The following is a 144,179-nucleotide window of genomic DNA, read 5'->3' on the forward strand; positions in this document are numbered from 1 at the left end:
AGTGCTGTAACTATCAGCTTTTTAAGACTGGAAGGATGGAGGTGTGGCAGTGGCAGCAGGCCATAACCAAAGAGTGGGCACATTAAATACTGACTAATGAATAATTTGTACTTAAAAGCACTTAAATTAATGAAGAGGTGCACATTGATGTGCTTAGAGATGATATTTGTAGTCAAAATAGTTTTCTGAATAATAGTTTCATTTTTCTTCCTCAGCCTTAAAATAGAGTCTTGGACTGTGTGACTAAGGCAAAGGTGGAAAGGTCTGGAGGTGGCCAGCTTATTTCCTGCTGCTTGGATTCTTTTAATCCTATGAGAGAAGGAGATGAGCTGAAAAAAGAAGAGAAAGAGTGAAATGCTGGTGGAGTGAGACATTATGTAACACACATGAGGAGATACGGGGCGTCTGCATGTCTCAGTCAGAGTGGGTAAGAGAAGGCGTGTATTCTCATGCTTGTTCAAACATGAAGGTCTTGAGGGCCAGATGGAACTCTTCTGAGTTTATCAGTGTTGGTGTTCCTTGAGTTACGTCTGTTTGTGGATGCAAACAGTTCTTCTACTGCTTCCATTCTACTATAAATTAGCCTAGGCCAGGGCTATTGACCATAGTCTACAATTGCAATGTCATAAAATAAAGCAATAAGCCACAAGAGGCCTTGCATTACAGTGATTGTACTACAATCTGGCTTATTGCTTTATAAAACAATAAAACAGTGGCAAAATGTGATAAATATGATAAGATACATCAGTGTTCAACACATAATTGACATGGCTCAGCCAATCAGATTTTTTTATACATTATTCAGCTGTTTTATATGTTTATTTTATGTTATGGTGCCACATACATGTGGCTTGCTCTTTGAGGATAGCATGAGAGAATACACAGATGAGCCAAAACATTATGACCACTCAAAGATAGTATTCGATAAACATTGGCACATGTCAAGGTCTGGGAAATATTAGATGGTCATTGTCGGTTTCTTGGATACAGAGGAATGGGCAGGCCTCATAGATGAGCGAGGGCAACGAAGTCTATCCCATCTGTTTCAAACCAACAGAAGCACTACTGTGGCACAAGTCACCAAAATATTAAATGATGGTTATGGGAGGAATGCGTCACAACACACAATGCACCCAGCAGGGTATGGAGATGCATAGCCACAGACAGGTTAGACCACCCATGGTAACCCCCATCCACTACCTATAAGCAATGGAAGAAGATCACATGGTCTGAAGAGTCCTGTTTTCTTTTACATCACATGGACGACCATATTTCTGAGGAAGTGATGGGAGTGAGGGAGTCTAATGCTCTAGGAAATGTTCTGCTGGGAAACCCTAGGTCCAGACATTCATGTGGACATGTTCCCTACCCAAACATTGTTGCAGACCCAGGTACACGCCACTTTCAGCAAGATTATGTGCTGTGCCACGCTGCATACATTGTTCAGGAATGGTCTGAGAAACATGAAGAGTTCAAGGTGTTGCCCAGGCCTCCAAATTCATCAGATCTCAATCAGATAGAGCATCTGTGGGATGTACTGGAACAACAAGTCCAATCCTCTATGGCTCCATTGCACAATGTACATGAACTGCTGCCAACGATTTGGTGCTAGATACCACTAGGCACCTTCAGAGATCTTGTAGAGACCATGCCTCGGTGGGTCGGAGCTATTTTGGCAGCATGTTGAGGACAGCATAAGGCCAGTTGGTCATAGTGGTTCATTTTGGCTCATTGGTGTACATATAGCAATGAAGACAGGCCCGTAGCCAGGGGGGATCGAAGGGTTCGTAGGTGGCGGTAATTCCCCCATTTCTGTTGTTAGCTAGTGGAAAGAATAAGAATCAGGGGAGTAAGTTACTTGAGAAAATGGGTAAAAAAGAAGACAAGCAGCGAAAACGGAAGAAATTGGCGGCAACATTGTCCCAAAACATTGGTGACTTGTTCAATAAAAGGCCCAAAATCGGTAAAAGCTGCTGAGTGCAGGGCTTCTATTTCTTTACAACTCCCCTGCGTTAACAGTGCCGGACAGACCATGGTGGGTCATTTCATGTGAAATCAGACACTTTGGGGCCCGACCAACACGGATTTTCATCAAACTTTGTGTGCCTTTTTAGTGGCAAGGTAGAACCCCAGAACTGCATTTGCATGAATCTGCCACTAATATAAAGGGAGAAATGGACTAGGAATTTTTTAAGTAAGAGGGTAGGGCACTACACATTCAACCTTGATTATGTCAATTTAAATCACAAACAGATGGTTTTGATGCTGTTTGAAAGCTCTTTTCTGGCTCTACAGAGTACACAAACAACATTGAACTCAACAGTTAGCCGAGTATAAATTATGAGATATTAAAATACTAAAATCTGAATATAAAAAAAACTATTTTAAAATGGTCAGTATCTTTTCCACACATAGCCTGCAATGTCATGAACAACCTCTGAAATATTAGTGCCAGATTCATGCAAATGCAGTTTTGGAGTTCTACCTTGCCACTAAAAAGGGCCTAACTGTTGAGTTCAATGTTGTTTGTGTACTCTGTAGAGCCAGAAAAGAGCTTTCAAACAGCATCAAAACCATCTGTTTGTAATTTAAATTGACATAATCAAGGTTGAATGTGTAGTGCCCTACCCTCTTACTTAAAACATTCATTCATACATCCATTTTCTAAGCCGCTTCTCCGTCAGGGTCGCGGGGGGATGCTGGAGCCTATCCCAGCAGTCTTCGGGCGGAAGGCAGGATACACCCTGAACAGGTCGCCAGTCCATCGCAGGGCAGACAGACAGACACAGACAGTCACTCACACACTCACACCTAGGGGCAATTTAGCATGTCCAATTGGCCTGACTGCATGTCTTTGGACTGTGGGAGGAAACCGGAGTCCGAATCCAGGCCCTCCTTGCTACCCACTACGCCACCGTGCCGACCTACTTAAAACATTCTTAGTCCATTTCTCCCTTTATATTAGTGGCAGATTCATGCAAATGCAGTTCTGGGGTTCTACATTGCCACTAAAAAGGCACACAAAGTTTGATGAAAATCTGTGTCGGTTGAGTTCCAAAGTGTCCGATTTCCCGTAAAATGACCCTAAAGGAGAGGAAAAACAGACAGACAGTGAAGGCAAGACTCAATTAAAAAATAAAGAAAAAGAAGGCGAGATACAAAAGATGGAGAGGAAAAATAGACAGACAATGAAGAAAAGCAACAGAGACAGACATCAACAGAGATACAGAGGAGGGAGAGCAACAACAGACCTAGGTGAGCAACAGAGAGAGACAATGAAGTCCCACCACAGTTGTAGGAAGATTTGAATAAGATGGAACACTTCAATTTATATCATTATTAATTCATGTTTAAGTTTTAATGACCATACCGATAGTGTACCTCATGAAGTAATTCTTATCTATTTATGTCAACAGTAGAGAGATAGGCAATAAAGGACAGCAACATCAGAGACAGACAATGGAGGGCAGCAACAGAGACAGTGGAACAAAGCAAACGGACAACTGAGGTGAGCAACAGAGACAGACAATGAAGTCACATCACAGATGTAGGAAGTTTGAGTAACACTTACATTAATATCAAATTTATGTTAACAGTGGGGAGCAACAGACGAACAAATAAGGACAGCAACAACAGACTCACAACAAACTTATAATGAATAAAATATGTCTAAATTAAAAGGTTTGAAGTGTGCTCGTGTATTTAGGGGGCATTGGAGTAGAGAGCCAAATGAAGTCCACTTTTGGGGGAAAAAGATCCCCCCCATCACAATGCTGGCTACGGGCCTGGAAGACCACATCAGTCTCACTTTACTCAAGAGTCACAGTGCTAAAATAAACCAGATGTTTGTATTTCAGGAGCCACACATGCACATACACATACACTATGACCCTGGACCGTTACGACTATGACCCTGGATTTGCCCACAATAAAAGTCACTTACCTCCGCGTATGCGTCCGCCTCCTCGCTCCACGTTACAGATAATCATTTATTTTCACCTGCATGTGCACCACCAACATGTGACCAATGCATTAGGCCTAATCTGGATCTGAGAAACTGGCTCTATATCACTTTACGTTTAGGACTGATTAAAGTTGCAAACAGACACATACCCCCATAGCTTAACACGCCATAGATATCAAATGTTCTGCACTTCTGTGAGCACAGCATCTGAGGCAGAACCAAATATTGGTGGTTATTGGCACAAAGAAAAGAAACTTTGTTGGAAGTTTAAAGCCTTAAAAATGAATCTAATGCCAATCCTGTTTCACATATGCCACATATAACAGGTAAAAAAGAACCTTACCAAAGATTGTGTAGCCATAAGCTCAGGAAAGCATTACAGCATTTAAGATGGTCTAATGCAAATGCAGAAACATGGGTTAACTGTGTGAAACCTTGCATGCTTGAGCTTGTATAAATCTGCAATACATCAGGGAAGCAAATAAATCATATGCTGCTGTGCCTGTGGTATGTATAACTCATAAACAGGGCACTGAAATTGTGCTTACAGAAGTGTGAACGAGTGTGTGTGAGAGATCGATGCAGGGACATGATAACACGCACACACACATTAGAGGCTGCTACGTGCTCTATTTCATGTTCAGACAATGAGGACGTATGTTTTGTCTGTCGTTCTCACACACACTCACCCCTGTGGTTTTTGCCAACTTCAGCTAATGCCATATGTCTGATACACAGTTTCTCCCCTAACAGCATGACTCACATGTGCTCTTCTGACTCACTCTAATGATTGGCCCAGTGGTAATCTAGGTATGGATTACAGGGGGTCAGGAGGTTTGAGCTACCTAATGAGGACTTAACCTGCCCCCTTCGCCCATGACACATACTAAATAAGGCCAATTGTACCTATATGTAATAATAATATATTCCATATGTATCGTGTATTTAAATGTTAAAACAATATTACATATAACAATTATTATTATAACAATACATTTTTCAGTTTTTTGCATCATTTGAAAATGTCTTTTGCCCTTTATATTGTATGTAAATCCCATGAAGAATGGACCAAAAGAAATGATCCAAAACGACTTGGAAAAAAGTCTGGTTCCATTGACTTACACTAAAAGTAAGTAGGTATTTACCTTCTCCTGTAAAGTTACCATTTTGGAGATGCAAGGTTTTGTTCCGACAGCAGTGATATATTTTTGTCCAAAGCTTTCTTTTGAAGTCCTCTTCCATGCGGTCTTCCCACAGCACAACCTGTTTGGTCGATTCTGACAGCAGGACTATATCCAGTCAAAAGGTGGTAGGTGCTGGGGAAATTCACTGACCATTCAAGATCGATTACAAGCTGCCAGTGACTCTCTGACGTTAAACTGTTTTTGCTAAAGTTGAGTTGAAGTGAATGCAAAACAGCTCTTATAGAGGTCATGACACTTCCGGTGGGGTGGGATCGCTTGGCCACCTATGCTGATGAACCTATTAGAACCTTCATAGTAATAATAACAGTTCACACTGCACACATAACTCAGCTAGGTTAGCCTCACTGAGCAAATTGGCTAGCCTTGCAAATCTTGTAATGCAAAACATTTTTTGAAGTCTCTGCATACATTTTGGGAATAAACACCTTATGTGGCTATAAATTTTGGTGTATTTCTTTTTGTTGTTGCTAGTTATGAATATGTTAGCTTGCTAACTAGCAAGATAGCGGACCAAATAAAGTTGTGTCAGCAGTCGTGTAAAAAAGATTACTTTGCTGCCTTAAACCCAGATTGACCACAGCAAATTGAATGTTATAGTTTTGAAAGTTTTAAATTATAGTTTTAATATTTTAAGTTATAGTTTTAAGTATTTTTTTAAAAAGTGTATTATTGCTATGACTCATAAACAGCTTTGTCCACCATTTTTGGGCTTTTGAAAAGGTAACTGTGGCATGCACCCACCCCCGGGCCCTGATGATGATGGCTGCGAGAGCCGGCAGAATGGTGGGGCCCGAATACCCAGCAGTTACGAACTTCTGCGAGGACTCCGGGGAGACAGCCGCGAGTGTGGAGGGGGCAGAGCGCAAAGTCCGAGGCAGGAGGAGGAGGACGATGATGGTGCCGGCAAGGAGCGAGTCGAGTCCCGAGTCCTCACTACACCTCACGTTTGACCCAGGCGGCCAGGCTGCCAGTTGGGAGCGATAACGAGGAGGCGGAGCAGCGAGCTCTCGTTCCCTCTTGGCTCTAGTGCTTTTAAAAAGAACTGAGAGGGAACAGAGCAAGAGAGAGGGACAAGCAGCAGCAAAAGACCGAAAGAGCTGAAAAGCTCGGTGAAGAGACTGAAAAGGCTAGTTAGCGTCAGCCACTGAAAAGTGGCCGTCTTAACATAGCGTTGGTTTTGTTTGTTTTGTTTATTTATTTGAGAGAATAAAGATATGGCTGCTGCAAACCTGAATCCTGCCTCCAGTATTCTCCTTGAGACCGGTTAACTGTGTCACAATTTCTGGGCAACTTCTGGTGCTGAAGTCGACTCTTCAGACATTCCGTTCATTGAAAGGGACAGTTTGAAAGAATCAGCTTGGAATATCGGAACTGAAATTCCTCATCTATTAAGTACAGAATTTAGCTTTGATGTGAAATTATGATGAAAAACTAAGATATTCTAAATGCTCAGCCTACTTAACAAGTTAGGCCAAAAACAAGGCAGAAATTAGTTGTCATTAGCTCCAGCTTGACATCTGGATCCTGTGTATTAAAAAAATAGCAGATCGCTTGCGCAACGAAAGAAAACTTGCCTCACAGCAGTCCGTCTGTTCTTATCACATTTCTTTGTTTATTTGATCTGCTGTTCTTGCTGCGCGCCTTCTTTGCTAAATGGGTCGCTTTAGTTTGGTACATGTCCAGGCAAAGCTGCTGAAGCAAAGGTGTCTCGTTGAAAATGCTGGTAGACATATACGTACAGGCCAGTATCTTCATAACCAAAACACCAGGTGTCAGTAGTCAGGGAGTGTCGGAAGCTTGTATCTGAGTAACATGCCCAAAACTTCAGGGCAGGTACTGACGTCTCATCTCCATGCAAATCTGTACTGATTTCTCTGCATGGACCATGTATGGACATGACCATGGTTTCCGACAGCCTCCTCTAGGCCCTGTCTACAGGAATGCCACAATGGGAGTTTATAGAAATAAACATATACTACATTCTCTCTCTCTCTCTCTCTCTCTCTCTCTCTCTCTGCCCTGCTGAGCATAAATAACTAAGGCTAGTACCGGAATGAGTAATTACGTGGTTCATGATCAGAGGCTGGCTTTCTGAGAATTCCTTATTACACCCTCACACACAAAGGGTCAAACATATACATGCAATATCATCATATACATGCAATTATAAGGTCCCATGTATGTATTATATACCTCCTCTGTGCTGGTCTAGTCTAGTAGTGGTCTAGTAGTCTAGTAGTCTGTAACTGTAGAGCTACAAAGTGGTAAGTGGAGCTAATAGATATAAGGATGTGTACTGCTGTGTAGTGCTTGATGAGAGTGTGTGTGTGTGTGTGTGTGTGTGTGTGTGTATATATATATATATATATATATATATGTATATATATATATACACACATATATATACATACATACATACATATATATATATATATATATATATATATATATATATATATATATATATATATATATATATATATATATATATATGCATACACACACACACACACATATATATATATTTATATATGTCAAAAGAACTCGCCCAGTCGTCTGGTTCCATTGACGCACATTACAAGTGAAGTATGTTTTTTCCTTCTTCTGTAAAGTGTATCTCCAAAATAGTAACATTTAATGTAAGTAAGTGTAAAGCTTTATTCTAAGTGATTCTGAAGTACGTCTGTTGGTTCATTAATCATAAAATTCTCTCACAGTCTAAAGAACAGTTACTGTGTTCAAATGAAATACAAACCTAACCTTAACTTTGACGTCAGTGTAGAAAAGGAAATGTTTTTGCAGGTTCAGTTTCTAAAAAAGAAGCGCAGAGCTTTCGTAAAAAGTTTTACAAAGTCAGGGCCAGTCTGGTCCTGTAGCTCGGCCCTGCTTATCTCTGTTTGTCCTACAAATGTATGAAAACGAACGTGCACATTCACAGTGCTGGGACATGTCTTCGCGACTAAAAGACATCAACATGCGGGAACAAAAGACCCCAAACTGCTTGCCCCCAGCTGCCAGTAAAAGAAAGCGAAGGAGAAAGAAAGAAAAAAGTGAGCTAGATGAAGGGAGATGAAAAGAGAGAGAGAGAGAGAGAGAGAGAGCAAGCAGTAGCAGGGAGTCAGGCGTGCATGGAGGAGGATGGGGCTGTACAGAGGGAGGGGACACTCTTTTCAGCGAGAAGAAAAGAGGAAGGTGGAAGACGAGTGCGCCTCAGAAACAGAAGACAGAACTGAAGTACGAGACGCTTGAAAGGACGGGCTGCGCTAGAGAGGACCACACATTTTATACAGGTACGCATATGGCTTTCTCGCTCCTGTCCTACTGGTACAGTGACAGGTTGCCATGACAACGATGGTAACAGAGATCAAGGGCATTTAAAAAGTGTAAATTTTATTCTGTGAGTGAGGCTTAACGTTTCTTATCTGTTAGCCAACATACACAGCAGCACCATTGCCACTACATTCATGGCCTTCTTGTAAACGTTTGGTCAAATTAATGAATGGCTTTAAACTTTTTCAACACAAATTGGTAGATCTTTCCCCCCATGTGGACCTGGTGTTTAGCCAGGTTCCCACAGAAACAGTCTGGCTCGGAGCCAGAAGGGGTTCCAGGAAGAAGTATGTCTTGAGAAGCTGGCCGGAGTGCTGCAGGGAGTAAGAATAGACTCCAGTGTTTACTGTGTGTGTCTTTCCATCTATGGGAACAGAAAGTTCCATGTCTGTGGTCAATACTCAAGGACATATTACCACCCAGAGGGCTGCTTTCAGTGAGTGTAGGTGGGAGAAACATGAATAGAGCTTGACTTGGCTTGAGTTGGGTGTGTTGCGATAGATTGTAATATGTTGTAAAATCATCCAAGGGACTCTGAATATTAAGATAATCAATAAATAATTTATTGGTATTTACAGTAGGATCAACTGATTAAAACTAATTCCGGTACTACTACCAAATAATAATACCCTTATAAAGTGTTTATGAATGGTTTCAAATGAGTTAATGGTTATTAGCTTGGTCATAAACACTTTAAAAATCATAAATAAGCAGTTATAACACATTAATGAAAAGTGAGTTGTAATAGCTAACGGGGAAGAATTTGTGATGAGGCTGACAGGTTCAGTGCTGACTGATGGAGAAGAGAAAATAAGATCAGTAAACATCAAAATTTAAGGTTTATATGTCTAAATGAATGAGGTTCACTATTAGGCAAACAACAGGTTACCATTGTCCTCGTTATTCATGAGTTATAACTGCTTATTAATGATTTTAAGGTCTTTATTTTAATCTAATTAATAACCATTAATACACTCATTTTAAACAAGTTATCAACCCTTTGTAAGGATAGTCTTATTTTAAAGTGGTATCCTAATGTCAATGCCTTTTTCCTTTTAACAACACCCAATAAGCGTTTGGGAACTGAGGACACTAATTGTTGAAGCTTTGTGGGTGGAATTCTGTCCCATTCTTGTTTGATGTACAACTTCAATTGTTCAACAGTCCGGGGTCTCCGTTGTCATATTTTCCGCTTCATAATGCGCCACACATTTTCAATGGGAGACAGGTCTGGACTGCAGGCAGGCCAGTCTAGTACCCGTACTCTTTTACTATGAAGCCACGCTGTTGTAACACATGCAGAATGTGGCTTGGCATTGTCTTGCTGAAATAAGCAGGACGTCCCTGAAAAAGTCGTTGCTTGGATGGCAGCATATGTTGCTCCAAAACCTTTCAGCATTAATGGTGCCTTTACAGATGTGCAAGTTACCCATGTCATGGTCACTAAGACCATCAGAGATGCTGGCTTTTGAATTTTGCGCTGATAACAATCCGGACAGTGGCCGGATTGGACTGGCCCGGAGGTCACGACGTCCACGATTTCCAAAAACAAATTGAGACCGACAATGTTAGACCACAGGACACTTTTCCACTTTGCGTCAGTCCATCTCAGATGAGCTCGGGCCCAGAGAAGCCGGCGGCGTTTCTGTGTGTTGTTGATATGTGGCTTTTGCTTTGCTTGGCAGAGTTTTAACTTGCACTTGTAGATGGAGCGATGAACTGTGTTCACTGACAGTGGTTTTCTGAAGTGTTCCTGAGCCCATGTGGTAATATCCGTTACAGAATGATGTGGGTTTTTAATGCAGTGCATTCCTCAACTTTCCCAGTATTTTGTTGCCCCTGTCCCAACTTCTTTGGAACATGTTGCAGGCATCAAATTCAAAATGAGTGATTTGCAAAAAAACAATAAAATGTATCTGTTTGAACATTAAATATCTTGTCTTTGTAGTGTATTCAATTGAATATAGGTTGAAAAGGGTTTGCAAATCATCCTATTCTGTTTTTATTTATGTTTTACACAACGTCCCAACTTCATTGGAATTGGGGTTGTAATATCAATTTCATTCTTATAAGTATAGGTTCCTAAAACATTCTTGGTTTGGAAGTACAGTTCTTGGAAAAAACAATTGGAACAGAGCTTCTACATTATATAAATATATAATATAAAGGTTTTTTACCAGTATTTTTCCCTAGAACTGTACATCCAAGCCAAGAACCATTTAGGAACCCTTAACTGGGAAAAGATGTAAATTTGTGAAGATCTGAATTTCTAAAATTTCTAAAAGTTCTTCCCACTTGCACATTCACAAAAATAGTTCTTTGAAGAACTGAAATCTTTCAGGAAACCCTACACTCTTAAAAAAGATGGTTCTTTAGGGGTTCTTTAGTAAACAAAATGGTTCTATATAGAACCATGAACTCTTAAAGAACCACTTTGCATAATTAATGGGTTATTTGCACCTTGAAATTGTTCTTCAGATTGATGGAAAATGTGCTGAAGATGGTTCTTCTTTTTGCTACAAAGTCAAGCTTAAACCTTTTCAAAAAGGTTCTATAAAGCACCACTTATGCACACTTAAAATTACAGTTCTTCAGTGGATTATTTAGTAAAGAAAACGGTACAATATATAAACATGAACACTCAAAGAACCCTTTGCATGCATAAAGTGCTCTTTACATCGTGAAAGCAATCTTCAGATTGATGGAGAATGCACTGTAGATGGTTCTATATAGAATTTTTTGCAAAGGGTTCTATAGGGGTTCTTCTTTTTTAACAAGCCTTACATTATGACAATAGAAGAACCCTTTTTGGTGCTTTATAGAATCCTTTTAAAAAAAATCTATATAGAACCTACATGCATCTAGATATCTACAGCACATTCTCCAACAGTCTGAAAAACACTTTCATGATGTGAGGAACTTTTTAATCATGCAAAGGGTTCTTTGAATGTTTATTGTTCTATATAGAACTATTTTATTTACTAAAAAACCCTTAAGGAACCATCATGTTAAGTGTGTAGCACATTTTCCATTAATCAAAAGAACCATCACATGAAGCAAAGAACCATTTAATCATGCAAATGTTTTTTTTGAGTGTTCTTGGTTCATATAGAACAATTTTCTTTACCAAAGAACCTTATTTTTATGAAGAACCATATATTTTAAGTATCTAGACAAATCACAAAGCTGTGTTATGGGATCTATTTAAAAAAAATATTTCATCAAAATACCCACATAAAGCTTATTCTGGGTTTGGTTTACATCAAGTGGGAAGGGAAAAATAACATCATGGCTGTAATTCAGATGCTGGCACGAGCTGAAGGCGAGTACAGTAGATCATCACAGCTATGATGTGACCCGCAATAAAACACAGCCTTCTGCATTTCATTGCTTTAATGGAACAAAATGTAGAAAAGAGAAAAGCAAATGTGCTTTAATAATGTAATATTCTGGCAAAAGTTTAATATTCCTGCAATTCTGTCCACCACAAAAAGTGGTACATAGAGCCAAAAAGCTGTCACAATATCAGGTTCAGCTCAGCTTTTTCAATATTTGCCAGACTATCTTGAACGTCATTTTGTTACAGCATTTCACAGCCCGTCTTGTTGGCTGAATTGGATTCTTTTCATTAAGCATCGGTAGAATGCCTCTCAACCAATTTGATTGTATTGTCGAAACTGCTGTATAACTGTAAGTACGGTATGGAAGGAAAATACGTCATTTTCCATTTACACTGACTTCAACGTACTCAGCCTGGGATAAGAGGAAGGTTGGTTTCTCTGGCTAATGTGGGTTTTGATTCATATGAAAAAAATTTTAAATCCTTCCTTTTCTTCTTCATGGCAAAACTGCTGTTCAGAAGAGCAACCAAGAGGACTGTTAAAATATCACAGACAACATTTGGTGTTGTGCAGTGTAAATGCAAGCTCTATGTTATAGAAACAATACGAGTGTTATATAACTGTTATTTTGACGGCCTCCATGTCACCAAGTCCACCAAGTCCAGCAGTTACATTCTGGAGCTTCAGGCGTCAGTACTACTAGACTATTTCAGGTGGAACGGGAAAATTAGCTAGCTAGCTACCGAGACATTAGCATACTTATAACAATTTTTTTTTTGCTATAATACATTATACATTGAAACGACATCCGTTTGGAGTGTGCCTCTGAAAAACCTCTAATTGGAGGGCCATGTAGCCCTAACACTTTCCCCTACCCTTCTATCTCGACAAAAATTGGGACACCCTAACCCTAGACGTTAAACAGAGGGCTAAGGGCTAAGTGGTAGTGGCAAGGGGTGAAATGAGATTGGGCCCAAGAGACGAACACATCTGAAAGTAGTGGATAAAGTAGATTTTTTCCAGCATTCCCGAAGATTTGAATGGAATGTGATGTGCGTTATTTGTCTTAAACAGAGGTCATTTACATAACTAGTCCTAAAGGTACAATAATACAAACAGCCAGTTTAATTTGACAGGATAAATAGTCATGTAAAAGGTATTATGACTATTCTTGGTACATAAGCCATATAAATGGAACATGTTAAAATATCCCTCAACCAACGTTTCATGTCTTTTACAGATTCACAATGATTTTGGCATCAAACTTCACCCTCTTCCTGATGACCTTCATGGTGGACATCCTGTGGGCCGCCACTGTGAGTCCCTTAGCGTCTCAACCTTCATTAACAAAAACTCACATCATCTACATTGGAGGTGATTATGATGACTACAATGAAGAAACCCCTCAGCCCAAGCCTAACTCTAGTCTTCCTCGGTTAACCACTGCCCGATTCACCCCACAGCAGTGTGAGTATGACCTCTGTGTGGTGCAGGATGTTCCCTGCTTTGAACTCTCTGCCCAGACCAAGTGCTACTGTCCTGGGCTTACAGGCCTGGATCAGGTCCCTGAATCCCCGCAGCTGCGGGAGTTGAAGCAGAGGGCATCTGGGGAAGTGGAGGTCTACTGGTGCGCCCCGCTCTCTGCCATAACGCACTACAAGGTGGTGATGGACGACGAAGATGGGCCAGTTTTTTCAGAGTCTTCCCGGAATGCAACGATCCAGGGACTGAAGTTTGGGTCCCGGGTGTGTGTTGTGGCCATCAACAATGCTGGGTTCAGTGTCAAGAACGACAGGTCATGCGCTCGCTTTGAGCCACAACAGACCAGCCAGGCTGCCCTCATGTCAGGAGTAATCATGGGGTGCGTTGGCTTCCTTGTACTGCTCTCATTGGCTGCGCTGTTACTGTGGAGACGGAAATCTTGCAAGAAAGCAGGGACTTTGGATGGGGAGGGGCTCAGGAATCCCTCATACAGTGCTAGCGAGACAATCTGATTGGACAGGAGAGGGTCAGTAAAGATGCAGTGATGGACTGAATGAATGATGGAGCACTGTGATTGGCCAGTGAAAGGGGCGAGACAGTTAGGGAATGTTTCAGGACATTAAAGACAAGCTAACATGGAATAATAAAGAGTAGACCAGAGCACTACTAAGAAGTTAAATAATGTGTTGCACCATTGTGTGAATGACTGAGCACATGCAAAACAGGCCAAAAGTATGGAGGCACTGGTTGCACTCTTATGGTGTTATTGTTTACTAGAGTTAATTATACCAATTACTTCACATTATAATGATTAGTCAGCATTAGAACCACTCCTTTAGAACTTACACCAACTTATGCACATATGCAAGTCTTTATATAGCCTACAGGGATAAAAGAGTGGCCTAGGTAAGAGTGGCCTAGGTAACGGAAACACAAAACACCATCATAACAAAACATGTTAAATGCATTTAAATGTAATCTTTATGCTGAGAATATTTACTATCACAAAAATGACCTGAAAACGAAACGAACTGTAGGTGAAAAAATAAGTTTATTAAAGGAAACGAACAAAATCGCAAGGAAAACAGGAAAGCTCTGCCTACAGCGACTGCCATAAATGATGACTGGAAGTGTAGCTTCTTTCTGCAGGCCCCCTAGTGGCCATTTCTCATTCAGATATTTTTTAATTAATGCAATGAAATAAATATTGTTATCAGTTTACCTAGGACACTGTATCACTGTGTTTGAAGCGTTGAGCTGCGAGGGAGCAATGGGGTGCGAAAGAGGAGGAGTTAGAACTACCAGTCCACTGCTGCAAAACAGGTAGCATTTAATGGCTACTGTGTAAAAGGGTTGGCCAGCTCTTCAGAAGAGTGCACACCCCTAAAACACTGTATTTGTGTTTCCAAAGTTCAGGCACTCAATACAAAACATGCTTATTGACATCCAGTTCTTCTGAAACATTTCACTGGTTTACTGGGCTGTACTCTTACTCTACTCTATTATATGGCAAAAACCTAAGCCTAAGCCTAGACTAAAGGTGATTCATCACAACCACAATTTAAACTAAGACTAGGCCTAATCCAAGTCTAGGAAACCAGACATGGCTGTATGAGTTAACCAAGGCTTCAGGAGCATTGTGAATGGTGGATTTAGGTGGATCTGATTAGAACTGAAATAAAACCCTGCCGGGCAATCAGCCGAAGCAGAACAAAATGAGAAGAAGAAGACTTTAAAGCCAGTTTTCACAGTTGAAGTAATTTTATACAGTCAGTGTTGCTTCCAAACTTTTGCCCTGTATTGAAAAACTGCTTTAGGCCCATCACACACCTACAGGAAGTTACTCTACATGCTCCACATGTTTCAAAACAGTTTTAATAATAAATGTGTACCGTTTTTTTTTTTTAATGTTTAATTCAACTAATGGTGCTGGAGCACCAGGGAAGCCTGGCGCTTCTTTAGGGTTTTATAGAGTATTAGTTGTACAGTTTGAAAGTTGTGTAGATGCACAGAACTGTCAATTATGTTTTGACACAACTAACATTTTAAGATAAAATTGTATTTAACTGTGTTTGTCAGACTGAAATGATTTCTATTGTGAGTTTAAAATTTCAATTGTGTTTTAATTTTTTAAACTTCTTGATTTTTTTTTTTTTAATAAAGGAGTTAAACACTGTTAAAGTTAAAAATATACTGTTCAATTCCCAGTCCATACCGTCCACATATACAAACAAAGCTGCAAAAACAGCCTGTTTTAAATTCAATATTTTTTTCTGGGGTCACAGACTCATTTACATATATCTGCAGTTTAGCCATGCACATTCACTCAGAAGTTATAAAGAGTGTTTCACCCCAATACACGGCAGCCAATCACAACAGATGTCATTTACATATTGATCATCAGTCTTAAAGGCTGTTTATTTTAGGGAATAAACAGAAGATGTAATAATGATTTACGACTCATGGGCGCTTAAAAGAGTGAGATTTAGGTATAGAAATTAATCATGAAGTACTTCAATATTCAGTAGTACTGAAGTACTTTTGGTATAAAAGTTCATTTTGATACCCAGCTGTAATCTTTATCTGAGCTTTTTTGGTGATTGATCTGAAATTCTCAAGAGAAATTAATAGTTTTTTTTTTTCTACCTTCATCATTTAGGCATCAACATTTGCCCATTAGTACTTATTTCAGTACTTCAGTACCTGCTTTGCTAATACTTCCTTTCCAATTTCATTAAAAATCATGTTACTCTATCTTTTGATTTGTCTTTGTTTTTTCTCTTACTCTCTATTCTGTGTATCTTTTTCGTGTATGAAGATGATGTATTTTCTCTGTGATTGTAAATCACCATATCTGACTCTGGATATTTCCATATGCCTGAAGCTGTTGGTGTGGGGGTGTAAATTAACTGCACCTACGCTGTGTGTCAGTCATTCAGTAGGTGTGTGAGTTTGAACAGTAGGCATTATCCAAAGCTTGCATCACTTCCTCTTTTTATGAGGTCAGTGAAGAGCGTGAGCATGAATGCGGAGAAGAATGTGTCTGACAGTATGAATGGAAGCACATGAGAATTAGTTCAGTCAATTACGCTAACACCGCACAGTCCCTCCCTGTGAGTAACTGGTTACAGAAATTTCTTATATCTTTCCTTATATAGATGATGGTGCAGGCGTTGGAGTGAGTGGAAACAGTTCCAGTGCAGGTCATAGTCTCAGCAGAACTCAGTTCAGTTCAGGTGATGAAGTTAGCAGAATCAGATCCAGTGCAAGTCATAATCTCAGCTGTTAGCAGAAACAGATCCAGTGTAGGTGATGAAGCAGAAACAGATCCAGTGCAGGTGATGAAGCAGAAACAGATCCAGTGTAGGTGATGAAGCAGAAACAGATCCAGTGTAGGTGATGAAGCAGAAACAGATCCAGTGCAGGTGATGAAGCAGAAACAGTTCCAGTGCAGGTGATGAAGTTAGCAGAAACAGATCCAGTGCAGGTGATGAAGTTAGCAGAAACAGATCCAGTGTAGATGATGAAGTTAGCAGAAACAGATCCAGTGTAGATGATGAAGTTAGCAGAAACAGATCCAGTGTAGGTGATGAAGTTAGCAGAAACAGATCCAGTGTAGATGATGAAGTTAGCAGAAACAGATCCAGTGTAGATGATGAAGTTAGCAGAAACAGATCCAGTGTAGATGATGAAGTTAGCAGAAACAGATCCAGTGTAGATGATGAAGTTAGCAGAAACAGTTCCAGTGTAGGTGATGAAGTTAGCAGAAACAGATCCAGTGAAGCGATAGAGAGCAGAAACAGATCCAGTGTAGGGGTGTAGGTGATGAAGCAGAAACAGATCCAGTGCAGGTGATGAAGCAGAAACAGATCCAGTGCAGGTGATGAAGTTAGCAGAAACAGATCCAGTGTAGATGATGAAGTTAGCAGAAACAGATCCAGTGTAGGTGATGAAGTTAGCAGAAACAGATCCAGTGCAGGAGATGAAGTTAGCAGTTCGCTCATCTGCCTTCACACACATATGAAATTGAGTGAGATTCCACTCTTAATCCATAGGGTTTAGTGTGATGCTGGCCCCCCTTTGCAGCTATAACAGCTTCAACTCTTCTGGGAAGACTTTCCACAAGGGTTAGGAGTGTGTTTATGGGAATTTTTGACCGTTCTTCCAGAAGTGCATTTGTGAGGTCAGACATGAATGCGGAGAAGAATGTGTCTGACAGTACGAATGGAAAACAAGCACATGAGAATTAGTTCAGTCAATTACGCTAACACCGCACAGTCCCTCCCTGTGAGTAACTGGTTACAGAAATTTCTTATATCTTTCCTTATATAGATGATGGTGCAGGCGTTGGAGTGAGTGGAAACAGTTCCAGTGCAGGTCATAGTCTCAGCAGAACTCAGTTCAGTTCAGGGGATGAAGTTAGCAGAATCAGATCCAGTGAAGCAACAGAGTTAACAGAAGCAGCTCTAGTGCAGGTGATGAAGTTAGCAGAAACAGATCCAGTGTAGGTGATGAAGTTAGCAGAAACAGATCCAGTGCAGGAGATGAAGTTAACAGTTCGCTCATCTGCCTTCACACACATATGAAATTGAGTGAGATCCCACTCTTAATCCATAGGGTTTAGTGTGATGTTGGCCCCCCCTTTGCAGCTATAACAGCTTCAACTCTTCTGGGAAGACTTTCCACAAGGGTTAGGAGTGTGTTTATGGGAATATTTGACCGTTCTTCGAGAAGTGCATTTGTGAGGTCAGACACTGATGTTGGACGAGACGGCCTGGCTCGCAGTCTCCGCTCTAACTCAGTTCAGTTCAGGTGATGACATTAGCAGAAACAAATCCAGTGAAGTGATAAAGTTAGCAGAAGCAGCTCTAGCGCAGGTGATGAAGTGCTGTTCTTTCACGTTTCTTTTACGCTACCAATTCATTGTATCTATTCTTCTTCTTTTCCTTCTTCTTCTTCTTCTTCTTCTTCTTATTATTATTATTATTATTAAATGAATTTGAGAGTTATTATTCCTTATTACATTGATGACAATACGTATTTATAAATATGGTCATTTAAATTTCCACTAAAGCTTACTGAATTTCACTGAAATGAACTAAGCTAAGAGAGAGAGAGAGAGAGAGAGAGAGAGAGAGAGAGAGAGAGAGAGAGAGAGAGAGAGAGAGAGCGATTATGTCAAATGTCAAAGACAAAGAAGGTTAAAGAATAGAGCGAATTATTTCAGGTATAGATTGAAGCATTTCCCGGAAAATTGAGAGCGAAATACGGAATAAAATGTACAAATTGTGGAACTAGCGGCCTCTGCTGGTTTGTCAGACACACTGCGCAGTGCTTCCACCTCAGTCTCGGGGGATGAGAGTAATCTCGTATCATCAGCAAACGGGAACATGATATGTCATATATAGCATACAATATCACAAACGACAGGCTGTTCAAATGAAAATTTTAAGCGTAACCTCATGAATTTTTGTACACTGGATTTAATCCCCACATTTAAACGACAGAGAGAGAGCGAGGCGGGGATGGGGAAGTGAGAGAGAGAGAGAGAGAGAGAGAGAGAGAGAGAGAGAGAGAGAGAGAGAGAGAGAGAGAGAGAGAGAAATAGAGAGGGCGGGAGAAAGAGACAGTGAGAGAGAGAGAAAGAGAGAGAGAGGGGAGAGAAAGAGACAGAGAGTGAGAGGGGGGGAGAGAGAGAGAGGGGAGAGAGAGGGGGAGAGAAAGAGACAGAGAGAGAGAGGGGGAGGGGGGGAGAGACAGAGAGAGAGGGAGAGAGAGAGAGAGAGAGAGAGAGAGAGAGGCTCAGTCTAAATATTATGCCAATGGTCAAAGAGAAAGATGGTTAGAGAACGAATTATTTCAGGTAAAAACTGAAGCATTTCCCGAAAAATGAACTGTTTTGGAGACCCTAAACGCAGAAGACTAGTTCAATCAGAACAGTGGAAGAAGACGAGATATTACATGGTCAAGCTCATATTTCATAATAAAAGTTTCTATACGCGCGCGCGCACACACACACACACACACACACACACACACACACACACACACACACACACACACATACATATATATATATATGTGTGTGTGTGTGTGTGTGTGTGTGTGTGTGTGTGTGTGTGTGTGTGTTTCCGTTACATTAACTCCACTCACCATACAGATGCACTTTGCAGCGTGTGTTGCGCTGGTACGAGTGTATCAGACACAGGTTTTTAAACACCTTAGTGTCACTGCTGGACTGAGAATAGTCCACCAACCAAAAATATCCCACCAACAGCGTCCTGATGAAGGACTAGAGGATGACCAATACAAACTGCGTAGCTACAGAGGTGGGGTCATGACCATTCAAGATAAGATAAGATAAAATAAGATAATCCTTTATTAGTCCCACAGCGGGGAAATTCACAGTATTACAGCAGCAGAGTAATAGAAGTAAGGCACTCAGTACAAACATTATAAACATTATAAATAATAAAAATTAAAGTTAAATCTCTAGACTATTTACAACAAAATAATAATAATAATAATAATAATAAAAATAAGAGTCGCATAAGATCTGTATTGCACAGATGTTAGAACAGTGTAAAAAGGGCTAACAACATACACAGAGAAACGGATGGATTACAGTCTGTAATTGTGCACTTACACGCTGCACCTATACATGTATTGCACTTTATCATTAGTTTTAGAAGATTTGTACTTTAGGAAAGAATGATTGAAATGTAACACTTGTACTATTGTCTTTACGTTCCCAATAAAAAAGCATACTTCTTTACTCCTTATAATTTTATTTAGACCTTCCAGGCACTTATTACAAATCTAAAAGTCCAGCAGATTTGTCTTTTGCTTATTGAGCTGTTGTGTATATGATTGTATTTTTTATTCAAATATTCAGCCACATGAAAATGAATAAAACTGTCCACATCCGTGGAAACGGAGAACCGAAACTGCCGATAAGTCATCACATGCCAAAAAAATAGTTAAATTCAAGTAAAAAGTAAGTAGGTAAAAGTTAAGAAATAATCTAATTTTTACTCCAAACTTTTTTAATTGAGTAATTAATTTGTCACAGTACCCACAGTGCTTTCACTCAAGCACAGTTTCTCTGTACGTTTTCCAGTCCTGAATTTTTAATTAGCATTTCAACCGCGATAAGGAACTTCATGTCGTTCTGCTTATCTCCAGCGTTCATTTCAGTACTTTTACTTTGAAAAAAACCGAGCGAGGCCTCAGTTCGCTGCCGCTCGGTCTGCGCAGATGAGCGCTGTGACGGTAAATGACTGTCAGATCCTCCTCCAGCTGAAGAGCTAAAGCGGCTTTAATGGAAACTCCGACCCACTGAAACCGCGTTTTATGTGTGTTTATTCCCCCCCAGATATATGTAGCTAAATCCGGCACTCATACAGCCAGCTGACTGAGGATGTCAACGCCGGGTTATACAAACAATCTTAACTCGTCTGTCCATAATTACGGCATGAACCCAACGCAGAACGGAGCTGCGGCGCTTCATCAACATCATCCTCCTCCTCCTCACCGAAACGGTACGGGATTAGCGGAGTGTAGCTAAGCTATGCTAAGATAACGGGTTCGGCTTCCTATCCGCCAGCTTCTTATTTGAGTTTTTCCGTTCCACCTTAAATGGCGCGACAGTTACGTTTGGTCCCTCCGTCCGCAGGAATGGAACAGCTGCACCATTTAAGGTAGAACGGGACAGATCGAACAAGCAGCTGGCGAATAGGAAGCCAGCTTAAGTTCCGTTGGGAGAGCTGACATTTTTCGTTGTTAGGTTGGGGATGTTATAGGTCGATGGTTTTTAAAGAACATAGCTGCGTGACTTTGTATTTGTTCTTTTAACGTTAGTCGTTATGAAAATTAGTGACTGTGGTGTCAGCTAAGCTAGCTAACGTTAGAGAACTGATTTCGGGGTGTTGCTGCTTACGCTTTTCTAGCTGGCGCTGAAACTCTGGATTTTAAACATCCAACGGTGGACAAGTCTTAAATATAACGCCAGAACAGATATTACTGACGTGTTATGTTGGATAGACGACACGTTAAAGTAACGTTAGTTCTCAGTTTACTGAGCTTTACTGGCATGAATGCTTTACATACAGTTACGAGGGGCATAACTTAACTAGCCACATGAGTAACGTTATTAGTAATGAAGATAGTCGCTAAAGACGCACAACACTAAGCCGACACATTTGTAAATACATTTATATGATGGTTTAATCGGGTACTACGATCTGTAATTTAGCTAGCTGGCTTAGCTCGCTGTGTTAGCCAACCTAAGCTAAGCTCTTTAGGTTAGCTTAGCTAGCTGGCTAGTTTAGCAGCGGTAGCTCACTGCAATGTTCTTGTTAAATATTTTATGTGATGTCTCCTGTCTAAACGGGCACATTTTGGCTATAATTTTTATCATTGACATTTTCGAAAGTGTATATAATTCCTACATGTATAAAATTAGTCATTTTTTGGTGTAGGGGAAGTTAACCTAGCTAGTTAATCTCTATGGTCAGGTAACGTTCCACGTTTAGCTGCTGTTCCCTTTAACGCCGGAGATAAACCGCTTCAGTGTGCTCTGATCCTAGATCGGGAAAAATGAAGTTTTGGTCACTTTCGAAGAACGCATGTCAAAATGCCTTGATTAGTGTCCAAGGTTCCTAACCAAAGACCTTTCCTGTCTGAGGAGGCTGGGCTGGGATTAGCTGTATTCTCTTAAATGTCCCCATTCTTATCACTGTTCAAAGGTCTTCCACGTTACATGTGAAGCTGCTTTCTTCTAGTGACGGGCGATATGGTCAACACATGATATCACGATAGTTCACTACGTTTTCATGGTATACATCACAGTGTAGAGGTGGCAAAATGTAGTAACACGATATGTCAGAAAGAATTTGAGACTTTTATTTTCTGCTATGTTAAAGTTAGAGCAGACTAAACTGAGTCCAGTTATTTGTATTCAGCGTTTTGTTAGAGCTGGGTGATCTGGCGTAATGTAATATAATGATACATCTGCAAGTTTATGACATATGATGTCACTATATTTGTTTTGTCACAGGTTATAAGAGACAAAGCAGTGCAACAACTTCAAATTACTGTTAAACGCTATAAATCAATTTATTTGTGGTCTACATTTACACATACTGTGCTGTATTAAATCCATGTGCACCGTACATATGGTCTCTTTTTAATAAAAAATGCACCTAGTAAGTGTTTTCTAAGTAAACGACAAGAAAAACAAGTTGTCACTTATTAAGAAAGCAATAAATAGTCATATGGCCCAGATCTGATTCCTTCATAGTCAGTATTTTAAGTACACCTACCTTGTACACTCAGTGACTATTTATCAGGCATCTCTTTGTAGTAATTACAGACTATAGTCCATCTGTTTCACTGTATAATTTACCTTTCTTTACTCCCTTGATCAATGGTCAGGACCCCACTGGACCACCACTGAACAAGTATTGTTTGGGTGGTGGATCATTTTCTGTGCAGTGACCGTGATGTGGTGTTAACCCTTCTGTGTCTGATGCACTCTAACATACTGCTTACATGTCAGTGTCAGTTCAGTGCTGAGAGTGATCCACCACCAAAATAATACCTGCTCAGTGGTGGTCCTGTGGGGGTCTTGACCATTGATGAACTAAATAAATAGAGGCTAACATTATACAGGCACACAGATAGACTACAATCTGTAACTGTAGAAATGCAAAATGCACCTATGTGGTGTGTAGGTCTGGTAAAATGGGCAATGAGTGTAGTACCTAATAAATTGTCTAGTGATTTTATATGTAATTCCTCATCCTAATACCCATAGAGGTGAGATTTGGTGCAGTCTGCCCTGCAGATTGAGCAGCAGGTGCTCGTCACTGGCAAATGGCCCAAACATTTCTGGTACAAACGCATGATTTGCCCTGCCAATCATTCAACAGATGAAAACGCTCTTGGCATCTCGTCTGGTTTTGAATGGTACTCATCTTTTTCATCATGAAATCTATAAGGAGTCTGTCAACATGACTGCCAGCGAAAGTCAAATCTGAATATATTTCAGCTGGTTGTGATGAATAAAATGGTTCAGCGTAGAGTGCGCTACTGAAGGGAGCTCAAAAACAGGGTCACTCTTCAAATAATTAGAAAGCCCTTATTACATCACGGCTATGGACAGGAGGTTAAAAAGCTGTCTTGATAAGCTTCAGCATAGGTCTTTTTAAGAGAATATTAGTAATAAGGCTTTTTCATTTTTGTTATGGAAGTTGTTTTTTTGTTACTTCTTTGTGATGAATGTTTTCTTTCCATTTAATAGGTCCAGACCAGTCACACCCAGCCATGTATCCAACTTCAAACTACTATGCTGGACCCCCTCCGCAGGGTTACCCCTCTGTGCCGACCCAAACTCCCCCAGTGCCAGGCAAGGCCCCCCTGATGAACACTGATTACAGTGCTAACTACTACCACAACAGCCACCCGCAGCCTGGAGCAGGACCGGGCTCAGGACCCTCTCTTTACCCACTTCCCCCAGTCTCGCAAACCCCAGTTCATCCACCCTCCACTGTTAACCCCCCTGTCTCTGGAGCTCAGCAGTACCCACTGCCGTCTTTCCAGCAACCTGCCCCTTACTCTGTGCCTGCTAACTACTATGGACACTATAGCACCATTTCACAGGGGCAACAGCAGCAACCGAACTTGGTTACCGCATCCAGTGGCACTAATGTTGCCACCCAGCTGTACCCTATTGTGTCCTACCCATCCGCCCCTGGCAGCAGCCAGTATGGGACGCTGCGATCATCTCAGACTGCGGCAGGGCAGCCACCCATCCCCACCATGATGCCATCGCCTACCCAGAGTGCTTTGCTGCAGCAGCAGCATACTCAGGGCAATGGGGCCACACCCACACCAGCTCAGCAGGGGTACGGAGCCCCGCCCCTCAACCAAACAGCCACAGTTAATGGCCAATTAAACGCAGGTATGTGAGCTGTAGCATTCAACCAGAATCAGAATGTTTTCTGTTTACAACAAATTGTTAGAGGACCTTAATATCACAGTGTATTCACTATAATATGGTTATTTTACATAAGGTTTCCACATGTGTAAAAGCTGTCTGTTCAGAGTGTGCATTAATATGCACATATAAAAAAAATTGTCATTTTACTGCAGCATTTTAAAGTAAGTGGCAACTAAAACATTGTGGAGGTCAGCCAGACTAGTCCTAGGTCAATGTCAAGCATATTATAAACTTGTAATTGTAATAAAATTAGACAAAAAAAATCAAAGCATATCAGTGGAGAATGTCATATTGTACACATAATAAAAACAGTGGTTTTACTGTAGTATTAAATAAAGAATGCTTAAATTGTGTGGCTGTGTTTTTATGAAAATCAGTATCAGACAAATGTAGAAGAAGCTATACAAGATGATTTATTGTTGATTTGTAGATGGAGATATCTTTAGTCATCCGCACTGATTTACCTATAATGGGTTACCTATAATGGAATAACGGATAAATAAATATCAAAGCACGGGTAAAAGAAGGAAAAGATATAACCTTAATTTAAAAATTGAAGGCGCTGTATCATGGAAAACAGTTTCTCTTGCATTTTTTTTAAATAGATGACTTTTTGTACTTTGTAAATGTTGTTGAAGTTCTTAAACTTTACTTTTTGAATGATGTGCAATACAGCCAGTCAGAACAGAGATCATTCATGTAGATCAGTCTTAAAACCTCGATAGCCTGTTCAATTCTAAGGAATAAAGAGAGGAAATGTTATGTAAAAAAAAATTAATTACATCTGTTCCTGATATGTAAACTCATACATAAGTGCACCTCAAGGGGAAAAAACATTATAAATGCAAGAAGAATGTAAGATATGGGCTCTTTAATTGTAGTACTGACCCAGATCTAGTGACTTTATTTTTCTCCGGTTTCTCCTCAGTTCAACAGCACTATGACCAAAAGCCCCAGGCTCCTGTTGGCTCACATTACAACAGAGCTCTGCCTGTCTCGGAGGGTCCTGACGGAGATCATCCGCCCTCTGGCGCCCCCTCCACACATTCTTCACCAGCTCGTCAGCAAGGTGAGTTTGGCCGAGCCTCAGCCCAGAAAGACCTTCGGCTTGCCCACTCTTCTTCAGGCTTCCACACTAGAAGCCTGCAGCACTGCACAGTCCAGTGCTTCTTGTTCTGTCACACCTCATTCTATTTAGTGTAGATAATTGCTTACTTATGAGTGCAGCTGTGCAGTGCGGGGGCTCGGCGTTTCAGAAGCCTGCTGTTACAGATGCTTTTGCCATCCATGTCCCACTTCTCATCTAGTGTTCTTTTGTCTACTTTGTTTTGCCATTGCTCAGTATGACTGTATGTCTGTGCGTGTATGTGTGTGTTTGTGCCATCATTAAGACGGTTGATGTCCTCAGGGTGGTATTCTTTGATGGCTAAGAAAAAAAAAAAGTGTCTAGCGGTTTTCTGCAGACCGTATAGTCGTGCTTCACATGCCTTTTCATCTTTGTGTCCATTCCGCATCTTTTTGAACCCGTTCTTCCAGAGCTGCTGTAGACTAGCAGACCCATCCACATTCCTCCCTTCCTCAAGAGCTTTGTAGTTTTTCTATCCAGGCTAATCTGGTATCTTGGCTTATCTAGAACAGGGAATCTAAATGCTACTCCTGGATATCTTTGCATTTTAATTAGATTTTTCCATGGTTACATATGACACGGTGTGCCTCATTAAACCTTTAAGCAGTAGTGTGGTGAGGAGTTTTGCCCTTGTCAGAAATGTCATCTCATATATACTATTTTAATTATCTTGAATTTTGAAAAATGTGTGGAATTGTTTTTTTTTGAGCTGAGCAGTGCAGTGCATTCCAGGATTGGCATTGAGAACCAGCAGTCTGGAGAGGGTGTTTGCATTTCTTCATTTTGACCTTGTCTCATGCATACTTCCTGCATCCTTAGCTGCCCAGGCTTGTTGCTCTCCCCCTTCACTTTCTGATTGTCCAGAACACTACTATCCTGACACAGTGCTACTTATAAAACAGCTGATTGTAGCTTTATCATCCGTTTTGTTTCTTTATCACTTTTTCCATCATTTACAAAGTCACTGTCTCACTCTTTCTCGTTGCTTTCTCACACACGCTGACTTTCTTTTTCATGAAATCTCTCTCTCTCTCTCTCTCTCTCTCTCTCTCTCTCTCTCTCTCTCTCTCTCTCTCTCTCTCTCTCTCTCTCTCTTTTAAAGGTGGGCAATATTGGAGAAATATAATGTCTGTATGCTTCTACTTTTCATAAGACACAGTGTATCCCTATATGTAGTTCCCTATAAGAAGTTAAAATTAAACACCTCAGTGTCACTGCTGGACTGAGAATAGTCCACCAACCCAAAATATCCAGCCAACAGTGTCCTGTGGGCAGTGTCCTGTGACCACTGATGAAGGACTAGAGGAGGACAGGGTAAAAGGGGGCTAACGAAGTATGCAGAGAAACAGATGGACTGCAGTCTGTAGAACTATAAAGTGCACCTATATAGTAAGTGGAACTGATAAAATGGATGATCTTAATGGTCATAATGTTATGCCTGATCTGTGTGTGTAGTCAATAGTATATAAAACCAAGTACCTAGGCATGCAGACTACGAACATTAGTGAAAGAATGGGTCGCTCTCAGGAGGTCAGTGAATTCCAGTGTGGTGCCATGATAGGATGCCACCTGTGCAACAAGTCCAGTCATTAAATTTCCTCACTACTATTCTACAGTCAGCTGTCAGTGGTATTGTAACAAAGTGGAAGTGATTAGGAACAACAGCAGTTCGAAGTGGTAGGCCACGTAAAATGACAGAGGTCACCAACTTTCTGCAGAGTCAATCGCTACAGACCTCCAAACTTCACGTGGCCTCAGATTAGCTCAAGAACAGCATAGAGAGCTTCATGAAATGGGTTTCCATGGCCGAGCAGCTGCATCCAAGCCTTACATCACCAGGCACAATGCAAAGCGTTGAATGCAGTGGTGTAAAGCGCTGCCACTGGACTCTAGAGCAGTGGAGACGTGTTCTCTGGAGTGACGAATCACGCTTCTCCGTCTGGCAATCTGATGAATGACTCTGGGTTTGGCAGTTGCCAGGAGAACGGTACTTGTCTGACTTCATAGTGCCCAGTGTAAAGTTTGGTAGAGGGGGGATTATAGTGTGGGGTTGTTTTTCAGGAGTTGGGCTCGGCCCCTTAGTTATATATATATATATATATATATATATATATATATATATATATATATATATATATATATATATATATATATATATATATATATATATATAAATAAATAAAATATATATATATATATATATATATATCATCTCAAATAAGTAGTGCAGCTTTTAAAAACTAAAAGTTAAATAGTGATTTTTGATTTGATTATGTTGTTGAAAGAAGGCTCTCTGCAAATAGTCTACATTTGTTTTTTTTGTTTGTTTTTTTTGCCACATGCAGTCATATAGTGATGCTGAAGTACTGATACCCCTGACATACTTAAAAAAAGCATAATGTATAAAAATAATATTTTTAATAAGGTGTTTGCCCACCTCTCTCTCTCTCTCTCTCTCTCTCTCTCTCTCTCTCTCTCTCTCTCTTTTTCTTTCTCTCTCTCTCTCTCTCTTTATCTCTCTCTATCTCTCTCTCTCTATTTCTCTATCTCTCTCTCTCTCTCTCTTTTTCTTTCTCTCTCTCTCTCTCTCTCTTTTTCTTTCTCTCTCTCTCTCTCTCTCTTTTTCTTTCTCTCTCTCTCTTTTTCTTTCTCTCTCTCTCTCTTTTTTTTTCTTTCTCTCTCTCTCTCTTTTTTTTTTCTTTCTCTCTCTCTCTCTCTCTCTCTCTCTCTCTCTCTCTCTCTCTCTCTCTCTCTCTCTCTCTCTCTCTCTCTCTCTCTCTCTCTCTCACTCTCACTGATGGTTGGCTGTGCTGTATTTCAGGGCTGCTGTATGGTGGATATGGGGGCAATAGAGCTGCTAGTTCCTCCACAGGGTTGCCAGGCGACCACTCCTCATCCAGCTCTGACCACGAAGACGAGGATGAGGAGGATGAGGAAGCAGGTCGGCTTTCGCTTTTATTCCTTCGCCCGCATCCCTCCATCCGTTGTTTCTCATCCCTCCATCCCCACATGTACCCAATCCCTCAAACTCACTCCCTTTTACTGCGTCCTCCTTCCTTAGAATAAGGTGTAGTTTTGCCTTCTATTCTACAGTCCACATTCCTCTCATCCATTGTGCGTCCTCTTCTTTGAAGCCACAGAGTGAGCTAACAAGCACATGCACATGTTTACATACACCTTACTTTATGATCTAACAAGTCCCCCAGTTGGGTTCTTGACTTTTCCCCCAGTCAGTTTGTCCTGTCTTAATGCTGGCCACCCCCTAAATATCTGCCACATATTCTCATAGTCATTGCCCTAAAGTTCACACATGTGGATCTGCACATTCATCTGCATGTTTCAGTAAGTGTGTTCAGTTTCTCAAACATGCAGAAGCACAGTGTGACCCCACTAAACAAACACTAAACAGCATTACCCTAAATAGTGCATTGAAGCTGTATTGGCAAATGGGTGATACATTCTGGTTTTTCTTTTAACTTGAGTGAAGTATGGAAAGTACAGATGTTTCCAGACAGGTGTAAAATGCTACGCAGGCCCAGTTGACCTCAATTTGGGATGAACATGGCAAGAGAAAAAGACCCAGAAACTGGGTTTGTTATCTGGCCGTGGACAGCAGGAGCTTCGGTCATAAAGACCGCTGGTGTTTAAAGTGCAGTTTGGTTAATGTTTATAGTTCACAGTAAAGGCCTTTACAGACAGAAGAGGATTTGTGTGATGTGTTCTGGATCACTGATGATGCTGTGCACACCAAACATGATATTTCTAATGGTAAAAATGCAACATCTTATTCATATTCTGTATGATTTTTGAGAACTTTCTTAGGCATTGACCAGTCACTGACGTGGTGACGACTAAGCTGGCACTTTAGCTTTTTCCCTGCAATTAGAATTTTTTTTATCACCATTAAAAGGATTTGTTGGCCTTCTGCTTCCTCAAGGTTGCTGTTTGCAAAACAAGCAAAAATCTGAGTTACAGAGCTCCAAGCGATTATATAAAAGCTCCATTTACGGTCTAGCTAGCGAAACAGGTGCTGAAATCGTCTGTGCTCTTTTCACGTTTCCAAAATGGAAAGTAGCCCACCCATTGCCCATTTTGTGAGAAGCGAAGGATAGATTTGTCGCTTCTTCATTTTTTGTTCATTTTGTTGCTTTTGTTCATTTTTTTTTGTTACAGCACAAACATCCTGGCAAAATTATATGGGTAGTTTTGATGTAGAGGGCTGCACTCCCACGGATTCCTGTCAGACTTATTTTCAGTGGAAGAGGGCGGGAGCAGGTAGAAGCATGCATGAGGAGAAATCCCGCAAATGAATGAATAGCCTAAATAAAGTAGAATGATCAGTAGATCATATATACAAACAATATAACAGAATACCAGTAAAACAAATAAAATGAATTAAATCCTTCTAAAGAGTTGCGAAGTGAACCACGCTGAACCCAGCAAAACATCAGAATGAACCATTCTTTGGTTTTATTCTTGCTTTATGTTTACTGAGAATAAATGCCGTTTGGTAAACTTACTTCAGTCTTATTTCAGCCGAGAATAATGTATTTGTGTATAGATTACGTTGGATATTGGATTCGCCTTGATGGAACTGCATGGGCATGAGCAGGACAGATCTTTCCCATTTTGTGCGGGAGTGGGATGAAATCTTGTGGGTGCGGACGGGAGCGGGGCTGAAAAACCTGGCCTGGCCATAAACCTCATGCCTTTATGTGTCCCTTGTGTTAGTCTTAATTGTAACTTGAGTGTCTAAACCTGAGATAACAAAGTTGTTAACTGCCTTCATAGTTTCATTTTTCGGGTTTTGTGAAGTTGAAACTAAGTCAGAAACCTGGCATGACCCCAGATGTGGTTTGAGAGAAGTTTTGCGGATGCATTTACAGAAGACTGACCCCGGGGCCTGTCTCACAAAACAGGGTTTCCTGCTTTGCCAGCTAAGTTTAAGGTTAGTTCAGTCTAACTCGGGATTTTCAGTCTTTCAACGGCGGATACCTGGCTGCATTAGCATGGCGGCCCAGCAAATGTTCTCCAGGGCGAGTCAAGTTCTTGATTTCTGATGGTAACTAGGACCTTCTGACCAATCAGTGACTGACAGAGGTGTAATCCTTCGGTCACTTTTTTTTTCTTCTTTCTTTGTGATGCTTGAGACTTCAGTCATGTGGAAAAACATCATATTTCTGTAGTGAAGGTCACAATCATACTACATAAACGTTAAGAACAAAGATTACTCCAGTAAGCGCTAACAGTGGCATTTAAGACAGTGTTGTGTTTTATAAGTGCTTTACTTTCCACATATCTATGCAGATTCCTATGTCTGTCAACTCCTCATGTTGTCAGCTGTTGGTCATAAACCTCATTCCTTTATGTGTCCATATGTTAATATTAATCGTAACTTGAAGGTGTAAACCTGAGATAACAAAGTTATTAACTGCAAAGCAGAAACCAAGTCAGAAACATGTCATGAGACAAGATGTGGTTTGAGAGAAGTGTTGGGGATGCATTTAGAGAGGAGACGCTGACGACTATTGATGTCTAGTATTTGTCAGCAACGTTAGCCTTGTTAATCCATTGCTAACCTAAAAAAGCTAAATTTGGATGCCAAACATGTCCTGGGTGATGGACATCTGGGGTAAGAGGAAGGTTGTGCAACTTCTTCTGTTTGTTTTTGCCAGGCCACTCTTTTACTCACTGTTTTTGCTAAATGTGTGATGTAAGCCTGCGCTTAAGTAGCACCACTTTGGAACAGGTCAATACATTTACAAAGGGACTTTTTCAGAAAATTCTGCCCCTTTTAGCCATGGAATAAGGCGGTCACACTCATATACACTCTATACACACTCAGGATTAGGCCTAATTCCTCTGTGAAGAACTTTCTGTGCTCTTTTAAAACGTGCACATAAACACTCTTTCTAGGCTCTCCTCTCTTGTGTTCAGGACTGATGGGGGAATTTGTGTGGGGTGTGTACATGTGAGTGTTGCTCAATTCCAGTGTGACATGTTTTGCTTTAATTCTCACTGAGCCAGTTTTTGAAATGGTTTGGCTTGTTGCATGAAAATTTGTCTTTATTCCTGCAGGCTTCATTGTTCCCTTTTACCCTGTCACACACACCCTGTTTAGTCAGGTTATACTCAGCGAACACGACCTTTGGATTCAAATGGCAGACACCACCAAATATTTATCAATAATTTACTCTCTGAGAAATAACCGGTGTTTTGGTTTTCAGTATTTTGTGATTCTACAGTGCTGTTTAAAGAGCATTTGTAGAATCACAAAATATTGAAAAGACCACCCTTCATTCATTTCATTTTCAGTCTAAATGGCTCTTAAGTACAAGTTGTTTATTTTTCAGTTTCAGAAAATTACATAGAAGCCTCAATAGCTAAATATATCACTTTTCAGTATTTCATGTGTCCACCAGTTACCTTTTACTACAGCTTGCATTTTTTTCAGGACACTTGTTTTCAGCTTTTCATATAAATCTTCGAGTGTTTTCCTGCAACTCTAAAGCTCGGTCTAAGAAGTTCATTGCGTTTTCTGCTTCTCATGATCTTAATGGGGCAGTCGTGGGCTGGAGGTTAGGGAGCTGGCCCTGTGACCGGAAGGTTGCTGGTTCGATCCCCAGGCCCGATAGTCCATGACTGAGGTGTCCTTGAGCAAGACACCTAACCCCCAACTGCCATGGATAGGGCTGCCCACTGCTCCGGGCAAGTGTGCTCACTGCCCCCTAGTGTGTGTGTGTGTGTTCACTAGTGTGTATGTGGTGTTTCACTTCTCAGATGGGTTAAATGCGGAGGTGGAATTTCCCTGGTTGTGGGATCAAAAAAGTATCACTTAACACATTCTGGGATGTTGAGGTCTGGAGTTTGGAGTGGTCATCCTTTTTTCTGAGCTCTTCAACTGCAGCTATGGCCTTTTTTCTGTTACAGCTACTTAACTGCGCATCCTTTCATATCCATAATGTTTTCTTACAGCATCTCAGGATCGTGAAATTTTACTTGATGTTTAATTGCCGTGTAAGTAATTGCAATTATCAGTTTAGTATGTTCTTTCTTGTCTTCATTGTATGCAACAAATTCCTAAAGCGGCCACATTGGCTCATTTGCTATCTTGCTTTATTGCTGTCAACCCTTATTTGGATCTGAACATGGCTCAAGCTCAAATAAACAAACATTGCTCACAATCTGGAGGGGAAATAGCCTGAGTCAGAAGTTACAGCTTTTCTTGTTTTTGTAAGTTAAATGATGCATCTCTGTAAAAGTATCTGATAGGGGTGGGAATCTCTTGGCACCTCACGATTCAATTCGATTACAATTCGGATTGTGATGAGATTATGAAATGATGACTTGGTACTTTTTAAAGCAAAGTATTTATTAGTAACAGTCCAAGATGAATTTACTTCCAATACATTTTATTAATAAAACAAATGTAAGTGAACTGGAAGGCTCTCATTCTTGGAGCATGTTTGGAGCACATTAGATGTTGCTGCTGCTCATCTGCGATCAAATGTGCCGTTATGGTCAAATAAGATCCAGCGGTAGTGGATGTCCACGCAGCACGTTACAGCCGTCCTGCCCCTTTTCTTTAGTGATTTTATAGCTTCGGGTTTGGTCTTGTAGAGAGTCAGGGGTCACTGTCAGTTAAAAATCTTTTGAGACGGGTCGAGCGAACACTTGAAGACGAACGGATTACTCGCATTTATAAGCAGCGCAGTTGGTTTCCTGGAACATTAGATCTGCAACGAGAGACCGTCAAACACTAAAGTTGTGAAGACGAAGTCGCTACGCTTTCAAATTTTCCCATTCCATCTTAAATGGTGTCGCATTTACATTCGGTCAGCATTTAAGGTGGAACAGAAACATTCGAACAAGAAGCTGGAGAATGAGAAGCACCTTCAGCTTCGTAAAACAGCCAGATGTTGAGAGACATTTTAAATAAGCTACTCTATTCCTGAGGAAAGGGGAGGAAAGCAGCTGTAGCTGAGCTAAAGCTTAAAGCAGAGCAAAGTGAGTCCATGTTTTCATTCATATTTTTAGCCTATACTAGGACTTCAGCACACACTGAGACATACTGGATATAAATATTATGGCTCCCCAGGGTGGTTTGATTTTTGTTGAAAGGACAAAATGGCTCTTCTGAATATTTGGGTTGTGACACGTCGTTCTCATCCAGTGGTAAACAGTCATGACGGCTAGAATCACAGAAGTGATTATAAAGTTCCAGTGGTTGACAGCTGGGCTCATCACTCAGTGTTTGGGTCTGCCGTAAAATGGGACGCGTTATTCGGCCACGGACACTTCTTTGGTTCGTGTCCTCGGATTCTTTAAACTGTTCTCTGACACAGCAGCGTCAGTCTCCTCCAGCCACGTTTGGCTGTTTTGAAACCTCTTTGAACACAGAGTCTCCGAGTCTCTTGTAATTTTTTTGGTACAGAAACCTCTGCCTAAACGTTTGAGCCTGAGCAGCGCGAAATAGACAAACGTCGAGTGTGACTGACGTAAAAAGTCGTGAATCCTAGCTGGAGTCACGTTGCTGCAGATATGAAAGTGTCTTAAATCGGAATTGAAAATGTCAGTCACTGCTTTTAATTTTTAATTTTTATTTTTTTTTGCTGTTCACACAGACACACAGACACCTCTGTGTCACGTACAGAGGAAGAAAATTGGATTTGGACCACTTTTACCTGCTGTGTAAACATAGCCTAATTGTATGCTTGTAAAAGCCAACAGACATGGAAAATGATTGCAATCAGCTCAAATAATTGCAGTCTTGTGATTTCTGTGATATTTGGAACTGGCCTGCACTTTTCAAGGCAGGACAGAAACACAGATCCAAAGTAAGAGTGGAGCTTGATTTTTCTCCTTTCTTTCAAAGATGAACTACTGTTTATCTGATGGGTCAGGTTTGGTGGTCTGTCAGGTCTTAAGTCCCATTTTCTCTTTATAGTTTTTCTACAGGGTGTATTTTATTTTTTTTCCATCTGTATTTACATGGACAAATCATAAGGCAGATTGTTCGGTAACTACATGGAATGAATGTAATTTTAAATTTTATTTCTTTTATTTATTTATTTTTGTAAAGGCTCCCCTCAAATGAACATAACGTGTTTTATGATCACACACATTGCTATATGCTTACAGTTTGCTGCTGAAAGGCAGAAATCTTAGACGCTCTTTTTATTTGATAAAAATCATTTTTAGAGCAGATCACTGAAGAGACGTCATCTGTTTATAGTTTATAGCCCAGGTTTGTGGAAAAATGGCTCGACTTTCAATAGACAAAAAAATTGTGAGTTCAGCTTCTATTATAAGGGTTTAAAATTACATCATCCATCTATTTGAGTGGAAAGAAGACAGTTACAGCCTCATATGACACCTACCTTTAGAATGTAGCTTATGAAATATGAAGAATATCATGGGTTTTTTTATCTTTTAATCACTGGTGGTCCCATGGAGTCATGGTTGTTTTAGAAGCTCCTGTTTTTTCACTCAGTTTGCCTTTTCTCATTGGTGTGCCAAGTGGATTATCTAATCTCATCAGAAATCTCTTCTGAAAAACGAATAACTTGCACTTAATTGTGCCGTATTTGACTGGATTAAGTACATGAGGGGTGGTCTCTGACTTTTGCACGGTACTGAATGTGAGTATCTGTGCTCAAAGTGAGTCTGCTAATGATTGCACTGGGTGTTTGTTAGTAAGAGAATCTGTACGTGTGTGTTTGTAAATCGGTGTCTGGAGGTTAGTTTGGTTTTATATTTAGCTTTGTGTTAATGAGTGTGCAGTTGTGCTGTATTGAGTGTTCCTCTGGGGAGGAGAGGGGAGATGTGTCCAAACTGGTGTTTTGCACTCCACAGACCTTGCTGTTGATGAATGTTTGATTGCCTCTTTTTCAGTGGAACTAAGACATATGGGTATGACGATTAGGGATGTTCGTTGTGTCTAATTTCAAGTATCCGAACGGATATTCAGTTGACTCTGGGAATGGGAAAGAAATCACTTGTCAAATGCATAATTAGCTGTTTTATGTACAATAACTACTTATGGAATGTACATTTCTTCTAAATTATAAACTAGATCACAAAATGTATGTATGTATGTATGTATTTATTTATTTATTTATTAAAGACACCGACCCTTTTTTATATTTCAAGCTTTTTGGAAATAAGAAGTTAAATATTCTTTCCTTTTTTTTTTTATTTGTACATAATTCCATTATAATGATCCATTATCATTAACAATGGCAGCTTGCTCAGTCATCCATTGTTTTGTGTCAAATGTTTTACAGCTTGCTACTAATTATTTGAAAGCTTTGAATTTGCACACAATTAGGTTATTTTAATAATTTCGTTAGTGCTGTAGATGTCAACACATGCAAATTATTACTAATTGTTTTTTAAACCAGTGTTAACACATTTTCTGTTTGAACCCTTGGACCATCCACAGTAGTCCAGGCTACTGCAGTAGACTGCAGTCCTTTCATTCAAATACATCTTTTAGACGGCAGGTTCCACTGATGTACGTCTTGACAAATCAAAGTTATTTACAGCTGTTGTCACCAGAATGAATCCAATTTTAATTTTCAAGCAAAACATAACACTAGTGCTGCAATATTAGTAGTAATGCAGACTACACAGAACAGTGCTTTACAGGAAAACTGAGCAATTTCATCTTTTGATTCAAGTGTTCTTTCTCAGATGTTGATGGGTGCAGCGAGAGAGAGAGACAGACAGACAGAGGGCTTTCAGGTTACTAGCAGATTTAGATAAGGATTGCAGTGGGTTCAGTTCAGGAAGTGTTAGGTCTTGAGGCAGCTGTAGATGTCATCATGGTCTTCTCGCCGTCTTTCTATTTGTTAAGTAAAGGCACTAATCCACTGAGGACACAGGTTTAGCTTGGGCTAACTGGAGCTTAGCTGGTTGTATCCCCCTCTCCATCTCTTTCTTTCTCTCTCACTGTGTTTCTGTGTCAGTAATAAAGGAAGGAATAAAGCTGAAGATAAAAACCGGCCTTGTTGTATTATGTTGCCTTAACATGGTCAATTTCATGTGGTCAGTTTTCGCATTGAGTAGTGCAGAATTTTTTTTTCATTCGAATTCTCATAACCTTTTGTTTTACATTTTTTCCAGGTTCTATAGTTTTCTGTTTATTTCCAGATTTAAACACCAGGTTTTCAGTGTGGTCTTAGACCTTTGGACTCAACTGTGTGGGTGTGAGTGTGTGTTGTTGTATATACAGAATTAACTTGCCCTGACGTGATTGCAGCACTGACCATTCTTGCGTTCCCTTATTAATGGTTGGATGTTTAAATTGACGTCACGTTTGACCATTATTTTTTCCTGCCTCCCATTCACCCACTTAGTCATGAAGAGCTTGTCAATGAGATGATTAGCTGGATCAGGTCTGTTGGGGGCTGGGGAAACTCAAGGGCTCAGGGAGTACTCCAGGATCAGGGTTGGGACCCACTCGTCTAGGGCAAATCTTTGTGTGTCTGGAAATCCAAGCCAGATTGTAAAATTAAAGCAGGAGGGTTGAGGTTATATTTATGTTGTGATGGCTTTATGTGAACATAGAATGCCAAGTTTAACCTGTAAACCTAATTTCCCTGCGAGAGAGAAGTAAGTTAATACACCATTACTGCGTTTAGGACTTCAGTAGCAAACATACGTAAAAGTACAGTTAACTATTAAACATAAATTATTGTTTGAAGTATATTCCCAGCTTTAGACTTCAGGTTACATGATAACAAAATGGTCCTCAATCTAAGTCTGTGTGACTTGGGGCATGTTAATCATGCATTAAGCTCATCCTGCTGTTTTGGTCACTGGACATTAAAGCTGTGGCTGAATGGTAAACCCCTTGGAGGTGTGGTATTTTTTAAATTTATTTTTCTGGAATCTCATCTCTCCTGATATAGCGTGTATTATGTGGTCTTGTGTGTCTGAGAGAGAAGGAGGAGGAGAAAAATGAGACGTAATGTGTGAATAAGGGTCATTTAAGTGTTTGACAGTGCAGGTTTTTCACTTTATTCATTGTTCTCGTTCTCTCTCACTCTCTCACAGGTGGAGACAGTTCCTCCACCACTACAGGAAGTGCATCTCCTGTTCCAAATAGCTACGAGTCCCTGGAGGGAGGCAGCTATACAGGTACATATTCGGTCTCAATGTTTTATAGGAGATGAGGGCTGTCTCTGTCAGCTATTGACAATTTAACAATCTACTGCTTGTCCTTTTTCCCAACCTGGTTTTCTCAGGCCATCTCAGACGTTCTGTTTTTGCTCCAGCCTAACTAACAACAGACAATTGATGAAGGAAAAATTTGAACCATCTAGAGGGGCCCTGAGGATTGGGTTGGGAAACACTATTATAGCATTTTTCTTTTACAATGCTGCTTTTCCCAAAGCAGCTTTACAGAATTCCAGGTCTAAGCCTCTAGGGAGCAAGCCAAGTGCAACAGTAGCTAAGGGTAAAGTCCCTAAGAGAGGAACCAGGGCTCAAAGGGGGAAGCCATCCTCTGCAGGTTGACACCAGTCAACAAAATCATTGAGTTATGAGGATGATCAATAAGGATATGATTATTTAAATACATTAATGAATAATGAATGTAGAGATGAAGCCAACCTAATCAGGCAGATGCATGCAGGTTAAGTACGTAAATGCAAATACTCCTTTTAGAAGGTTTATAAAGATGTATCAATTAATCGTTACATGTAAATAAACTAATTCAGATTGGTTTCATGTGGAATCAGTAATTGCAGAGAAGCTTACCAGCTCATTTCTTTCCAGTGATGGTGACAGAAATCAGGGGTCATGATGCATACACAGAGAGCCATTTTATTTACTGCGTGACCAGTGAACCTATACATGTTATGAATTTGTGTGTGTTGATCATGGTAAAATAGTGCTAAATGTTTTCTTTGGGGACTATTTTGCCCCACAGCAATCTACATGTACATCTCTGCCATGAATGGGCTTGAATTTCATTTTAGGCCAAAGGTTGATGCGTCAAATGACAAATATGGTTGTTGACGACGCCGACATGTCAGTCAAGCGAATCGAAACTAAATACCGGACGTTTGTGATATTCCGCCCGAACAAGTCTCAAAAATAATATACATTAATTAAATTAATTATCTTCAAAAGCTGAGCCGCATCAGAGGGATCAAAGAGCCGCATGCGGGTTGCCGAGCCCTGGCCTAGTGATCTGACCATAGGATCTGACACTTCTCTTGATCTGACATGTGCATGTTTCACTGTAACCAACACCAAGGCCGAGCCTACTAGCCGTTAAGCCAGTCAGAAACAGGGCGGGTGGGACTTGCTTTGACCAAACAAATTGATAGATTCAGTAGGAAATCCCGGGAAATACACGTGCAAATTTTTATCCACTGTCAACGCGAAACGTATAAACTCAGCCATGGAACACAACTATATTAAGCCTGGGGAAAATGGAACTGAATAGTAATTTTAGGGCTGTAGTATTATTTATGAGTTTGTTGCACTGTAACTGTTTCAAAATATTTAAAATAAATGGTGCATAGTTTGCTATTATATTTTTAAAAGAAATGAATGTGTCCTTGTTCATGTCATTTAGTCAATGGTTAGGCTACTAATCAATTCCTAGTTTACTTTGGAGTATTGTTATTGCCACCTGCTGACCGTTCTTGGTATGGCTGTAGTATCTGCAGTCTCCTATGCTATAGAAGCAATAAGGTATGTGACTAGTTAAAAACAGGTATGGATTCCTGAGCAGGCCTGCTAGTCCCAAGAGTTCTGGTAATCTGCACAAGCTTCTGAAATATAGGCTTATATTGGGTTTGTTTATCTCATGTCTGAATGTTGAATGTTGTTCATGTATTTCAACAAAATTCAACACAATCTATCATTGAAGGGACTAATTCAAAAGCAAAAATTCTTTGACAGTAATGAAGATCAGGGTTATACATAGACATATATCTGCGCCCAGGGGCCAACAAGTTATGTGTTAAGTGTGTCGCATACATAGCACCCCCACTCTGCTCACCTCCCGAGCAGAGAAAAAAAGTTCAGGCTCAGGAATTTTTCCCACTATCACCCCTGGACCTTTGTCTGTGTTTGCCATGAGGACGTTAGTTCGAACAGGTGAAGTGCGGAAAGAAGACAGTATCAAACCATATGTCACATTTAAAAAGTTCCAAAGTAGTACTTTTAAAAAGGGAAACTAGAAATCCTCTATCAACATGGTTTAATATTTAAAATTTAGCTTTGCAAAAAAAGGCATTTTCCAGTGTTATACTCAATAAATATATTTAAATTAATAGTAGATAAATGCGCCAAAAATTCCAAGCTACTGCCTGCTTAACGTAACGGCAACGTAAACAACCCACAGCACCGAAAGTCCAAATAGTCATTTTGGACTGAATACGTTTCATAATTATGGTTCACAACTCAGGCTTTCATCTTCTGTTGGGCAGTTCATGGACATATTATCGATATTTCAGCTAACTTTATATCTGTATAGCTAGCTAGCAAACTGCTGCACCTTGCAGACTAAAGCAATGCATCATTTTATTTCTGCAGTTAAATAATTCTATCTATCGATCTATTGACTGTATTTTCATGAATGAAGTTTAGTAGTAATATCAATAGCAGTGATACAGTGTTTTAGTAGTAATATCCTATGACGTGGCTAATGCAAGCAAGAAGGAATAACTAACTACACTACAAATGATGGAGTAATAAACATTCATAGCAAGCACTGTTAACAGATTTAGACGTTTTGGGAGTTTTGTCTGGGACTTGGAGCAGCAGGAGGGTAGTCACTTTATATGAGGGAGAGGAATACAAGTAGCTGACATGCATATTGCTAACTGTTACTTTGGCAGATCTGACATCACCTGCACCACCTCACCTCCCACCCAGCTCAAATTGAACAGAGGAGAACTGCAGTAAATCAATTTCAAAGATTCTCTCACCAGAAAAGACAAAAACTATAGAAAATGTAGATCACTCTAGGATATAATGAAAGTGAGTAGACATTTACATTTACAGCATTTAGCAGACGCTCTTATCCAGAGCGACTTACAAGAAGTGCTTTGTCTATCTAGACAAAGTATCTTTGCTAGTTACCAATAGGGTAGAGAGAAAGCAAGTCCTGAGGTCAGATACTGCTAAGAAACAGTCACTGTTGATAGCCAGAGAGAAAGGAACACAGTTGAACTCAGAACAGTGCAGTACAATACAGTAAACTACACTACACAGTGCAATACAATAAAATATCAAATATAAGTGCCGCACAATACATTACAATCAGTACTTAATTCAGTGCTCATTTAAGTGCTGTGTAAAGAGATGGTCTTCAGTCTGCATTTGAATATAGAGATTCTGCTGTACAGTCAGTCAGTGGGAGTTCATTGCACCACCTGGGTGCCAGTACAGAGAAGAGCCTCAATGCTCGTCTTCCCCGCGCCTTGAAGGATGGCGGGTCAAGCTGAGCTGTACTTGAAGCTTGAAGGGCTCATGGTACAGTTTGAGATTTCACCATTGCCATCAAGTAGGTAGGGGCTGGTCCAGTTTTGGCTTTGTGGGCAAGCATTAGGGTTTTAAATCTGATGCGTGCAGCTACAGGAAGCCAGTGAAGGGAGCGCAGCAGTGAGGTGACGTTGAAGATGAGCCGTGCTGCCGCATTCTGGATGAGTTGCAGAGGCTTGATGGTCTACATGGGAAGACCAGCCAAGAGTGAGTTGCAGTAGTCAAGTCTTGAGATGAACAGAGACTGCACTAGCACCTGGGCGGCCTCTCGAGTGAGAGGGTCCGATCCTCCAGATGTTGAACAGGAGAAATCTGCATGACCGAGTTAGATTCGCAATGTGAGACGAGAGCAATAACTGACCATCCAGAATCACACCAAGACTTCTTGCCTCTACAGACGGAATAGTCAGAGTTCTTGAAAGAGATCCTGATGAGGACCTGTAGTTGCAGGGATGAATAGCAGCTCACTCTTGCTAGAATTGAGCCTCAGGTGGTGAGCTGCCATCCATGAAAATATGTCAGACATGAGGAGGTGCAAATGGAAACCTGTGTATCAGAGAGTGAGGGGAGTGGGCATTAGTTGAGTGTCATCAGCATAACGGTGATTAGAGAAGCCATTCGATGATGTCACATCACCAAGAGAGCTAGTGAAAAGAGAAGAGGACCCAGCACTGAGCCTTGTGGGACACCAGTGGAGAGTGTGCATGGAGAGAATGTGAACCCTCTCCATGTTACCAGATAAGAGCGATCCTCCAGATAGGACTTGAACCACTTCCACGCATAGCCAGTGATTCCAAGGTTGGTGAGGACATCCAGAAGGATTCTATGGTTTACTGTGTCAGAAGCTGCTGAGAGGTCAAGAAGAATCAGAACAGATGACAGTTTGGCTGATCTTGCTGACTGGAGCTTCTCGGTTACTGCTATAAGAGCAGTATCTGTTGAGTGCACTGGTTTTAAGCCAGACTGGTTGGGGTCCTGGACATGTTAATGAGACAAGTGATGAAGGGCAGTAGGTGCTTGGAGATTGACTGGAACAATGCAGATGGGATGGGATCCAGTGGGTAGGTGGTTGGGTTACTGGATTTGAGCAGTTGAAGGACAGCATCTGTGGAAAGAGAAGAAAAACAGTTTAAGGGATTGAAAGCAAGAGGAGGAGGTCTAGTGGAGGTAGTGGGGACAGAGGGAAAAGACTGACGGATTCTGTCAACCTTCTCCTCAAAGAAGGTGACAATCCTCAGGGGTGAGAGAAGAGGGTGGAGGGGAAGAGAAGAAGACTGGTGTTTTAAAAAGAATTATGTGGCAAGAAATGAAATATTAGGCTCTGTTTCTTACTTAAAAATAATTAATGCATTACAATCATGCAAAGTAGCAATTAGTCATTGCTGATTTATAGAGAAGGTCAAATTGAAACGTTTTTGTTGATTGAGTAATAGAGTGCAATTGCATAGTCGTGACAGCCCTACCTGTAGATCTAATGCTCTTTGCTTTGCAGCTTACCTTTACATTTTGCAAATTGTTGTACTATGAAAATCTCCCAGGCTTATTTGCATATTGGAAAAACAAAACAAAGGCTTTAATATTCAAATCATTTCTTCTCTCTCTCTCTCTCTCTCTCTCTCTCTCTCTCTCTCTCTCTCTCTCTCTCTGTGTGTGTTGTGTGCTCGTTCTCTCGCTCTGTCTTCCAGGATCCTCATCTGTTCCCCCTACGAGTGACTCCTCCAAGCCAGCGCCACCCTTTGGCTACAACTATCCAACCATGCAGCCAGGTTACCAACAAGGCCCTGCCCCGAGACCAGATTCCTCTCCATCACATGGAGGATACAACCCACCTGGATATCAGCCATATTCACAGGTACCAGCAGTGCTTGGTTTGAGTGATTATGTAGATGACTGCAGATCCCTGCAGCTCTGAGAGCTGCAAATTATGCCTGCAGTTGCAGTATCTGTCACCAATATTGTTTTCTTAATTGATTAATAATCTTCTTTAATAAGTGCCTTAATATAAAATGTTGCTGAACAGAGTTATACTTTGATTCATTTCTCTCCTTTTCTCTCTCTCTCTCTTGTTGTGTAGCCATTCCCCAGCCTGTCTCAGCTATCGGCAGCGCTGGGAGGTTTGAGCGGAGTTCCTGAGCTGGAGGTAGAAGCTCTGCGACCAGTGAATCTGCTGCAGGAGAGGAACATTCTCCCCCCAAAACCCACCGCTCCACCTGAACCCAACCTCAGCAGCGACCTGCGCAAAGTCAACTGCAGTCCAGAGTAAGCCTGCACTGTGTGTGCTTGTGCATATGCAAATTTCACTTGAGCATAATTTGTTGTTAATAAATTAATATAATAATAATAATAATAATACATTAATTGTTAATAATTTGTTAATAAATTCCACCAATTTTTCTAAATTTCTCAATAATCATATCATTAAGATCTGAACAGAGTGGTTGTATGTGAAATGCTGTGTTTTAGAGAAACTTACCAGAATTGTCAGAGTTGTTCACAGCAGCGTTGATAGGAACTAGATGTCTGAAGCCTTTAATGCCTAGAAGCACTAACACAGACAGTTATTTCAGAAAATAGTTATGAATGTTGTCTTATGGCTATAAAAAAATGTCATATTATTTAGATGATTTTGGCCTAAAACGATTTTTAAAAGACATTCATGGTGGAGAGGCACATACAGGGCACTGTAAAGTGAAGTGGTCCCCAAAGAAAATTAAGTGTACCACTATTTTTACCTTAAACACCTTTACACATATACATGTAGATTCACTAGTGGTTTTGGTTAGTAAATATAATGAATAAATAAACGTTGTAGGCTAACCATAGTTATCCATCACTACCACTGTACAGAATCTGAGTTGGCAAATTTCTATACAGTGAAGTATTTCACATCAAACCACTCTGAATGACTGTTTACGTCTCAACCACCGAATTATGCTGAAAATCCCCTTTTAACAGGATACATTTAACAGCGTTATGTGATCATGAAAAAGGTGACTGTATTCTCATACACTTACATGGGGGGGGGTGACATTAGATTGCAGATTCATGATAAAAATACAGTGAGTACTAGGCATATGCACTGCAACTCATTTTGATATTTGAGTAATCGTAAGAGTTCATGAACGCAACTGCAGGGAAGGAAATTTCTACAACAAAAGGGAAACAAAGTTGATAGCTATAGGCTAACTGTTTAGATAAGAGGCTGAAATATTAAAGCATTTATTATAAAAAAAGAAGGAAAACGGTAGTTTTTCGTGTCAGATGAGAAACAGAAAATGACTCTTTAGATAAGCTAATGAGTGAACACTAACTGGCACAGCATAGAATATTAACGAGGACTTGTCATTAATCTCATTTGATTTCTCCCTCCTTCTCTTTCTCTCCTTCCCCATCAGTACCTTCCGCTGCACTCTGAGTTGTATCCCTCAGACTCAGGCATTGCTGAATAAAGCTCGTCTGCCGCTGGGGCTGTTGCTGCACCCTTTCAGAGATCTGACGGTATGACAACCTGTTTCAGATTCCTTTACAGCTCAGATTCACAGCATAGTTTTCAGCATGTACATTATGCATAAATGAACATTTAAACATGCTAAAATTCACTTTATGTTGAAGATAAAATATACCACCAGTTTGTGAGCGAAACGTATGCAGTGATGCAGATTGTGAAAGATTGATGGTCAGCAACTCCCAAATGCCTGAAGGGCTTTCTGAAGTCTGTTTGATCCCAAACAGATCAAATAAAGTGCTGCATCTTCTGTACGAAGCTTGGATATGTCTGTTTATGGCAGTAAAAACCCAGAAACACTTGATCTGTTCCAGTTATTTGGTTATTGCAAATTTGTAAACTGTGAAATGAGCTATTTAAATTGTCAGTTCATTCATTTTATGTTTAATTCAGCGCAGAGATTGGTAATGAATGCTGATGATTTATGATAGATATGTAACTTCCTCATTCTTTTTTTTTTTTTTTTTTTGATCTATTTCTGTCACTCTTTTTGTCTGTCTTCTTTCGGTCTTGTCTCTTGGCCTGTTTGCTTCGCGCTCTCACTCTCTCTCTCGCTGTTTTCTCACACACTCTACTCTATTTTTTCTCTTGCCTCTCTCTCACTTTTTGTTTTGTTTTTTTTTTATTCCTATTTTTGTGCTCTTTCCTACTCTGTCTTTTTTGTTGTTTATCACTTCTTTCTCTGTCTCTTTCTCATTCTGTTTCTCTCTTTTTGGTCTGGCGCTCTCGCTTTCTCGTTCTTGCGCTCTCTCTCTCTGTCTTCTCACACTTCACATCTGTCTTTCTCCCTTGCACTTGCTCTCCCTTATGCCATCTCTTGCTCCCTCTTCCTCTCACTCTCCATCCCTCCCTTCCTCTCCTACTTCTTTGTCTCTTTCTTGGATTCTCTCTCTTTCTCTCTGCAGCAGTTGCCAGTCATCACCTCCTCCACCATCGTTCGCTGCCGTTCATGTCGAACGTACATCAATCCATTTGTGTCGTTTCTGGACCAGCGCCGATGGAAGTGCAACCTCTGCTACCGTGTGAATGATGGTAAGATAAAACAGTCTGGTCAGTGGCGTTTAGGTCAACAGAGAAGGTTGTTTACTGATGTTGTGCTGTGGTCGCATTTGATAGGTTTTGTGACACTGAAACTTGGTTAGGAAAGTTAGAATGTGCTTTGAGAGTCAGGCTGCATGTCACTGAGTCCCTGTGGGGATTGCAGGGTGTCAGACTCCAGTCCTGGAGGGCCAGAGCACTGCAGAGTTTAGCTTTCTGCCTCATTAAACACCCCTGATATAACTCTTCAGCTAATTAGCACAGCCTTCAAGAGTTACATTCAGGGTGTTAGCAGAGGGAATAAGCTAATCTACAGAGCTTTGTCCCCCCTGCTGTTGGCGGTAGAGCAGAGTAGAAAAGGTCTGGGAGATATAAAGCTGATATTTAGTGAGGTTTTATATTGTAATATACCTCAACTGAAAGCTTAAAAGGAGAATGTTACTGCTAAGGTTTTAGTGGTTTGAAGGTTGGACGTCAGTCTTTACAGATACAGCTAAGCTGATTCGCTACCTGGAACCTAATTACATATTGAAATATAATAAAATATAATACGCAATTGTAGCAGACATCAACAAGGCAGGAAAGCAGATCAGGACAGTTTCAAACAGCCACACCATACACAGGGATATGGGGCTCTGTGTAGTTTATTCCTGAATACATGGGACAGGATTAGTGCACATATACACTCATATTTAAATCACACATTTAAATGTACTGTTTGCACTAAAAAGGTTGGAAAAAAACTTTACATATACACGTAAAACATTGCTGCGACTTCACAACATAGTGTTTATCCTTAGCAACGACTAAAACACCTCTTTTTATTCTTAGAAAGAGAACTATATGAGAGAGAGTAGAATCACCTGCTTACCTGTTCAGCATTCCCAATGCTTTTGGCGCTTTACTGGGATCATCTCCCACTCCACATCACTCCACAGGGACTCTTAATAATGCTTTAGTGAAGTTCACAACAATTGCAAAATAATGTTCAAATAAAATAAAAATTTGAAAAGCAGTCAGAATCAATATTATTATGGCTACACAATCGAGACCTTTCACTACACCTGCTCCTAGAAACTGACGTATGTTTTATTTGTATGCTAACCAAGATTGTATTTTGTAAAATTTTGAATTACTGGTTTAGTGTGTATTGCTGTGTATTATGTTGTTAAATATGTTTGCTCTCATTGACTTTTCCAGGAGTGCAACTGTACATTTTTCTCCTATCATTGAGTTTGCAAGTTCAAATCCTAGTGGTGCAGTTTTCATAAAGTCACTAGTTATGTACTTTTTTCCACCAGTACCAATAAAACCAGGGGTCATCGATATTGGTCAGTGTTATCAGAGGCTGTGTTTACATGCAGAGATTTTTGCTAATCGGTTTGACCACATTCAAATGATAGATTTAAGACTGAGGTGTTTTACATGCACACTCAACTCAACATTCTCACGAAAAATTCAATTTACATGCACCTTACATGTAATCCGATCCAAAATTATGTGCATACATGAAGCACCGCTTAGTGTAGACATAACCATGACGACCAACATCGTGTGAATCCAGTTAGCTGAGACAAGCAGCAGTGTATTTTTCTGTTGCAGTGCTTGTGTTTTTAATTACTTTAAATTGTGGCAGACGTACTTCCCATGTACTTAATAAAGAAAGGTGAGAGGAAGACGTCGTGCTCTGAGACACATAAGCTGGATGTGAGTCCCACCACCGTCTTTTAAAGTTCAAAACATAAACTTTGTCCCCTCTGCAGACCAGTTTATGCTCTCGGCATCTTGAACGTCATAAATCTTTGCTATGACTCGAACATACTTAAATTTTCTGATGGGGAATGTAATCGGATACAGGCATTTACATGGCTATTATTCTTTTACTTAATGGGTTATTTGCATTTATTACCATATTACCTTATTCAACCTTATTCGTTGTATTACGAATGGCCTCTGTTGGACTGGTCTGGTTGAGATGTATACATGGATGTATTGTATTCCGATTGAGCTGTTAGTCTGATTATTAATGAATTAATGGGTTGCATGTAAATATGGCTAGTGAGGCCCTTCTGCTGAGCATGTAGTCGATTCTTAGCACAGATTTAGAAATGTGCACTCTGCTACACCGCTTCAGAATGTGAGTAGAACCCTTCAGCACAGAAATCTGATCTCTCCCTCCCTGTTTCTACTCTTGCTGTCTCTCTGCCAGTTCCTGATGAGTTTATGTATAACCCAGTCACACGGTCCTACGGTGAACCCCATAAGAGACCAGAGGTGCAGAACTCTACTGTGGAGTTCATCGCCTCCTCTGACTACATGGTGAGGATGAGTGTCTTTGTAGATTTCCATCTAAGGATACAAGTATTTCTGATGATCACAAACTATGAATGTTGTTCCTTTAGTTCATTAAAAAGCAGTTGAATTCTTCAACATTTGTACTACATTAGCTATTGTTGATTGGATTTGGATATGTGTTCTTTCTCTCTAGCTGCGGCCTCCTCAGCCTGCGGTGTACCTGTTTGTGTTGGATGTATCCCATAATGCCGTGGAGACGGGCTACCTGAATGTGTTGTGCCAGTCACTGCTGGAAAACCTAGAGAAGTGAATGGAAAACATTTCTTATGGGTTGTGTTCAGTTGAATTCAGTCCATACTTGGGCTGAGACGATAGAAGTTTTGAGAAAAAAATTGGGGTAAAATTATTGATAGGTTTTTACTCATTAAGAGACATTTATTATATGAAACTGCCCTTATTGTACACGTCAGTATGTATTCAATCTTCTTTTGTACCACAGAGGGCAACAATGCCTTAGTTACGATGACTAAATATTCGCCTGTGCTTTAAATGTATTTTCCTAATGTAGCCGCTCTTTGTTCACTGTTTGTCAATGAAAACCAGGAGAGCTGGTTCAGAGTGCAGAATGTATATGCATCACAAATATGGAAAATATTGTGATCCTGATTAGAGTACAGTTTGATACTCTATGTACCAAACACCAAGTTGCAGTAACAAACATTAAGATTGTGTTTAATTACATTATACATAATTATATAGTTATAACTAGTGATTTTAAGGGTGATTTTGTAGAAAGGTACGCAAGTTTGGAAATACCACCTAGTGTTCGCAGTCTGTAAAATGCTGTAGAGTCCTGCTCTAAAAATGATACATTTTGCAGATCAGTTTCACTCCTGTTAAGTGATCCTTTCTTTAGTTCTTACAGGTGTGCTTTGCTAGTACTGGCAGTGCTGTTCCTGTCCTCTCATAAACACAATCCTTAAATGATTTCTCTTTCTCTCTCACTCAGGTTGCCTGGAGATGCTCGAACTCGCGTTGGATTTTTGACTTTTGACAGCACCATCCACTTCTATAACCTGCAGGAAGGACTGTCCCAGCCCCAGATGCTGGTAGTCTCAGATATCAACGGTAATGATTTTGCTCTTATGTACCCCACTGACAAGTCAAAATGAATGTTTAACTGGAAGTAAGTAAGGATTAATTGAAATTTGGTAAGGATCAGCACTAAGTGGTTTTAAGTTTACTGGAATTAAATTAATAAATTTTGAGTGCGCTAACCAGCGAAGAATAAATGAACCTGTCAGTATGAGCTTACAGTGAATCGGAAATGGCATAGGTTGTAAGTTAGGGTCAGCATCAAGGGGTGTAAGTGCTCCTGAATTTGAAGGTCACAAGTGTAATTTCGTTGTGATGAAGAAGCAAGTTTTGTATTGCCATTTTGAAATGTATTTGTAATGTGGTTAAGTGTAGCATATTTTACAGCAGCATGTGTTTTTTATTTTATTTATTTATTTGTTTATTTATTTGGGTAGCAATGTCACCTCACAGCAAGAAGGGCCTGGGTTCGATTCCCGGCCGGGCAGCCAAGGTCCTTTGTGTGTTGTTTGCATGTTCTCCCAGTGCCTGTGTATGTTTCCTCCAGATACTCCCACAGTCCAAAGACATGAGATCAGGCCAATTGAGCATGCTAAATTGCCCCTAGGTGTGAATGAATGTGCATGTCTGTCTGTCTGTCTGTCTGTCTGTCTTGCGATGGATTGGCGACCTGTCCAGGGTGCAGCAACCTATGACCGCTGAGATATAATCCAGCTACCCCCACGACCCAAGTAAAATAGAGAGTGTGTGTGTGTGTGTGTGTGTGTGTGTGTGTGTGTGTTTGGATTTGGATTTTTTCGGGTAATAATGAGTTATTTCATTTGTTTCATCAAGATCTTGAGTTATCATGACACAATCAATGTTGTTTTCTGGAGATATTTATGCCATTATCACTGCATAACTAATGTTATCTAATGTTACAGCCATTATGTCACGATAACAAATATCACAGGGGAAAAAAATGATAATGTAAAAAAAGATTCATGGCCCTTTAGGGCTTCCGTAGTTCTTCATGCATCTCCAGAAGGTCTACATTTTTGGGCCCAACAAATAAGGACACGCATGCATGTGGAACGTCTGGAGGTCTCTGAGGACCAGTTTGAGAGCCAGTGTTTTAAAAAATGTTAAATTACTTTCTGATGAATGAATAATCAATGTGTTTTGTAGATGTGTTCATTCCAACACCTGACAGTCTGCTGGTGAATCTGAAAGAGAGCCAGGAGGTACAGAAAATGATTTTTTTTCTTTGTGTGTGAGGAAATGAGTGAAAAGCATCCACCTCTTTGTTTCATGTGGCCTTTAATGGCTTATAGTTGCGTTACCTTTCAGGCAGTGTGCTTTGAAAATCTATCTAGTTATACTGTCTTTTTGAGTAGTGAATAGGGATGTGCATGGGTTCTCAAGTACTTGATTAACTGTTCAAGGAGTATTCTAGTACTAAAATCACTTTTAGCAATTGTTTCATCATGGGAACACAGGGAAAACAATTGAGGGAAACACAGATTTTAATATGATTATAAAATATTACAGTTTTGCCAGTAAGTATACTTTGCCACCATGAAACAGGGGTACCTAACTGTGAGCACGTGAAGAGGCGGGCAGCATGCAGCCAGCTCGGGTGCAGCATTTTCATTAACTAGGCCAGGTCACGTTAGCTAGGTCCACAAACAGCTAAAACTGTTGTCTCTGACAAAGTAATAGAAGATGTGTATAGACGTATAGAAGAATCTTTTAAAAAAAAATAAAAAAGGCCTTCAGCCCTGCACTAATTTTGGCTGGAGTCCATTTTTCCTCTTTTTGTTGCTTTTTCCTTCCATGTGGTAAACTGGATGACCAATCATTGGCCCTCAGAGTAGGGGTACTGATCTGGAATCAGATTTCTTTTTTATTTACTATTGCTTTACTGACAGGAATTGGTCCTAGATCAGCACTCTTACATTGTTAACTGTTCCGTTTACTTGAATATCAAAATTAGAATGCATATTCCTAATTGTGTGTTATTCAATATGGTTTTAAATCAGTGATACTAACATTTTTCTACACATTTCACTGACCACTCTTACCTCTGTGTGTGTGTTTGTCTGTAGTTGGTGAAGGACCTGTTGAATGCATTGCCAGGGATGTTTACACACACGCGGGAAACCCACAGTGCACTGGGGCCGGCGCTGCAGGCAGCATATAAGCTGATGTCGGCCACCGGGGGGCGCGTGTCTGTGTTCCAGACCCAGTTACCCACCATTGGAGCAGGACTGCTACAGTCACGAGAGGACCCCAACCAGAGGTCCAGCACCAAGGTATATACATTACACCAACACACAAAAAATGACACAAACTATGTTTGCTAGTACAATTACTTGATACTGGGCTGCTGTAGGACTGACGGTTAGTTCAGCATATTGGAAAAATAACATGTAAGATATCCCATAACTTTTGCACAGTGAAATTCAGCAAATAAACAACAACTGTGCACTAAAAATTAGTGGAACTGGGCAAGATGTCTTAATTTATCCTCACTTAGAAAATAACGTTTTGCATGCGACTGTGAACCATTTCTGATGTTTTGTATGTCTTTGTAATGTGTAGGGTGTGCAGCACCTTGGTCCTGCTACAGATTTCTATAAAAAGCTGGCTCTGGACTGTTCTGGGCAACAGATAGGGGTTGACCTGTTCCTACTGAGCTCACAGTACTCAGATCTGGCTTCTTTAGGTATACATACGCCTCCATACAGACACATGCCTGTTCTTACTGAGTTTCCAGTCCACAGATTTGACTTCTATTTTACACATGCACCAACTATATACACACATTTAATAACATTTTAAGTACTTATTCCATTAATGGAGTAAGCAGATTAGTAAAGTGATAGACAAAATACTCAATGAATGAAACATAACCATAACTGTTCTCTCTCCTGTAGCGTGTATGTCGAAGTATTCAGCTGGCAGTGTCTTCTACTACCCAGCTTTCCACCACATCCATAACCCAGCTCAGAGTGTGAAGCTGCAGAAGGACCTGCAGCGCTACCTCACCAGGAAGATCGGCTTTGAGGCTGTCATGAGGATCAGATGCACCAAAGGTAGGAAGAATGTTGGGTCAGTCTGCCATGTTTTATTCACAAGTGGCAAGGATGCAAAGGAATAAATTTACAAGGAGCAGCTAACCAGAAACTCATGTCCAGCCAGTTATCATCCTGCAAGCTGCTTGTCTAAATCTTCACACTCTTGCCTTGTACCATGTCATGCCATCAGGTAATCTTAAATAGACTTGCTTATGTGGTTTCTTTTAAAAAATGAGCAAAAGTATGTTGAACAGCTAGAAACACAAAATGAAATCTTAAAGCCTAAATATTCTCAGTGCTTTGGTCCGTGGACTAAAGCACTGACAATATATAGGCTTTAAGATTTCATTTTTTTGTTTCTAGCTGTTCAACAAACTGTTGCTTTAATTGGGACATCACCAATGCGATGTACGTTTGTGTTCTTAATCTCACCAACTGCCACCCATTGTGAGTGGTAGCAGAGCCAGTCTGACTAGTTGCATTATATGTAAAGGGAAAAGGTAGTAAACCCCTTGCCTGCTCACATGGCTGAGGTGGTAGTCACCAGGAAATCAAAGCTACCTTTTTGTGACTGAAGGTTTTAGATTGTTAGGCCAAACTTCAGCCTAAATAACAAACAAATTCCCTTGCATTATAAGACAGATAAGGCAATAAAAAAGGCAATAAAAGGCAATAATAAGGCAATAAAAAATGCTTTTAAAAAAGCAATTGGAAAAACTATTCATGAACATGTTTCATGACAAGCTTTTGCTTTTACAGCCAACCTTTGTAAAATCTTTCTTTCTCTGATTGACTGACAGGGTTGTCAATACACACGTTCCATGGCAACTTCTTTGTGCGCTCCACTGATTTGCTGTCTCTGGCAAATGTGAACCCGGATTCTGGCTTCGCTGTGCAGATGTCCATAGACGAAAGTTTAGCTGATACAACTCTAGCATGCTTCCAGGCTGCTCTTCTCTATACATCCAGCAAAGGTATGTGTGCTGTGTGCACATGGATAAAAAAAAAGTGAATTTGTAAATCATTCTGTATGGATACTTCTTAATTATTATTAACTATTAGTGCAAAATCAGTAAGCAAGAAGTATTTATACTGATATCTTGCCAGCTAGCTCTGATAGCTCTGACTTTAATTTATGGTGTTGTTAGTGAATGGCTAGAATTCTTCTAGCTCCAGTCTAGTTTACTGAAGTAGCCATTGTTGAGCTGTTTTGATGAGCAGAATGGCATTTTTATATATATATATATATATATATATATATATATATATATATATATATATATATATATATATCTTTTCTTTTTTTTCTTTTTTTTTTTAATTCAGAAATGCCCCAAGTCTGCATTATTCTGATTGGCATGTTTGTTTGACTGACAGGTAAACGGCGAATCAGAGTGCACACTCTGTGTCTGCCAGTGGTGAGCCAGCTCAGCGATGTGTTTGCGGGAGCTGACGTTCAAGCCATCACCTGCCTACTCGCCAACATGGGTGAGTTTATTACAAAGACACCACACTCCGAGTTTCTTTGATACTTTTATCAGGGAGATGTCACCGCTTTCCTTTTCTGATACTAGTACTGAACATATGCCGATACTGAATAAATTTTTTATTTTTTTATTTTTTTTCCTACTTTCAAGACCCAATATCCTACGTATTACTCATTTCATGACCAGTTTCAAACTCTCATTATCCCTTAGAATAAAGGAATAAAGGGGTAAATAGAAGTGGCAGTTTTTGTTATTGTCCAGGCTGATTCACTTCTTAAAGGCTCCATAGGCACAAACCTATGTAAATGTATTGGTTTTCATGTTGTCACAAAAATAATCAATGCAAAACAGGCAGTTTTTTCAGGTTAGATTCTAAATATGGACAGAGGAGCAACTGTAAATTTTAAACCTTTTAACACTAATTACATACAGTATCAAGCTCTTTTTGTAGGGCTGCAACAAAAATTTTATAATTTTGACCAATTATTTAAAAGCAGAATAAACATTTGAAAACTGCTGCTACTTCCTGTTTTTCTGAAACCACACACTCCCGCGTTTCGGTTTTTGTCAGTGCACCTGTGTAAAAACAGTTCATTACTTGAGTCACCAGCAGCACCTGATGTATAGACTATATATCTGACTTTATCATGCTCTGTTTTTTCAGTGACTTGATTGCATAAAATCTAAAACAAGGTCTCCCATGTTTGCATTTTAGCATCTTGTGTTACTGGCTATGACAGTTGTTTATCGGTAACGTTTTTCCATTACCTTACAGTATTTCAAGTTTCATTAAAAAGTATAAACAAGAAAATTATCAAATACATACAGTCATACAAAAAATATAATAATATAGAATTTTCAGATATTCTAGATGGTATTCAGCTGAGTACTTGAAAATAAAACCATTTGATAGTTGCAGCCTTAGTTCTATATTTAAAAAAAAATACAGGGCCAACTCATTTGCATGAGATGAGCCCCTTTAAAAGTTTTTTTTTTTTTTGTGTGTGTAATCACTTTAGATATCTTTAAAAGCAGGCTGTCGTGCCCTTAATTTACTAAAATATTTATTTGAATTCTGAATTAGATTCATTCCCTTTTCCTCCAAAATACAATCCAACATTTTCAGTCAAATCATTATTTAGGTAGAACCTGCTTTTCATGCAGAGGAAGATGTTTGGAGATACTTGAGATTGGAAGTGGTTTTATGTACTGTGTGAGTAGTTACTTAAACTTTTGAACATTGCAAAGTCACCAAACCTTTGATGGACAATGTATACGCCCCCAAAATATTTACATGCGCTCTCTCTCTCCTCTGCAGCTGTAGACCGCTCCATCTCCTCCAGTCTGTCGGATGCACGCGACGCACTAGTGAACGCAGTGGTAGATTCCTTAGACGCATTCCGTGCTAATGGCTCCAACCTACAGCCGGCAGGTCTTATTGCCCCTGCATGCCTGCGCCTCTTCCCTCTATATGTACTGGCACTGCTCAAACAGGTGGGGGTGCTATACATGCACTTATACTGCTACACAAGTTCAAAAAACCTAGTAGCACAGTGCTTTTAAAACAGTATTTTTATTCAGTTTCTCCATATGTAGTGCATTTATTACATGGGCTGGTATCTCCAGTCCAGGATCACAACAGTTAGTCAAATTAAACATTGCAGTGAAAACACTAGTTTTGTTCTTTTTCTCCAGGGTGATATTTTACAATGGAGCCTTTTTCAGTAAAGTGACTGATTTAAAAACAAATTTTACTTCTTTGCCTATTGATTCTTCAGCTGTAGTTGTGTGGCATTTGCTTTGAAACTTTAATGAGATTTCATTTCATAATGGCATTTCAAACAGAAAGCACTTCGAACTGGGATCAGCACACGCCTGGATGAGCGAGTGTTTTCCATGTGCGAGTTTAAGAGCCAGCCACTGAAACAGATGATGCGCATAGTCCACCCTGATCTGTACCGGATCGATAATCTGACTGACCAGGTAAAAACAAACAAACAAAAAAAGACACACACAAGACATTTGGCATTGTTGATGAGGCAAAGTAGATTAACTATAAACATTCATTGAATGTTTGAAAAGGGCAGTAATATTTATTTCTGGTTAAAATCTTTCTTCAAATACCCAAAATATTTGGATCATGAAGACCAATATGTGCAGTTTTGATATAGCCCTGCATGTGTGCAGTTAAAAGTACTATTGAAGTGTATGGAGAACGAAGACTACAGCCTGCAGCAGTAAAGTATACAATAATAGCAATGTCTGTATAGTAGACTCTAATATAATTCTGAAATTGAAGCCGTTTGACACCTTGCTGATGAATTATGCGTTTACTGCACCACCTCCAATTCCAAAATATGCCAGAGTACTATTATAAGCAGTCGTATGCAAATGTTTCTGCCCCTGGTTGAATGACATTTTGATTTTATTAGTGAAAAGAAGTTAACACATCCTCTACTGAGAGCACATTTCTATACATTTATTGCATAACTGCTGATTATTTGCTAAATTTATCACACTGAGAGAAGAAAAATATATTTGGCCTGTGCAGAAGTTACGGCACACAGGTTTACAAGAGTAGTGCGTCCTACTATGATGTATGGTTTGGAAACCGTGGCTCTGTCTAAAAGACAGGAGGCTGAGCTGGAGGTGGCGGAGATGAAGATGCTGAGATTTTCGTTGGGAGTGACAAGGATGGACAAGATTAGAAATGAGCAGATCAGAGGGACAGTGAAGGTGGAGCAGTTTGGAGATAAAGCCAGAGAGGCCAGGTTGAGATGGTTTGGACATGTGTTGAGGAGGAATAGTGGATATATTGGTCAAAGAATGTTGGAGATGGAGCTGCCGGGTAGAAGGAGAAGAGGTAGACCTCAGAGAAGGCTTATGGATGTAGTGATGGTGGACATGGAGATGGTTGGTGTGAAAGTAGAGGAGGCAATGGATAGGGCAAGATGGAGGCAGATGATCCGCTGTGGCGACCTCTAAAGGAAGCAGCTGAAAGAAGAAGTTACGGCACACATTTACAGCATTTAGCAGACGCTCTTATCCAGATCGACTTACAAGGAGTGCTTTGTCCATCTAGAGAAAATATGCTAGTTACCAATAGGTTAGAGAGAAAGCCAGTCCTGAGCTCAGATACTGCTAGAAACAAAGTCACTGTTGATACCCAGAGAAAATGGAACCGGGTTGAACACAGAACAGTGCACTACAATACATTACAATCAATACTTAATTTAGTGCTCATTTAAGTGTTGTATAAAGAGACGGTCTTCAGTCTACGTTGAAGACAGCAAGAGACGAACAGCCAGTGGGAGCCAGTACAGAGTACAGTCTTGATGCTTGTCTTCCATGCGCCTTGAGGGATGGTGGGTCAAGCTGAGCTATATAGTTCGAGATTACACCATTGCCATCAAGTAGGTAGGGGCTGGTCCAGTTTTGGCTTTGTGGGCAAGCATTAGGGTTTTAAATCTGATGCGTGCAGCTACAGGAAGCCAATGAAGGGAGCGCAGCAGTGAGGTGACGTGGCTAAACTTGTGATTGAAGACGAGCCGTGCTGCTGCATTCTGGATGAGTTGCAGAGGCTTTTATGGCCTGCATGGGAAGACCAGCCAAGAGTGAGTTGCAGTAGTCAAGTCTTGAGATGATCAGAGACTGCACTAGCAGCACCTGGGCGGCCTCTCGAGTGAGAGGGTCCGATCCTCCGGATGTTGAACAGGAGAAATCTGCATGGACAAGTTAGATTCGCGATGTGAGACGAGAGCGATAACTGACCATCCAGAATCACACCAAGACGTCTTGCCTCTACAGACGGAACAATCAGAGAGTTCTCGAATGAGATGGTAAGATCATGATGAGGACCTGTAGTTGCTGGGATGAATATCAGCTCAGTCTTGCTAGGATTGAGGTGGTGAGCCACCATCCATGAAGATATGTCAGACAGACATGCCGAGATGCGAGTGGAAACCTGTGTGTCAGAGGGTGAGAAAGAAAGCTTTGAGTGTCATCAGCATAACAGTGATAAGAGAAGCCAAAAGATATTGCATGATCAAGAAAGCTAGTGTAAAGAGAAGAGGACCCAGCACTGAGCCTTGTGGGACAACGGTGGACAGCCTGCATGGAGAGGATGTGGACCCTCTCCATGTTACCTGATAAAAGCGATCCTCCAGATCACATTTTCTGTTTTACTCTCAGCAACTTATAAACAGATTTGTAAAATCTATCAAAATTTGTAAAAACGTGCCATATTTAAGTTTCCCTAGAGGATGTGTTAATTTTCAGTTGCAAATTCAAAACATCTCATTTGACCAGAAGTGTTTAACTTGACTACTCTAACTTTGTGTGTGTTTGTGTCCTGTAGGGGGCGCTGCACCTGAATGACCGTGTGATTCCCCAGCCACCGATGTTGCAGCTCACAGCTGAGAAATTAACCAGAGAGGGAGCCTTCCTCATGGACTGTGACAGCGTTAGTGCAGCTCTACACAATTCTATACAACTCTGTCATACTGTTCTAGATACTTCTGTCCACTATCCACCTTCGTGTTACTCTGCATAGCTCTTCAGAACTAGTCAACTGTTCCATAAATATGTGAAATCTTGGTTTGTTTGGCGCCACAGCATAGTTATACTGCAGATGGTGAAGAGTTTATTATGGATTATTAAGGGGGGAATAACTTCTTTTCCTTTTGCCTTTGATTCTGCAGATAATGTTTCTGTGGGTGGGGAAGTGCTGCAATGAGACATTCATACGGGATGTCCTGGGCTGCCCTAACTATACTTCTATACCTGCCAGCATGGTGAGTGCAGTTTGTTTGTATAGATACCTGGTTTTGTGACACTCATAGGACATTCATGTTGAACCTTTCCACCTTGTCACTCCGACTGGACCTCATGTGATGTTCACTGTCATGGTAAAGTTTAAGTAGTACTCCACACACACACACAGCATTTTGGATCAGATTACTTGTAGTTTGCATGTAAACAAAGATTTTCCATCAGATTGTTGAGTAGAGCATGTGCATATAGTAGAGTATATAAACACCTCAGTTTTAATCTGTAATTGGAAGGTCTTCAATCAGATTGGCAAGTGTCTTTGCATGTAAACACAGTCAGTGACTCCCCATTAAGTAACCCTGCCACTGATTGGAGCTGCATTAACTGATGAGACTCAGATCAGTGTTACTCTGAAATGACTGATGAACATGGCCCATTGTTCACATTGTTCCTTTAACAGTGTTGTACAGCAGCATTACATCAGACTAAAGGAGATTTAGGACAGGAAGAGCAGCACTGGGACAGTATTGTTCTTGTCTCTATATATAAAGTGCTGCAGGAACCAAAATCCAAACCCACTCATATTTTAGAAAAACCGTCTCCGTCGCCCCAAACCAAGCATACTTCACCCAACCACGGCGCGGCTCTGCGGACAGTCGAGCTTCAGCCCACAACAGCATGCTAGTGTCCCCACATCTGCAGAAGTGAGAGAGATGATGTATAGAAAATAAATAAAAAGCTTGTGATTGTTTGTTTGTGAGCAGACTGAGATTCCAGAGTTGGAGACGGCGTCTTCAGCGAGAACCAGAGCGTTTGTGTCGTGGCTGCAGGAGACCAGAGCTTTTCCTGCCGCCTTCTATGTGCTAAAGTATGACAGCAGTGCCTTTGTCCTTTTTTCTCTCTCTCACTCTCGCTGTTTTTTCTTTTTCTTTATTCATTTATGATTTTTTTTCTTTCTGCCAATTCCTTCTTTTACTTCCTGCTTTTCTTTTTTTTTTCCTTTTGGCATTTTCTTTCTTTCCTTAGAATTTTTTTCTTTCTTTCGTTCTTTCATTCTTTCTTTTTGTTTGTTCCTTCATTCTGCTAGTTCCTTCTTTTTCTTTCTGTCTGTTTTTGTTCTTTCTTTAGTTTGCTTTCTTCCATTCTTTCATTCCTTTTTTATTTTCTCTTTCTTCCTTTCTTTCTTGTTCATTCATTTTCTCTCTCTCTCTCTCTCTCTCTCTCTCTCTCTCTCTCTCTCTCTCTCTCTCTCTCGCTCTCTCGCTCGCTCGCTCGCTCGCGCTCTCTCTCTCTCTCTCTCTCTCTCTCGATAGTAGTCTAAACAGTAATAGTAGTCATATTGTAACAGTACCAAACTAAATAAAATAAGACAAAATACATTAATAAAAAAATAACAACAGATAATATTAATATTTAAAATAATAATATATAAATAAAAAAATATTTATCTCATTTACAGTATATATACTCTCTTCCTTTTCTCCTCTCTATTTTCTGTTCCTCTCACTCGCGCTCTCTCTCTCTGTCTCGCTCTCTCTCTTGCGCTCTCTCTCTCTCTCTCTCAAAAAAATTAAGACATATTATTATAGACATATTATATAAGACATATAAGACATAAATATTGTTCATTGGGGGTTTGAGTGGTTTTCTCCACTCCTCCCTTTTGTAGTGATACACTCATGGATTTAATCTGTGCTTATTTAGAATGACAGTACAAACCCTTTAACACCTCCATCCTGTCTCCCTCCCTCTTTTATGTTCTTAATTCACCCACATGCATGGACTAGATGTTTGATTCATCCTCTCGCTCTGTTTTCTTTCTCTCTTTAGAGATGACTCCTCTACTAAGAGCAGTTTTTTCCAGCATTTGGTGGAGGATCGCTCCGAGTCCGCGTTCTCCTACTACGAGTTTTTGCTCCACATCCAGCAGCAGATGTCCAAATAGAGGCACGTAGAAGCCAAACCTGGCGTTTCATGGCTACTTTCAGCACCACGGATGGATCCACTTTCAGCAGGAGGCTGTCCCATCGGACCGCAGAGTGACAGACACACCCCACCCCCCATCTCCCACTGGCCAATCACAGCCTGTGGCGCCCAGAGAGGGAGGGTTAAGAACCATTGAGGAAAACAAAGAAGCAAAACAATGAATGAACATAAACCTGTGAACAAATGCAGAGGAGAAAACAAGGAGTCAAAGGAGACGGAATCAAAGTGTTAAGACGTTCTAGACTATAAGGACTGCAGATAGACACACATACTGGACCTGGCTATTCTGAGTCCATCCCCCAAGCTTAGCCCTGTCTTAGCCGCTGTTGTACCACGACATTTATATCCAGACCGCTCCTTTTATTTTATTTCATTTTTTTAATGCACCTCACCTTTTTGCTTCATCATTTGTAATTGCACTGACAGAATATTATTTAGACCTTGCGCTGCGTTCATAGCCATCACTAACACTATTTTTTGGTGATTTGTTGTCGTCCCCCCCAATCCCCCCAACACTGCCATACCTCACACTCTTCACACCAGTCGCACATCGCACGTCTTTCTCACCCATGTTTTCTTTTTCTTTTCCTCTCGTCCTTCATCCACTCCCCTTTTTTCTTTTTTTTCCTTTTTTATGCGTATCGGGAGTGTGTGGTTATAGTTTTTGGCGTGCTGAGCGATTAGTTCATCTGTATCTCATCTCTAGCTACAAAAGACCGAGCAGTGGCATAACCCTAATATCCACCCCACCCAGCACATACATGCACACACCCCTTTGTTGCACCCCACCCCTTTATGAAGCTAAAATAATCCTCCTCAAAACAGCTCCTTTCGTTTTCTTGGGGAACTAATACAATAAGGCTGCCAGCAGACATTGCTATCCACTTTGTAACTCTGGGGAAAAGAATATTTTATGTGCGATAATTTATGATGAGCTTATTGAATAAAATGAAAGGCTATTCCTCCTTTAGTGTATTGTGGCATTTTCATTATAAGTGGGCAAGTTTAATATCTGTTAAAGTAATGGTGGACAAAGTACAGAAATCCAGTACTTGAATGAAAGTCGAGATAATCTTTATAATATTATAGAAGTAAAATGTATAGGTGCTCTACTTATATTTTTGCTTAAGTTGGAGTAACTAATTTTCTTTTAAATTCCTCAAACTATTTCCATGTAACTCCTTGGATATCAAAAAATGTGTTTTAAATGTATCCCACAAAACGTTACAGCATTTTCTTTCATTCTGAAAGCTTGTAAGAGGTGTGCGGGCCTTGTCCAAGTTGCTAAGGTACGACTACACATTCGAAATTTAGGGTAGGGATTTAGTGAAAGGTGAGTACTTCATATTTCTTGGCTAATTTTTTTGGGTTATTATAAAAAATGTAGTAAAAAGTAGAATGTTTTACTTTGAAATGTAGTGGAGTGAAAAAGGGAAATACTGGTGGTGGGGGGGGTACTTGCAGTATCTTGGTGTTATGGTCTGTAGCCTGTTCAAACACTGGTTGCAGAGTGTTAGCATGCATCATCATGTCCATAGTAGGGCTTTTATGGTAACTACTTATTAACCATGCAACGTGATTATAAAAATGAAATAATTCAATTTCTCAATGAATAGGCTCAGTGATTTAGCTTGCAATTTGAATGGTAATCAGGGTATCTGCAGGTCTTCAAGACGTTTGACAGGAAATCCACACTAGCAGGATCTCAAAAAAATGCATGTAGTTAAAAATGACATGTATATGATTCAAGTTTGTTATATGCACAGAGAAACTGGTTATAAGTTACAATATAACCACTATATAAATATCACACTAAGTTAAAAACACAAAGAACAAGAAATATACAATATACACTAACCCGGCATTTTAATAAGGAACACTATACTAATACTGGATAAGACCTCCCTTTGTTCTCAAAACAGCCTCAATTCTTCATGACATGAGTTCCACAAGAAGTTGGAAACATTCCTTTGAGATTCTGGACATGTTGATATAATTGCATTGTGCAGTCCCTGTAGATTTTCCAGGTGCACTTTCATGCTGTGAGTCTCATTCTGCCACATTCCTCTATTGAATTCACATCCGGTGACATGAAAGGCTACTGAAGAACACTGAACTCACTGACGTGTTCATGAAACCAGTTTGAGATGACGCATTATCCTGCTGGAAGTAGCCGTTAGAAGATGCGTAACTGACTATGAAGGGCCGCGCACAGCAACAATACTCAAATAACCTGTGGCATTCATGCAATGTTTGATTGGTATTAACAGGCCCAATGTGTGGGCAGGTTGGGTCCATGGATTCATGCGGTTTCTATGTACCTTCTGTGCGCCTTAGTGGCAATTGTGATTCAACAGGCCAGGCTACATTTTTCCAGTCTTACGAATTACCAGACATACTTGGAAAAGTTGTCCCATCTCTGATATAATGAATTATAAAGATTGTGGCATAATTTACAAATATCTTTTAAGAATTTGTGAGTCTTCGTCAAAAGTACATATTTCACATCAGTGTTCACTGACAGAATTCAGCAGCTGTTCAGTGGCTTCCATTTACTAAGTCCTTTTTCCTACTACAACAAACGTGTCAAAGTGATTGTGCTCCTCTGCCGTGCTCTAGAGATGCTGCAGATGGAGATTGTTGCAGTTTAAAAACGGTGTGTTCCTCGCAGCATGTGAAGATCTACAGTCAGGTCTTGCTGTTTACATCAAATTGAGTTTGCACTCAGGCTCAACCAGACTTCCAGAGTGCTAAGAATTCCAGAATCCAAATTCCAGAAGTGGCACACTGTAAAAGTGTTTTTACATCATGTAATGATGTGTTTAAGCAGGAATGGTTTGGTTTGGGCCAAAGCCCACTCTAGCTGTGCCACCCTTTATCTAAACAGGATCTCAGAATGCACCACAGAGCACAGTGACTGGGCAGGAGAGGCCAAAACCATTGTTTACAGTTGGACATGGTGCCTGTTTACTATGAAACCAGTGCATATACACTGTGTTGAAGTAGCTACGTAGTGAATTTCTATCAGAATCTGTGACATTATTGCTTCTAATAAGCAACATTCAATGTGAAAATGAAATCAGTGTCTTCACCTCTATCAGAAGAGTGTAATACAGCTACAGAATCTTGAATTTCAATGTGGTTTGTATAAGCTAAATCCAAAATAGTTGGGACAGTAGGAAAAGTCTAAATGAAAACAGACAGCTTTACCATGTATTCAATCGAAAATAGTACAGAGACATTTATTGTTTCAACTAATTAAGTTTGTCATATACCTTTTTCATGGGAGACAGGTCTGGACTGCAGGTAGGTCAGTCTAACACCTACACTCTCCTACTACGAAGACATGCTGTTGTAACGTGTAGAATGTGGCTCAGTATTGTTCAGCTGAAACGAGCAGAGACATCCCTGAAAAAGACGTTGTCTAGATGGCAGCATATGTTGATCTGTAATGCATACCCTTCAGTATCAATCAAAAGTGCTGATACAGGCCACCAGTTTAGGCCTTGTGGTTGTTTACTGACAAGTATTCCTAGGTCCATAGAGAAGGTCCTTACAGAAGCATGCCAGTTTTTACCGCAGTCCCATCTGAGGGATTGGAGGTCATGAGCTTTCAGTGTTGGTTTTCGGCCTTACTTTTACATGCAGAGATATCTCCAGAATGTAAATTTGAATAACATTATGGACTATGGTGAAATCCTTAAATTCCTTGAAATCATGCTTTGACAAACCTTGTTACTAAACTGTTGGACCACTGGTTTATGAATTTTGCAAAGTGATGACTGAGCCTTTTTGTGATTGCTCCTTTTTGTTCAGATTAATTGACCCTTATTAGTCCCACAGTGGGGAAATTTCACCTCTGCAATCCAACCAATCCACGCAGTGAAACGCCACATACACACTAGTGAACACGCACTACGGGGCAGTGAGCACACCTGCCTGGAGCGGTGGGCAGCCCTATCCACAGCGCTCGAGGAGCAGCTGGGGGTTAGGTGTCTTGCTCAAAGGCACCTCAGTCATGTACTGTCGGCTCAGGGGATCAAACTGGTGACCTTCCGGTAGCAAGGCTGGTTCCCTAACCTCCAACCCATGGCCTAATCATAACAGCATCACTTGTTACCTACTCACCTGTTTACCTGTGGAAAGATTAAAAAAAAAAGACACAGGAAGTGTAAGCCTGGGAAGTTTGTGTAATAGTCAAAAACAAAAAAATCACTGAAGGTAGAATATAACTTCTTTGTGCTCTTTTCAATTGAATACAAGTAAAAATAGTTTTATTAAGAAATCAGATGACCTTTTTACCCACACCGTGTTTATGGCCTTGTGGTTGTTTGTGGATGACTGAAGATTTGGAGAAAATATAATTTGCACGGACCTTTCTTCTCTTATTTTTCTCAGACTTTTGCAGATGTGGACAGTGGGGTGAAAAAGTAGCACTTGCACTTAGTGTAAAGGGTTCCTAAGAATAGAGCAACAATGGCCACAGGAAATGAGTCCACTTTAGTGGGCCTGCCCTGATCTCAGAGCAGAGGAAATTGAGCAGATGGTCATTATTCGATCAGAGATTCTGTTAATTACCCAATAATTACCCACAGCAAAGGCTAAAAATACTCTGCCACTGAGGCTTCCCTGAAAACCACATTGAGCTCCACACGCTTTCTGTTTCTGAAGCTGCTTAAGGGGCATGGCAGGCAAAGCTGCACCACGCTCACCTCCCCCCCATCCACTAAAAGGGCGTGTTGCTGTGGTTGTTAGTGTTATTTGTTGGTCTAAGACGTGTCTATGTGTTAGCTGTGTGTTATTGTGGGTTCAGTCTCCACCATGAAGTGAAGTTGTGTGGCTATTGGCGACCTTCCCTGCTATTCTCACTGTTATTCAGTAGCACTGGGCTGGGTGCCTGCCTGTTGTGCTGTTCAATAAAGGAGCGTTTGTCAATATGTGCAATTTTTCCGGTGTCTGTTTTCCATGCCAGTGCCACAATACCACTTATTCAGTTTTTAGTACAGAGTTATTACAAGATTAGAAGTGAGCAGATCAGAGGGACAGTGAAGGTGGAGCAGTTTGGAGATAAAGCCAGAGAGGCCAGGTTGAGATGGTTTGGACATGTGTTGAGGAGGAATAGTGGATATATTGGGCAAAGAATGTTGGAGATGGAGCTGCCGGGTAGAAGGAGAAGAGGTAGACCTCAGAGAAGGTTTATGGATGTAGTGATGGTGGACATGGAGATGGTTGGTGTAAAAGTAGAGGAGGCAGTGGATAAGGCAAGATGGAGGCAGATGATCCGATGTGGCGACCCCTAAAGGGAGCAGCTGAAAGAAGAAGATTAGAGTTATTACAATTACATCACCACTCCTACACCACCACTGTCTTCCTTTACCTATGCTATATATATTTTTTTTCTGCAGTATCAATAAAGTTATCATTAGCATGTTGTAGAGAGTATAGTTAATATCTAGAAGGAGAAAGTTTGTGTGAATGAGCTTTAAGTTGGCCTTACAAAACCACTGGTATGAAATCCCAGATAGTTGCTAAGGTATTGCTATTCCAGGTGGTTGCTATGGTGTTGGTAGGCTGTTACTATGGAATTCTAGGTAGTTGCTAAGATGTTGCTAGGCCATAGTTTTGTTATCCCAGGCAGTTGCTAAGGTGTTGCTAGGCTGTTACTATGAAATCTCAGGTGATTGCTAAGTGTTGCTAGGCTGTTGCTATGGTATTCTAGGTGGTTGTGAAGGTATTGCCAGGTCTGTGTAATGGTATTCCAGGTGTTTTTAAGGTGTTGCTAAGCTGTTGCTATTTTATCCTAGGTGGTTGCGAATGTATTGTTAATCCACTGCTATTGTATAATAGGTGGTTGCTAAGGTGTTACTAGGCCATTGCTATGTTATCCCAGGTGCTTGCTAAGACATTGCTAGGCCATTACTATGGTGTCGCAGGTGGTTGCTGAGGTGTTGCTAGGCTGTTGCTATGGGATTGCAGGTGGTTGCTAGTATATTTACACTGATCAGTCATACTCTTATGACCAGCTCTTTGTTTCTATGCTCCTTGTCCATTTTATCAGCTCCACTTACTATATAGCTGCACTTTGTAGTTCTACAATTACAAACTATAGTCCATCTGTTTCTCTGATACTTTGTTAGCCCCCTTTTATGCTGTTCAGAATATGATCCCTGTGTGTAATAATAGTGGAAGTGTCCTTGCCACTACCACTTAACCCTTAGCTCTCCGTTTTAAGCATTCTTGTCTATGGGTGTCCTGTTATTTGTTGAGAGAGAGAGGAGTTATATATGAATTTTTGGGGAAAAACTGTGTATGAAAAAAGCTTTGCAAAGACACATACCTGGACTGTTTGGGTTGTTTTGGGCAAAAGTGTCTGGCATGAGCAATTTTAATATTTCACATGCATATATTCTGACTTTCTCATACAGTGGTATGCAAAAGTTTGATGGCCTCTAGTCACATGACAATATTGATTTTCGAAGTGAAAACTAGTTAGCATTCCTCTACAGAACAGACGCTTCTGCACATTTTAATACACAATTACTGCTTATTTACTGAATGTAATATATTGAAGGAAAAATAAAATTTGCATTTTGTTTCATTTTTTCTGTTAAACTAGTTGTCATGCTCTAAAATGTGCAAAAACAATTAGTGAATTAAAAATGTACGTCCTGTAGAGGAGGTGTTAACTCAACGAGCCATGTCATTTAACCGGACTGTAGGGGTAAAACAACACTCTCACAGCAGCGCACCATTAGGAGAGAAAATTGCCCTCATCATCCCACGTTTAGTGAGCCTGTTCCCTGTCCAGGATTAGGAGGGACACAGAGGGGGAAACACTGGGAAACAGTGGCTTTCACACACAGGCTTTATATAATGTCCACTGTATACATTACAGTGCAAATGTCAGTGTCCACCCTTTATTTATTTCAGCTTCCAGTCTATATATATATATATATATATATATATATTTTTTTTTATATTTATATATTTATATATATATGTATGTATGTGTATATGTGTATGTATGTGTATATATATATATATATATATATATATATATATATAAATAAAATGTGTCTGTGTGTGTGTGTATATGTATACACTATATTGCCAAAAGTATTCGCTCATCTGCCTTCACACACATAAGAAATTGAGTGACATCCCATTCTTAATCCATAGGGTTTAATATGATGTCGGCCCACCCTTTCCAGCTATAACAGCTTCAACTCTCCTGGGAAGGCTTTCCACAAGGTTTAGGAGTGTATTGATGGGAATTCTTGACCGTTCTTCCAGAAGTGCATTTGTGAGGTCAGATACTGATGTTGGACGAGAAGGCCTGGCTCGCAGTCTCCACACTAATTCATCCCAAAGGTGTTCTGTCGGGTTGAGGTCAGGACTCTGTGCAGGCCAGTGAAGTTCTTCCACACCAAACTCGCTCATCCACGTCTTTATGGACCTTGCTTTGTGCACTGGTGTGAAGTCATGTTGGAACAGGAAAGGAACCATCCCCAAACTGTTCCCACAAAGTTGGGAGCATGAAATTGTCCAAAATCTTTTGGTCTGCTGAAGCATTAAGAGTTCATTTCACTGGAACTGAGGGACCGAGCCCAACTCCTGAAAAACAACCTCACAGCATCATCCCCCCTCCACCAAACTTTACACTTTGCACAATGCAGTCAGACAAGTACCGTTCTCCTGGCAACTGCTAAACCCAAACTCATCCATTTGCCAGACGGAGAAGCATGATTCATCACTCCACAGAACACAGAAACGCCAAAAGAAACCCTCAAATGGGAATATTTTCTAAATTAAAAATATGATAACCATCATATTTTCTTAGTTTAATATCATTTCAATGTATTATGGTGCTGGAGAAGCGGCTTAGAAAATGGATGGGTGGATGTATTATGGTGCTGTTCTTCATAGCAAGCATAAAATGTCTCAGTAGCTAACTACCTAAATTTCCGTTCTGCCTTAAATAGTCCAGCAGTTCTGATGCCTAAAGCGCCTGAATGTAACTGCTGCTATATTTAAGGTGGAATGGGAAAATTCGGAAGAGAAGCTGGTGAATAGCTGACTTCCGCTTCATATTACCAAAGAATTAGAAGGTATATGCTGTACTAAATGTAACTAAAGCCCAGCAGTGCGGTTGCTGAACTTTACCCTCCTCTGCTATCACTGCAGACTGGCAGGGTCGCCTACAGAGCACTCTAGTAGCTGTTAATGAAATAATGCTCATTTCAACCACTACCCATTGTAACTCAGTTCCATGGGGCAAAGGGACACTCGAAAACAAGGGGTTTTTTGGACCATATTAGCCCAGTTTTATCAACCCTACACTGGTTACCAGTTAAATTTTGTGATTATAAAATTCTATTATTGACCTATATAGCTCTAAACGGACTCGCTCCTCAGTGAACCATCTTACCTACTTAGATCACAAGGTGCTGGCTTACTACTCGTACCTAGAATTAATACAGCTACATCAGCAGGGAGAGCCTTCTCATACAAAGCCCTCCAGCTTAATCTTCCTGTTAATGTTCAGGATTCAGACACAGCCTCAGTTTTTAAGTCTAGGCAAAAAACTTACTTGTATAGTCAAGCCTTTGGTAATTAGTCTTCCCTGTCAGATCTAGACCTGCCGGAGTCCCTGCTGCTCTGTTAATACTGTAATCTGTGGTCAGCCACTCTTTACAGAACTGACTCTGTTTACTTCTTTGTCTTCCTTTCTTTGCCGAGTTGAACAGCTGCCCACCCTGTGCATCTGATGCTGTTGGCTCTTCTGCCCTGATTGGGTGCCACTGCTCACCAGCCATCGGCTTGACCACCGCTGTTGCTGCTGCTGCTGCATTATCATAAACTAATCAAATTAGCCACTGCTTTCTTTTTTCTCCCCACTTTGTTCTATAATACTTCATAGTAGCAATGTTTGCTATCCGGTGTCGACCAGAGGAGGATGGGCCCCCCTTCTGAGTCTTGGTTCCTCTCAAGGATTCTTCCTCCTCCTCTTAGTGAGTTTTTTTCTTTCTTTCTGTAATACTGATTGTTCTGTAAAGCTGCTTTGTGACAACACCTGTTGTAAAAAGCGTTATATAAATAAACTTTGCTTGCTTGCTTGCTGGGTAGGGATAAAAACTAGAAATGGGATTGTACCTTTCTTGTGATCTTGGCAGTGTGCTTGGGTCATTTTCATGCTGTAGAATGAATATCTTTACGACAACTCCAGATGTTGGTATTCCCAAACTAACCCTGATGACCCACCACGCTTGACTGATTATTGTAGGTAAGTGTGTGTAATGAAGCGACCAGTGAGTGTTCGGTGAACATAATGCCCTGGCAGATGAAGTGTGTAGGCCCGAGGTTGAATGACGACAATTTGCCGAAGTAACGTAAAATCCCAATCACAGGCTTTCTGCTTTAACACCAGCAAAATGGTTCAGCAATTTTCCACATTGTGCCCAGCGCTGCTTCTGAAATAATGGCCTGCAATTTGGTTTCTGTTGCTGGGAGATTTGAGTACTTTAGGGGTCAGCATGTACACGGAGCTCATGGTCCTCCAGCAGTGATGAGAACATCGATTCTGAGAGTTTCCACGCCTGTGGAGTACATACACCCTCACACACACATTCAGCAGAAGGTATTTACTTTATGGGAACCCTCTCCTGCATTCCTGGTGGGTTTTGTTAGTTGGTGCAGTAAAACCACTCAGGGCTTTGTAATCACCAGCTAACTGCACCAAATATTTGCAGCCAATCAGCTGAACAGCCCCCCCCCCCGCCTCTCTCTCTCTAACACTGGCTGAGCTGTTTCCACTGCAGAATCTCTTTCATGAGGATGATGTCACATGTTCTCTTGCCCAGTTACATGACATTTTCCTTCCAGCAATCCCAAAACTTCTCTCTCTCTCTCTCTCTCTCTCTCTCTCTCTCTCTCTCTCTCTCTCACCATATCTCACTTTCTATCTCCTCTCTCCCTTTCTCTGTCGTTCTTTCCCTCTCTCAATGTCTTGTTCTCTTTCTATCTCTCTCTTTTACATCTCTCTGCCTCCTCCTTGTTCTCCCTATCCCTTCTCTTTCCTCATCTCTGCCCCTTTTCTTGTATCTCTCCTTTTCTTTTTATTTCTCCTCCTTTTCTGTTTTTATCCTTCTCTATCCTCTCTCTTTTAATGTCTCTTCTCTCTTTCATTTTTATTCTTGTTCTCTCCCTTTTCTATCTTTTAAATCCTTCACTCTCTGTTGTTGTTGTTCTTCTCTTTCTAAGCACCCTCTCCTCTCTTTCTGTCATTTATATCCCTTTTCTCTGTCTTCTTTTTGTCCTGTTAACTTTCTCTCCTTTTTCCTTCTTCTTCTCTCTCTCTCTCTTCCTTCTTTCTGTCATTTTAATCCTTCTCTCTTTTTTTTTAACATTTCTTTCTCTTCTTCTCTCTCTCTCTCTCTCTCTGGATGATGTTATGTCTTCCACCCTCTATGCGTGTATGTTATGGTTGTTTTGAAGGAACTCTTTGTAGATAAGCTGTTCCTTTCATGCATTGTTCCTTTATTCACGCTGAACATGAAACAGAGCTCGTGTGTCATATTCCTCTAATACAGTATGACGGTAACAGGCAGACAGAATGGAGAACGTGCAGCAAATAACCAACCTTACAAAAATGTACACAGCACCTACCAAACTAAACACCTCTTTATGTCTGGCGCTTGTCTTCATCAGGCTTCTGTAATATAAAACTTTAAACCCATTTAACGATTAACTTTTTAAAATATTTGAAAATGGAGATACGAGGTTTTCCCTGAGATACCTTATCAACTACTTGGGTTACCAGAGTAGCAGTTTAGCAACACCCTAACAACCAGCTGGGATACCATAGTAGTAGTCTACCAACACCTTACAGCCACCAAACAACCTCTCCAACAGGAATAGATTTCAGAAAAAAAAAACACATTTGATGGCAAAAACCTCTCAAATGTTTATAAAATAATGTCTCAGATCTCAGGAAACATATTTATAACCATTTCATGCTATAACATTTGTGAGGGAGCTTTTTTAATACTCCTCCTATCACTGTCACTGTGAACTGTCAGGTTTCTGCCTCTGTCTTATTCAAACTGAACCCAAACTCATTACCACGATCATAAGTTTCATAACAACCCAGCTCTAATTCTGTCAATAAGCATCCGAGTGCCGTGACAGGGGGTTGATCTTTAGAAAGACTCTACAAAGAGGCATTTTCAGCAGTTTGTTCTCCTTACAGTGCTGGCAAAACAAGAGCAACAAGGTTTTTGTGGATGATCTACAGTAGATGGTTCTTATCCCTGCCCTGGGCCTGAACGTGCGCGTATTTCCTCTCTGGACACAATAAGCATTGTTTAACAGGAAAATGAGCTAAGATAGCTTTGCTCCTCATGCACATGAAACTAAACAGCTTTGACCATTATGGCGCAAACAGTGGCGTCAACAATGAAGCTCCTTTTCCACATCAAATGCTGAACATGTAAGCTGGATTCACACAGTAGGGATAAGCTCAATGCTGTGCTTTACCTTTGCAGACTTTGCGTTCATCTCATCTTGTGATCATGTACCTGTAACAGTTCCAGGAAGCAATAGTGCAAAGGTATTAGGTACATCTGCCTAGCACCTACATTTAATGGCCATTTTATCAGAAACACCTACCATATATATTATATATATTACACTATATGACCAAAAGTATACAGATTGTAGTCCATCTGTTTCTCTGATACTTTATTAGCCCCATTTTACCCTGTTCTTCAGTGGTCAGGACCCCCCAGGACCCTCACAGAGCAGGTACTGGGTGGTGGATCATTCTCAGCACTGGAGTAACACTGATGTGGTGGTGGTGTGTTAGTATGTGTTGTGCTGGTACAAGTGGATCAGACACAGCAGCGCTGATGGAAGTTTTAAATGCCTCAGTGTCATTGCTGGACTGAGAATAGTCCACTAACCAAAAATATCCAACCAACAGTGTCCTGTGGGCAGCATCCTGTGACCACTGATGAAGGATTAGAGGATGACCAACACAAACTGTGCAGCAGTTACTGGTGGACTGACAAGGTAGGAGTGTCTAATAGAGTGGACAGTGAATGGGCATTGTTTAAAACTTCCAGCAGCACTGCTGTGTTTGATCCATTCAGACCAGCACAACATACCACCACCACCACGTCAGTGTTACTTCAGTGCTGAGAATGATCCACCACCCAAATAGTACCTGCTATGTGAGGGTCCATGGGGGTCCTGACCACTGAATTAACATGGTAAAAGGGGGCTAACAAAGTATCAAAGAAACAGATGGACTACAGTCTGTAACTGTAGAACTACAAAGTGCAGCTATATAGTAAGTGGAGCTGATAAAATGGACAATCAGCACAGAAACAAGGAGGTGGTAATAATGTTATGCCTGATCGGTGTATATGAGCTTGTTGGATGTTCCATTCCAAAATCATAGGCTTTAATAAGCATCAGAGAGACATGACGGGGGTTGGATCTTTAGATAGATCTAGATCCTGGTCCCTCTCCTTGCAGCTGCAGTTCCAAGAGCCTTCCCTGTTCCGGAAAGGTTTTCCACAAGATTTTGGAGTGTGTGTGTGTGTGGGAAATTGTGCCCATTCAGTCCAAAGAGCATTTGTGAGGTCAGACACTGATGTCGGAAGAGATGACCTGGCTCGCAATGAACATTCCAATTAATCCCAAAGGTTCTCTGGAGTTGAGGTCAGGGCCACTGGAGCTCCTCCACTCCAAACTCATCAAGAACCTTGCTTTGTGCACAGGAAAGGGTCTTCCCCAAACGGTTGTCACAAAGTTGGAATCACACGATTGTCTAAAATGTCTTTGTATGCTGTAGTCAGTGTGTGAATACTCCTTGGTATCTGGGGGCTCGCTTGTTTCAATGGCACCAAAATGTTCAAAAAATCTTCTTGTGGAAAAGGCACTTTTCTGGTTTGGTATTACACTTTTCCTCACATCTATTGAGATCTTACACATCTTGTCTTTGGTTTGAGAAATGAGAAATCATTCACTCTTTCCATCAACTCTTCTGAAATTGGACAAGTTTTTCAGATTTACAAATAAGCCACGGCACTTTTAGAAGTTTTTCAGAGGTGTTCTGAGAATAGTTACAGTTGCTGGGCTATGAAGGACCAACAGGTTGAACTAATTTGCTACAGTACCAGTGCTGCATAGTAAGCTAAGAATATTAAAGACAGAAGCTCGCCAATTGTGAATTCGGGTAAACAATGGCCTTTCTCTGAATTTGTATTTGAGTGACTATTTTTCATATCTTTATTTTCAGGGAGCCTCCAATGTTTTGATTTTTAGACATTTAGGAGATCCAAGAGATTCATGAGGAGGTCCCAGACCCCCTGTATTTCACAGCTTGGCTGTAGCATTAACATTACCCTTTACTGGAACTAAGGGGCTGAGCCCAAACCCTGAAAAACCTCAGACAATTATCCCTCCTCCACCAAACTTTACAGTCAGCACTAGGTATTCCGGTGGGTTGTGTTCTCCTGGCTTCTGCCAAACCTGGATTTGTCTATCAGACTGCCAGGTAGTGACACACGATTCATCCCTTCAGACAACACATTTGCACTGCTCCAGAGTTCAGTGGCAGTGTGCCACTCCATCACTCCAGCCGACACTTGGCATTGCACATTGTGACCTTAGGCTTGTGAGCAGCTGCTCAGCCATATGTGAAGCTCCCAAATAGTTCTTGTGCTATGTTGCTTCCAGAGGCAGTGAGTGATGCAACCGAGGATAGGTCATTTTTACTTGCTTCAGCCCTCGCTGGCCCCTCTCTGTGAATTTGCATATTCTACCACTTTGTGGCTAAGCTGTTATTGCTCCTTAATGCTTCTATTTCACCATAATATCACTTGCAGTTGGCTGGGGCAGATCTAGCAGGGCAAAATGTCTTGTGGCAAGGGTGACATTCTATGCCAGACCATTCTCAGCACAGCAGTGACAGTGACACGGTAGTTTCATGGTATTCTGTGTGGTGCTAGTGTAGACAGTGACACTGTGTATATTTAGTGGTCACCTCATTAGAAAATCTTACAATTGTTGTTTCACTTTGCTGGTCTACAGTTACAGACTGGCTGATCTGTTACTGCACAGATTGTATTAGCCTTTTTTAGCCCTTCATCATTGACCACAGTGCTACTTTTAGCTGGATTCTTTTAGGTAGTTGAACATTCTTACCTTTTTTGGCCTTCTACCAAACAAAGCTATTTAGAGCCACCCTACCAGCGACTACAGCTGATAAGCTTAAATACGTTAACAAGTATTTATTTTTTCCACTGAGGCCCTAAAACAGTCATAATTAATTTTTATATGACCTTTTATGTTCTTTAGAGTAAAAGAAGCTGTGCCTGAAGCTGTGACTGATATGTGTAAATGACCTCTGTTCTGATTGGCTGCCCGGTTTTGCTCTTTTATTGAAAACAACAGTCTGGGCTGAATCACTCTTGAAACTAGGCTGAAAAGTTACTAGGAATGGGCAAGGCTAAACTGCTGTAGGCTGCAAAGGGGGGTATGTGAAAATATGTTGTTTTTTGTGACATCACACATCATCAACATTGTTTCCATATAAGAGCCAAAGACTTACAGAAACTTTGACAATGCTTACATACAGCTGTATGCAAGTGAAGATAAGTGAAGATAAGCAAAGCACATGTAAATTTACCATAACCTCTAAGGGTGCCACATTTGAATTTTAATTTAATAACTAAATTTAAGTAATTAATTTAATTTAAATAAACAGTAATTGTGCATTAGAATGTGCAGAAGTGTGTCACCTATAGAGGATGTGTTGACCTATTTTCGCTTTGATAATCAACAAAACATTTCTTTTGACCGGGGTGCTCAAACTTTTGCATACAACTGTACTCCAACATTTGGTTTTTCATGATTTTTCTGTATCCGCATTTCTCTTAGAACCACATTTCAAGCATTTATGTCTAAGCCTTTAGACCGTAGTATCTTTAAGATAATGAAAAACGCATTGTCAGGTGTGTCCAAACTTTTGCCTGGCACCTGGTACAATATGACCATGTTATCTGACCTTCGTCAACACGCAAAAGCAGTCTTATTCAAAGACTGTGAATTGTGAAGTGAGCTGTGTGCATTAGTAATGACTTCACTATTTAGCTCCATTGCTTTCTGTCTTGCCTGAAGCGTTTCACGTGAGGCTGTTATGAGGACGGTCCCCACAAAGCAGCTGTGAGCACAAGCCAGATGTTTTCAACTGGAAACAAACCGTGACCTGTATGGTTCAAGGCCATTGGCTGTAATGTGAGTACTGGACTCCTGCGGTGCTGCTGAGTGAGGAGTGGGTGGTGATGTTGATACAGCGGTACTCTTAAGGCGTTATTGCCCTTCAGCCATAAACAGGTTGTTAACGTTCACGTCACTGACCATAAAGTACACAAAGCACACGGACTCTCCTCTGCATTATCACTCAGTTTTGCACGAAGTATACACCAACTGGCCACTTCATTAAGTACACCTCCTTGCTTCTATACACGTTGTCCATTTTATCAGCTCTACTGACCATATAGGTGCATTTTTTAGTTCTAAAATTAGACACTGCTGTGTCTGATCCACTCATACCAGCTCAACACACACTAATATGCCGCCGCCACCACGTCAGTGTCACTGCAGTGCTGAGAATGATCCACCACCCAAATGATACCTGCTGGTGGACCTGTGGGAGTCCTGACCATTCAAGGTGTCTAATAAAGTCTGCAGGTGGACTACAGTCTGTAATTGCAGAACTATGAAGTGCACTTATATGATAAGTGGAGCTAAGAAATTACAAGGAGATGTACTTCATGAAGAGGCCAGTTGAAGTATATAATACATATGGTATAGAATACATACTCTTAATAATATGTTATTATTACTTTTAACATAAAGTGCGGAACAATGTGTTAAAACATGTAACGCAAGTGTGTTATCAGTCAACATGTCACCTTTTAGATTGTAGGCGCTTCTATACAAATATACTGTAAAATAAATATAGTAATGTTATTGGTAGGAACCCAAATAGTGCTGAAAACCTTGTATCTCTGTTTTTGATATTTTTCAGTTTTTTACATAATTTGAAAATGCCTGTTACCCTGTACATTGTAGGGAAATTTCACGCTGGATGGGCTAAAATAACTGACCCAAAATGAGTGGGAAAAAGTTTGGTTCCATTGACTTACATTAAAAAGTAAAGTCGGTTTTTTCCTTCTCCTGTAAAGTTACCGTGTTGGAGATAAGAGGTTTTCTTCTGACAACAGCGATATTTGTAAAGCACATATTATTACATACTATTACACTACATACTGTTATTACATTTATGTACAAATATATAAATATTTCATGAGCATTTAGCATCAGTAATCCAGTCTGTCCTTCTGATGTGCACGCACAGTTATGCACATCCTGTAGTCTAATATCATATCATATATTCACTGTGTTATATGATAGCAAAGCAAACACAAGTGTTTACTTACCGGCCAGCACCTGCCCAGCACTGACCCCTGCCCCACAATTTATAACCTTCTCCCAAAGGTAGTCAGTCACCTGATAAATGTTTTCTTCTGGACCAGAATGACAACATTACCATCTCCAGACTACATGATTGCTTCATAACACATAAGTACTTTGGGTAGCCACTGTTTTTAGCCGTCCAATACACTTTCATCCAGTTTTATAGTTGACAGTATATAATATAGCATCAGAACCCACATTGGCAAGTCAAAATTTCAGATGACCAACTATACAGGGGTGTGTGATGATTTAGTTATATAGTTTGTACAAGTGCTAAGTGTTGGAGTGTAAATGTTTAATGCTTGTTATGTACATTAGCCTCATAGATCCAGTACAACACTAAAAGAAGATGCCAAATATGTCTTGGCAGTCAATGTAAAGAGAATAAATTGTGTAAGTTAGATATTTAACTAGTAATCAATTTATTTATCATTGCTGCGTTGGAGAGAAAATGGGCCCTTCTCTCTCTCTTTCTCTCTCTCTCTCTCTCTCTCTGTCTCTCTCTGTTTCTCTCTCTCTGTTTCTCTCTCTCTGTCTCTCTCTCTCTCTGTCTCTCTCTCACTGTCTATCTCAGTCTTTCTCACTCTCTCTCATTCTCTCTGTCTCTCTCTCTGTGTCTCTCTCTGTCTCTCACTCTCTCTTTCTCTCTCTCACTGTCACTCTGTCTCTCTGTCACTGTCTCTCTGTCTCTCACTGTCTCTCTCTCTCTCTCTCTCTCTCTATTTCTCACTCTCTCTCTCACTCTCTCTCTTTCTGTCTCTCTCTCAGTAATACAGTAACAGTAATGCTGATCTGGATGTCAGGATGAATAACACTACTTATTTGAGGAGTGCAAGACATCCTGCTCTGCGCACACACACACACACACACACACACAAAGCATATAAAATTCAACTCAAAGAAAAACATCCATCCATTTTCCAAACCGCTTCTCCGTCAGGGTCGCGGGGGGGGGGGGTGCTGGAGCCTATCCCAGCAGTCTTCGGGTGAAAGGCAGGATACACCCTGGACAGGTCGCCAGTCCATCACAGGGCAGACAGACAGACAGACACAGATAGTCACTCACACATTCACACCCAGGGGCAATTTAGCACGTCCAATCGGCCTGACTGCATGTCTTTGGATTGTGGGAGGAAACCGGAGAACCCGGAGGAAACCCACGCAGACACGGGGAGAACATGCAAACTCCACACAGAGAGGACCCAGGTCGCCCAGCTGGGGAATCAAACCCAGGCCCTCCTCACTGTGAGGCGACAGCGCTACCCACCACGCCACCGTGCCGCCAAAGAAAAACATACTTTGTAGAAATAAACAAATATAGAATTAATAATAGTAATAATGATGTCATATTGTAACAATTCCAAAATAAATAAAGTAAATAAATAAAATAAGACACCATACATTAAATAATAAAAAAATAATAACGGACAATATATTTATCTCATTTACAGTGTATATACTCTCTTCCTTTTCTCCTCTCTCTCTCTCTCTCTCTCTCTCTCTCTCTTTATTTTCTGCCCCCCCCCCCCTCTCTCCCTCTCTTTCTCTTTCTCTCTCTCTGATCTCCAATAACAGGAGACTCATTTCCTCTCTTTGGTCTGAGTTGGTTTGGGTTCCAAATATGTAGAGTGGTGGGTGAATATATGTGTGTGTGTGTGTGTGTGTGTGTGTGTGTGTGTGTGCGCTTCGGGAAGGATGATAGTTACATAAGGACCATGTGTAACATGGTCTGACCGCTTTCTTTCTGGAAAGATGCCTTGACCAATCTTTCCATCAGAAGTTGGAGCAGGAAGCTGTTCAGTTCTCTGAGTTACAGATTAAAGCCCTCTGGGTGAAAAATCAATCATTTCATGCAAGAATAGATGATTATTGGTTATAATAGTACATCATGATCTAAAAAAATGATCTAAAAATTATAATTATCCACTGCATGCCATTAATAAAGAGCTGGATGCACTGTAGGTCAGCTGAGATGAATTTTGGAGATGCGTTTACACATAAGATTTGGGTGACTATTGACTGCTAGTTTGGTAGCTGCAGTATGATATACAGTATCATGCTTGGTTTAAAACAACTTGTGCAAGAACTACTAAAATCATGTCATTTTCTTATGTTCTTGTTTCCTTTTTAGAAAATACGTCTGAATCAAACACAGTATCAGGAAGGGTCTATGTTTTTTTTTTTTCTTTTAAAGGACTTCAATTCCCAAGATGCATCACCCCGCCATCCAATCATCAGTCAGTCAGCAGATCCCAGTCACCTGAATTGTAATTGTTTTCACCTGTTCCCTCTTGTGTTTGTGTCTCTCATTGTGAAGTATTGCCTCTGTTTACTAGTATGTACCCAGCCTTTTGTCTGTAGTTTGTTCTTGTTATGACACTGTTTTGTCTACCGTTGTTGATTCTCTGATTTATCTGATTTATGATTTGCTAAATTTAACATAGTGGAAAAAACCAAAACAAAACACAACTTATCTTCAATTAGAAAATCAAGACAGCATTTGCGTAACACTTGGTGTAAGCAGTGTCAACATTTTTGTGATGTCACAACAGTCAACATATTTTACATCCCCTTTTGCACCTACAGAATTTTAGCCCCACCCACTAATCTTAATATTTCAGCCGAGTTTCCAGAGTGATTCAGCCCAGACTGCTGAAAAAAGCCAGTCAGAACAGAACAGAACAGGTTCAATTCAAGGCAAATCTGCATGATTGCTTTCTAAGTCTGTAGCTGCAGGTTTAGTCAGTGCAGTATCAGAGTCCTGGCTGAACTCATCTCATATCTCAGATCTCAGCTCTTGTCCAGAGAAAGAGTCTCTGTCTGCAGTGATGCAAACTCTTTTGCTGACATCAGACGTATCAGAGCTGTGAGACAGTCTGCATGTTTATTAACATGGTGAAGAAAACGTCATGCTTATTTTATGATTTCAAGAAAGTACAATGTTCTGGTGGTTACTTGATTTTGGAGTGATTTAATTACGGTCAAAATAAGTTGATTTGATATAAAACATTGAGACCAAATGATTACGACTCCAACCCCTACCTCTCTCTCTCTCTCTCACTCTCTCTCGCTCTCTCTCTCTCTCTCTCTCTCTCTCTCTCTCTCTCTCTCTCTCTCGCTCTCTCTCTATCTCTCTCTCTCTCTCTCTCTCTCTCTCTCTCTCTCGCTCTCTCTCTCTCTCTCTCTCTCACTCTCTCTCGCTCTCTCTCTCTCTCTCTCTCTCTCTCTCTCGAATAAAAGACGTTCATAAGGATAAATAATTAAAATAAAACTGTAAAGTTCACTAAGTAACTCATATGATATTAATAAGTACAGCAACCTCTCTCTCTCTCCCTCCCTTTCTTTCTTTCTTTCTTTTCTTTCACACTCTCATTTTTCTTTCTGTCTCTCCTTTCTTTCTCTTTCTTTCTTTCTTTCTTTCTTTCTTTCTTTCTTTCTTTCTTTCTTTCTTTCTTTCTGTCTTTCTTTCTTTCTATTGTTCTGTCTTTTCTTTCTTTCTCTTTCATTTCTTTCTTTCTATCCATCTCTCTTTTCTTTCTTTCTCTATTTCTCTCTTTCTGTCACGTTCTTCCTCGCTTTCTTTCTATCATCGCTCTCTTATTTTTCTTCCGTTCTTTCGATTTTTCTTTCTTTCTACTTTTCTCTTTTTCTTTCTTTCTCTTCTCTCTCTCACTCACTTGCTAACTTTGTCACTTCCTTACTGTTTCTCTTTCTCACTCTTTCTCTCTTCCTCACTGTTTACTCTGTCTATCTCTTCTCTTCCCTGTATATTCTCTCTCTTCTCTTTCTCGCTCTCCTTTCTCTCCCTCGCTCTCACTCACTCACTAACTTTGTCACTTTCTTATTATCTCTCTTTCTTACTCTTCTGTCTATCTCTTCTCTTCCCTGACTTTCCTCTCTGCATCTCTCGCTTTCTTTATTTCTCTCTTCTCTTTCTCTTCATCATTAATAGGCAGCTGCGATGGTGTGTGTGATAACACACGACCTCAAGCGCTCTGTTGCTGTTATTAAACAGTCCTGCAAAATAAAGAAAACAGCAAAGAAGCCCTGACCACTGGATTTATGTGCTCTTATATTGGCAAATCCTTCCGCTACAAAAAGTAGTTCTCCTTTACATCACTGATAGAAAAATCCATCCAAACTGAAAGCAAGTAAGACGGTTAATAATATGCCTTCTGTCCATCACTGAGTTCCTATTAGGTGTTGAAATTAAATCCAAAAGATTGTCTTAATGTAATTCACACCATTGTAGAAGCCCTTTATAATGGGCCTGAAATGTTTCCAAAAAGCAATAGCTTTATACATTTGAACAAACACCATCTACGCTGCTTATACACGGTCATACTTGCATTGTATTTATTGTTCTGGTGTTAGCAAGGCTAATGGAATGCAGTTTTATACATCTGTGTCCTTGTACGTTTGACCATTAGAGAGTAAGGAGTGTCAGGAGTGTGGGCTCTGTAATTTAAGCGGCCCTCCAATGGTCTGTTCAGCCTTAATTGAGACCACTTCTGTGAGCTCTCCAACTTCTTTTTCACACTGGTTCTCGGTTCCACTCTTAGGGACCCCTGGAGCTGCTCCAACACGCCTGATTCAGCTTATCAGCTAATTATCAAGTCCTCACTGAGTTGTTGTGTTGCAACAGGGAAACCAGTAGGGATCTTTGCTCTATCTGATCAGAATCCTTAGAAACCAAGAGTTATTATGTGTTTAGCGTTTGCTTCTTTAGATTGGTACTGGAGCTTCATGGCTAGTATAGGCCTAGCTCAGCGGTCGGCAACATGCAGCTCCAGAACCGCATACTGCCCTGTTGCGGCTCCACAGCAGAATTAAGACTTGAAGGTGAAAAAAAACTTTGGGGTAAAATAAAGCTCTGCTGATCGTCCTAACACAGTTTTAACAATAAATGGTCTTAAACACTGGAGTTAATGTATATTATCACCGACATTTAGCCCTAAAGATTGGTGCGCAGACTGCTGGGCACCACAGCAATGCAAACAAGCTAACAAGATGGAAGAAATTTAAGATGGCCGTTCATAGTTTGATGACAAATGGACTTTCATAAGCACTCCAGCTGGTTTCCTGATGTGTTTAATCTGCAACAAGAAACTATCAAACACTAAAAAGTCGCAAAACTGAAGTCAGCTTCTCGTTCGAATGGTCCTGTTCCACATTAAATGGTGCAGCAGTTACGTTCTGGGGCCTCAGGCTCCATTTAAGGTGGAATGGAAAAATTCATACAAGAAGCTGGCAAATGAGACGCTGACTTCAGCCTCATAAAAGGTCAAACATGAAGAGGGCTTTTACAAGAAATGATTCCACTTTTGAGGAAAAGAGTCCTGCCAGAGTTACCTGAACAAATGCGTAAGCTATAAGCTAAAAGGTAATGGTAGAAGTAAAGTAAAGTAAAGCTAATGGTAAAAGGTAAAGGTAGGTCCAGCATTGTGTGAACTGGATGCCTAAATCATCACACACTTGCTCCAAAACCATGTTGGGATGTTGATTTCAAAAAGTCTTGCTTATATGGTTTATGAATCTGTATGATAAAGATTGAAGTCAAACTACATTATTAAGCTAAAAACAGCAGTTGAATCTTGAAGCCTGAATTTTTCTGTAGTTTTGTCCATATTTATAGATGACAGTATGATATTCAGTGTCAGAAACCACATAAGCAAATCTATTTGAGTTTACTTAACAACTCATGCTATGCTAACTGGTGCATAAGCTTCCATTACTTGTTAACTACTTGTTAGCAAACTTGCGACATTGGCTTGTTGGGCACTTCTTGGTTAAGGAGTCAGCTTTCAACTCTCATCTCAACTTTCTTTGCCAAATAAATGTTTGACGATATGTGCTAGTAGCCGCTCTGCTAAGCAGTCTAGCTAAGACCTTTTGTTGGTGGCTGGTTTCAGGTTCTGAGCTGGTCATTAGCTTCACAAGGTGACACTTCCATGTAACTTTAGTTGCTTGAAACCTACATAATCTAAGTTGTATGATCAAAAACACCCTGCAAACTTACTTGAAACCCACAACCGTTGTCTCAACTTTGTGAAAGCAGCCAATCAAAATGCTGATAGCACATCAGTTTGTCTAACTGGTAGTCAAATGTGCTGAGTATAACTTCTAATTGCTTCTGTCAAGTTGCACAGAAATTATGTTGCAAGCAACTCAATATTCAACTACTTGCACTAAAGCTTCGCCATGTTTTTTTCTTCAGCAGGGCTGTCTCGCAGGCCCAGCTTCTACCTCATTATCTCCCTGCCTCTCACAGACTCCCCCAAACTATGGAAAGCATGTGGATCCACTTCCAGCATCTGCTTACAATACAGTCACTAACCGACATTCTTACAAAGCTAAAATGCACTGCATGAACAAACATCAAACAGGAGCTCCAAATCTCCACTGAATCTGAGAGGATGGTCAGTTTATTCCTAAATTGGGCAACTGAGAGTGAACGTGCTTTTGGTTTTCGCTTGGCTGTAGCATCAGAGAGGAAGGCAGCGGTCATGGGAAGTGAATGCATGGTTGTTTGTTTACTGTTCAAATTAGCAGCTTGGCCAAGGGGACATTTCTGCTCTGCTAATCATCCTAGATGCTTGTTGATCAATGGGACAATGAATCAACCATAATCTGATTGTTAAGACCACAAGACAAGGTTCCTCAACTTAGTCCTTCACATTTATGGTATTTCCTAGTGCATTTAAGCTTTTCTTTCCTTCTGTTCTGTTGGTTCATCTCCTGGATTGCTTTGCTGTTGTTCTCCCTTTGGAGTTTTAGCATTTTATTTAAGTGAATGGATTGAAGAGGTCTTGAATAGACAAGACTGTCACCTGTGCTGAAAGATGGTGGATGTCCTGAAAAGTTCCACTGAATTTTGTAGGGATTTTTTTCTACTCAACTTTGGTTTATGGCAGCTACTTGCTCTTCTACTCCTGTCATAACTTCATTGAAGCAGCAAAACATTTACTTGAGTAAATATGTTTTACGCTGCTCTACCCACCAGTGATTGTCTACCAGCTGGTTTTACAGGTGCATCAACTTTCCAAAGTTCAAAGTACAAGGCTACACTGATGACATGGGACAAACATTGCATAATACAGTGAGTAACGTGTAGATGCAGCGTTCAAAGCCTGGAGAGCACCACAGGTACAGTAAGCTACAGTACTATAGCTGGTTTCTATATTGTGTTTGTGAATTTTACATTTGCACAGGCTGAATTCAGGAAATGGGGAAGATCAGATAATATGGAATGGTATGTTAGATATTATGACACAGTGTGTTAGACATTATGAGACTGTGTTAGGTATTAAGGCACTTAAGGCACTAATATGCTCTGAAATATTAAACAAAGTCTTGGGGAGTGAATTAGTTATTATTGTACAGTACGTTCTGTAATAAAGAGGACCTTCTGTTGGGTATTATAGGAAAGTGTGGTAAGTAATAAAGGACAGTGTGTTGGGTATTATAGGACAGTGTGTTGGCTATTATAGGACAGTCTGTTAAGTAATACAGGACAGTGTGTTGGGTATTATAGGACAGTCTGTTAAGTAATACAGGACAGACTGTTAAGTAATACAGGACAGTGTGTTGGGTATTATAGGACAGTCTGTTAAGTAATAAAAGACAGTGTGTTGGGTATTATAGGATAGTGTGTTAAGTAATAAAGGACAGAGTGTTTGGTATTGTGGAGCACTATGTTTAGTAATAAAGGACAGAGTGTTTGGTATTGTGGAACACTATGTTTAGTAATAAGGGACAGTGTGTTTGGTATTGTGGAGCACTATGTTTAGTAATAAAGGACAGAGTGTTTGGTGTTGTGGAGCACTATGTTTAGTAATAAAGGACAGAGTGTTTGGTATTGTGGAGCACTATGTTTAGTAATAAAGGACAGAGTGCTTGGTGTTGTGGAACACTATGTTTAGTAATAAAGGACAGAGTGTTTGGTATTGTGGAGCACTATGTTTAGTAATAAAGGACAGAGTGTTTGGTGTTGTGGAACACTATGTTTAGTAAAAAAGGACAGAGTGTTTGGTGTTGTGGAGCACTATGTTTAGTAATAAAGGACAGAGTGTTTGGTGTTGTGGAGCACTATGTTTAGTAATAAAGGACAGAGTGTTTGGTATTGTGGAGCACTATGTTTAGTAATAAAGGACAGAGTGTTTGGTATTGTGGAGCACTATGTTTAGTAATAAAGGACAGAGTGCTTGGTGTTGTGGAACACTATGTTTAGTAATAAAGGACAGAGTGTTTGGTATTGTGAAGCACTATGTTTAGTAATAAAGGACAGAGTGTTTGGTGTTGTGGAACACTATGTTTAGTAAAAAAGGACAGAGTGTTTGGTGTTGTGGAGCACTATGTTTAGTAATAAAGGACAGAGTGTTTGGTGTTGTGGAGCACTATATTTAGTAATAAAGGACAGAGTGTTTGGTATTGTGGAGCACTATGTTTAGTAATAAAGGACAGAGTGTTTGGTATTGTGGAGCACTATGTTTAGTAATAAAGGACAGAGTGCTTGGTGTTGTGGAACACTATGTTTAGTAATAAAGGACAGAGTGTTTGGTATTGTGAAGCACTATGTTTAGTAATAAAGGACAGAGTGTTTGGTGTTGTGGAACACTATGTTTAGTAAAAAAGGACAGAGTGTTTGGTGTTGTGGAGCACTATGTTTAGTAATAAAGGACAGAGTGTTTGGTGTTGTGGAGCACTATATTTAGTAATAAAGGACAGAGTGTTTGGTATTGTGGAGCACTATGTTTAGTAATAATGGACAGAGTGTTTGGTATTGTGGAACACTATGTTTAGTAATAAAGGACAGAGAGTTTGGTGTTGTGGAGCACTATATTTAGTAATAAAGGACAGAGTGTATGGTATTGTGGAGCAGTATGTTTAGTAATAAAGGACAGAGTGTTTGGTATTGTGGAGCACTATGTTTAGTAATAAAGGACAGAGTGTTTGGTATTATGGAGCACTATGTTTAGTAATAAAGGACAGAGTGTTTGGTATTGTGGAGCACTATGTTTAGTAATAAAGGACAGAGTGTTTGGTGTTGTGGAGCACTATGTTTAGTAATAAAGGACAGAGTGTTTGGTATTATGGAGCACTATGCTTAGTAATAAAGGACAGTGTGTTTGGTATTATGGAGCACTATATTTAGTAATAAAGGACAGAGTGTTTGGTATTGTGAAGCACTATGTTTAGTAATAAAGGACAGAGTGTTTGGTGTTGTGGAACACTATGTTTAGTAATAAAGGACAGAGTGTTTGGTGTTGTGGAACACTATGTTTAGTAATAAAGGACAGAGTGTTTGGTATTGTGGAGCACTATGTTTAGTAATAAAGGACAGAGTGTTTGGTATTGTGGAGCACTATGTTTAGTAATAAAGGACAGAGTGTTTGGTGTTGTGGAGCACTATGTTTAGTAATAAAGGACAGAGTGTTTGGTATTGTGAAGCACTATGTTTACTAATAAAGGACAGAGTGTTTGGTGTTGTGGAACACTATGTTTACTAATAAAGGACAGAGTGTTTGGTATTGTGAAGCACTATGTTTAGTAATAAAGGACAGAGAGTTTGGTATTATGGAACACTATGTTTAGTAATAAAGGACAGAGTGTTTGGTATTGTGGAGCACTATGTTTAGTAATAAAGGACAGAGTGTTTGGTATTGTGGAGCACTATGTTTAGTAATAAAGGACAGAGTGTTTGGTGTTGTGGAGCACTATGTTTAGTAATAAAGGACAGAGTGTTTGGTATTGTGAAGCACTATGTTTACTAATAAAGGACAGAGTGTTTGGTATTGTGAAGCACTATGTTTAGTAATAAAGGACAGAGTGTTTGGTATTGTGAAGCACTATGTTTAGTAATAAAGGACAGAGTGTTTGGTGTTGTGGAACACTATGTTTAGTAATAAAGGACAGAGTGTTTGGTGTTGTGGAACACTATGTTTAGTAATAAAGGACAGAGTGTTTGGTATTGTGGAACACTATGTTTAGTAATAAAGGACAGAGTGTTTGGTGTTGTGGAACACTATGTTTAGTAATAAAGGACAGAGTGTTTGGTATTGTGGAGCACTATGTTTAGTAATAAAGGACAGAGTGTTTGGTGTTGTGGAGCACTATGTTTAGTAATAAAGGACAGAGTGTTTGGTGTTGTGGAGCACTATGTTTAGTAATAAAGGACAGAGTGTTTGTATTGGGAAGCACTATGTTTAGTAATAAAGGACAGAGTGTTTGTATTGGGAAGCACTATGTTTAGTAATAAAGGACAGAGTGTTTGGTGTTGTGGAGCACTATGTTTAGTAATAAAGGACAGAGTGTTTGTATTGGGAAGCACTATGTTTAGTAATAAAGGACAGAGTGTTTGGTATTATGGAACAGGGTGTTATATATAATGAAACAATGTTTTGTGCATTATAGGACACTGTGTTAGGCATTATGGGACAGTGTGTTATGTATTATGGGACAGTGTTACAGGACAATGTGGTAAATATTATAACAGGCTCGACCTTAGGGGTCATTTAGTTGGTCGATGCCCCACCAGTCACTCCATGCCCCACTAAACCCATTACTTCTAATACATGCTTCTATAGTGACAGGCAACAAGAGTTTCTTAAGGTGCCTCCATAATACAAACAGCCTAGAATACATTATATGGCACAGTGTTTGTGTGTAAGCACTTAATGGCAGTTTTGACTGGAAATTAAATAAATAAAGTTCTGACTTCTGCCCAGTACTGTATGTGTCCCTACACTAAATCAGCTGTTTATTGTAATTCAGTCAGCTCATTTAAACGATTTCTCTTCATGCGCGTAAAAGGAATCCACCAGGAAGAATCAGCTTGGAGTATTTGGGTCATTCTATAGAGTTGTCCATTATTGTGTCCCTAGCTTTTACAGATATATTACACTTTAAGAAACACGTTAGAGTTACAATGGATTTATATTTTAAAACAAAGCAATAAGTTATTTTAACAATTACACCTTCTTCAGCCTCAATTTACCAATATTGGGTATCTATATACGACTATGAAATATATGAATTAAATGGCATAAAGAAACAAAGGACAAATAAATATTATAAAATATATAATGAAGGTTGTGGTGTCACCGGTGTTACTGTATAACATAAAATCTCTCATTTTCAAATGAAATTCGCACTGATGACATCACTTGGCTTCCTTTCACCTAAAGATCTATGAAGAAAAGCACGTGGTCAGTCCGCGGTGTCTTTTCAGTTATCAGAGATTTTCTCCTTTAGCTCATGATTTCATATGAAGCTTTAAGCTGAAGTCACTGGTGTGACCGACTTTATTCTTAGCTGGCTGTGAAAAAATAGACCACAAATGGATTAAAACTGCATACTTGAATGGTTTTTCCATGATCGACAACATGTGGCTCGATGCTCTGTACCAGCGTAAAATGCGTTTTCCACTAAAAACGTCTCTGGTGTAACTGTCATTGGTACATTCATGGCATTTGACAGACGCTCTTATCCAGAGCGACTTACAGTTTGATCATTTTACACAAGTAGGCGAAGGTAGTGTTAGGAATCTTGCCCAAGGACTCGGGGATGGTAACAAATGTGTAACACCAATGACGGCTGGTAACGCCAGTGACAGTGGAGAGACGGAACAGTGGACGTTTCTGTAAAATGACAGATTCACGAGTTTGATAAAGTGCCCCCATAATTCCTAGCATGCGGTCTGAGCCCAGCTCCACCCCCTCTGTGTGTATCAGACTGTCGCTTTAAAGCGCGCGCTCAGCGGGGAGGAGGGTCTAGACTGCTCTTTGGTTTCTCCTCGCCTCCTCGCGCTCCGTTGCAGAGCTCGTTGAGTCCCCGCGCGTCTCTGTCCGTCCCTTTCTTCATTCATTCCCCCGCAGCTCTTTCCCTTCTGTCCCTCTGTCTCTCCTCGCTGACCCCTGCTCTCTCTGCCTTGTCCAGCATGGCCTCGGTCGGGCAGTGCGCGCTGGCGGAGGAGCAGCTGCGCGTCCTGGAGGAGAACTTCACCAAAGTGACCAAACACCCGGACCAGGTCACCCTGGTGCTGATCGCGGCTGAGGCCGGGCTGACCGAGGAGGAGACAGCGGTAAGTGTGTGTGTGTGTGTGTGTGTGTGTGCGTGAATGGACACTGCTTTGAAGTGCGCTCGCGCTCCTGATTAACTTCAGAATAGCTGTGTTAAAGGGGAACTCCACCAAGTTTTCATAAGTTCTACATAGTTCAATGATTGAGATGTAAACAAAGTCTTTTGGTGATTTCGTGTGAAATGCTCTGTTTTAGAGACACTTAGTGGGCCAGAATTGTTCACAGTGGTGGTGATAGGAACCAGACGGCTGAAGAGTTTAACGCCTCTGAAAGCTCCATCTTAGAAATTGAAGCCCCTATGTTGCCTAAGGGCAACAAACATTCTCCTCACTTTACAATAACATTATGCATTTTTAAGGGCGCTGACAGGGTTAACAATAAAGGTCAGAGTTCGAGTAAGTCAGTAAAAAAGCTTATTCAGTGTCATTTTTCCGTTATGTGAAATATGTTTGTTGCCTAGAAGCAACAATGTGCGACAGTGGAACGGATTCAGCCAGTCACAAGCCAGATCTCACCACTTCAGGGAATACAGCTCTATATCGTTAGTCCCATTGTCACACGATGTTGCCACAAGGCAACATACTCCAAAATAACCCCTGGACATATTATTATTTAAAAAAATGATTTGAATTCAATAATCAGGTCAATTTTATGCAAGAAAATTGAATCGGATATCATTTTTTAATTGCTCGGATAATGTGTGCAGTAGAGGGTTAACACAAGAAATGGTTATAAATACATGATGTCTGTTGAGGCATTGTTTTATGAAAGTTTTGCAGCAATCTTTTGTCTTAAAACACATTTTTAAAAATATATTCATGGCGGAGAGATACATTTAAATGCTCAGAAGACTCGTGGAGGTTGACTGGTGGTTTGGGTAGTAAATGAAATCATTATATTTGCTCTGTAAACATTGCAACTCCTGGTTCCCATCACTACCATTGTAAAGAAACCCAGGTCAGCAAGTTTTCCTACAATGAAGCGTTTCAAACCGACCCACCCTGAATGACTTTGTGAACATCTTGATGATTGAACTATGCAGAGGTTTTGAGAAATTGGTTGAATTCCCTTGTAATGTTTGATGCTGATTGACCTCAAAGGCTAGATACATTATGCAATGTATGAACGTTGCCATAAATCTTTGAGTTTAATGGTATGTTAGGGGATGCAATGCATTTCCCACATAAAACTACATGTCCATGCATGTTTTTTTCAGTAGAGGATGGTTCTATACTAAATGGCTACCGTTAAACTCCTGCATTAGCCCTCCGGTTTCAGTCCAACTGCCATAAGCTGCCATAATTAACTGAAATAATTAAAACATTTAAAAAAATATATATGTTTTTTAGCCGTTCGCTTCAAAGGAGCCATTTCTGCCTGTGTTATAACAGTTTGTCCTACCCATTTAGAGGCCCTACCGAGCCTCTAAGCCTACCGATCATTACTACAGTGTAGTAACTTGTGTTGTTAGTGTTAGTTCAGGCTTATCTGTTGAGCATCTGTTGACTCAGCTTAATAGTGTGGTGCCAGCTGGGAAGAAGAACCAGAGGACGCCGTTATTTCTGCTCAGTGAAATGCTCTTTTATTGAACATAGCTGAAAGGGCCACTGAGAAACAGCCAGATTAGCAGGGAGCATCATTTTTATCCATACAGCTTCTCTTATTACCCACAGACTATAAAACACAGTCAACACAGACACAGTGACAACATAAACAACAACCACAGCAACAACAAGTGTATGGCGTTATGTGTGACACAGCTTTGGATACCACCACTGATGACGTCATTTAGGCCATCGAAATATCCTGCTTATTCCTTTAATGCTGGAAACATTTCTGAAACCGAGATTCAGGCTATTCATTGCATTATATTCATGGTTATTAGGTACAGATAGTTCCCATCATGATACAGTGATACTATTTGTCTGTTCAAATATAAGTTAGCTTACTTTTATGGATAAATGTTTATGCTGCAGAGCTTTATAAAGTTTGAACAGCTCGATTCCCTTTGAGTGTCAATATTTCCGTTGTGTTGTGAGTGACTCTGCTGCGTTTCTGAGGTTGCATGCATTTCCTGCATTTGTTACGTGTATGTGAGTTTACTGCTGACGTAGCCGTTTCGATAAAAGCGCTTTCAGCATTTGCAGCTTGGTACTGTTATTTGTAGCTTGCTGGGTCTTCTCAGCCACCATATTTCAAAGCAGTAGCGATCTCTCATGTGGACGTTTAGGCCAATCAAATGTCCTACCGGTATTTTTTAATGCTGATAGCATTCGCTCATATGGATACTTAGGCTATCAAAATGTCCTACCTACAGTTTTAAGTGAGGATCTACCTACAAGTATGAGCTACGATAGCACGATCCATCAGAAATTCGTCAGAAGTACGAACAGCCAGTGAAAGCAGGCTGTTTTTGGCATCTCATCACTGTAGAGCATCAAAAACATGTAGTCTGTGCTTCAGGGTTGCTTAAAAAGTAGATAACTGCTAAAAAAAAAAGTAGTTAAAAAGTAGTTAACTACTAAAAGTAGTTAAAACACATATTTAGGATGTGTATGTGAGATTCTATAATCAGTACTTTGCTGCTTTGGGAGCAGTAGTAGTAAAAGTGGTGCGTAATCCGGATTCGCTGCAATTCGTGTAAACACAATAGTGTGTTTCCATTAGCTCTGAGCAAGAGATTAAAACTGAGCCTCAAGTTTGTAAAAACACTTCTGAGAATAAAATAAAAACAGTCCTTAATACAGAACATCTTGTTTTGTTTTAGTTCATTTTTATTGTATACATTTGAACTGTAGTTATATATACAGTGTGCAGATAGAAGGCCTTGTAGAGGTCCTGCTTTCATATCACAGTTGTTTTTCCTTTGAGGAAAAAAGTATGCTCAAGTTTGGCAACATGACGATATTTATCATTGTCCTGAAAAATTACATCACAATATGTCACAACATGCTTTTCTGAGTGTATAGTTGACATCATCGGTACATAAAAACACTTCCCAACTGCACATTTTATTACAGAGAGAGCATATGTAGTCCTACTGTATTGGATCTAGAGCAGCACAATGTGTGAAATGTTGACTATGTCATTATATTCATAGTTACTGATAGTGTATTTTTAAATGTGGCACTACTGCATCTTTTCCAGTTTTTCAGGCGTCGGAAAAAATGTATATCATGACAAATCATGTACCGTCAAAACGTGCTTAATTATTGTGATATTACGTTTCTGCCATATCGCCCAGCTCTATGCTAGAATATCATTCATTAGTTAACTCTATGGCTGTTTCTTGCTATAAGCAGTAAAACCAGCCTTGTGGGCGTGTATGTCTGTTTGCTTGCTTGGTAAGAAGAAAGAACCCAAATGTTCAGCGAATAGTCAGCTGGTATGGTTCTGTCATGGTTTGTTGCTCCTGCCAGGCATAAATGAAGATGAGTCATCATTCAAGTGACTGCACTGTATTTGCATACATGTTATCTATCTGGTAAATGTGTTTACTGCATTGTACATCTTTCAAAAATGATATCCGCCTCAAACAAATGTGCAAGCTACATGCAAATCTGAGCAAAGTTTTTCAATATTTGTTTTTCCATTTATTCAGTATGTCAAAATGTGCTGAGAAAGGGGGAGACAGACACACTGATTCTGATTACCATCAATTCTAATGGCATCTGTGCTGCTTCCATACTCCTGATTCCATCTGAAATAGGTGTGTTAAAGTTAGAAGAGTGACAGTTCATCAGCTGATGACTGACTTCATTAAAAAGCATTAAAAAGATTCAGATCAGAATCAGAATCAGAATCCTTTATTGATCCCAGAGGGAAATTGCAGATGAAGTGGAATTTTCCATATTTTTACCCTATTTAATGCCCTAAAGATCATTCTATATTGAACCATTATCTTTACTAAAGAACCATTGAAGAACCGTCTATTTTAAGTGTGGGTTCAGTATAGAACCATTTCATGCTTACGTGGCTGTTTGCATAGTGAAGTAGTTCTTCAGATCATTCCATAATTCTTCTATTCTTACAAGCTCGATATCGTAACAACAGCTGAACTCATTTTGATGTTATATAGAACTATTTTCAAAAGGCTTCTATATAGAACACAGAACTATTTCACCATGCCATGACCCATTTAAGCATGAAATCATGCAATATATAAATAAATGATTCAAATATTCCATACAGGGCCGTGCAAAGGTGTCAGCGTAGCCAAGTGTCTATAGAACATTTGAATTGTAATGTGCATTTTTAACAATTAAATGCTTTTAACAATGAAATACTATCCAGATAAATGGCTTTGCATGTCTAAGACTGTATACCTGCATACATACGTATGAACATTTGAACACCCCCAGTGTAAATACGTGAACGCATCTCCTACAGAGGCCAACCTAAAAGCTTTCTGCTAGTTTTACTGCACAGTTTCTATTGTTTAATGTAATGGAGAAATATAACGTGTAATCAAAAAGGTGCCATGATTTTTGCATAGACTACATTTTATATTTTATTTTCTAACGGTATCTTTAGTGCAGCAAATGTACAGTAACTGTGCCGTAAATGGTCCACAGCTGTGTTCTCTGTAAATCGGCGTCCCATCTTTTACATAAGACTGTATGTAGTGTGCACTATGGAGGCTTTCACAGTGAGTCACCTGGATGTGTAGGTGAGGCAGCCGCACCTTCTCATTTGTTTGAGTGGACATGTTCTAACACCATTGTGTCAGCCTGAATGGAAAGAAGACTCCTGTAAGCCATACATCAGTCTAGATCAGTGTTTCCCACCTCAGGTCCCGAAGACCACCTGAACTGCTCAGGTTGGTGTTACTGAGTTACATCAGGTAATGATCAAGTCCTTCTGGAGCTGAATCAGGTGCAAAATTAAAAGAAAAAACGCTTTAGTTGGATTCACTTATGGGTAAGGAGCTAAGCCTTTACTAAGGGGGTCTGCCAGGCATACTACCCCAGGATGATGCTTTTTAATGGCCTCAAAATGTCTATCTTTTAAAGCAGCAATAGGTAGAAAATTGATTAAAAATGGCTATTAGGTCAAGCTGGCACACAGAAGATAGGACTGAAAGACTTTATATCGCAATTGCAAAGAGCTGCAATTGTTTCTATAGCCTACACTCTTAAAAAAAGATGGTTCCTCCAAGTTCTTAAAAGCTTGGTTCTTTAGTAAAGACAACCATTCTATATAGAACTATGAACCCTCTATGGGCCATTTGCATGCTTAAATGGCTCTTTGCATGGTAAAATGGTTCTTCAGATTGATGGGAAATGTGTTGGTTCAATATAGCACCAAAATGGGTTGTGACATCACAACCAGAACTTACTGGCAGCTTGGTCATTCAGGAGTCAACCAAAAAAGGTGGACATTCTGGTCTTCTTGGCCTGAAAAATCAGGCCTGAATCTCAATTTATTAAAAAATAATCGCAATATAAGTTGGAAAAAATCACAATTAGATATTTTCCCCAAATCGTTCAGCCCTAAGAAGAGCTGTTTCTTCATAGAGTATTAAACGCAGATGCTTTATGACCAACATCCGTCTACCTACACAGACCTCAGATCAAACAAAGGTATTAAAGCAATGCTATCTCCTCTCTGCACGTCCTGTACATGTTGTTCAAATATACAGATTATAGATTGGTGCATGATTTTGTTGTAAAGCTGTGCTTACATGTTTAATAGTTTAGGTGACGTGCTTATAGTGACATTTGATATCACAAAAATTATATTTTCTCTGGGTCCCAGTGGAGTCTAATCGTTGGCACTGTCATCAATAGATCGGGAGTTTGATCCCCAGTAATGATACGGGCATCCGAGTCCAAGAGAGCAGAATTGGCCTCGCTCTCTGGGTGGGTAGGATGGCTCCCTCTCCCCCATTGCTCAGCACAATGCTAGGCAGCACAGACATCTGTTAGCTGACATAACAGTACTAGTGGTTAGTGCTCTCCTCCAAGCCTGTTCAGCTGTCCAATGATGTTGTGACAGTGGCAGTTCAAAAGGATGTAGTGGCTTCATATGACTTCATATGACATATGGGGAAGCTTGTGTTTGCCTTCGCCCTCCGAGTGCTGGTGTTATGATGTGATTGGGCGGTGCTAACTAGTGGGTGGAATTGGATATCACTACATCGGTGAGAAAAATAAAGAGTTATTTTTATGTAATCTCACAAATGAGGATATATTAAGGGAACGTTTCTAGAAATTCAGTATTCATTTTAACTGAAAGCCTAATACTCCCTCGCTACAGCTCCCCCCTCTAAAAATGGCCTAGCTACACCCCTGGGTGGACCACAGGAGTGGAGTTGAGAAACGCCGGAGTAGATGATGTGTTGTGGAGAAAGTGTGTCATGGTCTGAATGTCTGTCCCAAACAGATGTTGTAGTCTAGACAGATGCACTGTGTGGACAGTCTGACCTGGCGACCTGGTTATGTGAGCACATAAACAACACTAGCCTGAGGAGCAATAACACACAGCTACAGTTAAGAGAGGGCAATATGACAACATCCCTACTGTGATAAATCACATCATGGGTACGTCGCGAACACTGAAAGACCGCATGTATCACAAAAAAGGCCTAAAATGTCTTGTCATTGGGTGTCAGCCCATTATGACATCATCCTATCTGATTCATTTATTTCTACACCTTTTACAAAATTCTATCCCACCTTCCGTAGTTATTGTTGCTATGCCTGTCAAACTTCCAGTTCAGGCTACCAGCTAGCATCCATAACACGTCAGCTAACAGGCTAAAATGTTCAGAAGTACACTTTTTAAGGGTTCCTTCATTCTATTTAGATCTATGGGTTCTATATAGATTTCATGCTTAAGTGGTTCTTCGCATGGTGAAATGGTTCTTTAAATTGACAGAATGAGATGTGCATGGTTCTGTATAGAACCTGTTTGAAAAGGGTTCTATGTAGCACTAACAAATGTTCTTCTATTGTTACAATATAATAATATATTATAATATTGTTAGCTATATATAGTTATTATAGCTGTATTATAGCTATGTTCTATATATATATATATATATATATATATATATATATATATATGGCTCAAGTGTCATGGCATATTTTTGCGACGTACCCCCCTGTATAAACAAAAATACAAGTATAACGTAGTACAGACAAGGCCAATCTCATGGGTCCTTTCTCACTTTACACACAGAATTTAACACATTTGTATCTATCCACCTATTTAGCCTACAGCAGTTTAGCCCCACCCACTCACACTGAAGTTATAAGTAGTGTTTCTGGATTGCTTTTTTAGTAGCAGGACATTCTATCAGGATGTCATTTACATAAAGGTGTAGCAACAAAATCAGCCTTTCATGCATAAAACCCCACAGATGTTATAATTACAGGGAAGAAAATAAAAGGTAAGAGTAGGTAATGGGTGAACTTCATGATTGGCTATGTCACATAAAACACTGAAACCCCAGTCCAGTATGTATTACGTGAGGTGATTTCCAAGGCAAATACAACCCTGAAAAAGTGACTTTGAATAATAAGCTCCTACCTGCCCTGGGCACTTCATTTGAATGCTAAGAGCATTTGAGAGCTAAGGGCAGGACATCAGATCCAAATATGCCCAAAGCATATACAAACAAACGTGACCTTTCAAAGACATCAGAAATATTTGTCTTTCTCACCCACAAACCGGTCAATCCTGCTTACATTTCTTAATAGAAAAAGCATTGTTATTGTGTGCGGGTAAGGTTAAGAATGGGTGGAGTCCAAGAGACAAACCTCTGACCTCATCCCAGGCTAATTCACTCCCACTGACAAGTGCAGGCAGTGGTGTCAGTAAGGGTTGGGGTGTATTTATCATGTGCCATAGAGGAGGATGAGCTGCCCCAGGTCATGTAATCTTGCTGGGATATAAAAAGGTAAAACAGTCGATGGGGTCAGTAAAGGTCATACATTTAGATTAGAGATCAGCACTCTTTGTCTAACCAGAAGTGATTCTAGAGGGTTACAGGTGTGACGGCATTCTTTTAAGACTTATTAGGTGAAGCATAGTATGAAAATGCTGATTTGCATAAAAAACTGGACACACCTAGTATTAGAAGAGTTAATCTTTTTCCTGTGGGCTATTTTGCACTTTTAAAATAGCATAATGACAAGAAATGTAACAAGTTTACTTACATTTGTAGGCTTGTTACTTCCCAAAGTACATGTTTCAGTAACTACATGAACTTCAGTGCAAACTAAGTTATTCCTAGATTAAAGATGTGTGTAATAAAAGTGTGGGTGGGTCATTTCTCAAGCAGATTCATGAAGGCCCACCTGGAATGCAAAAAAATACGCATAGCAGCATATGAAAGAGTTTGAAGACCCCTGGTTAAATTTTGTTTTGTTAATTTTCTAAATGAAAATACGATAACATGTCCTCTAAATGGAAACACACTTAAATATGCCATTTTTTTCTGCTAATTTTAGTGCACAATTTCAATTTATTTGCTAACAAAGTATCAGAGAAACAGATGTACTACAGTCTGTAACTGTAGAACTACAAAGTGCAGCTATACAGTAAGTGGAGCTGATAAAATGGACAGTAAGCATAGAAACAAGGAGGTGGTCAATGTTATACCTGATCGGTGAACATTTGGGCAACCACACTATTTCGCTTGAGTCTCAATGGACGCTCTTTAATAGCTCTTAAAAATGTGATGTGAACTTCAGAAGCTTTTTCTAAGTCAATGACTATATCTGTAGAAATCTGTGGAAAGAGAGTGCACCTGCTCAGTGTTTCCCATTGAACTGATAAAACCTCCTGCTTGGAAATGTGTACATATGGACGTGAGGATAGCCAATCGAAATGGAACCAGCTTGGTTGTAGCCAGCTTAGATTACTATAGATATAGTGTATAGCAGTGGTATCTACACTGGTCCTCAGGGAACCCCAGATGGTCCACATTTTGCTCTATCTCTGCGTGGTGATTTGGGTTGGAGCAAATATGTGGACTGTCTGAGGGTCCCCAAGGACTGGTTTGAGAACCACTAGTTTATAATAGACTATAAGTAAAGTAGTAAATGCATATGAGGGTGTATGTGTGGGTGGAGCACCTGAGGCTGAGACAATAGCGGCACTCCAAAAAAGTTGTTATTGTTTTGCAAACAAATTCATACTTACAGTACTGTGCACCCTTTCATTTATGGAAGCCTCAACAGCTATATATAATATTAAAAACTGTCAATATTTAAAGTGTCCAAACTCTTTTTGTTACAGCTTCCATTCTTTTTAAGAGGCTCATTTTCAGTTGTTCAATGAAATCTGCAAAAAAGTTTCGTCTTCGAGTTTGGTCGCATTTTCTGCTTGTCACGATCTAATTAATAGATCAAATAATGTTGAGGCTTTTGCCATTCGGCGTTTCTTGACAGCTACACATCGTTTCAGACCCATAGTGTTAAGGATGGACTGTGGATTCTTTCAGATCTGAAGCAAGAGTGGAGCTTGAATTTCTCCTCTCTCAAAGATAAAAGCTTTAAGTGGTGTGTGTAAGACGTCTGGCTTGCAAGACTTGTGTCACCCCGATAAGCAGTTCTCAGCAGCAAGAGTGGGCTTAGCATACAGTCATATGCAAAAGTTTAGGACACCCCTGCTCAAATGACATGTTTTGTTGATTTTCGAAGTGAACACAAATGAATACGTCCTCTACAGAGTGAACAGTACTTAAGTACTGTAAGTATGAAGATGAAAGCTTTAAGTACTGTTTATCTGAAGAATGAGAGTTTTGGTGGTCTACCAGGTTTCGGAGTTCCTTCTGTTAATAACTTTTTGGAATTGCAGTTTTTTTCACTTGTTTTCATTTGACATTCCTTATGTCTCCTTAGAAATGTCTCTAGTTGCTTTAGATGATGGTGAGAAAGGAAGGAAGGCAGCTGAGGTGGGTTTGGGTAGCTGCTTATGTGGATGTTTCTGTCTGTTTGAAGGGGAACAGTGTCAGTGAGTCCTTTGTTAGGAGGTGTAGTGAAGAAGACTGGAAATATGAAAGAGTTAAAGTGGCAGTGGAGTGCATGAACACAAAGAGCTGACACATGAAATACTGTTGGAGGCTGAATTGCCAGTTTGACTGGAAATTGAATAAATGAAAGGCTGGTTTCTGACTTTTACACAGTACTGCAGGTATCAGCTACATCGTTTAGATTCAATGGTAAGGAATGGTAAGGTTCACCGATTGTCATTGGTGCACCAGTATAAACGAAGCGATTGCCCTGATTAAAAAAAAAGTCCAAATGAGTCACAGATTATCACGGAGAAAGAAGAGCTACACATTCCACAGAATTGCTACAATTCCTACAATTTGAATGTTTGGCAACACTTCTGATTCTTCAAGAAAGACGGACAATTTGACAAGATGCATGCAATTTGCAAAATATGCCAGTATCCAGGCAGCATAACTAACTTAAGCACCACTGCTTTCTACTTGGTGCAAAGCACATCTGTCTGCTGGCAGTAGTTATGGCACATTGCACTGTGCTTCACTGTTAAACCTGAGAATCCTTCAGTTGTTTGACAGTTAAATGTGAGGTGTAATAAAGGGTAACTGGAAACAGAGAACAGGCAAGAAGGACTGGTTTAAGGCCTAGTTTTATTTTCTCTGTTGTCAGAGACTTTTCTGCTCTACAAAGCACTTGCAAAAGTTGGCCAAAACACTTGCCTGTTTGTGAAAGAGCCAAGTGTTTTTAGGAGTTAAAGAGGAACAGCATAAATAGAGCTAGAGACACTGATCAGGCATAACATTATGACCACCTCCTTGTTTCTACGCTCATTGTCCATTTTATCTTACTGTATAGCTGCACTTTGTAGTTCTACAGTTACAGACTGTAGTCCATCTGTTTCTCTGATACTTTGTTAGCCCCCTTTTACCCTGTTCTTCAGTGGTCAGGACCCCAATGGACCCTCACAGAGCAGGTAAAATTTGGGTGGTGGATCATTCTCAGCACTGCAGTGACACTGACCACTGTGGTGGTGGTGTGTTACTGTGTATTGTGCTGGTATGAGTGGATCAGACACAGCAGTGCTGCTGGAGTTTTTAAACACCTCAGTGTCACTGCTGGACTGAGAATAGTCCACCAACCAACAATATCCAGCCAACAGAGTCCTGTGGGCAACGTCCTGATGAAGGATTAGAGGATGACCAACACAAACTGTGCAGCAGCAGATGAGCTGTCGTCTCTGACTTTAGATCTACAAGGTGGACTGACGAGGTAGGAGTGTCTAATAGAGTGGACAGTGAGTGGACACAGTGTTTAAAAACTCTAAACTATTACATTGAATTGCATAGCATCATAATCTTTAGCATTACACCTCATAGTATTGAATCGCATTGTGTTGGAGCTAATTGTGTCGAATCACATTGCATTCAGTCTGGGTGAATCATATTGCATTAGTAATTGCTTCATATGTCTCTTTAAGGTATCGGCTCGTTGGCATTGCATTGAAATCGAAGCATTTGAGCAGAAGCTTGTGGATCAAAATGTCCACTATATGAAAAGCATATGTTCATTTCACTGGTGCTGTATAATAGCATTGGTATGGATATGAAAGCCAAAAATGTGCTTAAAATTGAATCAGTGGTTCTATCGCTCTTAACTTTGATCCCCACAACAGGAAACTTGAAACAGGCCTTAGATCAGCATCCAAAAACACAGTCAAAACAATGCAATGGCATTTAAATCTTCCTTGTGGTCAATCCTCCTCTTCCTGACAAACAGCAAAGCTTCTTCTTCACCCTCTAGGCAGTAAAGTCACAGTTACCCCAGAGGAGCTTTTATTCTCTCACTCTTTTTTTAGAGGTGGTTTCTTGCGTAAAAATCCTCTTTTCCCAAAAGAGGCGTCGAGTGTCGAAGATTTAGTAAGCTTCAGCATGGGCTGTGGCCACTAGACCTCAGACTCACTCATTGTGCAACTGTCAGCTTGGTTGGAATGACGGCTGAAGACATTTATAACATCTGAAATCCCTTATCATGAGGCTGCACTCACCCTAGACACACTACTATGGTGTACAAAATCAATTCCACGAAAGTTGTGACAGTAGACAGCAGTAATGATTTATATATATATATATATATATATATATATATATATATGTGTGTGTGTGTGTGTGTGTGTGTGTGTGTGTGTGTGCTAATTCTAAATTTCATGCCTGCAACAAGTTCTAAAAAAAGTTTACCACTGTGTTAGATCACATTTCCTGTTGAGTAATGATTTGGGAACTGACCAGGCCAGTCATTGTTGTGAAACTGTCATTTTTTCCCATTCTTGCTTGATGTAACACTTCAGCTGCTCAACAGCCCTTCGTCTCTTTTGTTTTCTATGATGCTTTAAAATGTGCCAAACTTTTTCAGTGGGAGGTCTTGCTGAAACAAGCAGGGACGTCCGTGAAAAAGACGTCTAGATGGCAGCATATGTACCCCTCACATTAATGGGGCTCTCACAACAAGTAGGATGGTGCTTTTCCTCTTTGGCCTGGAGAACACATCATCCATCATTTCTAAAAAAAAAGACCACATCACATGTTTCTGCTTTGTATCAGTCCGTTTTAGAAGAGCTTTAGCCCAGAGAAGTCGGTGGTGTTTCTGGATCTTGTTGATAAATGGCTTCTGCTTAGTGCAGTAGAGGTTTAACATGCAGTTTTAGGAGGAGCATCAAACTGTGTTTACTGACAAGGGTTTTCCAAATTGCTCATGAGCCAGTGTGGTTATATTCTTCAGAGAAGCAATCACACGATACTACCAAAGCTAGGAGGGTGAAGGCTAGCACAGGCTTCCTCCGAGATCTGTGAAATCAACCACCGCTTCTTTTCGAACTGCTGCTCATGCAATGTCATGGGACAGCCGAACGTGCTTGGAGGAAAGCGCCAAGTGATGGGGGTGAGGGGGGGGCATTCTACCCACCCAGAGAGCGCGAGGCCAATTGTGCTCTCTTGGACTCCCGGCTACAGATGGCTGTAACATCACCAGGGATCGATGCGCGATCTCCTGATGATACGCCCAATGCTTAGACGATTGCGCCACTCGGGAGCAGCAAGTCAGTTTTTAATGCAATGGTGTCAGACGGATCAAAGGTCATGGGCATTCAGTATTTGTTTTCATCCTTGCCCTTTATGCACAGAGATTCCTCCAGATTCTCTGAAACTAATAATGTTATGCACCGTAGATGATGAAATCACTAAATTCCTTGCAATTTTGCTTTGAGAAATATTGTTCCTGAACTGTTGGACTATTCGCTTGAGTGGTTTTTCCCGAAGTGACAACCCAGCCTTTCATGAATGCTTAATATACAATTAGCCATGACAGCGTCACTGATGACCTATTCACATATTTAAATGTTCCCAATCATACATTGCTCCTGTCCCAACTTTTTTGGAATGTGTTGCATCAAATTTAGAATTAGCATATATTTACAAAAATCAATAAAGCAGATAAAATATTACATATCTCTTTCTAACACTTTTAATTAAATCCTTGTAAAGGACAGTTTACAAATCATTGCTTTCTGTTTTTATTTGAGTTTTGTCTACTGTCCCAAAAAGGATGGCACAGTAGGAGCTGGATTTGTAATATTATTTGCTTTGACAGTTTCAGTGCAATACCCATTTGTGGTCAGTCCAGGCTGTGAAATCTCAATTATCAGCAGCGCTAAAAAAGCATAATTCTGTATTGATCTATACCACACTTGTGCTGGTTAGGAGTATTTTAGCCACCCATCCATCCATTCATCCATCCATCCATTCATTCATTTATTGATTCAGGACATATCCGAACTGAACCTGATGCATTACCTGAAAACATGATATCTTGATTATGGCTGAAAGTTATCAGTCATATTTGGTATTTCAATTTGAAATGTTACAGTTACACTCTACAGCTAATTCCCATCATGATACAGTGATATTATTTATCTTTTTGAATAAAAGTTAACTTACTTTTACCCATGGATGTTTAAGTTGAATAGAATTAAGATTTTGAATTTTTGAGCATCCGTTGTGGTGTTTCTGAACTTGCACGAGCTTTTTAGTATTTGCAGAGCTTTTGTTAAATGTTGCACTGTGTAAAATGTTGCGAGAACCAGACTGAGAAGTTTGAACCCAAGCCACACATATTTGAGAAATGATGTCTGAACCTGACTGAATCTGACATGAGCCATCGGGTCTCGTCAGGTTTGGACTAATATCATTCTAAATTCTTCATTCTAGAGTAGGGGTGCACAGCTCTGGTACTGGAGAGCTGGTGTCCAGCAAAATTTGGAAGTTACCCTTTACTAACACTCCCACTAAACCTGGCAATTAACAGATAAGTGTTGTGAGGTGTGTTTGTGTAAGTAAATCACCAAACTGTGACCACTGGCCCTCCAGCACCAGAGCTGTGCATCCATCCCTGTTCTAGAGGCTTGTCTGCATTACTGGTATAGTATTTTAAAGGCTAGTGATGGCAGATATTACCAAAAAATTCCAATGTAAATCTTACATTTGTGTGTTTTCTCTCTCTCTCTTTCTCTGTAGAAATGGTTTAGGATGCGTAACGCTCAGTGGAGGCAAGCGGAGGGGCTGCCTGCTGAACTGGGATCAGTGAAAGACTGAAGAAAGAAAAATGAAAACTTCTCATGGCTCTCCCCCTCTCTCTGATTCTCTGTCTCTACTCATAAGCACATCCCTTCCACTTTTCATCTTGATCTGTGATTTGTCTCTTCTTTCTTTCATCAGTCCATTTTTCCATCCAGTTTCCTCATTCTTACACTCGTTCAGTTTATCCTCCCAGAATAAATCTCCTCTTTCTCTCACTCTTGACGATCTTTTGGTTGATTAATGTTAGGTTTTAGTTTTCTGTCCTTATTCTTCACTCTGCGTCTAAGCTCTGTTCATGGGCTAAATGTGAAATGTCTACTATATTTTATTGTGAATATAATATAATCATGTTTATATAAATAAACTGTATATATGTATACCTAAAGTTGTCCCATGAGGATGTTTGATCTGGCCCCCCAGAGAGTTACCCTAAGCCCACCCTCTCACCCCACGAGAGAGCAAACATTTTTACTGAACATATTTTTAAGAGAATATATCACTGTTGTCATCTCCAACATTAACTTTACAGGAGAAGGAGAAAACATACTTTCCTTTTAATGTAAGTCAATGGAACCAGACATCTTTCCAAGTAATTTTGGGTCATTTTTGTCGGTCCATTCATCACGAAATTTACGAACAATGTAAAGAACCCTGGGTATTTTCAAATAATGCCAAAAACTGAAAAATGCTGAAAAATCTGTGATATGTAACTTATTAAAGTCTTAGTTTCCTTTTAAATATGTATTATAACAATATAACTATTATAACAATGTTCTAAAATATATTTTTAAAAGCTTGATTTGAGATGTACCTCCTTTCTTTGTAAACTGTTTTGGCTTTTTTGCCCTCGGATCACCAGTGAGCTGGTGAACAGAAATAAAAAGAGTCGCCCAGAGTCTAATGTGAAGACACAAAAAGGTCAGCAGGACATGTACCTCCTGTTGGGACAGTGTAGTGGGTAACACCACTACCTTCTATGCTGTAGAATGGGGTTCAATCCCCGCCTGGGTTAAACATCATACTGTATACCAATAAGAGTCCTTGGGCAAGACTCCCAACACCACCTTCACCTACCTGTGTAAAATGATCAAAATGTAAGTCGCTCTGGATAAGAGCGTCTGCCAAATGTCTTAAATGTAAATGTGAATGACATCACAAGGTGCCTGTTTGTTCCTAAAGCTGATAGAGTCAACATGTGAATCTGGGTTTTGGCCTGTTGTTGTGCACTGTCTCACTGTGTTAGGATCACTATCCCTTCAGGACTAAAGTTTCCAAGAAAGATGTGAATATTTGTTTTCTAATGAAGCATTTTTTTTAGATAAGAGAACAGGAAAAGAACAAAGAAAACAAGTAGACTGAAAATGTATTTTGGATGTGTGTGTGTGTGTGTGTGTGCACAGTGCTCTATTTGTGCTTACTCTATGTAAGCCTGTGTTTTGGTTAGAGCAGAGGGGTGTGAAACTAGTCACACACCCAAAATGGAAAAACAAACAGGTTTATTTGAATTGAACACAAGTGCTGTACTGTAGAAAACCTGGCACTGTACGAAGGCACACAGACACACTTATACACTCTCACTGAGCGCTGCATTAAGAACGCTATACTAATTCTGGGAAGAGCCTCTCTTTGTTCTCCATTCTTCATAGCGTGATTCCTCAAGATTTTGGAAACATTCCTTTGAGATTCTGGTCCATGCTGACATGGTTGCATCATGCAGTTGCTGCAGATGTTTCAGGTTTACGTTCATGCTGTTAATCTGTTGTTCTACCACAACCCAAAGGTGATCTACTGGATTCAGATCCGGTGACTGAAGAACACCGAACCAGTTTGAGATGACTTCGCTTTGTGACATGGTGCATTATCATGCTGGAATTAGCCATTAGAAGATGAGTATATTTGTGGCCATGAAGGGATGAACATGCTCAGCAACAATACTCAAATAGGCTGTAGCATTCAAGCAATGATTGATTGATGTAGCAGCTTCAGAGTGTGCTAAAAACATTCACCACACCATTACACCACCTCCACCAGCCTAGGCTGTCGACACAAGGCAGGTCAGGCCCATGGATTCATGCTGTTACCAAATTCTGACCCTAACATCTGTGCGCCTCAGCAGAAACTGAGATTCATCAGGCAAAGTTACATTTTTTCCAGTTATTAACTGTCCAGTTTTGGTCAGCCTGTGTCCACTGCAGCCTCAGGTTTTTGTTCTTGGCTGACAGAAGTGGAACCCGACACACTGTTGTAGCCCATTCACCTCAAAGGTTCAATGTGTTGTGCCTTCTGAGATGTTATTCTGCTCATCACAATGGTGCAGAGTGGTTGTCTGAGTTACCATAATTGTTCTGTAAGCTCAAACAAGTCGGAGCATTTTCCTTTGACCTTTCACCAACAAGGCATTTCCATCTCCAGAACTGCTGCTTACTGGATGTTTTTTCTTTATTGCATCATTATGAGTAACTCTAGAGAATGTTGTGCATGAAAATCCCAGGAGATAAGCCATTATAGAAATATTCAAGTCAGTGTCTGTCACCAACAATCACGCCATGGTCAGAATCACTGAAATCACAAGAGATTTTTTCAAAGAAAATCACAGGGATATTTTTTCAGACTTCCACAGTTCAGTTTTAGAAGTTGGTTGCATTTTCTGCTTCTCACAATTAATCTCCAACACATTCAGTGATGTTGAGGTCTGGAGTGGTCAGTTCATTGTTTTGAGAACACCAGCAGCTTCTTTGGTTGATTTGTCTGTTTCCTTTTCTCAGTAACAGCTTCTTGACAGCTACGCATCCTTTCAGACTCATAGTGTTGAGTGGTCTTCTCACAGTGGAAGGATGGACAGAAACACCGGTGGATTTTTTTAGAGCTGAAGCAGCTTGATTTTCTCCTCTCTCTCAAAGCTTTTAATGATGTTTATCTGATGGGGACAGTTTTGGTGGTCTTGCAGGTGGTTGTTAGGAGTCACGTTGTGTTTGTAACTTTTAATCTTTTATAAGAAATTTATATAAACAAATGTCCAGTTTTGGAAACTCCAGCAAACAAAGAAATCAAAAGATTGATTAAGAGATCCTTATTAGTCCCATAATGGAGAAATTTCGCCTCCGCATTTAACCCATCCATGCAGTGAAACACCACATACACACACTAGTGAACATACACACTAGGGGGTAGTGAGTACACTTGCTCAGAGAGGTGGGCAGCCCTATCCTAGCACCTGGGGAGCAGTTGGGGGTTAGGTGCCTTGCTCAAGGGCACTTCAGCCATGTACTGTTGGCTCAGGGGATCAAACTGGTGACCTTCCGGTCACAGGGCTGCCCCCCCAAAAAAAAGATAAAAAAGGCCTCCTATACACACACACACACACACACACACACGCACGCATACATCTTCTAAGCCACTTCTCCTTCTAGGTCGCGGGGGGTGCTGGAGCCTATCCCAGCTGTCATTGGGCGAAAGGCAGGATACACCCTGGACAGGTCGCAAATCCATTGCAGGGCAGACAGACAGACAGATACATTCACTCACACACTCACACCTAGGGGCACCTTAGCACACCCAAAGGCCTGACTGCATGTCTTTGGACTGTGGGAGGAAACCCGAAAACCTCCTATACAGACAAATGCAAATATTTGCCTGCCTACAATGACAATATAAACTCACTGAAGACACAGAATGGAATTCCCAGCTGTTTTGGGGGTCTCTCAGTTGAACTGTCCATTTTACTTCTTCAAGAATGTTGATGGAATACATTGCACAGGAAATGTCGATACTTTACTTTTTTAGGTGAGCAAGCATGTTAACTAAGCTAAATGAAATATAAGATATTTTTAATAAATTGATTGTTTGATACGCAGAAAGCTGCACTTGCACTCATTGCTCCATAGCATCTCAACACAAAGTCACATAGCGAGCCAACACTGTCATGTAATGAAGCCTTACAGCTGACCAATTAGGATGGCCTGGACTGTATACCTAAAACATTACACAGCTTGCTCAACATAGACAGAGGCAGGAGTGTGAAGATTCAGGCATGCAGTTTGCACAACAACAAGTAAGCTGACATTATTATTAGCTACAGTAGCCTCATAGCTCTCTTGCAAAACTAAAGAAACAAACTTCAGACACCAAACTTGTCTTGTCTGAGCACCGGCATGTGGAGTGAGTAGTAGGATTTTTTGCTGAACTATCATTTAATATGATCACAGTGTTTCTGCGGATATTACATTGTGAGTAATGGTCTGTAATGGGCTATAAAGTGTTTTTGGAACTAAGTTCTCTGCCCTGGCTGGTTTGTGTGGGACAGTTCTGGCACAGTAAAGAGATGGATCTGAACTACAATGAACGATATGTACTGTGGCATTGTCTGCTGCTATGAGGAATCATCAGACACACGTGGAATGTGTCACTGGGGAGAATAGAGAGAGGTGAGCGAGAGAGAGCGAGAGATCGAGAGAGAGAGAGATGGGGGGATAAAGCAGAAAGAGTAAAATCAGAAAGAAAGAAAGAGAGAAAAAGAATGAAAGAAAGAAAAAGAAAGCAGTTAGGAGGAAAGAAAGATTAAAAAATAAAAAGAAAGAAAAGCAGAAAAGAACATGAGAAAAGAGAAGGCAGAAATAAAAAAACAAGAAAGATAGAATGAAAGAACAAAACAAAGAAGAACCCAAAAGAAACAGAAAAGACAAAAGCAGAAAGAAAGAAAAGTAAAAAGTAGAAAAATCAGAAAGAAAAGCAGAAAAAGAAAGAAAGAAAGAAAGAAAGAATACGAAGAATGAAAGAAGGTAATAGAGAAAAATCAGAAAGAGCAAAAAGACAAGGAAAAAAGGAGAGAAAGTAAAACCTGACTTTCAGAAGAGTAAAATCCCGAAAATCCTGAGTGAAAAGAGTGAGACAGTATCAAGGGAAATAAAGAGTGAAACGGAGAGAGAGATTCAGATACAGCCAATTGGACACAGATCACTCTCTCTCTCCGTCTCTCTCTCTCTTTCTTTCTCCTCCAGGAACGGATCCGTCTCCTTTCAGTGATCTGAAAGCTGATCACAGGGCAGGAGCAGGACTCAGTCCAATCCTGTCCACACTGGGAGTTTTTATATGATAAAGTTTGTATAAGCCAACATACCATAACTCATATCTGTGGTCAGTAACATCTGTACTAGTCATATTTAGTCCACTGCCTACAAAACAGCCTGACTGACCTGACTTTAGAGCTGATCTCCATTGAGTTCAGATGAAGTTACTGTGGCTTCAGAATGAAGTGGGTGCTTTGGATGAAAGTCAATGCTTAGAGAGGTATTACATGACTTAGGGGAACTTGGGGGAAGAAGCGCCTCAGGGTAAGAGGTTATTTTCTCTGATTCTGAAATTTCATATATATATATATATATATATATATATATATATATGTGTATATCCTTTTTCATAGTTTGGGCTTAGACAGAGGCTTAAATTTCATTTTAAATTATAATATTTTTATTGCCATACACTGATTAAATATAAAATAAATATACATCCATCCATCCATCCATCCATCCATCCATCCATCCATCCATCCATCCATTTTCTAAGCCGCTTCTCCGTCAGGGTCGCGGGGGGATGCTGGAGCCTATCCCAGCAGTCTTTGGGCGGAAGGCAGGATACACCCTGGACAGGTCGCCAGTCCATCGCAGGGCAGACAGACAGACACAGACAGTCACTCACACACTCACACCTAGGGGTAATTTAGCACGTCCAATTGGCCTGACTGCATGTCTTTGGACTGTGGGAGGAAACCGGAGAACCCGGAGGAAACCCACGCAGACACGGGGAGAACATGCAAACTCCACACAGAGAGGACCCCAGTCACCCAGCCGGGGAATCGAACCCAGGCCCTCCGCGCTGTGAGGCGACAGCGCTACCCACCACGCCACCGTGCCGCCAAATAAATATATATATATATATATATATTTTTAAATGCAATGTCTATGAATGATTTCAGATATGAATCATATATTTCTGTAAAATGACAATGCAAGAGTCACCAGGTTGGCTTCTAACCCAAGTGGGGGCCATCTTTCCCTGACGACAATAATACCTTCCATAAATAAACACGTTTTTTCAACTTAGACACAAAATCTAAGTTTGCACTGGAATTGTCAGCCTGTGCCAACTAAGACGTAATGGAAGCTTGTATCCCACCAATTAACATCAAGCAAATAGCCAGTTTGGTCAGTGAACGTGCATACGAGCTACCCACCAAGCATCGCCTCTACGCACACAGCCTGCTTGGCAGCCGTTTGCAATCAGGAAAGAATTTGCATGTGAATTCAAATTGAGTCTGGTGAGTCTATCATGTCACATCACGCTTTAAAAGACAACAGTCCCGCTATTCAGAGCCGATTTCTCTACTGCACTGATTGCATATTAATAGACAGTAAAGGAAAAGCTTGATGGAGCAATAATGTCAAGAGGTGGATAATGTTCACAGGAACATTCACATTAGTAGACCATCTACAGTTACAGAAACATGCCTCATTTGTACAGAAACTAAATTGTACGATTTGATTTAATTATCATACAAACTAGGATCCTAGATTCTGAAAAGCAATGTAATATGAAGCTGGCAGAGGGCTTACTTTATACAATACTGTTTTACTTTGCACTACACCATATGTGCAGAAGGGTCTCTGTCCAAAAGAATCCAGACACCCCTTCTAATCATCAGTTAGAGTGGTATCAGTACCCCAACAAAGGGGTTTAGAGAAGTATAACTGTGTTCTCCATCAAAATACCTCTTTTGATGTCCTGAGCTAATAATCCAACATCAGTATCTGACCTCACCGATGGTCTTGTAGCTGAATGCAGTCAAATCTTCATAGCAATGTTCTAACATCTAGGGTAAAGCCTTCCCAGAGGAGTAGACTACTTCAGCAAATGGGGAGCAAAATCCCTATTAATCCGTTTAATTTGATAAGACACGTTGAATGAACAGGGATTTACGAACGTTTGGGTAAAATGATCATAACACTGTACAACTTTCTCTGACTGTGTTTATGACGTATGAGTGAACTTTCTGGGAATTGTCTGATAGCCATTGCTCCTTCCCTCCTTACATGTCATCATCTGCTGACAGAGTGACATCAACACTAAGTTATGCAATGACATGTCACCAACAGATGCTTCATGGTAGAAAGAATACACCCACACACAAGTCTTATTTGTCTGGTTAGATAGCTGTTAGAAACAGCTTACTACATCTCAAACCACAGGAGCTTCACTGGTCATAAGATCAAAGATCACACTTGTACACAACAACTTGAACAGTGGGGAGCTCTCTGGGCTTACTAGGCCTTCAGAAAGAATGATTTCAGTGAAATAAAGGAATTAGATATCGGTATTTGGTCCTGTAGAGTTATCATCCGGCTGAGTTTAGCTCCAAACCTAATCAAAAACACCTCATCCAGTTAATGTGAAGGCCTTCAGAATATTAGAGCCAAGTATGTTGGATCTGCACTTTTTGGGGTGGTAGATCTCCAAGGACCAGGATTGGGAACCACTGCAGCAGTTAGTTTTTACTTAACAGCATCATCATTTTTGTTGTATCTAAATTCTGAATGGATTCTAGTAATTCTCTTGTTTTACTGTTAAGTTTTGATTAAATAAAATGGTTCAATTCTTGAAGACACCAAAGAAAAATCGTCCAATCAGCATTTGTTCTCTGTGGTATCTAGGTAGATACAGTCAAGTGAGCCCTCCCATTGGTTAGGCCTTCAGGAGCTAAACTGAAGGCCTAATGCATCACATTAACCACTAGCATAATTAGGAATTGACAGTGGAATCGAGCAATTGTGTTTTGATTTACAAAGAATAGGACTAATTTTGTGAGAAAAATGTCACTCTAGGTCTTTTAAAAGTTCTAGATATGTCAATGAATGCAAGTATGTGTGGTCCCCTTACCTGCTAGATGTTTGAAATGCAAAACAGTAGTAGCTCTATATCTACCGCAAGACAGTATGTGTTGAGATCTGTAGCAATCCTCAAATAAAACATGGAATAAAACAAGCTTCAGTGTTCATGGTTAATCTAGAATGGCCAAAAAATGTCCATGTGAATAGCTGTTAGCTTAATGCTAACAAACTACTACAATCCAGCTGTCTGTTGTTACTGCAGTGATGCCTGAGGGCCCAAAGATCATGGCCAGCAAATACTGGTTTTTGGCTTTGTCCCTTACATACCCAGATTCTCTGAGTCTTTTAATGTTATTATGTTCTTTGCTTGAAAAGTTCTTTGGTGAACTCCTCCTTCTCATCTTTACTTCTGAAAGACTCAGTCTCTCTCGGGTGCTTTTTCAAAGGTGTTTCACCAGGTGATTTTTTTTTTTAGCATAACACAACTTTACTAGCCTTTTGTTGCCTGCATCCCAACTTTTTTGGAACATGTTGCTGGCATCAATCTCAAAATGGGCATATATTAAAAAAAAAAAGTATCAGTTTCAACACTTGATATACTGTCTTTGGGGCAGTCGTGGGCTGGAGGTTAGGGATCTGGCCCTATGACCGGAAGGTTGCCGGTTCGATCCCCAGGGCCCACAGTCCATGGCTGAGGTGTCCTTGAGCAAGACACCTAATCCCCAACTGCTCCCCGGGTGCCGTGGATAGGGCTGCCCACCGCTCCGGGCAAGTGTGCTCACTGCCCCTAATGTGTATGTGGTGTTTCACTTCACGGATGGGTTAAATGCGGAGGTGCAATTTCCCCGGTTGTGGGATCAAAAAAGTATCACTTAACTTTGAAGCATTTTCATTGAAATATGGGCTTTAAATGCTTTGCACATCATTGCATTTTGTTTTTATATACATTTTCGGAAATAGGGTTGAACTTTTTTCCTGAAATGTGCCACAATGCTGGTCTTAACCCAGATTAAACAGTATGTGTGGGTGAGATCCGTGCAACTCAGTTTAATGCCTGATTCATCCATAGCCAAGCCAGCCTTGGCCAGCGTCTCTTTACCTTTACCCTTGACCAGGTCAGCAGAATGCAGGCGAAAGATGAAGCTTTTTAACCACCTGCAGAAGCCTAAATTGAGACTGCACTAAATCAATTTATTTGATGGAGTCTTAGGCCACAACCAGCCCAGCCCAATCCAGTTAGCAGTTTAGTTCTATTTCAATGGTTCTTCAGATAGAAAAAGTTTCTATATAAAAGCAATAACACTCAAATAACCCTTTACATGATTAAAGGGTTCTATGCATCATGAAAGTGTTCTTCAGATTGATGGAGAACATGTTGTATATGGTTCTATATCACTGCTATCAGAACAAAACCTTCTCCATTTTTTAAGTTTTTTAGTTTTTGGCATACCTTGAAAATGCCTATTGGCCTTTACATTGTATGTAAATTTTATGATGAATGGAGCAAAAGAAGTGTCCCAGAATTACATGGAAAACCATCTGGTTACATTGACTTACATTAAAAGTAAGGTATGTTTTTTCCTTCTCGTGTAAAGTTACCATTTCGGAGATATGAGGTTTTGTTCTGACAACAGCGATATATAGAACCTTTTTGAAAATGGTTCTGTATAGCACCCTAAAGTGTCCTTCTATAGTTACAACGTCAAGCTTGTAACTTGGAAGAACTCTTTTGGGTGGTATACAGGACCCTTTCCAAAAAAGAACCATCTATAGCACATTCATGTACATTTTCCATCTGAAGAACGTTTCACGATGCAAAGAACACTTTCATCATGCAAAGGGTTCTTTGAGTGTTCATGGTTGTATATAAAACCATATCCTCTACTAAAGAACTCTTAGAGAACCATCTTTTTAAGAGGGTTAAACACATAAAACAGGTGATCGACTGGCAGAAGGCCTTTAAAAGCTGGATTAAGGATGTTTTGCCTATACCAAGCATGTCAAACTTGGTTCCTTCCAGGCCACAGCTCTGCAGAGCTCAGTGTTTTCCCTAGTCTACCCTTAGAAGTCAGTTCATGAAGGCCTTGCCAATTAGGAGTTGTATCAGGTGTGTTTAATGAGGCTGACCATTGACGTTTGTAGTGTTGTGACACGACAGGACTGGAGATTGACACGTGTGGTACCACTATAGAAAAGACTAAGAGATGTACAGAGAAAACGAGAGGAGGAACATTTATAGGCACATCTATAGTGACTACAAGGTGAAGTGTCCCAGCGTAGAATGAAAACTGTTTAAGAAACCCTCTAGTGCTGCAGTCACATGAGCAGTAAGGCTGATCTGAAAAGCATATGCTGGCAATGTTGATAAATTCTCCCTATGTTCTCTGGCAGTGATTGCCGAGAGGAGTCTGGAACAGGCCTGAAAGCCGAACACTAGCCGTGTGCTGACAGAGCCAGGCTGGCTGGCTGGCTGCTTAAAAAAACCCAATACTTCCCATTTCAGACAGAAATGCTCCAAGTTAAAGTCTAAAACACACGATTGTAAAACCAGGAAAGGAAAGAAAGGGAAGAAAAGAGAGAACAAGATAAATATAATAACACACGCAAACCATTTCAACGCTTTTCATTCTGGTTATTTAATCTGTTTCTTTTTTCTCCTCTCAATCTATTATTTAACCACTCCACAAATGTTCTGTTGAATTGTCGTCTGTCTCTCTCTCTCTCTCTCTCTCACTCTCTACCTTTGTCTCTCTCTTTAAGTCTTTCTCTCCCCTTGTTTCTTTATTTTCCTTTCTCCATGTTCATATCTCTCTCCCTCACTTCATCTCTCTTTCTCTCCTCCCCCTTGTCTCTCTCTCTCTCCCCTTGTCTCTTTTCAATGTTCCCCCTTTGTCTCTCTTTTTAACTTTTTTTTCTTTGTCTCTCTCTTTAACTCTCTTTCCCTTCTCTCTCTCTCTCTAATTCACTTTCTCTTTGTCTCTCTGTCTCTCTCTCCATCTCCCTCCCTTCATCTCTCTCTTTTTCTCCCTCTTATCTCTCTCTCTCTGTTTATCTCTCTCTCCCTTTGTATCTACATCTTTATCCCTCTTTCTATCTTTCTTTCCTCTATCTCTCTCTCTCTCTGGCTCAGAGGCAGCGCAGGTCTCGTGGAGGGATGTAGTCCTTAGAGAGGGTCTTTGGAGTGGACAGTTCTCTCACACGAGCGCTTGCAGTGGCCTTCTTTGCTCCTCTGGACACCTGAGAGTCAAAACAATATATATATGTATATATTTAATAACAACCAGAAGTTATGAAATGATAAATAATGTACTGTACTGTCTACTTACAATAATGCTTTTGTTGCATTATGTGCATATTACTTTTATTAGAACTACATTGTTGATGTTCCACAGCTTTCTCAGTCATTTTAGGATCAGTCTGGACTGGGGGTGCAGGGAATAATCAATTCTTAGATGCATCGTGATGCGGATGTGAATGATTCTGAATTGATTCACAAATGGTCAAAAATCGATTTTCTACATTTTTATTTATAACAATGTTGACGGAACGTAAGTGCAGCACATAACAAAAACACAACTGGATGAGTGAGAACTTCGACCGGCTCCCTCTGCATTAAGAGGAGACATTTTGTCCTTTAGCAAAAATCAAACCACCTTGGCAGCCACAACATTTAATGCCCAGTATGTCTCAGTATGTGCTGATGTCCTAATATAGACTAAAAAATATGAATGAAAACGCGGACTCACTTTGCTCTGCTTTAAGCTTTAGCTCAGCTATAGCCACTTTCCTCCCGTCTCCGCCAGGACACTCTTCCTCAGAAGTAGAGCAGCTTATTGTAAAATGTCTCTCAATGTTCGACTCTTTAAGAGGCTGAAGTCGCTTCTTATTCTCCAGCTTCTTGTTCGAATTTTTGGAACGGGAAAATTCGAAAGAGAAGTGACTTCATTTTCACAACTTTTTAGTGTTTGACAGTCTCTCGTTGCAGATTTAACGTACCAGGAAACCAACTAAGGTGCTGATAAATGCGAATGTCCATTCATCTCCAAATGTTCCTCTTCACTAAATCTCTCTCTTTGCCTTTTCCTTTGCTACTAGCCAGGAGAGACTGTGTTGCTAAGTGACCTGGAGTCTGTGCGCCAGTTCATTGAGAAACAGGGCTTTCGCTATGTTGCAGACGCCCCGTTTCGCTGATATTTTGCTGACACAGCAACCCCTGACTCTCTACAACATGATCAAATTCGGAGTTATAAAATCACTAAGGAAAATGGGCAGGACGGCTGTAACGTGCTGCATGGACATCCACTTGATCTTATTTCACCGTAACTGCGCATTTTATCACAGATGAGTGGCAGCAGCATCTAATGTGCTCCAAACATGCGCCGCGAATGAGAGCCTTCCAGTTCACTTACCACCTCACTTACATTTGGTCTATTAATAAAATATTTCGGAAGTAAATTCATTATGGCTCATTGCAAATACTTTGCTTTAAAAGTACCAAGTCATCACACAGTGAGAAAAAAGAAATCCTGCACAGAAAAAAAGATGCATCAATAATCGGAATTGGAATCGAATCAAATTGTGAGGCGCCAAGAGATTCCCACGCCTAGTCTGGACACATTTTACTTTATTTTTACATCTATGTAAATATTGAAACTGGGATTAGAATATTAGATTGTTAAAGTCAATGTGAATCACTGAAACATGATATTGGTTAATCATATTTTTCCCTGCCTGCTGGTGCATGGTCACATAATCAAAAATAGTTTAGAGGCAGGCAAAAGTCAGTACATTTTGATGGCAGATTACCGGAGAACCAGAATTACCTCTTTCTGCAGGTTGCCTAATGGCCTCCTGCTAGTGGAACTGAAATTGGCTTGGATTTGATTAATTAATACGATTTTCCAGCAACTCTGTTATCTGGTTTAGTAGGACACTGTTGGCTCTCTGTGTATGAAATGTTGCGTCTCTGTGTTGAGCTGCATGCAAGCAATGAAAGTTAAAGTGGGGTGCTCAGAACTCCCTGCAGTAAAAAATATGGTAACGCTTTACTGTAAGGTGCTGCTCATAAAGCTACATGACACCTACATAAGCTTGTCATGACAACTTACATAGCCCTACATAAGATTTTATAAATGTTTATTCCAAACGCATCATTTGCTATAAAGGTCAAATTTCGATCAAAGTCAGCTAAAGTAGCCTTTATGACAGATGATGCCTATTGTAATAAGCATTTACGAACAGTTATGTAGGGATATGTCAGTTGTCATGACAACCTTATGAAGGTGTCATGTAGCCTAACAAACAGCGATCTACAATAAAGTGTTACCAAAAAATGTTATGCCGTTCCACAAAGATGATTGTGCTGGAGAAAAACACAGCACAACTGCTGCTTTTTTTTAAAAAAGTGTTTTTAAATTCTGAACAACTAAAAAATAAATAATAAAAAAATAACATTTAAACACAATAAAACCCTTTTATCAATGGTGATCTGCTTCTATCAACACTATTTTCTAAAAAATACACATAGCTCAACTGAAAGACCTCCAAAAACAGGTGGAAATTGCATTTTATGGCTACCGTGAAAAAGGCTTGATATGACCAGGGACCATGGACTAAAGGTAAAAGGTCAGTTTTGATTTTAGCTTAACTTCAAATAGTTGTTAAACAGTTTTATACCTGTATTTGCAATGTAACTAGTTTTATATTATTGACAGGTGTATGATAAAAAACAAACACTTGCACACAAGCCATCTAGACAGAATGAACTAGGCCTTTGCACAGACATTCTTACAGGCCAGATGGGGCTCTCCGGCTTGCCGCGCTGGTAGAACAGGCTGCTCTCTCGGAGTTTGGGCAAACACAACTGCTCCAGTCTGGGGGTGGTCCGAGCTGTTTTTGAGGCATATGATACGTGTGTTTCTACTGTCTGGAAAACACACAAGCACACATGCAACACAGACACAAAAGAGAAACTCTTAGATTTGGAGTTCAGTGAATCATAGGATTTGTTCAGTTTGCTAGGGTTTTTTTTTATAATACTATATTACTAAAATATATAGGGTTATTCTATATAATACTATAATAATGTTTTAAATATTCCTATAATAGTTCTATATAGCACTATAATAGTGTTCTATATAGTGCTATAATAGTGTTCTATATAGTGCTATAACAGTGTTCTATATAGTGCTATAACAGTGTTCTATATAGTGCTATAACAGTGTTCTATATAGTGCTATAACAGTGTTCTATATAGCACTATAATAGTGTTCTATATGGTACTATAATGGTGTTCTACATGGTACAGTGACAGTGCTCTATATATTGCTATAATAGTGTTCTATATGGTACTATAATGGTGTTCTATATGGTACAGTGACAGTGTTCTATATAGCGCTATAATAGTGTTCTATATAGTGCTATAATGGTGTTCTATATAATGCTGTAATAATGTTCTATATAGTGCTATAATGGTGTTCTATATAATGCTGTAATAGTGATCTATATAGTGCTATAATAGTGTTCTATATAGTGCTATAATAGTGTTCTATATAGCACTATAATAGTGTTCTATATAGCACTATAATACAGTTCTATGTAGTGCAATCATAGTGTTCTCAATAGTGCTATTACAGCGTTCTATACAGTGCAATCATAGTGTTCTCAATAGTGCTATAGCAGTGTTCTATATAGTGCAATCATTGTGTTCTATATAGCGCTATAGTGTTCTGTATAGTGCAGTGATAGTGATCTATACAGTGTATAGTGTTTGATATAGTGCTATAACAGTGTTATATAAAGCACAATCACAGTGTTCTATTTAGTGTTATAATAGTAATAAGCGACCGTTTCTGTTCTCTATAACAGTGTTTTCTACAGTGCTCCTGATTTGAGGCTAAAATAATCAAGGCATGTTCACATTAATGACAGATGTGGATGACTTTACAAACACAAATGTGAACCGTCACTTGAAAAAACTGGAGCTGAGCAATAAGGCCTGTAATGTGCGCATTGTTATTACAATGTTCCTAATGTCCCTACAATAGGAGGCTTGTTTTACCCAAGCAGAGGTGGCACCAGGTGGTAGCTCAGGGTAACTACAGTCACACCTGGAACACCTACAGCCACTCCTAGCAATGATAGCCTTAGGCAATCACAGCATTCTGACTAGACAGCTTCTGCCTGTTAGCATTGTTTTTAGATGAGCTTACTGGAAACTGTAAGCACAGTATGTCATTAGTCGATCAGCCAAGACATGTTTGATGTCTGAAGTTTGTTTCTTTGGTTTTGCACTAGAGCAAATATAACTAAAAAGTGATGGAAGTTTATAATAAGAACTGGTAACAAACTATTTTAAAGTTCCAAATTTAACCAGGTAAGAAACAGGATGATAAGTTCCAAGGCAGGCTAATGAAATTATACTGTAACACCCAACAGGTGAAGTGACAGGGGACTATTATTTTTCTATGTAATGCTCCTGATTTACTTGTTTACAAAATAATAAATATCTGTTCACATTAATGTAATGTAATGGTATTTAACAGGAATGTATATGGTACAAACTCAAAAGTGCTGTATAAAACCAGTCAAATGAGTGAGTAATCAGACTAATCAGTCTAATTAAACCAAACTGACATACCCAACATATGCTGGCTATTAAATTCAGAAATAACATTGTAAAAATTCATAATTGGATAATCATTTTGAGTTACAAGGTGGTAAAGGTACAAATAAACTCCCACTACACTTCCCTGTAATGTCATGTGTTTAAGCAGGAAAGTCAATCAGAAAAATCTCTAAGCATCGGGTTGTTAACAGCTATATTCATATAGTCATATATGACTATACGTGAAAATAATAATGATAACGTCCTTTATAAAGAATACACTTCTGAATATTTTAACACACAACTGCTGTTTATTTGCTGAATTTAACATATTGGATGAATGTAAAACTGTGCAAAAGTAATGGCATATATAATGTTTTACGTCCCGCCCAACCCCTCCATATGTTAAAATCAGCAGATAAATAGAAACTGTGCACTAGAATTGAAAAATGTCATATATTATTTCCCTTTTAAAGAACTTATTTTCACTCAGAAAATGAACAAACTGTAGAATTTGACTGAGAGTGTTTAGATGTTTGCATACAAATGTATATGGCCTTAAAAACCAAAAAAAAATGAAACTAAATCTAGGCAGTGAAAAAAATAGCAATGATTCTTACTATTGTTTTACTTACCATTTCCTTTTTTTCTGATTTTCTTTTACTACTTAAGCATGTGACATTTGATGTGAATAAGTTTGTTCTTTCCATCATTTCACTCCAAATAATTACCCAATTATGTGAATTTATGGCCTTTATCTGCTTAAAAGCTAGAATGTGTTAAGTATTTCAGTTTCATTTAAAAAAAAAAGCTGCAATGGCAAACTTGGACTGTTAAAGCTGGACCTTCAGTTTGGGCCATAAATGAGAAAAGTAGATCAAAAAGAAAGAAAAAACACCCCTACGATAAAGCTAATCTCTGCCGGCCCCCACGGTAGTATGTTAGTGCAGTTAGCTGAGCTAACATCAATTCACAGGACTAGTTATTGGCTCTTCTAGATTAAAGACAGACATTTGAAAACATTTAAAACACATTTCCTGTTTTATGTGAGCTTGTAAAAGAGATGTTAACACATATTAGGTGTAGGTTAGGCTACCACTCACATTCACAGTCAGTGAGGTATCTAGAACTTCTTCTTTTCCCCCCACAAAATTGGTCCCACTTCCAAACAAAACACAACTATTTAATTCCATTATGACTTCTTAATTATTTTAGTTGCTGTTAATTATTTAGTCTGGCATGTTAGGCCTCCAGTTCAACTCCTGAAGGCCTTACAAATGGGAGAACTAGCTAGGCTGTATCTATTTAGATACCACTCGAAAAAAAAATCCTAATTGAAAAACTTCTCTGAAACTTAGAAGGCCCAAAGGTTCCCCTCTGTTAGACTGCCTGGTTTACCTAAAATAAGAGCTTTGGAGTTAATTCCACTCATTAACCCATTAAATACTGAGAATCTGTCAGCCATTTCAGCATATTAGTTATACTGCCTTAGAACTTATCACATTAGCCAGAATAATTATCAACTATGTTGGTGCTTGTACCTCTCATTTACCTAATTTATACCTAGAACCTAAGGGACTGTAAACAAATTGCATTTTGTAAAGGGGCAATTCCAGTTTTAAAAATATCTGCATAATTAAATTAAGTAAAAAGTGATTCTGAGTGGTTTGGTGTGAAATGCTCCATTCTACAGAAACCTGGTGATAGGAACCAGACATCTGAAGAGCGTAATGCCTCTCACAGAAGTTATTTGGCTAGATGCACATAGAGCACTGTAAAGCAATACAGTACCCAAAGAAAACCCAGTTTTTCTCATTATTCTACTATTTTCAACATTACATATAATATCCAGGAGACATCTGAACGTTCACTGGTCTTTTGGGCAGTAAATAAAATGGCTATATTTGCAACTTCCACTGAAAAGAAAATTAAGTTGGTTAATTTCTATACAGTGAATCACACCAAATCACTCACAGAATGACTTTGTTTCCATCTCAACAACTGAATTATGCTTAAATTTTGAAAAAAAAAGTGGACATTCATCTTTAAGTAAGTTTTTAGGGGTTGTCAGGCGTCTGTGAGTCTGACCTGGCGGTTGCTCCTGAAGTCGGGGTGCGTAGTTTTGGGGCGGGCGAGTTGGAGGACACGTGGAGAGACGACAGGGTTCTGCACCACAGGGCTGATGTGCCACACAGGGCAACTGTACTCACACCACAATGTATGAGGAGGGCTGGACACACAAACACAATGGAAGGTTACAGTTAAATCTGAATGGACAAATATAGATCAGCAAAAATAGATCAGTAGATCTTGGTGCACCAATGTAAAAGTGGAAATATAATTGCTTTGATTTTGGTGCATTAGAACTGCTGGAGTTTAGAGTTTAGATGTGGGCTTCCAAATGGTGAAACTGTCTAAGTGGGAGAGTGCAAGCTTGATCCCAGTGATGCCACAGCCATGCATGTCTAGGAGCCCAAAACAACATATTTTGGAGGGCCCTCCTTCTCCCCATCACTGAGCACAATGCTAGCTAACTCTATTAGCTGATATAACAGAAGTGGCTGTTAGTGTTCTCCTCCAAGCGTGATGAGCTGTCCAATGATGTTGCGTTAGTGGCCAGTTTAAATTGCTATGCTACCAAGCTGAACTTTGTTGTTGTAACTAGGGCTGCATGATATGGGCATAAAATGATCATGTTTGATCTCCATCCATCCATCCATCCATTTTCTAAGCCGCTTCTCCGTCAGGATCTCATGATTCACAATTTGAAAAGTAATAAATAATTATTGGAATAGTTTGGACTGTATGTGCTGCAAGTACAGACTTTCTTCTTTAGAAACCTAACTAATTGTAATGGCTGGGAGCGTTGAGGTGGACGCATGTGCAGAGACAAGTGAGATTTATTAAGTGCAAATACAAAATCAGGGTCAGAACAGTCCAGGTTCAGGGAACCAATACATAGAGCAGAAGGGCCAGACATGACAAAAAAAGAACACAGAACTCCAAACAGGCCAGAAATAAACAAAACTTCTTCAAACGAAACATACACTTCGAACACAAACCTTACAACAAACATACATCCAAACAACAATTCAAAGACCTGCTACCAGACAGGGGAAAACACAGGGCTTAAATACATGAGGGTAAACGAGGGACAGGTGGAAACACAGGTGGAGACAATCAGGGGTGGAGTCACGAAACAAGAGGGCAGGACTGAAAACCAAAACTAAGCACATGGACAGGACTAAAAGGTAAACAAAAGGACATGAAGAGACTGCGAGGGGCCAATCGGGACACTAATCTCTAAGCAAAGAGCAAAAATACCAAATAACAAAAGTACTAAAACAGAAATGCCAATGCCCTGATAGCAGGGCATAATGAGGATGATGGGTCACTTGTGGCCCACTGATGGCAAAGCTGGCGCTCCATTAGCGTTTTGCTCAGCGTTTTCTGGGCAGTTCACCAATGTTTAAGAAGAATATTAAACATTATCATCGGTCATTTTTCACTCACAGTCCAATTTACTTATTTTTCCCTCCTTCTTTTATTTATACTTTGTAAATTAGTGTAGAAAACCATGTTAATTTTCTTTATTATTCTTTCATTTTCTTTAAATACATTTTATATTTTCATTATTTGATATTTTTTTCTCTCTCAGATGTTTGTTAATATTTGTCTTGTGTGCATTTAAAAACTGTTCAAGAAGATGAAAAACTAGATACAGCTTGTATATAGGACGATAATTTAGATGGTCCAAGGGTGGACCAGAAGTGGCAAACAGTCCAGACCTTATCATGGGGTGCCGACCTTATCAAGCCAGCGGAACGATATGTGTTCGCTCTCTGGGTAGTTATTGAGTCCCTCAATGACAGCTAAGAATTAGACATATCATAGAACACATAGGACTCTGACTCCAACTGAGTCTCTCAACTTTACGCTGTCAGATATCTTCTAAGTGGTTAGCTAGAACCAAGCAGGTGGTGTGTGGAATGTTTGGCCTGCTCACCGAGCTATCGTTAGCTTAGCCAAAACACTACAGCCCCGAACAACACACAACAGGTTCCATTTCAGGTTTCTGTCACTCCAACACCAGCCACTCAACCTTTGCTCTCTCAGACATCACTTTATCATCTACATGTGCGTCAGCAGAGCAATTAGTCAGAATGAAGCCTGCACTGTGGTGAATGGCACTGTTTGGGTCTTTAGCATGCTTGCTAAGCTAATGTTAATATCCAGACACCACAGAGCAGATTTAATTTCACCCTTCAGTCTCTTCTGCACAAGTTGCTCAACTTCACTCTCTCAGATTTGAATGATTATCATCTAAACTTGTGTCTGTGCTTTAGTCAGCCAGAATCAAACATGTTCTGTGGTGATCAGAGCTGTAAACATGCTATTTAAGATAATGCTAACCTTGCTCTTAGCTTGCAGCACTGTTTAGCGTTTAGCAATTGTTAGATGATGGTCTGTCATTTATTGAACATTGTATGCTGGTTTTGAAATGCTGCAGGACAAGAAGGAACAAAAGCGACAGGAATGCTTTTATGTAAGGGGGCTTTTGTGTGCTTTTTCTTTAGTCTTTTAGAAAATTACTCTTCTCATGCTAATTTGATCAGTTCTGTTATTGCAACCACTGGCAATGTGTTTATTGCAGAAACTCTTTCCATGATAATGATAAAAATATGATTTATTGTGTAGCCCATCCCAGATAGGTAGCATATATTGGTCTGCTGACTAAAATGTTGGCACCCCACTGCCTGTATGCCACTGCTGGTCCACCCTCGGAGCCCCCAGCTTGTACTGCATACAAGCTGTAACTAGATTTGAATCTCTTCAAGCTGATTTTAAAAGCACAGAGAATTGGATTTTGAAAAATAAACTTAGACAAATTTTACAAACAGGTGAGAGAAAAAAATAATGACTAGGCCTGATACAAAATGATTTTATAGAAAATGTTGCTGTTGCTAGATTAAAATGATTAACTAAACTAATTTACAAAGTATAAGCAAAGAAAGGAATGTAAGAAAAAAAATGGACTGTAAGTGGAAAATGAGTGATGATGAGTGGAATTTTGTCTATTACTCTGCTTAACGACCGGTGGGCCGCCCAGAAAACATTGAACAAAATGCCAGCGGACTGCCAGCTTTGCCATCAACGGTCCAACAGTGGCCTACTATCTTCTTGCTATCTGGGTTGTTGTAATTAATCAACACTTGGCAGTTTGGTAATGAATTTTCCACCATGCTAATATCAGCTTGACATTCCTCTTCCTGGGGAAACTGCACTCTCCCTGGAGATTCTCTTCTAAAAATGTTTTTCGGCTTAACCTGTGTGCAGCAAACTGGCCCTAGGAATCCGATCCGTATTTAGAATGACTACCCTGAAAACACAGCACACTCAAAGGAGCACACTCAGCTGCATATGGCCTGAAACAAATCTAGAGACCTAGAAATATCTGCTGCCTGCAGCCCATGTGTTTTCAACTAAAAGATATTACATAATGGAAAACCATAGAGCCACAGATCAGAGAAATACCATTCGGCGGCTACTGCAGATGTTCGGCACAGATTACTCGACACATAGCAGCTTACATGAAGGCCGAACTGGTTCAGGTGCTAGAATGTTCAAATAATCAAACACTATATTGTTTAGATTTCTGTATACTGTACATTCAGGCTGCAGTGTATTATTGTATCCTAGATGGTAGATGAAAGTCTGAAAGCACCTAAATTGCGATCCCAAGCAATATGGTTACTAGTGTCATGCAATGTTTTGAAAGATAAAGAACACTGAACAATTAAAACTGCCTAACACCTCATTAAGGGACATACTTTGCATACAGGATAATTAAACCCAGCACATAATGCTATCAAGCTAGCAGGATAAAGGCCAGCAATATCCTTAGACAGTGTTATGTTAGCTAACAGATGCTTTTAAAACTAGTCTAAAACAAAGTTGGGCAAAATGATTTGATGGTTCGTGTTTATTTGGTGCAATGTACAACAGCGGCTGAATAGAACTTCTATTCACCAGGAGGAGCACCAGGTTTGTGTCAGTTTATACTTAAGTTTGGACATAAAGTCTTTACTAAGTCCTAAGTTAACACTATTTACTTTCAAACTATCTTTTTACCAAATTGCACCACCCATAATTGCACCACCCATAATTCGTGTCTTAACTAGTAACAACTAATGTGTACATCGCTTTAACATATACGATAGCATGTTCAGAACCAATCAGTAAACCTGGTGCCATGGAAATGTGACGGCAGTTGGCATTGACTTTTCCACAGAAAAAATATCTTTATATATATATATATATATATATATATATATATATATATATATATATATATATATATACATATACATATATACATCTCAAGTTTTTTTCAGTTTTTGGCATTATTTTAAATTGCCTGTTGCCCCTTACAATGTGCCTAAATTTCATGATGGACCAAAAGAGACAAGAGATTTTCTTCCAACACCTGTTTACTCATAAACGTTTCCCGTAGACAACCATATATTAACATTTTTAAGCAATAGTTTCTGGCTAACCAACACAATATCAGTTTCAGTTTAGACGTTTGGGCAGCAGCTGAGCTTGTTTTTTGTGTTTCTATCTGGTTTCTGATGGTTTTCCCAAAACTTACACTTGCTGATGGGAAGGAGTAAATGTTTAGTAACTAGTAAGCTCAACGTTAAAATTAGTGTGTGTGGTTCAACTTCTTTGAATTTAGTAAAGCATAAACCTCAACTTCAGAAACACAACTAGCCTACATTTAAACTTATGCACATCTGATGCAACTGACCACAGGCCATTTATTTTGAGTCCTCCACTTGACAGCCATCCTAATTACTGCGTCATTTATTCTGAGGCCTCCCTCTGACTGTGCACTCAGAAATTGTAATTGCTCTGTTGCTTTTAATCCGTGTTCTTTTATTGATATTACTTAACAAATGCATGTAGGTCTGTGTAAGTCAGTTACCAGTTGTGCAATTTCAATTAAATTATGTGAGCTGTCAGATTTATATCATAAGCGTTTGTTTGCACAATCTAATCTTGTTGAATAAAACTCAACATCTTTCCCGTTCGGCTCTTGACATCATCTATTCACACGCTGTTTTACTCACCCTGTTTGTTGTCTTTCCCTCTGCCCTACGTGTTTGTCTTTTTTATACTTCCCGGTTAACTGCCTGGCCACAATGTTACACTGTCCATGCAAGTTACCGTGTAATGTACTGCTGAACATAATTCCATAGCAACTCAGTAGCACAGGAATAACAATGAAATTACACAGATCAAACTTAAACAAATGAAATGTATGTTCTTTTTTTACTTCAATTAGTATAACATAACCATATCTGAATGAATATTGGTGTAATACATAAGTCTAGTTACTTAGAAATCAGTTGTGTGTGATTCACTTGAATTGAGTACATATCACTCAAGTGAGCATCTATATGAAAATTGCACGTATCATTTTTGAGTAATATCTAAACATCATCAATACAGGTAATTAGAAATGACTCAGTTCACTTTAGTGTGGTTTACTTGAATTTATTTATTAAGCACATTTACATTTTTTAAGCATGACTGGTGCTAATCACTGTGATGTTGTTCTGAGACCTCCTCCTGATTGGTCATAATCACTGTGTCATTTGTTTGGAGACCTCCCCTTAACTGTGATTGGTCATAATCAAGATGATATTTGTTTGGAGACCTCCCCTTGACTCCTTGACTGTGATTAGTCATAATCAAGATGGTATTTGTTTGGAGACCTCACCTTGACTCTGATTCGTCATAATCAAGGCGTCATTAGTTCAGAGACCTCTCCTTGACTGTGATTGGTCATAATCAAGGTGTCATTTGTTCCAAGTCCTCTCATTGACTTTGATTGGTCATAATCAATGCGTAATTTGTTTTGAGAGCTCTCCTTGACTTTGATTGGTCATAATCAAGGCGTCATTTGTTCAGAGTCCTCTCATTGACTTTGATTGGTCATAATCAAGGCGTCATTTGTTTTGAGACCTCTCCTTGACTTTGATTGATCATAATCAAGGCGTCATTTGTTCAGAGACCTCTCCTTGATTTTGATTGGTCATAATCGAGGCGTACTTTGTTCAAAGACCTCTTCCTTGACTTTGATTGGTCATAATCAAGGCGTAATTTGTTTTGAGACCTCTCCTTGACTTTGATTGGTCATAATCAAGGCGTCATTTGTTCAGAGTCCTCTCATTGACTGTGATTGGTCATAATCAAGGCGTAATTTGTTTTGAGACCTCTCCTTGACTGCAATTGGTCATAATCAAGGCGTCATTTGTTCAGAGTCCTCTCATTGACTGTGATTGGTCATAATCAAGGCGTAATTTGTTCAGAGACCTCTCCTTGACTTTGATTGGTCATAATCAAGGCGTCATTTGTTCAGAGTCCTCTCATTGACTGTGATTGGTCATAATCAAGGCATAATTTGTTTTGAGACCTCTCCTTGACTTTGATTGGTCATAATCAAGGCGTACTTTGTTCAAAGACCTCTCATTGACTGTGATTGGTCATAATCAAGGCGTAATTTGTTTTGAGACCTCTCCTTGACTGCAATTGGTCATAATCAAGGCGTCATTTGCTCAGAGTCCTCTCATTGACTGTGATTGGTCATAATCAAGGCGTAATTTGTTTTGAGACCTCTCCTTGACTTTGATTGGTAATAATCAAGGTGTAATTTGTTTTGAGACCTCTCCTTGACTTTGATTGGTCATAATCAAGGCGTCATTTGTTCAGAGTCCTCTCATTGACTTTGACTGGTCATAATCAAGGCGTCATTTGCTCAAAATCCTCTCCTTGACCTTGATTGGTCACAATCAAGGTGTCATTTGTTCAAAATCCTGTGATTGTGCAATAAATAAAATAAATAAAATAAATAAATAAATAAATGTGTTCAAGCTAATAAAAACTAGGTGTTCAGATGAAATATTTCTATCTTTCTCCAACTTCACTGCCAAGTCCCATCTGCTAAATATTTATAATTTTTAATTTGGTATAATTTTGTTATTATGCACCATGATATTTCCCCTGTGTATTGATATTGAAGTTAAAATTCTGGCATTGTGGTAATGGTAATATAAAGTTTATGAAACAATCTTCCATAGACTTCCATGGCCATTAATAAGCAACCCAGTGAGTCTAAGTCATACAAAGAGACCTTTTGTCTCAAAACATTCCTCCTTCTCTTTTTTTGCCTTCCCTCCCTCCATCACTCTTGCTCCCTCTTGCCTTTATTCTCTTCTCCCTCTCTCTTTCTACTGAAATAACAGATGTCAAAATATTGGCTTCCTCCTCTGACTCTAATTTTAGTTGCTGGGGCCAGCTGGGGTTTCTCACGAAACCGTTAAGCCTTAAAGCTTGTTTCGCGTTCCTCTATATTCCACCAGCCTAGTGAGATTTCCAATGCAACGTCTTACCTCACTTCCTGGGAGCTCCTGGTACGGGCCTTGGGGGTTGCAAGGCGGACAGCCTGCTCGTATTGTGCCTCGCGAGAGGAAGGGTGGGTGGTCTTCGTCGACCCTCTTTCCTCCTCCCTTTTCCTACAGGAAGGCAAGAGAAAGGATGTTTCAAGCCGGAGACAAAATCCGCCTTTTCAAACACTAACAACAGGAAGAGCAAGAGTGGGTAAACAGAGGGACAACGTGTGGAAAACTCTGTTTACACTGAGAGGGCACATATTTCTTTTAATAAGGTTGATCTGATGGATTCTCTGGGGCAAGAAGTGGTTTTGACAGACCACATAAGTGTGAAGGGCCTTGACCAGCCAAATCCAGTTTCCTCATTAACTCATTAGGGTTTACAGCTGTGTGCATAACCCACATAACTTGGAGGAGAACCAGTATTCATGGGCTTCTTTAGACAAGCTGTGGCACCGGTGGTGGAAACCAATACCACAGGTTTCAGAGTACAGTCTCTCCTCCAACCTCGCCAATAAATATTGCTTTATTGGTCTCAACGAAGTTGATTTTTCCCCTCCATAGCTGGGTTTTCCATTCATTTGAAAACAGAAGCATTACAGAACACACATTTAACCGTGTTATGTCAAAATATATGCCACAGATTTTGAGAGGACATGTAAACAAATTACATATCATGCACAGGGGGGATTATTTTTCACAATACACTTTCAGAACTGATACAATTTTTGATTCTCAAGTTAATTTGAGACCATTTTATGCATTAAAAATGTCTCAATTCCCTAATTATATAACACATAGATGAGTTTGAGTAAAACTTAAAATGTGTAAGGGAAAACAAAAGATGGTGAAGTCACAAGTTTGAGTGCGAAATAGTGATCTTAGTAGTGCAGCTGAGTTTTAAATAATACAAAAATCTGGAACTGCCTAATATATCCCTTAGACAGCATGTGTAGTTCTGGTTCTACAATACAATAGTGCTTGTAAATTACAGTGTTGGGCGATTTAAAGTGCCTGTTGAAGGATATTTTGTATAAATAAGGCATTAAGCCATGAGAAGCCATGTGTCATGTCATTTTACCATAGGTAAGTGGATTTCATAACCCATATCAAACAATAACACATGATTTTTTTATGGTTTATTGCTTTATTGAAATGTGTTTCAAACATTTTATCAGTTTGACAGGATAGAGACGTATTTAACAAGCCAAATGCTAGTCACCAGTAGCCATGCCAAGACTGTAATCATAGTCACTTGGATTTTCACCAGAGACTTTGCGGAGAGGAGAATTACCACTCTGTAATATCTACTGTGTTTCTCAAACACTAGAGGGCGCTCCCGAGCGAGTCCAAAATGCTTGGGTTAAGATGGAGCAAAATCTTAGTTTATTATAAATGCTTAAACATTTTTAATGTAAAGGAATACATTCATTTCATGAACACTTAACATCGCGGTTATATTTTTAAGAGCTTTTAAACTCGAGTTATAAAAGTTTATACATTCATGACATCAGTGAGCACAAATGGCCAATGAGCTGCTGTGCTCACTAACCAATCAACAGCGTTTTCCTTGCTTTTTCAGTGAAATACATCCTTCTACTTTTTAAAATTAAAGGAAGGTTCTGGGCGAGTGATTAGAAACTATTTTAACCTTATATTTTTAGCTGTTGAGCTTCATTCACCCCATTCAGTGAGGACTTGCTCGTGGGCGCCCTCTGGTGTTTTGCAGTGCTGTTTTTGATTTAACAGGGGAAATATGAAAGCCAGGCTCTTCATAAACTGTCTCTGGTTTGTACCTCCCGCTCAGTCAAGCACTAGTCCCTGACTAGTCAATAGCGCCCACTAGTGGATATATTAGTGAGCAAGTGTATAAAGTCTATTACTCAATTAGAGCACAGACACCAATACGCAACATTACATCAACAGAAGTGTTTTGTGTTCAACATCCATCTAGACACCGCACATGTCCTCAAAGTCTCAAAGTCTGTTTCTTGTAGCGGAAAGACGCGAAGGTGAAGTAACTGAGGTGTTTCCTGGTTTGGTCCTGGTAAAAAAAAAAGGCTGTGATCTCACAGTCTTGGTTGAACTATGTAGGTAACACAGGTTTACTGTAGATTTTTGTTTTCTGAGACTAGCAAGGCAGTGACATATAAGACTTGCAGGCCAAAATCAAATACAAAAAGGTAACTTTAAGCCAAAATCTAGACCACCATTCATTTATTTCATTTCCAGTTTAAGCGGCCACTAAAAAGAAGATATTCATTTTTCATGAGATATTTCTGAGGAGATTACACAAGATAAGCCACTTGCACATCAAACTAAGAAGCTGCCGATGGTCTCAGAACAATGAGCCGACCACCCCAGACCAGTCCAGGCCTCAAAAGCATTGAATGTGTTGCAACCAACTTCTAAGACTGAACTTTTGAGGTGTGGAAAAACATCCCTGCAGATATCTGAAAAGCATGAAAGCTCTAATAAGGTAAAGGGTGGACAGAAATACTGAAAATAAATGATATATAATTTAGTTGTTGTGATTTCTGGGTAGTTTTCTGTTAAATATGTTTTATGTACTGTACATAATAACCTAAACAACTTAAGCCATTAGTGACAACTCCTACCTAAGCAGCTCTTGATAGAATGAAGAAAAGTCTTTTTTGTGTAGGGCCAAAGCTTCAATCCTCTGAGTCGGAACGGCGTGCAATGCCGCCAAGGACAGCGGCCATATTGACTCCTGGTTCCCCCAGGTCAGCTTTGTACTGCAGGAATGGATACGGACACAAATACACACACATAAGAAAGAACACAACACATTTGGAGGACATAACATCACAGGATGACCACTTTTGTATCAACAGCTGTGTCATGTCAGCCTAAAGCCAGCAAGTAATGTACTGCAATGGTGGATATATGTAAATGAGCGTGACATCACTGAAACAAAGTTGTTTTTGCAGCTTAGTTTCCCCATCCGAACCACACAGACTGGGGATTGAATGGTGTTTTGAAACTTTAATAATGTTTACATAAAAAAGAGAAGGAAAATTCAGTTTTGCTTGATATTGACCATTGAAGTGTTATGTTGCTTGGCAACCATAGCTACAAATGACATTGCATGGTGAAAGAATCATTTATTGCAATTATTTTTTATATTAAATTAAAAACGTTATTTAACATTTGTGTATTTTATCATATTCTATCATAGTCATTATTTTATAGAAGCTTGCATTGTGCCAATACCTTTTAACTATGGAAAGATCCGTGTAACACACAGGATCTTCCAGGCCTTCGGAGAAGCTCTAATGATATCTGTGAAATAAAACATTACATTCCTGGAATTTAACCCCCCGCGACCCTGACGGAGAAGCGGCTTGGAAAATGAATGGATGGATGGATTCCTGGAATTTGTTAATAATTCTACTGAAGAGAAACAGGCTTGTATTTAAAGTCTGCATTGCAGTAGCATTAAAGTATTACACTCATTTCACTGTCAAGTTTTCTACATTTTTAAAATCCTAAGAAAATCAGCCAATCAGGAATTGTTATTCTCTGTGGTTTGTAGGCACATATAGCCAAGCGAGCTCTCCTATTGGTTAGGACTTCAAGAGCTGAAGAGAGGCCCATTTAAGCTCTGCATTGCAGTAGCATTACAGTACTACTCTGGTTTAACTGTAAAGTTTTCCAAGGAAACAAGTGTTACATTTTTAAAACACTAAGGAGACAATTGAAAAAACAGTTATTGTTATTCTCTGTGGTATCTAGGCACATATAGCTAAGCGAGTTCTCCTATTGGTTAGGACTTCAAGAGCTGAAGAGAAGTCCTAATGAGTTAGATTCACTATCAGCATAATCACAAAGTGACAGAGGAATCAAACAAGCACATTTTGATTTTGTGAGGGGAACAATGTCACTCTAAGCCCGCCAGACGTTCTAGATCTGTTACTGACTCAGCAGCAGCCTAATCAGTGGTGTGTTAGAAATGGAAACCAGCGGTGGCAGCTCTGTACCACAGCTCTCTACTGAAAGAGTCATTGTGAAACCAATAGAAGGTAAAATATATGCCAACATATCTGTCACAAGCTTCAAGCAAAACATGTAACATCTTTAACAAGCTTCAAATATCCGTTAATCTAGAACCACCTGTTGCTTCAGCCTCGCCAGAAACTGTTCAGGCAAATTACCGTTAGGGTAGTGCTAACAAACTACTACAATTCTTTAGCAACACTAGCAAAAGTAGATATTATCATTGAGGTGTTTTATCCTCATGTTTTGACCGTGTTTTGACATTTATGGCCCGAATTGAAGACCTAACTGGGCTCTGATTGGCTGTGCTCATGACTGCCTCACAACAACTGAATTGTATATTATTGCACAGTGGCACGGAAACGCCCTTGTGCTGTTAATGGAATAATCTTCTCTAATGCTGATTGCACGGAGCACTGAGTGTACTGATAAAGTAAGAACCCATTTTTTGCTTAAACTGAAGGGTTTACAACTTACGAAAGTCTTAGGCACCCAAGACATATTTTCAAAATCTATTTATTTGTGTAGTTTGTGTTTATTTGCTGAGAAAAGTATATAAACAAAATGTATAATGATTATATATATGTATAGAATCTATAGACAAGCCCAACATGTATAAGATAAATCTATAAACCAGCCTAACATGTATAGAAAAAAGACTTACCCAGGTGTGGTGGCCCATATGGCTTTAGATTCCTTGTGCTGAGCAAGTTGCAGAATTCTACAGGTGATTGTAAACACATTTATAAATATACATAACACATCATTTCTAAATACACATCAAAGTGCAAGTGCTGAGAAATGTTTATGCATGTTACCTCGTAGATGCTCTAAACTCCCCTAACAATGTAAAGAAGTAATGGCAATGAACTCAAAAGCAATTTTGCCAAAAAATATTTAGTACAACACGCATATACAAATATATATGATGGAGTTACTACCTGTTATTACCATTGCGCACAGGTGGAGACACCCCAGGTGGCGGGATCCTGAAGCAGAACTCTGCTTATGTCACAGGTTTCCACAGTAGCTGTTGCCTCAGCAACAAGTGTCACATGACTCCTTTTAGGAACACAGCTAAGCCAGCAGGCCGGCCTAACCTTAATCCAATCCGTCCATCTAAACACTGGAATCTGATCTTTGCGGTCAGAGAACAATGACCACAACATCAGTAAGTGCATTTTAAATCAGGCTGAAAGATCATTTACAGAAAAAACAGCAATCAGGTGGATAATAAGGCCAAAATAGGTGTAATTTTCCTGACAGACCATATGCATCACAATACTTTGAAAGTCTAGCTTTACAAACAAGTTGGAAGTGTTTGAAAAGGAACAGGAAGAAAAATAAACCAGTAAAAGAAAATGAATAAAATAATGGAAGTTGCTGCTTGCTGGTTGTTGCTGTTGTCGACAGGCTCTCTATAAATGATCAGGTTCTAAAAGTTCTGTCGAAACCTATTAAACACTTATCACTGGAAGAAAACCTCCTATCTCCAAAATGGTCACTTTACAGGAGAAGGAAATAACCTGCTTTACTTATAATGGAAGTCAATGGAATCTGACTTTTTTCCGAGTCATTCTGGGTTGTTTCTTTAAGTCCATTCATCATAAAATTGACATACAATGTAAAGGGTAACAGGTACTTTCAAATTATGTCAAAAAATGAAAAACGTCAAAAATGGAGGTACGAGATTTTCTTCTGACACCGTTATAATATAAAAGTGCACTGTTATGTAATTGAACCACATGGTGACAAATTAAGCTGTGAGAATGAGATCCATATGCATGGCAATGACTTATTAAAATGTAAGAATAAGATGATTAAGTCATGGCAAGACTTATAGTGTAAAAACGAGGTAATTAAGTTGTGGCCATGATTAAGTGAGGTGTGGAAATGAAATAATTAAGATGCAACCATGACTTAGTAAGACATTAAAACAAGATAATTTAGTCATGGCCACATTTAGTAAGGTGTAGGAACAAGATAATTATCTCATAGACATGGCTTGGCAAAGCCAAAGTCACAGCCATGAATTAGTAAAGTATGGGAATGAGATAATTAAGTTGTAGACATGACTTAATAATATGTGGGAAAATATAATTAAGCAGTGGCCATGACTAAGTAATGTGTGGGAATGAGATAATTAAGTTGTAAACATGACTTAGTAAGCAGTGGGAACTAGATAATTAAGTTGTACACAGTTAATAATGTGTGGAAACAAGATTATTAAATCATGGCCATTACTTAACTAGGCATGGGAACCATATAAATAAGTTGTGGCCATGATTTGGTGAGGTGTGGGAATGAGATAATTAAGTTACAACCACAACGACATGAAAACAAGATAATTTAATTGTTGCCACAATTAAATTGTCCATTGTCCATTTTATCAGCTAGACCTACTGTATAGCTGCACTTTGTAGTTCTACAGTTACAGACTGTAGTCCATCTGTTCCTCTGATACTTTGTTAGCCCCCTTTTACCCCGTTCTTCAGTGGTCAGGACCCCCATGGACCCTTACAGAGCAGGTACTGTTTGGATGGTGGATTATCCTCGGCACTGATGTGGTGGTGGTGTGTTAGTGTGTGTCGTGCTGCCTGAGTGGATCAGACACAGCAGTACTGCTGGAGTTTGTAACAGTCCACCAACCAGAAATATCAAACCAACAGCATCCTGTGGGCAGCGTCCTGTGACCACTGATGAAGGACTAGACGATGACCAACACAAACTGTGCAGCATCTACAAGGTGGACTGACAAGATAGGAGCGTCTAAGAGTGGACAGTGAGTGGACGCAGTGTTTAAAATCCAGCAGCACTTCTCTGATCCACTCGTTCCAGCACAACACACACTAACACACCACCACGTCAGTGTTACTACAGTGCTGAGAATGATCCACCACCCAAATAGTACCTGCTCTATGAGGGTCCGGGGGTCCTGACCCCTGAAGAACAGGGTAAAACGGGGCCAAACTAAGTATGCAGAGAAACTGATGGACAATGAGAGTAGAAACACGGCATTGGTCATAATGTTTTGCCTGATTGGTGAACAGGTGGACTTTCCTTACTTGATGCATTTCACAATACTAGTTATTATCCTTACTTCAAAAGGATCTATTACCCAGTTTAGATACATAAATAGTTTTTATTTGTGATCAAGAACTGTAACATTAAGAAATCTCGCCAAATCTATTGCTTTCAAAAGCCAAACGGAAGCAACACCAAATACACAGAACATAGGAAACAAAATTACAGACCTCCAGAATTCAGGTCTTCAGACAAAACTCTATTAACCATTTACCAACTCGCTTCAATCGATCAGTGATGCTCATGTTTAATACAGACCCAGTCAACACAAAAACTGTTTCTCCAACTGCAGTAGCTTCGCAGAGGACCATCAGTTTCTTTCCAAACAGAGTAAAATACTAATGCAGACAGATTTCACCCACAAAACGAATGCAGTAACACAGTAGTATCTGTGTAGTAACACTTAGTCTTTGGCATCCTTCTGGAAACGCTCAACATTCTCTAAAAGCCTTTAAAAAAAAAAAAAAAAAACATTTTAGATAATATTCTGTACTTAAATACTAGTGCTACAAAAGTTACAGCCCTAAAAAACTCCCACCTGTTTAATAAACTCTGTAGTGAAAAACTTAGTTGCTAACAGTAACTGAACAGCCACCAGTGAGCTTTAAATGGAGGGGACTAGCATTCATTGACTGTTCGCCACATTAGCATATTTGGTTGAGCTCCTTTAATGTACCCTAAGAAATGCATTTGGTGATTTAAGAGCCCTGATTCATTTAAATACATTCATGTTGACAAGTTAACAGCAGTGCTGAGACGCCATCTGGCTGGAATTGCAGCCAATCAGGCGAAGGGATGCTTCTATGCACGGCTGTTGTTCATCATCTCGATGATGAGCTCTCGAGCGTCCTGCACGCCGGCGTTGGTCTCAGCTCTGCCTTTCCGCACTTGCGTCCCGAGAACACACAGCTTACGCGCGTCGCCCACAGAGCCCAAAGCCAAGGACTCGTAGAGATCCGCCACTCCGTGAGCTCCCGGGACGTCCTGAGAGGGACAGAGGGAGAGAGAGACTTTAAAAAGGTGATGGCACCAGCAGACAGCAGGAGAGGATTAGTCTAGACACAACCGCACCTGTGACCTCTCACGCAAACTCTACCCCTGGCATCAATCCGCACTCACACTCATTAACCCAGGTATCAACAGCAATAACACAACCACACACACTTAAAAAGATGGTTCTTCAAGGGTTCTTTAGTAAAGAAAATGGCTCTATAGAGAACCGTGAACAATCAAAGAATCCTTTGTATGATTAAGGGTTCTTTGCGTCATGAAAGGACTCTTCACCGTGACTGATAACATGTTTTATATGGTTCTATACAGAAGTATTTTGAAAAGGGTTCTATACAGCACCAAAAGGGGTTTTTCTATTGTTACCGGCTTGAAACTGTAACATACTACTGCAGCACATTCTTCATGGTTCAATATAGAACCAAAGAACCCTTGAAGAACCATCATTTTTAAGAGTGTACAGTCATGTTAGACTTTGTTATTTGACATTCAGAGTTTACTGAAATGAGCAGAGATTTTACATTTTCAATCAACATAAAATTTGTGTTTGTAGGTTAAAGAGAAGTTTTATTATGACTACTATTTTGTAGAGTATTATTTTAAAGACAGAATAAAAGCATTCTTTACATTTTGCCATAGTTTGACATGAAAACAATTGGAAAAATGTTGGAACAAAGTATGGTTCTTTACCAATGGCACGGTTGCTTTGTCGCCAGCCATGCCAGGCATCTATATTTGTGGCTACAGATTAGTGTACGGCACTACACAGTATACGAAACTATACACTATATTTGGATCTTCGCTGAGCCTGGATTATGGTCTGCTCACCTGTTTGTTGGCCAGGAGGACCAGCGGCAGGTATGGGTCAGCAGCCAACAGCCGGTGCAGGTGAGTTTTAGCCAGAGGAAAGCGGGCAGGGTCAGCCGAGTCCACCACAAACACCAGCACCCGCGCCTTCTTCAGGTACTTCTGCCAGTAATCTCTCAGCTTCTCCACACCTCCAACTACATAACACAGCACAGCACAGTCCCAATCAGCTTTTTGAGCAGTGATTCATATATAGCTACTCTATGGTGGTAACCAGATTACATGTATATCACAGCTTTAAAGTGTTTTCAACCTCATCTCTATTTGATGCATCATATATATTCTTTTTTAGTTTTGCAGAATTTAGTACGTCCACCCTTTGCATTTATTATACTTTCCATTGTTTCAAAGAGACCTGCCTTCAGTTTTTTAAACAAAACAACAGGGATATTATTCCACACCACCCGAATTCAGTCTTAGAAGTTGGTAGCATTTTATGCTTCTCATATTCCAAGCAGCCCCAAAGTGATGTTGAGGCCTGGACAGTGAATGGTATTGATAACACCAGCAGCTTATTTGTTTGATAAGTATGTCTCGATGTTCTGAGCAGAGTGTTTGGGGTCATTATCTTCCTGGTGAATGTGTTTGTACTCGTCAGCATTCATGATGTCCTCAAAAACAATCTCTGATGTTTTTATCTGACACCGAAAAACGAGAAATGCTAGCTGATTTAGACTGAAATGTAAATAAACAAAAGGCTGCCTGCCAACGTTTGCATAACACTGTAGGTCAACGGCTTTTCTGTTCTTTTTGTACAAAGAAATTACTGACCACGGTAAATGACCAAATTCTACAGATGCGTCAGATAAGAGATTAAACTGAAGATTAAGCCTGAGGTGTTTATACGCACACTCTACTTAACAGTCTGACAGGTAAACTCAGTTTACATGCACACTACAAGTAATCAGATCGAAATATACATGCATGCGTAGGGTAGACGTTACCATGACGACAAGCATCATGTGAGTCCAGGCAGAGTGAGACGAGCAGCAGTGAGTTACCCCAGTTTTCAGCTGTGCGCTTGTGTTTTTAATCACATTAAAATCATCAGACTCAGGAAAATGTACTTCAAACGTACTTATTAAACAAGGGGGAGAGGTGGACGCCCGAGGTGGAAACTTCATCTCCTCCGCAGACCAGGAGGAGTTTCTTCTCCCATCACGTTGAACGTTATAAACTTTCACTATGCTGTGATGCACATGTAGAATGTACTTAAACATTGTGATTGAGAACGTAATCAGTTATAGGCATTTGCACGGATATTATTCTTCTATTTAACTGATTATTCACAGGATTGCCCACCTCGTTCAGTCGGAAAGAAATTGTATTCTGAATGGCCTGAATCGGACTACACTATTCCGATTGAGGTGTTTTCATGGACATATTCTATTCCGATTGAGCTATTAGTCTGTCCACCTGCTCATCCAACATTTCTTCAGATATTAAGGGCATTAACGGTTTCTTGCTGCAGTAACAACCTAAAGGTAAGGTAGTAGATGGAGCTCCATCACTCCAGCGAATGCAGTTCCACTGCTCCACAACCCTATGCAGGGGGGGCCTTATGCTATTTCAGCTGCAACCTGGCACTGGGCATGGTGACCTCAGGCTCATGTGTGGAGCATCCCATTCTGCTAGCAATGCATTTCTATTTAACATATACAAGCTTGTGTAAGCACAGCATACACCTTAATGCAGCTGAATTCACAAATTAGAAGGCTTGCCTGGACACTTTTGGACATATGGTGAACGGATGCTGCTTCTGCAGCATATGGTCAAACAATAATTCCCATGTATTTATTAAGGATAAAAAGCTGCTAAGTCAATCACATTTATTACAGATAAAAGAGAATGGTGGCCAAGTGCTTCAGTTTTTCTGTTCTTTTATTAAATACGTGGAAAACGTGTTGAAATTACCGTCTGTGTCAAACTACACTACAGATCAGAAGTTGAAAAACAAGTATTGTAAGTGTAAGTGGTCGACATACTCTCTAGGAACTCAATGTGTAGCTCCTCTTTGTTGATGGAGACAGCGTTGAAGCCCTGAGTGGGCGTGACGTCCTGCTCCAGGCTACCCGTCGCAAAGCAGTGTAGAAGGCTGGTCTTCCCGGCACCCTCCAGACCTAACACCAGCACCTGGGTACCCTTCTCCTGCGGCTGCAAAAAACAAACACACAGAACGTAATTAAAAGGTTGGCAGCAACCTGACTGTAGAAAAGGTACAACTGGGGAAGGCACATAATGAAGAGTGAGGTGTTCACAACAACCTTGAGGCAACAGCATGCTGTTTGACGGCCCTACATAGCTAAATAAAGAAACGGTCACAGCATGGGGGTGAGCCAAAGTAAGCCCAAACACAAACAATGAGAACAGTAAAAGCAGTTACGGCCCTAACTAAAGCAACTAAAACTTCAGCGAACTAACTTAAGCAGCTATAACTCTATTTAATGCAACTACAACATCACTAAACTGAACAGAGCAGCTATAACACACCCTAAAGCAACTGTAACTTGAGTAACTTTTAACTAAGGCAGCCACAACTTTAAAGGGGAATTCCACCAATTTTTCAAAATTTCTAAATAATTCAGTCCTTAAGATGTAAAAGTGTCATTCAGAGTGGTTCGATGAGAAATGGTTCACTGTCGAGAAATTTACACACTCTGATTTCTTTACAGTGGCAGTGATAGGAACCAGGGGTCTCCATGTCTACAACACAAAAGCCAATATGTATAATATTTTATTTACTAGCCAATATTTATATTTTATGTACTATCCAAAGCCACCAGTGAACCTAAACACGGCTTCTAGGCTTTATATATAATGTTGATGATGGTAATATAGTGGTAAACCTGAAAAAAGCCTTATCACAATGTCTCAGGCATCAGGCGGTGTATTCATAACCATCTCATGGCATAACTTTCAGTGAGGGAGCATTTAGAGGTGGACGTCTGGTTCCTATCACCACCACTGTGGACCATTCTGACTGGTTTCTTTAGAGCAAAGCATTTCACACTAAAACACTGATTTTTTTTTAACATCTCAGCCATTTAATTATGCAGAGATTTTGAAAAATAGGTGGCGTTCCCCTTTAGGCAAAGCAACCAACTTATAGCTACACTTAGTTACCCAGCTAAAGCAGCCATAACCTTAGCTAAAGCAGCTATATATGACTAAGTAAAGCAGTTATAATCCTAAGAAAAACAACTTTAGCTTCAGTAAACTAGCAGCAGGAGCTATAACCCAAACTAAACAGGCCAAAAGTAGTTATAAACCTATCAAAAGCTGTTACAACAGAAACTAAAGCAGATACAATCCTAAGTAACGCAGCAACAGCTCTAAATATGGTAGCTAACCTAGGTTAGCTAGCCTGTCACCTCAGGCTAAAGACTAAACCGAGTCTAAAGCATCAACAAACCCCACTAAAGCACTAATAAACTCACCAAAGCGACCAAAACAGGCTGTAACCCCACTTAAAGCAGCTATAACCGGGTTATGATGACATAATTTGATTTTTAGTCTTTAGGCGACTTCAGGGGAGGAAGGTTAGTTAGTGGTCGTTAAACTGGGGAATTAAACAAACCTCAGACACCGTCGGAGCTTGTGTGGCGCTTTCGGTCCTGATTTCTTTCCCGGTGGTTTTTGCGTGTTTCTCGGCATTTAAAAGCCGGGTGACTTTCTTCGGTTGGTGTTTTTTCTTGGTCTGTAAGAAACTCCAGAGGATAAAGGCGAATCCTCCGGCCACGGCGAGAGCGGCGCCCACTAAACCAGCTTCTCGCAGACCGGGCATGTTTACTGGTCGAGGAGGACCCCCGTCTCCAGAAATAAATATATTATCCTGCGTCTCTCAGACACTCACGGCCATAACGAGGCGCTGAAATAGATGCTGAGGCTCCACAAGTGGATTACAAACCCGACACGTTTTCCGGTGTTACATCGAAGTCTGTTACCCTCCGAAAGCTGCTTCCAGCAGAGGGCGCTGTGAGGAGAGCGACGCCAGCAGCGCAGATTCCCTGAGTGCTGCACCGATTTGATCAACGATCCGATACCGAACGATACCGATACCGATAAAAGTCATAACGCAGGATCCTTTATGTTTCTGGCTGTATTATATTAAAATCTTGGCTTAGTATTTCACAATACTTATTTTGAACTTGCTTTTTAACAGGAGCTGGTCTAATGGTTACCATTAGAGACCACTAATTTCCTGTAGGACACCTGTAGATCCCATTATTAAATGCTGCAATCAGGCCTGGAACACCTGTTAAACCATCAGAATCCTTTACGCTGTGATAGCAACCCATCAGGAAAACACACCATACAGATACTGACTATTGGACGCCATCAGGAGCTTTTAATGGCAGGGTTAGTATCTCGAAATGATTTAATATAGTTTATGATTGACTTAATACCTTGAAATAATGACTGGTCTCAAAATATTGGCTTAGTTTGACTGTCAACATGACTAGTTTTTTTTTTCTTAATTGATGTAGTAACTAACTTTTCAAATACTATGTTTAAATAAAAACTTAATAAAGAAATGAAGTATAAATCTTTTTTGTGAGATTCTAACTCATTATTTCGACAGCTTATTAAACATAGTAAGCCAACAAGTCAACAGTAAGTCAATATCCAGAAAGAATATCACTTTTTTGAGATAGTATGTCAAATGTTGTTCTTGTCTATCTTATTTATTATACAAGAAATAAAAAAGAAAGTAATTTAGTTAAAAAGTAAAACACACACACACACACACACACACACACACACACACACACACACACACACACACACACACACAACAAACACTTATACCACGCCTAAACTTCAAAGTCAAGCTATATGAGAAAAAGACAACTGATGATTAAGGTTATATAACAGCGCCTGTCCATCACCTGAGAGTGTGGCTATAAATCAGTACAATCTTATTAGAATATCAATAAAGACTCTTTAAAGATTATGTGTCATATGTGCTAGTTGTTGCTGAGAGTACTCGAAGTAAATGGCTTTGGTCATTTGACCAATTACCCCTCCCACATAAACATTTCCATATGAAAACAACATCATCTTAATACATAGTTTATTGTTCAGCAGACAACTAACAATGAACATCTTAGAGGGGTTATTCTACAGAAATGTCCATTTTTGTGTCCCAAGCGTTTACAGATACACTATATTTCCAAAAGTATTCACTCACCCATCCAAATCATTGAATTCAGGTGCTTCAATCACTTCTATGGCCACAGGTGTATAAACCCAAGCACCTAGGCCTGCAGACTGCTTCTACAGACATTAGTGAAAGAATGGGTCGCTCTCAGGAGCTCAGTGAATTCCAGCGTAGTACCGTGATCAGACGCCACCTGTGTAAGTCCAGTCGTGAAATTACCTCACTACTAAATGTTCCACAGTCAACTGTCAGTGGTATTATAACAAAGTGGAGGCAATTGGGAACGACAGCAACTCAGGCATGAAGTGGTCAGCCACGTAAAATGACAGAGTGGGGTCAGCGGATGCTGAGGCGCATAATGTGCAGAGGTTGCCAATTTTTTGCAGAGTCAATCGGTACAGACCTCCAAACTTCATGTGGCCTTCAGATTATCTCAAGAACAGCATAGAGAACTTCATGGAATGGGTTTCCGTGGCTGAGCAACTGCATCCAAGCCTCACATCACCAAGCGCAATGCAAAGCGTTGAATGCAGTGGTGTAAACCGCCACCACTGGACTCTAGAGCAGTGGAGACGTGTTCTCTGGAGTGACAAATCACGCCTGGCAATCTGCTAGACAAGTCTGGGCTTGGCAGTTGCCAGGAGAACGGTACTTGTCTGACTGCATTGTGCCAAGTGTAAAGTTTGGTTGAGGGGGGATTATGGTGTGAGGTTGTTTTTCAGGAGTTGGGCTCGGTCCCTCAGTTCCAGTGAAAGGAACTCTTAATGCTTCAGCAGACCAAGAGATATTGGACAATTTCATACTCCCAACTTTGTGGGAACAGTTTGGGGACGGCCCCTTCCTGTTCCAACATGACTGTGCACCAGTGCACAAAGCAAAATCTATAAAGACATGGATGAGCGAGTTTGGCGTGGAAGAACTTGACTGGCCTGCGCAGAGTCCCGACCTCAACCCGAGTAGGATGAATTAGAGCGGAGACTGCAAGCCACGCCTTCTCATCCCACATCAGTGTTTGACCTCACAAATGCACTTCTGGAAGAATGGTCAAAAATTCCCATAAACATACTTCTAAACCTTGTGGAAAGCCGACCCAGAAGAGTTGAAGGAGTTATAGCTGCAAAGGGTGGGCCAACATCATATTACACCCTATGGGTTAAGAATGGGATGTCACAATTTGTTTATAATTTAAAATAAAACTATTATTTTAACAATTAAACCTTATTCAGCCGTCAATTTTGCAATATTGGCTATTAAATCAATTATCTAGAATTCCAAGCGCCACAGAAGTGCTTGTCCCCACATGTGTATAGGGTGGGGCCATATTTTGAAGAAATAAACTTGTTTTTCTGCAATTCTAACTACAATAATCTATACGTGACTATGGAATATATAAATTAAGTGACAAAATATGTCAAATAAATATGAAATATAAAATGAAAGTCATGGTCCCCAGGTATCGTGTCACTGCTGTTGCAATGTAACAAAAATCTCTTATTTTGAAATCATACTGATAACATCACTTGACTTCCTTTTACCTGTTTTCTGAGGATCTATGAAGAAAAGTACAGTGTATGACCTCTGTGTCTTTTCAGTGATAAGAAATTTTCTCATTTAATTTGTGATTTCCTATGAAGCTTTTAGTTGACGTCACTGGTGTGACCGACGTTACTCTTAGACAACTGTGAAAAAAC

General features: G+C 40.0%; 5 protein-coding genes and 1 long non-coding RNA gene across 10 annotated transcripts; 3 read left to right on the plus strand and 3 right to left on the minus strand.

The window, feature by feature from the left end:
• Positions 1 to 8,306: 8,306 nt before the first annotated feature.
• On the plus strand, positions 8,307 to 16,076 carry LOC108434541 (LRRN4 C-terminal-like protein). The gene is made up of 2 exons (XM_017709746.2): positions 8,307 to 8,459; positions 13,081 to 16,076. The coding sequence occupies exon 2, from the start codon at positions 13,088 to 13,090 to the stop codon at positions 13,832 to 13,834; it is 747 nt and encodes a 248-aa protein (XP_017565235.1). The 5' UTR covers positions 8,307 to 8,459; positions 13,081 to 13,087; the 3' UTR covers positions 13,835 to 16,076.
• Positions 16,077 to 20,573: 4,497 nt separating this feature from the next.
• sec24b (SEC24 homolog B, COPII coat complex component) lies at positions 20,574 to 61,158 on the plus strand. Of its 3 annotated transcripts, none has more exons than XM_017709747.2 (24): positions 20,574 to 20,863; positions 23,626 to 24,285; positions 25,253 to 25,393; positions 28,272 to 28,391; positions 37,511 to 37,594; positions 42,643 to 42,809; positions 43,032 to 43,216; positions 44,353 to 44,455; positions 45,368 to 45,494; positions 47,710 to 47,819; positions 47,989 to 48,101; positions 48,805 to 48,923; positions 50,058 to 50,113; positions 50,978 to 51,184; positions 51,474 to 51,597; positions 51,809 to 51,967; positions 52,750 to 52,923; positions 53,327 to 53,437; positions 54,755 to 54,930; positions 55,282 to 55,419; positions 57,794 to 57,898; positions 58,137 to 58,229; positions 58,971 to 59,074; positions 60,037 to 61,158. In XM_017709747.2, exons 1-24 carry the CDS (start codon positions 20,743 to 20,745, stop codon positions 60,149 to 60,151), a joined length of 3,612 nt encoding a protein of 1,203 aa, XP_017565236.1. In that variant the 5' UTR covers positions 20,574 to 20,742; the 3' UTR covers positions 60,152 to 61,158. The 3 variants fall into 3 exon arrangements, with proteins under 3 accessions (XP_017565236.1, XP_017565238.1, XP_017565239.1); XM_017709749.2 differs by having other exon boundaries at positions 45,371 to 45,494; XM_017709750.2 differs by lacking the exon at positions 28,272 to 28,391.
• Positions 56,624 to 60,081, minus strand: LOC119265141. Its single transcript, XR_005131423.1, has 3 exons — positions 59,926 to 60,081; positions 58,257 to 58,902; positions 56,624 to 57,400 (listed from the first exon to the last, which is right to left on the minus strand). It is a non-coding gene; the product is annotated as an uncharacterized LOC119265141 (long non-coding RNA).
• A 22,661-nt stretch (positions 61,159 to 83,819) lies between the features above and the next one.
• hopx (HOP homeobox) lies at positions 83,820 to 103,792 on the plus strand. 3 transcript variants are annotated; one of them, XM_017709751.1, is made up of 3 exons: positions 83,820 to 83,886; positions 88,678 to 88,822; positions 103,345 to 103,792. In XM_017709751.1, exons 1-3 carry the CDS (start codon positions 83,855 to 83,857, stop codon positions 103,420 to 103,422), a joined length of 255 nt encoding a protein of 84 aa, XP_017565240.1. In that variant the 5' UTR covers positions 83,820 to 83,854; the 3' UTR covers positions 103,423 to 103,792. The 3 variants fall into 3 exon arrangements, with proteins under 3 accessions (XP_017565240.1, XP_017565241.1, XP_037400403.1); XM_017709752.2 differs by lacking the exon at positions 83,820 to 83,886 and adding an exon at positions 83,970 to 83,992; XM_037544506.1 differs by lacking the exon at positions 83,820 to 83,886 and adding an exon at positions 88,517 to 88,584.
• Positions 103,793 to 114,298: 10,506 nt separating this feature from the next.
• LOC108434522 (theg spermatid protein like) lies at positions 114,299 to 134,177 on the minus strand. The gene is made up of 8 exons (XM_017709721.2): positions 133,310 to 134,177; positions 133,187 to 133,208; positions 133,033 to 133,089; positions 130,970 to 131,107; positions 128,352 to 128,474; positions 120,982 to 121,123; positions 117,079 to 117,213; positions 114,299 to 114,524 (listed from the first exon to the last, which is right to left on the minus strand). The coding sequence occupies exons 1-8, from the start codon at positions 133,320 to 133,322 to the stop codon at positions 114,414 to 114,416; spliced, it is 741 nt and encodes a 246-aa protein (XP_017565210.1). The 5' UTR covers positions 133,323 to 134,177; the 3' UTR covers positions 114,299 to 114,413.
• A 1,313-nt stretch (positions 134,178 to 135,490) lies between these two features.
• On the minus strand, positions 135,491 to 141,289 carry arl9 (ADP-ribosylation factor-like 9). The gene is made up of 4 exons (XM_017709722.2): positions 140,905 to 141,289; positions 139,313 to 139,481; positions 137,289 to 137,464; positions 135,491 to 136,436 (listed from the first exon to the last, which is right to left on the minus strand). The coding sequence occupies exons 1-4, from the start codon at positions 141,109 to 141,111 to the stop codon at positions 136,254 to 136,256; spliced, it is 735 nt and encodes a 244-aa protein (XP_017565211.1). The 5' UTR covers positions 141,112 to 141,289; the 3' UTR covers positions 135,491 to 136,253.
• Between the last annotated feature and the right edge of the window lie 2,890 nt (positions 141,290 to 144,179).

This window comes from Pygocentrus nattereri, chromosome 14 (genome assembly GCF_015220715.1).
Source record: "Pygocentrus nattereri isolate fPygNat1 chromosome 14, fPygNat1.pri, whole genome shotgun sequence".
Lineage (NCBI taxonomy): Eukaryota > Metazoa > Chordata > Actinopteri > Characiformes > Serrasalmidae > Pygocentrus > Pygocentrus nattereri.

Coding starts and splice junctions, on each gene's coding strand:
- LOC108434541 (XM_017709746.2), top strand. CDS start 13,088: ATGATTTTGGCATCAAACTTCACCCTCTTCCTGATGACCTTCATGGTG.
- sec24b (XM_017709747.2), top strand. CDS start 20,743: ATGTCAACGCCGGGTTATACAAACAATCTTAACTCGTCTGTCCATAAT. Junction 43,217..44,352: donor AAAGTCAACTGCAGTCCAGA/GTAAGCCTGCAC, acceptor CTTCCCCATCAG/TACCTTCCGCTGCACTCTGA. Junction 50,114..50,977: donor ATCTGAAAGAGAGCCAGGAG/GTACAGAAAATG, acceptor GTTTGTCTGTAG/TTGGTGAAGGACCTGTTGAA.
- hopx (XM_017709751.1), top strand. CDS start 83,855: ATGCAGCGTTCAAAGCCTGGAGAGCACCACAG. Junction 83,887..88,677: donor AAGCCTGGAGAGCACCACAG/GTACAGTAAGCT, acceptor TGCCTTGTCCAG/CATGGCCTCGGTCGGGCAGT. Junction 88,823..103,344: donor TGACCGAGGAGGAGACAGCG/GTAAGTGTGTGT, acceptor CTTTCTCTGTAG/AAATGGTTTAGGATGCGTAA.
- LOC108434522 (XM_017709721.2), bottom strand. Junction 131,108..133,032: donor ATATGGGCCACCACACCTGG/GTAAGTCTTTTT, acceptor CCATTCCTGCAG/TACAAAGCTGACCTGGGGGA. Junction 117,214..120,981: donor ACTTCAGGAGCAACCGCCAG/GTCAGACTCACA, acceptor TGTGTTTTCCAG/ACAGTAGAAACACACGTATC.
- arl9 (XM_017709722.2), bottom strand. CDS start 141,111: ATGCCCGGTCTGCGAGAAGCTGGTTTAGTGGGCGCCGCTCTCGCCGTG. Junction 137,465..139,312: donor ACACATTGAGTTCCTAGAGA/GTATGTCGACCA, acceptor TGTGTTATGTAG/TTGGAGGTGTGGAGAAGCTG. Junction 136,437..137,288: donor TCCTCCTGGCCAACAAACAG/GTGAGCAGACCA, acceptor TGTCCCTCTCAG/GACGTCCCGGGAGCTCACGG.